Raw genomic sequence first — 144,179 nt, forward strand, 5'->3', positions numbered from 1 at the left:
CGATAGGGGATGAATAACGTAAATACGAAAATGACGTATTTAGATAAACACTGGATTGCGTGGCCCACCCTCATGGTCGTGTGGCCCTAAACGCCCGCATAGAGCGCTTATGCCATGGGCCGGCCCTGTATACGTAGAAATCTCATAAGCTGTAGTGGTTATCCAAACTTGCAACAGGCAGGTCATATGTTCAGCTGTATATATGAGGAGCTAAATTAATAAATAAATCATTTAAGTAGGCAGTAATGAGGTGAGCTTTATCAATTAGGGAATTAATATGTATATATTTTAAATAATAGTATGTGGTGAGCTGGGGTTGCTGGTTTGCATTATCAATTTAAAAATTGAAAAAACAAAAAAAAAAAGACATTTTATTCTGTTTACTGCATAACACACTGGGGAGGAGGGTGACATTGAAGCTTCTGAGAGATGTCTTTATGGAGTCTTTATTTACTTTTGAAGTCTTTATGGCACTTCAAAAAAGGCTCCTTAGCGCAATTGAGGTCATCAAGATAAGCCGCAAAATAGGATGCTTTCTTCATCTTAGCTGAATATAGACCTAAAATATTGATTTATTATTTGTCTTTTTTAATGATAATTTGTAGTAGCAAAACTTGTCTTTGCTCTTTACTACATTTTGAGTTTACCAGAGTATATTGGAGACAAAAATATATTCTTTGCAGCAGACATGTTCAAATGTATGCGACAGGACAAAAGAACACTCAAATAAACAATGCTTGTCAACAGATGATGTAAACACACTAGCAGAAATGAACTGCAACCATATCCAGTCTTCTGCAACTGCAATACAGTTTCGAGCGAGGCAGTTCAAGAAAACACTGTAACTGTCAAAACATGTGACCTCTACTGTGTTTTTTTGTTTATAGACATCTGGGTTTTTATTTATTTCAGAATAAAACCAAACAGATTGCAAAGGAAGCCAGAGGTAGCCAGTCACTGAAAAGGAGAATGTTTGGAATGCACAAATGTTTCAAAAGAAATGCCGCTGCTGGTCTGATCTTTGGCTAATTTAATCTAAAGTGTAAGAATAAAAAAATAATTGAACAGTAATATTAGAAACAACTTACTGCAAAAAAGATGTCCAAACAAATACATAGCTGAGACAGGGCGGCATGGTGGTGCAGTGGGTAGCACTATCGCCTCACAGCAAGAAAGTCGTGGGATCAAATCTCGGCATTTCTGTGTGGAGTTTGCATGTTCTCCCAGTGTCCATGTGGATTTCCTCCCACAGTCCTAATTTATACCTTGATGTAAATGATATGTTTAGTATTGATGTACGGGATCCCAAGCTGGAACCAAACAATGGCCAACTCCTTAAAAGAAAAAACAAAAAAACAAGAACTACTGCATGATGCCTCATTCAGACAGCTGAGGCAATTCACAATGTCACAAAACAGACCCTTTGATTTTTCCGTATAGTGTAATTGATGTATCAGCACTGTTCAAACATGATTAATTTGTTTTTTGGGCAATATTGCACAACTGAAACTTATTTACTGTATAATGTATTCTCTTACAGCCCTCCAGGGACATTTAACCTGTGATATTCTGAAAGCCAGCCCTTGAAATCTTGCACAGCCACCTTACCAACAGACAAAAGAGGTAATTCCACATCTTTATGTATATCATTCAGGACTAGTAGACATTACAGGCACACAATTGTTTCTGCTGAAAAAAGAAAAAGATCTCTGAACAAGAAATATTGAAGTGTAACTTGGAGTCAACCCTGCAATAATCAATAGAGTTAAAATAGAGCAGTTTGGGGTAAGTGATTCAGGTGATGAGAGCAGCAGGTGTACTGTCTGATGTTTTTGTATATGGAAGAGCAGGTATCCAGTTCCTAATCCCAAGCTCATTCAGAAGACGATTGTTTTAGCAGTCATGTGCAATGAAACTGACAGCTTACATGATGTAGTGTTTGGCCTTAAAAATAATTTATGGCCTTTCCCCTTCCTCCAGAGAGAGGAAAAAGGCATTGCCAGCATATTGTCTGCATTGACTGGATCTGATCACACTCCCTCTTGACCTCTTGACAAATGATCTCATCTACTAATATAGATTAATGTGGATAATATGAAAAGGTCTAATGCAGCACCTCTCCACTCCTAAGTTCATCAGAAAGATGGACCATATTTTCCTGTTTTACATTTACTTCTTTTAATTTTAATTTGTTATGCATGTTGTTTGTATTTTATGTGGCCCATTTCTGGTTCTGGTAACAAGGTACATTTTCCTATTCATTTTACAGTTATTCACATAATTAAAATTGTGCACTTTTGGAGGAAACCCATGCATACGAAGCATTTCAGAATAAGGTTAATTTGAAAGTAAAACAAATATATAATACATAATGAAAGTAACAATTGAGTTTCTGTGCCTGTGGTTCGTTACTCATAGTTCAGTTTTGCTTGTGTTAGGCTCTGAGAAAATGTGTCTGACCTTTACAGCCATTAACAAATGAAAAAGACATAATTACAGCTCAAATAGAATAAATAGCTAAATAGTTTTAATTCATCCCTTCTGTTCAGCTTATTAAGGTATTTTTTCCAGTAGTATAATTGCTGTGAATGGTCATAAGGTCTTGAAATAGATTGTGCAAGATAAGCTATCGCACGGTTTGTCCAACCTCTCTTATAGTGGCCATGGCAACAGCCAGCCTATCAAATGGCAGAAAAGGTAAAATTTGAAGCGGTGTGGTGAAGCGCAGCAGCATGATGTGAATTAATGCTAAAGCAGGAAATGTCACCGCTTTTCCCAGATCTAAAAAAAGAGTAGGATTAGTTTGGCTCGAGACCTGGGCCAGTGACCTACTTGCATATTTGAGCTGTATCTTAGAATCATTGCACCATGTTCTTATGATCAGCAGTCCTCCACTCCACGTTGTAATCCTCCAATCATTTTTAAAGAGTGTGGTTATGGTACCTGAGGCATTATTCTGCACAGCATTTAATTGGTTTGGTTTCCACCTCTTTGACCACCTTAATGTCCTTGTCTAATAGGGGGTGTGGCATCAGTTCCCCCTACCCTCTGAGCTGATGTGCAGTGTAATCAGCAGGTTTCACTAAGGATGTGATCAATGCCACAGTGTGTTCCGTGCACTGTGTCCAAATCTAATAATGGAGTTTTTTTTTAGAAGGATCCCTGATTGAACTCTGTTGCTTTTTTTTTTTTTCACTGCTGACACTTCTGTATGTAGTCACAGCCATGCCTTGGATTCTTTACGAAGCGGAAGTGCCCTACAGGAGTCTGCTGATATATATATATATATACACAGTACCTATGAACAGTACAGTTTGTGCAGTACATTATGTTCCCAGAGGCTACATGCAAGCCTAAAAATAAAAATATGTTTTTTATTCTGTGCCAGTAGTTCTTTCCTTCTCAGTTCAGAAGTGGCCTAATGCTTCACTTCCAATGTTAAGGACGGGGAAGTATGCTGTACTTTGGGTACAGGTTGTCTCGCTAAGGGGCAGCCTACTGAATTGCCAGTGTTGGTATATGCCTAGCATTAGCAAAGCTACTTACTGATTTGAAGAGAGTGTCATGTTGCTAAATTAAAGTGTGAATATAAGGTTGAGCAGTTGCAATACATAGATGGTAAGTCCAAAGGTTAACTGGCATGCTGGCATTTTGTTTGAGGGCAAATAGCCACATTGTCATTTTGCAAACTAGAATTACACAAGCACAAGCCATATTCAGTTCTGTCGACCTGCTTTGAATCCTCTCATGAGTTTCTCTCCATTGGTAATACTGTAGACACAGAAAGCCAAACGTTTCCTTGAATGCACTTTACTCAGTGAATTGCAGTTGATTGCATTTGTTATAAGAAATAGTTTAAATGTGACATTAAATTAAATTTTTTGAAAAGTAATCATGTCATATATTCAAGTATAACCTATGGAGGCATAACATCACTTTACAAGCCGTTTTGGAATTGCTAGAAGCAGATTTTCTTCTTTTAAACCACACGTCGATGCCCTTATACCCGCAATTGTTAAGCTGATAGATCATCAGAACCTTATGTAAGAGTAAATAGCCTTCATCACAACTCACAACAACTTGCCTGGACCATAAACTAAAACTGAAGAATATAAAAAATAAAATTTTAAAAAACTCTGCATCAGTCAGTATACACATGATAATTGTAGCACAAAAATCTTTGATGGCCTTGATTTTTGTTGATCTTTAAGGTGGTTATTCACTGCATGTTACTATGAACCGTATTATCTATAGCTTGCATTGTACACTGCTTTTCTACTCTGGAATTGGCTGTTTACATCGTTTCTATGATTGGGTAATAATACAGTGCACATTATCCAGATATGCAAACGAATGTTGTAACTGCTGCTTTCGATCATAACCATAGTCTGAATACACCATACTGTGTTGACACGGTATGGATCACCTTTATTTTTCCACATTTCAATGCTCATTGCAATTAAACTGCACATGAGATCTTATATATTGCAGTCCTACAGTAAAGTTGATACTTGGTTAAACTCCATTATTTGCTCTTATTTACCACTCCAGATTAAGCCATGAAAGAACTGATCAGATTAATTTTGTGTACTTGAAGCAAATTTTCCCAGAAGGCATCAAGGGTGCTTAAGCTGTTTTTCTAGAGGACATATGGTACTGATCATCATTTTAGTGAACCCCTCACCCACTGAAAGTGAAAGCTGTAATTACCTTATTGCCTAATGTGTTATCTGTGCTATGTATATATATACAACAAAACAGGAGACAGTAATATACTGTATTTTATCATTAGCATGTGTCTTGCAGAAGCCATTTTGAGTGTTAAGTACATTATTAAAGTAAGGCACATTGGTCTGTGAGATTACTTTACAATAGCATGGTCAGTCAAAATCCTAGTTTTGTACCCAATGCATTTCGACCCAGATTTAGTCCCCCAATACCCGGACCAATCAGTGTTCAATGGTATGGTTGATTTCACAAATTATCTATTACCCTAATCTGGCTGAGCCATTAGAGTTGTGGCAGAACCATGGACAGCATCTACAGCCTCTGTCTTTGTAGAATATGGGCAGTAATTACCCCAATTGTGTCTACAGCACCATGGACAGTGTCAGCTCCACTTCATAGAACCACGGGCAGCATCTATTCTTTTTGTTTTCACAGGGACTATCACAGCGTTGGCAGAACTATAACACCATCCAATGTGCATGCTCCACATGTCAGACCTCCATCTTGTCCCCTGCTAGAGCATTCAACTCCTCTGTAAGTAATGGACCATCAATAGGATCTTTTGATCATAGAGGGAATAAAGGACTGACCTGGACCTGGAGGTCTGCTGGAGGTGAGATATGGGAAAAGCTGATGCCACTGGAATATATTGGCTGCTTGATGTCACTGTATTGACTTTGCCAGACAGATTCTGTCAAATTAGTTTGGGATTTTAAAATCAACCGAGCAGCTTCTGCACCAGGAGCTGACAAAGTTTCAGACTGTCACTACTTCTGTAAATTGGAACAATGTAAAAACAGTGATAGGATGTGTTATTTGTGTCACTTCCTGTTTTCTGTACTGCCAGATCTGTGCTGCCAGCTTTAACTTTTTCAGCCAAAATGTGTGATTCACCATTGATTAAAAAGAATTAAATAAAAAAAAAACGTTTTATTTTCTTTTCCCCAAAACCACAATGTTAAAATGCTTTTAGGTTTCAGTTTAAATCAGTTGGCAGGAAAACTATGCTTTTTCATACAGCTATTGTCCTACATGCCAGGGAAACTGCTAGAAAATCATTTATCCCTCCTCTTTACATTTCATTTTAAACTGCATGGCTATCTAGACGACCAATAAAGTGACTGATACCAGCGTGTATTGCATTTATGATCTGTTGATCTGTATAAGATTTTATATTGTTTTTAAATTGTAAGCCTGACAATTGAAGGGCAATGTCTGTTATGTTGAATGGTATATAACTATTTATATTCTATTATATCCAGGTTTTTCTAGCTTTTTCGAATACAAACAGTGCTGAGGGCACTCAGTTTTGGCTTAAATTTCATCTTTTCATTCTTTAGGGATATATTTTTTAAATATGCCATTAAGAATTTAGATCTTGCTTTTTTCCCTCAAAACAAACATTGTTGAGTGCATTGGCTTTTTGAATTTGCTTTCTTTTATCAGGTATTTTATCTTTCTTTGGCAGATTGGTGATGTCATGCTAGCGTGAGATTTCAAGCCTTGCAAGTCCGATCGTGATGTTGGCTCGTCTAAACCTACAGATGTGTTTCCTTTCAGAGTACCACCCCCACACCACTGCCTGAAGGGTACAGGGGCATAACCAGAACTGGTGGCGGTCATTCGGCTATGACAAAATTATGTCATCCCAGCTAACTTAAAGCCTGCCATCCCTGGGCAATACTAGCATTAGTAGGCTAGCAGACACAGCCGGCCCTGGCATTATCTGTATTTTAAACCCAACCGTGGAACCCATCCATCCCCTGGAATAGTGCCATAACAGGATGAGCCACCCAGCAGCCCACTATTTATTAATTTAACAGATGGTCTTATCCAGAATGACTTACAGAGCCATCAGGACAGGCCGCATAATTGTGTATCACTACAGTACTGACAAATAAGGGCATGCGTAATACAGAAAAAAACTAGGCAACAATAAAGTATAACATATAGGAATGAACTCATCGGACAATATGTACATTTACATTTAGGAATTTAGCAGGCACTCTCATCCAGAGTGAATAAAAAAAGTGCATATATAAAGGTTTAAGCAATGAGCACTGTCAATACCAAGTTATCAGGGCCGCAGCCAATATTAATAGTCAATAAATAGTTTTAAAATATAAAGTTATATTCCATAATGGGTACAAGAGCAAAATAGAAAATGTGGTATCATACGGAAGCAAATTCCTTATGGGATACAGTATAGTTAGATCTTATATATATACTAAACACACAAAATTTACCATTAGTTGGGCAAAGGTGCAGTATAAATATGTGGATTTTCAGTCTGTGGCAGAAGATGGTCCGCTATCCTATTGGTAGTAGGGAGCTCATTGCACCAGTGTGGAGCCAGGATAGACAAGGGATGTGATTGAGAGGAGGGACCCTTAAGGGAAAGGACAGTAAGGCAGCCAAGAGAGGAGTGGCCAGGCTGGAGCAATAATAGATTTCAGGTACGTACGAGGGTGCTGTTCCTCTTGCTGCACCGCGAGCCAGAAACTATAGATGTGTATTTTATCTGAGCCACCACAGCAGCCAGGGAAAGGAGATGAAGAGAGATGTGACATGAAGTGCGTTTTGGCTGATTACAGAAGAGACAAGCGGCAGCATTCTGAATGAGCTGGAGGGGCCTGATGGAACCTGGAGGCAGGCCAGCAAGGTGTTTCAGTAGTCCAGTTGGGACAGCACACGGGCCTGAATAATGAGCCGGGTGCCATATGCAGTGAGGAAATGACAGATTCTGCAGATGTTGTGGAGATGAAATTGGCAGCTCTGAGTTGCTGCCACAATTTTCTCGGTGAAAGTTACCCTGTTACCCAGGACTAGACTAAGATTTTTGGCAGCCTGGGATCTGGAAGTCATTGTGTCATCAAGAGTAATACTTTTATTGAAAAAAAAAAAAAAAAACTTTTCACAAAATAAACACAGGTCATGCTAAAACCAGATATTAACTTAATCTTTTGTTCTTTATGTGTGTTTTAATGTGTAAAGATGCTTTATTTATATAATATTGCCTCAGTTTAAATTATATTGTAACACTTCTTTAAAAAAAATCTGTAAAGTGCAATTCACTCCTGGAAGAGAAGCACTGCATAAATAAAGATGTTATTCTATTACAGGGCACCAGTGGTTAATTCATTTGGGAAGCCTGCCATATGCAAACCTCTGCATGCAATGGAGTTTTGCCAAGAAGCAATGTCACTTCCACATTAGCACACATTATCCACTCTCCATGCAGGAGGCAAAAATGAATATGCATGCATGTGTGTGTGTGCGTGTGTGTGTGCATCTGTTTGTAATGGAACACAACTTTGTTGTCATATGTATTTTCAGCTGCTCCATTAAAACGCCTTTGGCAATTCAGCAGCATCAAACATCAAAGGCTTGTAGATAACACATGACATCACCAATCACATGGTATTGGTTCTTTTGTTGAACTTGAAAGCTGAAAGTTATCTGAAGGCCTGTTCTAACTGTCGGCCACATATTTTATGGAGTAAAACTGCAGAAAAAATGGTATGTAATTTGCATACCCTTTCTTCTGTCATTCATGTTCATTCAGAGTGTTGCAGGAAGTTACAACAGAATGCCTACGGAGTAACAAACTGGAACACATCAAGTTATTTTAGACATTCAGGCAGATGGATGGATAATGAAATCTGAGAAAAAATGTGTTGGATATTGTGAGGTTTCAAATTAAAATGGTAAATGATTGTGAGACAACATACATAGAGTGATCTCCATAATGTTCGGGACAAAGTCAAATTCTTTCAAAATATTTATTTGCCTCTACTGTTTATGAATGAAGAATTTTCATCATAATAAAGAAACAGATCAAATCCGAAACACTCTTCCGGAGGCAGGCGTGGATGTGTCAGTGAGTACTGTCTGCAGAAGACTTCAGAAGCAGCAGAGGCTACACTGCAAAATGCAAACCACTAGTTAGCCACAAAACAGTATAGCCAGGTTAGTTTGCTAAGAAGCATCTAAAAGAGCCCGCAGAATTCTGGAAAAATGTATGGTGGACAGGTGAGACCAAGATTAATTTGTATCAGAGTGATGGCAAGAGCAAAGTGTGGAGGCCGAAAGGAAATGAAGATCCAAAGCACCCCGCTTATTTGTGAAACATGGTAGTGAGGGATATTATTTTTAAGCATGTTTGGCTGCCACAGATACTGGCTCATTTATGTTCACTGATGATGTAATTGTTGATTGCCACAGCAGAATTCATTCTGAAGTGTACAGAAGCATCTTATCTGCTCAAGTTCAACCAAATTCCTCCAAATTCATTGGATGGTGCTTCATCCTATAACAAGATAATGATCCCAAACATACAGGTAAAGCAAAAAAAATAATAATAAATTCAAAGCTAAAAACTGGAAAATTCTTGACTGGCTAAGTTATTCACCTGATCTGGATCCAAATTAATATGTTTCATATGCTTAAGTTAAAATAAAGGCAATAAGCCCCCAAACAAGCAGGAGATGGCTGCAGTACAGGCATGGCAGGGCTTCACCACAGAAAATACTCAGCAGTTGGTGATGTATGTATGCATATATATGTGTGGTCAGTAAGTATTTGGAGAGTGACACAATTTTTCCTGTTTTGGCTCTGTACTCCAAACAGGAAACAACGATGAGGTTGACATGCAGACATTGAGGGTATTTACATGCATATAGAGAGATCCGTGTAGTAATTATAGCCAGATCCAACATGCTGTTGGGGGAGAGGCTTGATGGTTGGTAGAAAAAAGTATGGTCACCTGTAGAATCTGCGCACCCTTTGATGGCAACTTTGTTCAATCAGTATGCTGTGGTGGGGAGTCTGTGGGGTGTTACATCTGACAGGACTAAAGAGGCTAGAGCAGGCAGGAGCTATCGTGAAGCTGCTCTGATAGAACGCTGAGCCAATGTAACATCGCAAAGATTCTGTGGCGACTTCCCGTCTAATAACAAGCCATGTGACATCACAGACATCCTGTGGCGACTTCCCATCTAATACCCAGCCATGTGACATCGTAGAGATCCTGTGGTGACTTCCCATCTAATAACCAGCCATGTGACATCGCAGACATCCTGTGGTGACTTCCCGTCTAATAATCAGCCATGTGACATCGCAGAGATCCTGTGGTGACTTCCCATCTAATAACCAGCCATTTTCGTCAGGACACAGAACTATGAGCGCTAAAACGTAGAATAGACAGCTGATCATCCCCTCCCATGCATGAATCACACAATTATACACAGACTCGAAATTCAAATGTATGTTGCTTCTTAATTGGATTGTGCTGCAGTGCGTACAGCTTTCAGTAAATTAAAGCAGCTGAATTTTCAAGCTTGTTGTCCAGAGACAAAACAGAGAAAATAGCACAATTTTGAAATGCAGGGCCATTATCTCACAGCTTAGTGTGCATGACATTTATATGTATTGTTAATGCATATTGATATGTATGCTCTATTTCACATGCATAAATCAATAATTTATTCTACATTTACTATTTGCTGACCAAAAGAAAAGATCAAAGTAGTGGCATGAGCTGGAAAGCTGAGCATTTGTCCAGTTTCATCTTATATGGAAATGTTGCGCCTTTGAAAGTAACCTGGAAGGCCACGCGATTGGTAGCTTGCACACGTGGTGCTGCGAGGCGGGAAAGTGTCACACGTGATGCATCCACATCACTGCTGATCAAAGCAGCTCAGCGGCCTTTGAAGGGCTTCTGTTTCCAAACCTTTCGGTTTGTCCGGGTGCATAGCTCAGCCCAAAATCGGCGTGGAATCGGCAGATAATGAAGACCAGGTGGCTCACATCTTCATTATTGTTTTTCTATTTTTATTTTTTTTACACTCCCCTTGTGCTCTTCGGTTCTGCTAGAGATGCTAAATTGTTAGAGTTTAGGTGACAGCTCATCCATCACTGGGTAGAGATATTTGCTTTTTACATACGTGCCAAGGTATGCCAGCAGTGATGAGAGTGAGGTGTTACATGCTTAGATGAGATAATAAAAAAGCAACAGGGAAAAAATAGGATTAAAACAGCATATAAAACATCCAGCTATTGCAGGTTTTGAAAACCCATGCCCTCAAGTGTGCCAATTCCTGCTCAAGGTCATCTCTACCTCTTGACACTCGAGGCCTTGTCTTATAATCACAGCCTGCCTATTGCTGTTTGAAAGAGTTAAACTTAAAAGTTAAATAATGCAGTTTTCAATTTAGTACAATGTCAAAAAAGAAATACCACTTTTGAACCTCTCTCACTGGCCCTCATCCCACCACTCTCATTCCCTCATTTGGTGTAAGTCAGTCAGAGAATAAAACACTATTTTCAATAGCTATAATAGCAGGCATGCCTACAAACACTGAAAAATTCCATATACCATATTTCAACCACAATAAGGAATACACAGAGGGAACCAGAAAAGGATTGTAATGCAAGTATATTAAATAATAATAATAATAATAATAATAATAATAATAATAATAATAATAATAATAATAATAAGGATAATAATAAAATAATAAAAATAACCTACTTATGATTCACAAAACACCAGCAGTGGGTGGAAAATGCAGATGACTGTACTACCAGGAGAACAGCGACATTGTGCACCATCTGTGTCAGGCATATTGGAAGTGTTGTCTATATGCATTTAAACAAAAAAAAGACACATTTTCTTATGCAAATGAGGATCAATACAGGGCATTCCTAATTCACAAAGATGATTGCAAATCACCTCTGTTAATAAGCGTGGATTATTTAAGATGACCTGAAATATTGAGGTAATGCAGAATAGTCTATTTAAAATGGCATATCATGCCGAAGATGATGGTGTTTTTATAGTTACATGAGGGAAACAAACATAATATTTAGGCATGAAATTTTAGAATTGCTTATCAACAAAGCTGACATTGGAAGAGCCCCCTCTAATTTGTTGTATGCTATCATTTGAATAGGCTATTTCAATGTATTTGGACACATACTTATATAGCTCCAATGACAATGTTTATCTTAATAAAAATGATTCATTCCAGATGGTCCAAATATATGAACTGAGGTAGTAAGTTGTCCCACAAAATATATATGAGGTCCATTTCCTGGTCATTCAACAATTCACATCTGTGGTTCAGTGGTTCCTTTGTAATGTCATAATTTCATTACCATTTGGTGTGCACCAAATGATGATGCACGGGTATTTGATTTTCATCAAAACGTTGCATCTGCACCTATTTTTTCTTTGTGGGTCTTAGTCAAAGGAACCACAAGTTGACTGCTTTTTATGTATTGCTGTTATTATGGTTAGGATTTGAGTTAACCCTGCTACTTGCTCCCTAACAGACCCACAGGATGAAGCCAGTTTTGTCCCAATGAAGCCAAATGTATTTCATGCAGTGCAAAACTCCCGGTCATACCCAGCTAATGATGTAGCCCAGGCTCGAACCTGTGATGTGTGGGCTATAGGGCCCAATACCAATTTACCAGCTGAGACACTCTGGGGTGCTTCACATAAACAAAAATATATTTTACAGGATTCTGATCCACCCCTGCCGCTACCCCCACCCCCATCACACACACATACACCTCTACACCATCTGTCAAAAAAAGTGTGATGCTGCATTCATAATTCCTACGGAACAAGCTGTTCCCTGCTTTTATTAGATCATTCCTTAGCCCATGTGGTTCAAGTTAGACCCCATTCCTTCTTGCTGCACATCGGGTGCGTCTGAAATGTTCTGTCATGCTCTAGATGTTTCTCAAGCACGAGAGTAGCGCACCACACACTGAGCGGGAGTTACGTTTGGTTTCTCTGTACATGGCCGAGCTTAGGGAAACACATGGCCTGCAGAGAAGAATAAGACCCATCCCAGAAATGTCCCTGGTGGCATCCCTGCCTGAATTATTCTGTTTGCTGGCCGGCGGGGCAATTTCACAGGTCCACGAGCTAGGTGAAAGGCCCAAAGTAAGCTCCATGTTTAAAGGGGATCAGTCACAATTCAGGACATTAAGTGCAGCAACACGTTTCTTCGAAATGTGTTTTCTTTTTTTTTTTTGCCATGGTTTTTTTTTGCCAGAGTTTTTGAAATGACACAGACAAGAAGGCAGGGGGAAGAATTGTTGAAGACTCATGGTTCAAAAGAGCTGGAAAACTGACATGAATGTCAAATTTTATTAAAATTAAATGTCCTTTTTGTTCTTGTATTTAAAATGAGATGACACATCTAAATTAGTGTAGCAAATTGAGGGAGACAAAAGATAAGGTAATACAAATTATATTATTTGCTTGGAACGAAGCCAACTGATTCAACTATCTGTTTAGGTTTTCTTGTTTATCAGAAAATACACTTTTATTTATTTATTGATTATATAAAACACTACATTTAATGATGCTCTAAATCCTTAATCACAATAGTTATTTAAAACACAAAGGAACACATTGTAGTTTTGATTTTCATGAAAATGTGACTATTCAATTGGAAATGGTCAAAATGGTTCCTTGCATAGTGACTCCCTTGGTTCAAACACATCTTCTTAATTGTTCTTCATAAAACAAAACAAAAAAAAAAACATGTCAGATTAATCCATTGATGCATTGCATACAATTGCACTATTTTTGATCACTGCCTAGTATATTTGAACAACTGGCAATACAATTGCCAAATATAGTTCACCATGCAGAACAAAGCTTTGTTTCTGACAAAGCAGACAAACATTTTGAGTATCCCAGAATAGTGAACATATATTAGTTTAATCTTTTTTGACTGAGCTGCTTACTTAATTCCTCTATATGAAATTATGATTAACAACATGTAAATATGTGTTATCAGTGCGTAACTGTCAAAATAAAGTATTGATTAATGTCAGTTTAACATGATTTTCTGCACTCTTGGTTTGATGTTTTATGTATAGCTTGTCAACAATAAATCATTCCAAATTTCAAATATCATTGAACATATTCTTTGTAGCATGTGGACAAAACTGTTTTTGAAAAGAGTTTGATAAAAAAAAAAACTGCTTTTTTAAATAAATATGCATATTAGGGTATCAAAGGTTATTATTTGCGCCTTACAGGCAGCTCTCAAAGCAAGGAATTATATTAATCGCCTTCATGTTATCCAACTACCAGGCATGCTTAAGAGATAAATTATACCTTACGGACAAGAGTTTGTAGCGAGGGGGTTTAGAGCGCATATGCAAATTAACAACCCATCAGGCCCCACCCTTCACTTCTTTGGGGGCATGATATTCTATTGGGGTGAGAGACTACATCTCCCATCCCTCAGTCAGCACTTGCTGAGGGTAGACACAAACATTAATCCACAGAAAACATGACTAAGTTAAGAGACCCTTAAACATATTATACCCACAGTAACACGTATAATGGAAGACTAGACTACATGCTAGCAGTGGTCACAGTATCAGATGCAGCATGAGAAATAAAGGGTCTTCTTTTCAAAATGTGAAACATGCACACACGCGCACACACACACACAGACAGAGAGATATGGTCACACAATTGTGCACATCCCTGGGTCCCTTCCGAGACAATACACACACTCACTCATGTAATTGTGCATGCACTGTCATGGGCATCCACACAAGAGGCCATTTCCAGATCATCAAATGTATGTCCATAGTCTTTGTGGTAAAGAAAATCGACATGTTCTTTCAATATTTCTGGCAGGTTTGGAAGCTTGCCAGCAGCAGGTGTGTACCAGAGGGGAACAGAAGAGGTGAAGAGAGAGGATATACATTTGTGTGTGTATATGTGTGTGCCTGTCCTGTAAGAAGGAACTCAGGAGAGGGGGTAAAGGGTAAAGCTGTTGTTGCAGTCATGAAAAAATACCAAGAGCAAAACTCAGCTTCACTCAGCAATTCTCACATGACACAAATTCAGTGAACATGCTTATCATTCTAGTTCAGCAGTGATGCACACCATTATAGCATGAAAGTAAATGACCTCCTGTGACATTCTCTATCATTAACTCCCTCCATCAGCAAATGGGAAGAGGCTTGAAAGATCCAGCCTGTGTTGCTGTCTGGTGAAAATGGCAGAGAATCCTCCAGTGGCATAGAATCATGCTTCAGTGGTATTGAGTAAAAGTTTATAACAAACCAGGTACTGTCTTCCGTGCATGGATGCCCATTCAAGATCACCAAAAACATGGCCAGCTAAGATAAATGTGGAATTTGTGACACTTACGGCAGCACCAGACAGAACAGCTGCATGAGAGTTTGCTTTAATTATGCTGATGGGAATGCCCAGATAATTTGGGCCCCACCCTTCAGCTTTATCAATTAAATTTAGTTAATTGGTAGATTGAGTGACAAATACGTTTTCACATGGGTTATACGAGTGTTCAATATTTTTCTTTAAGTAAATGAAATAATCATTATAAAAATGTGTTTTGTGTTTATTCGGTTTCCCCTTGTCTAATATTACGTGATGTCTACAGATCTGAAACCATTCAAATGTGTGTGACAAATATGCAATAACAGAGGGAATCAGGAAGGGGGCAAATGCTTTTTCACGTCACTGTAGGATGAAGCCTTGGAAGGAACTAGACTCAGAATGGGGTCCCATCCTCCTCTGGCTGGCTCAGGGTGTGGGTTCCAAAATACAAAATCAGTCAGTTTCAGACAGGTTGCATGAAGCTTCCAAAGGTAGCAGTCTAGGTATGGGGTAGCCGGCTGCAGCAGAGGACATATGGGAGACAGACTGCAGTCTTCAGGGTGACTCAGGGAAGGGGCCATTTGCCCCATTAGTGAGAGTGTGAAACAAAGAAAAGAGATCTATGGGGGAGCTATGGATGAAAAATGAGGAAATAAAGAATAGAGTGGGCAACATATAACCCCTGCCAGGAGTTTACTACGGCAGCATAACCACTAGCAGAGGAAAAGAATGAGAAAGGCATGAGAAAGGGAAGACACCGACCCACCCACCAAGAGCATGCCTGTGAAAAGGGGGGCACAATCATTGAGAGGTAACAGTAAGTAAAGTTTGCTGGCCCATAATACACTGTGGCTGCACACTCCTCCAGCTCTATATTTAGACTGTAACTGATTATAAGCTTTACTGCAAAGGTAGTTTTTAAAAAAAAATCTGGAAGTAAACTGTGAGATGGAATTAGATTCCCTTACATGTTTTGAAAGATTATTCCATAGCAGGGGAGATCTATAGGAAAAGCCTCTACCACCTGTAAAAAATGTAAGGGGCGACATAGCTCAGGAGGTAAGGTAAGGTAAGGTAAGGTAAGACCGATTGTCTGGCAGTCTGAGGTGCGTTCAAACCACCCTGGGCATGTCAAGTTCTGAGCAAGACACTAACCCTAACCCTAACTGCTCTGGGAATGAGAGGCATCAATTGTAAAGCGCTTTGGATAAAAGCGCTATATAAATGCAGTCCATTTACCATTTACCATAATAAATAACATCTTGAGAATGAAGCAATCTTGCAGGCCTGTAAGGTAGAAGCATATTTGTCAAATGTACTGGTGCTAGTCCATTTCATCCATTGAACGTTAGAAGCAAAACCTTAATAGCATATTATGCAAGATTTCACCTTAACATTTTATAAAACCACCATGCTCATTCATTGCAATGATGCACTGGCAATCAGTGTCTGTGTTCACTTCTGCCCAGACATTTCTGGGCATTACATGTTTTTTCTTTGTGAGCTGTTTCTGAAAATAATGTGGCCAAAAGAAGAAAGAGCAGAAGAAGAGGAAACATGGATTGCCTACTACAGTGGTGAGTTTTCTGCTGGGTTAGTGCTGGAGTGGAGAGATAGGGTTGCCTTGGTGGCTAACCTCATGCTAACCAAGTAGCTCAATAGCGTTTGGTAACATTAGGTAGCTGCCGTTATTAGCAAACTAAAGAAATTCAGTTTTACTAAGTAACAGCATAGGATTATGTAGAGTATTAGAGTAGATAGATAACAGAGCATGCAGTAGTGTATCCGAGACATGACAAAAGCTTGCATACATTTCTCAGCTTTCTGTAATGATAGTAAATACTTTAGTAATATTCCACAAGTGAAAGAAAGCTGCTCTGGAGTGGTTCTTATGAGTACCAAATGTGAGATCAGGGTCAATGGCAATGCCAAAGGCTTTCAAAGCTGTATTCAGCATAACTAAGCAATCATTAAGGTTCAAAGTGAGGTCAGGCAAATTCCGTTTTTTTTTTTTTTTGGACCTAGAACCAACATAACCATTTTTTCTGAGCTTAAAAGCGGGTAGTTAAGTGCAATCCAGGCTGTTACGTCAGCAATACATGCCTCTAATTGCAACAACTGCAATGCTTTAGTGGGCTTCAGTGAGCTGTATAACTGAGTGTCATTTGTAGTTTCCAGATGATTTTACAAAGGGGAAGCATATAGAGTGAGAAAAAAAGTGGTCTCGACCCTTGTGGAAGACCATATTTCGCATTTATGGCATCAGAAAATTCTTCATTCAATTGAACAAACTCGGTCGCCGTGTAAGTGTGATTTAAACCAAGTGTGTGCCTGTCCACAAATTCAAAAATAGTTCTGGAGTCTGTCCGATAGAATCACATGATCAACCGTATCAAATGCTTTTAGGTCCAGAAGCATTAGTATAGATACAGAGTTGCAGTCTCACGACAGTAGCAGACCATTTGCAACCTTGACAAGCGCTAGTACTGTGGTTTGATATACATTCTGGCTGGAAAAGTTGTGCATCCAAAAATGCCTGCTTAGCTGCCTCTTAGTTCATTGTTTTGTTTCAAAAGCACTGATGTGTCTAATTAGACACCAGCAATTCAGACATCCACAAGCTTCTATAAACCCTGTTCTGGCAAATCGACAGCTTCGGAGACTGAGACTGCATCCCAGTCTAATCCTTTTTTTTTTTTTTTGACATCACTGCGTGGGCCACCTGAGGAGGTGGACAGTGAGGGAAGGAACCGACAGGGAGATTCAAAACATTTGCTTTGGAATGCACTGACTCACTCTGCTCAGTTTGGAAGTTATTTCTCTTCATGAAGAGAAGTTGTCTTAGTGCAGCTAAGTTCAATGCGTTTCAACTTTATTATCTAGCCAACCGTAAAGAGAAAATATTAGCATCTTTTATCAGTCAGAAAGCGTACAATAAAGAATCCAAACAAGCTGGCCATTGCAATGGTTGAGCTGTCTGTGCTAATAACCCCTGAGAAAAGAGCTCTGGGCAGTACATGCATCCCCAGCGTATTATTATTTGTACTGTGCATTCATGTGTGTGTGGGTGTACATGTGTACACGTCTGTGCGGCTTACAAAGGCATTGGTTCTTACTTGTGTAGTAGCTTCTAGCTCACTATAATCCTTTAGACAATACTGTGTGGAGGAGGATGGCTTGCAAGATTGCCCTGAGAACCCACCTAGACCAGACGACATTTCAATATCTACAGTGCATAGCTGTTGTCTTTTGTCTAATACAACCAGCCAGACCAGTCCACCTCTGGGTATCTACAGTGCACTTCTGCCCTTGCTCATTTAATACAGGGCATGGGATGAGTATTCCTCCATCCTGTGATAGCATTGCATTACACGACTCATTAAACCGTAATTAAAACTCTGCATTAAACCTGTGTAACCAGTCAAGGACCCATTCTGTAATTCAACCAACGTCCTTTTTGTGGCAGCTTCCAATCTGATATGTTCAGTTTCATACAGTTAAGTCAAAAATTCTGAAAATTGTTGATCACTTTGGATCTATGAGGGCCCAGAAAATTATTAAATGAATGACCCGTTCAGAAAATATGTAATATTAACAAAGAATAACGTAATATAAATGTTATTTACATTAAATGCAGGCCTTTCTTTACCACAACTGCGCCTATATTTCAGCCTGTTAATACTAGCAGAGGAAATAGATTTTGAGGACAGGGAGGAGGGCATATGGGTGAAGCCCAGAGCTCCTTGTTATGCGTCAGCATTTTGCACATGCACCATACACAGATGGCAGGAGCTGCAACATCTGTCACTCGGTGTGAGGCGAGAGGGCTTCTTAACTTATTTTCTGCTCGGTTACATCCACCCCTCACTAAAACAAAACATTTTAAAAAACATTGAGGGGACATAGATGTGATTTCATTTATGAGATAACAACAACTGGCTAAACAAAGGACTGGTGACCAGATCTTTTTGATTTTACACACACTGCATTGACCCAAAATTGTGATGTAATTGTGCCTTCCAAAATAGCTGTGAGTAATACCACACGTGTTGATTACGGCATTGTCGCCCTTTTCAGTACGGTCTGGCTTGATTGACAATTCATTTATTCAGTAGGTGAGAGTATAACGATCTATAACATGTCTATTTTTGCTTTTGGAATAGCGTTTTTTAGGTCAGCGTAACCAATTTTTTTCTCATAATCACATTCATTTACGCACAGTCTGTGGTAGCATTAAAAGACGCTGCACCTAACGAAACGTTGTCAACGATTTTTCGTAATTTCTTGGAAAATACTATTATTATTGAGGACGTCTGGGCATAGCTAAGTCATTTGTTTGCTGATAGCCTAGCTGACATCGTTTTCTGGAGCAAAACAGAAGCGGATAGGACTGTGTCATTGATTTACTGTCTCTGTCTCTATCTACTGAACACAGACAAAATGTTATATTGCTATTCAAGTATTACTGCTCAAAATATTTCGGTTATATACGTTATTTTTGAAATTGAGTGTCTTTAAATAGGTTAGTGGTATTATATAATGTGGATATATCTATAAGCTAACGCTGGTCACTCACCAAGACACCTGCCCAGTTCTTCACTGGTTCTCCTCACACCACAACTCAATTTCTCTCCTCTGACCGTTATTCCTTGTAACCCTGGTCTGTGCCTGGTCTCTTGGACGCCTAACAGGCTCATAATGGTAAGGCTGTGGTCCATCATATGCGTTTGCATAAACATTTACAACCTTTTGTGTCAAAACTAGCGTTGAAATCCATTCTTCTTTTTGTTCAACTTGACCGCGCTCCCTTCTGTTATGTCACATCTGGGTTGGCGTTTTTTTATGCCAAAGTAAAATTTTCTCACAAAAAAACGACTCCAGAAGTCACTAGTGTATATATATAAGTATATTTTTTATGAACATCTAGTTCCTACATCATTTTCCTACATATTGATTCACTGGGATCTCCAACCTGCAATATGCCGTTTAATACTGCTAACTAAATCAACTGGCAGCACACTGCATCAGAGAAAGTAGCTGTTTCAACCCGTGGCTGCCCACCCAATCAGAAGGTATAAACGGTACTGCTATTTTTCCATTGGCTGAACAAAAACATTTTTTTACATGTTTTTTCTTAACTTTTGATTGGGTGGGCAAGACGCCCGTTTGGGTGGGCTGAGCCTACCCCTGCCCATAGCTACCGCTGGCCGTGCATTCAAAGCTGGCAAAGTGTTGTAATTATAATTCAGTACATGAAAATGAGCGTATATTGTGAAGTCTCAGCTTTATTTCTTTGTCCATTTAATTCCAGATGTGGTTTGTAGCCTTGTGCAGCGACATGTTGCCCTGTCTGCTTGGACCCCGGAATCCCTGCTTTTTGCTATTATTATTATTATTATTATTATTATTATTATTATTATTATTATGAGCAAGATTTTTTCACAGCAGTAAATTATGCTTAAGATGTCTGAGCCTTTATTTTGTTGTTTAGTAAAAGTGAAAGACAAGAAAGTATTTGAAACCACAGTTATTTATATTCAGCCATTGTTTCACATTCTGCATACAACTGCGTAGTGGCTGTAGGATATGTGATACATGCTTTTATGACACTTCAAAGATCATTTTTGGCATTTACTGATGGCAAGTGTGGAGGGTGAGAAATAAATAGGCGGAGTTCTTTGAAAAGCACTATACAGAGGACACTGTAATCACATTAATATTTTTATCAGGTCTTTTAATTCTTCTATACTTTTTACTCTCTCTCTCTCTCCCACTCTCTCTCTATCTCTCTCTCTACCTTCAGCACCTTCTGTTTTTTGGTGACCTGTGAGAGCTGTAGGACCTTGGACAGCATCATCCCCTCTCACAGGCATTGTAGCAGCTGTGGCTCATTGCCAGTAGAATAGCTAATACCAGCTGCCTATCTGTTTGGCTCTGTATAGGCCTGGTATTCTATGTGGTTTGGATTTGGCTATTTGTGTTTTTGTTATAATTTCTTAGACCAGTGCACTTTTGTTCAGTTTTTCATAATTAAAAAAAAACAATCTTTTTTATGGTGATTTATTGTTCAGTTCAGTTTTTATAATTTGGTTTGTCTGTTCACCACATCACACATTGGCCACTTTTTTATGCATGAAAGGACATGGCAAAAAAAAAAAATGAAACAAGAATTAAAATAATGAAAAAAATATTTCTATGTATTTGGGTAAATTAATAGCAATATTGGATATTGGAAAGGTCCTGAAAACATGAATCAGTTTAAAGGTGTGTATTTTTACAGGTAGGTTACAGTGTTACTTGAGCACTGCACCATGTTCAAATGTACCACTGTGACCTGTGTCAGAGGTTTGAGAAAATCAAATATCATTTCATTAGTTGCATAGCATTTCTATTCATTTCATCTACCGCTGAACTGATTTTTCAAATGGGTTTAAGTAAGAAGCAAACATATTACAGCAAAATGTAATTACTGCCTGCTTTCAATGCTAAACAACAACAATTTCAGATAATACAGCTATAACAAATACATTATTGGTTTGAAGTTTCCACCACAGCACTATCCACTTAATTTGAGGTATTTTGATCTCATGAAAAAATCAAATCAATTTTTATTTACCCTGTGATACAACAGTGGTAAGGCAGCCTACAGCACAGCCATCTTCTACAAAAAAAAGATTTTACTTTGTTCCAACTCACCAGTGTGTGATCAAATTAGCTGTTACTAGGCTACCATATTTTCCTCTGTGGAGAGGACTTTTCAGTAAATTTCAGCAGAAATCAGATTTGGCAGTCTAGGTTTGGTGAATCTGAAAAGCTAACAGCAGCAACAAGAATGGCAACAACAGCAGCAAATTAATAATTAATTGAATATACTGGTATATAAAATGGGTATGGGGACTGTGTACTGGTATACTTGACTAAAATACAGTTTTGAGATGTGCTTGTACTCATGGACCATCAGTATGGAGAGACATGAAGAAAACAATGTGATCAATAATATTATAATATTAATGAGGCTTGAGCAAAGCGTTTCCATTTTTTGCTTGCCTCTTGTTTATGAATGTACTACACTATAAACCCAAACTGTTACGTTCAGAGTAAGGACCCACGCGCAGACCAGGGAAATCCAAGAAAACGTTGTCTTTATTCCGTGCGAAGTTCGAAGCCAGGTGATCAGAGAGAGTGCGGTACAGAATCGAGTTTCCAGAAGAAAAGTAAAAAGACAGGCAAAAAGTCAAAAACCAGGAGATCAGAAATAGCGAAGGTACAAAGGGGCAGGCAAAAGAGAAGTCAGGCAAAGGGGTGTCGCAGGAATCTCAAAATACAAAGGCTTACAAATAATCGGCACAATGAATTTGATCAACGTTCTGACAGGGACATGGTGGAAAAGACTGACATTTATACACTGGGGAAGGTAACAATCAAGGAGGGGTTACGTGAGTGAGGGCGGAGTAACAAACAACATCCAGGTGAAGAACATTAGGATAACTAATTAAATGACAGGGGACTGACAAAACGCGGACTGGAATCACATAGACAACAATGATAACAGACGGCCTGGGTTTAGCAGGTAAAACACGTGCAGAGAGAGAGAGGTGCAGTTAGAGCAAGAGACAGGTGCAGGCAATTGCAGAACTCAGCGTTAGAGCAGGCTAGAAAGAAAAGGGGCGGAGCTACAGCGCAGCATGGATAAGGGGAGACTGGTTAATGTATTAGTATAGTGATCTAAACTATCAAAAACCCAAAACTAGTGTGTGTTAGTCCATTAGTAATATTCACATGTTAGTATATTAGCGAGGTTAGTACTTTACAATCTATAAGTTAGTAGGGATTAGTAGAAATTAGTAAAACTAGAAATCAGCAGGAAGAAAGTAAAGCGAGACTGGAAAGAAGGGGGGAAACCACGAAAACCCGGAACCACCCGAATAGTGAAATCACGCAAGTACAGGGGAGTGAAGCAGCTCAGGGAACACAGACACAGAGACAGTACTGGGGAGACAAGTGACCGGAACTACAGACTACAACACAAACAGTATGACTCACTCATAAGAATAGAGCACATAATTAAAGTCTGTAAAATAGTTAGCCCAGCATGAAACATTTGATTACTCTGAGCTAGAGTGCTAGTTTTAATTGTCATGGGCTCCATTTTTCTGAGTCATGAGTGGTACATTATATAATTGTATTAATTTAACAAGCTTACATTGCCTAACGTCATGAATGAGCAGACGTTAAGGCACAGCTATTGACGCAAGGCAACGTACTCCGAAAAATCAAACAAAATATGGCTGCACACGTCAAGCTGGACAATCCAATCTTTTATGTGATGAAATATCCACAAAACTGTATGAAAATATGCAGACTTGATACATATATTACATGTTGGTATTGACCAGTGTGAAACATTAGACCACAGTGAAATATGAAATTTGAGGACAGTATTGTTTGTATGTGTATCTATGCTAACATTTACTTGGCAGTTTTTGTTTCACTCGTGCTCATTTGAGGATTTCAGTAATGTCTGCTCTGTGGGTTAACGTCAATGCTCATTTTAGCCTTTGCCTTCTCCTTTTCCTTCAAATGTGTACTGAATTGTTAGGGAACAGGGCTTGTAACCCCAAGGCTGCTGCTTCAATTCCCAGGTAGGACACCTGCCCTTGTAACATTGAGCAATGTACTTAACCTGAATTTATTAAGTACATATCCGGTTAAATAAATGAACACTATGTAAAAACATTACAAAAACAATATATACGTGGCTGTCAAAGTAACTTTATTTTACATAGGGTTTCAATGGGCACTCTAACATGTGCAGAAGCAGTTGTCTCCAGTCTCTTTCTTGGCTTCACCACTTCACCTTAAAAAATTTCACTAAATCTGTGACTTCAATTTTGCAAACAGAAATGCAGAGTTATGGTTCACATAGCAGCATACATCTCTGGAAACTGGGGCGTTTTGAAGGGAATTTTGAAAAAGGCTCAGGAGCCTAGGGTTGTTCAGCACACACTGATGATATCAGAGGGCAATGATTGATTAATAGGAATGTTGTTCCAGGAACAACAAGGAATGTTGAGTCAGTAACATGTCCTACTTTGGGAAATCACATTATCCCATCTTGTCATTATTTATCCAAAATTTGAGTTTCAGTTTTGGTGGTGAGTTGAAGTAAAAATGGAAGTAAATAATGTAATAATGGCAAGGATAAACTGGATGTGTGTACATTTTTATTTTTTTACAGAAAATGAGTCCCAACAGCTGGAGAATATGACATCTGGAAAGTTCTTTTGAACTACAGGAAACATGTTATTTCACTTTCTTTAAAAAATACAGCTAATTGACTGGTAGTTGTATGCATGTAATCAAGAAATGTGCTGGATGTGTACTATAAACAGAAGTCTCCTTCATGAACAGTGCCTTAAATAGAACCAAATGGATGTGTCAATCACTGGCACATGTAGATGTCAGAACTGGACTCCCCCCCCCCCCCCCCCGATGCTTGGTACTTAATTTTAGTTGGGCTCAAATCAGACACTTATATTAATTTATTCTGATTCTGTTTTTAATATTTATTTATTTTTTGCACCTATTTCACCTATTTATTAATATAGTGTGTTTGTCCCGCCATTTCTTGTTTCGGTCTTTTCCTGTTCAGTTATACTTTATGTCTTATGCTGATCTGCCAAGACAAATTCCTGTGTGTCTGTATGATACATTTGGCAGATAAAAGTGATTCTGATTCTGAGTATTCTTTTCCCCCCATTGATTCAGCATAATTTGCTGCATTTATGTGAGAGTGGGGATAAATAGTCTATAGGGGTTTCTGTTGCAGGAAGAGTGAAAAGTATAAACCTAAAAGGGAGGAAAGTGATATAAAATCAACCGTCAATCTTTACAACACTGGACACCCCATCATTTAAGGGTGAATGTCTCAGACCAAAAGCTTTCCGTCCATACATTAAATTCAGCTTGTTTTCAATGTTTTTAAGGTTTCCATTTAATAGTCTTGTCCAGGCGTTTTGATTGTACCTCATAAAATGTACTATTCTTTTTCACGTTATATTTTATTCAATTCAATTCCATAGCAGTGTGGGGTCCATATACTGCAACACTTGAAGAATAAAAATGTTTTCTTGTAAAACACTGTGATCACTGCAAGTGTGTGGTAATTCAGCTTTCCATTGAAAGCTTAAGCTTTCCATTTCATCCCAGTTTTAAGGTTGTCGCTGTTTTTTTTGTTTTTTCTTTTTGTTTGTATGCCAGTGCAGCAAGTGTTAAGGCAAAAAGGTTTTGGCCAATTAATGTCACAAATTGGATTTTAACTCACTGACTCTTGAAAAAGGCTGCTAGTAATATATCAGACAAACTGAATGATAGTAGATAAATACTACTGATCAGTGCTTTGTTTTCCATTTATGCCACATTTTAGCCATAAATTATTTAGTACAATAACATGACTTCAAAAAGGAAAAGACATTGTTTACAGCTCAGAAAGGTTTACAGTTCTGCAAAGTTTCAGCATCTAGACGTATGTGAAGTTCTCTATCAATGGTACTTTCTCTTGAATGAAAATACTTTAGGTTCTTGGAAAATGCTAGATCATTTATCATTGTCCACATTTAAAAGGGCATCTATTTTTTTCCCCCTTGCTTGGGCTATATACCAGCAAACTAATTTAAAGTTAGAGATGCCACTGTGGTGGTCATTTGGTGTTCTACTTTATCAGGCATCCAGTAACAAACATTACAGGGCTGTGTTCTTGAATTTTTCCCTTAGTCATCCAATACAGTAGTTCAGCCACCTTGTTACTCATTTTGAGAGCTTTGATGGCATGGATATTTATGTCTTGCCAGTTTTCCCCAGCAACAAAAAACTAAAATAATGGGTAAATAAAACAAAAATAGATGCATAGCTCATTGAGACATAGAGGGACGTAAAGCAAGTGCTTCTATATGGCAGCTTACTGCTTCCTATGATTTCAATGGCATCTAATGTGCCAGAGTTTGTTTCCGCCTCTACATTTGTACAGTCCGCCTCTTTGTTGGCCTGATGTTGAGCTGCATTTGTGTGGCAGACGAGCACTGAGGTCAACCTTTTTGTAGATGTGGATGAACACATGACTTCTGCCCATCACCGGCTCCAGACACTGAGAAATTATTCAATTATCGCTGCAGAGATGAGCCATGCAGACTGAGGCATGAGCCATCTTCAAGGTTATTCATGTTCCTTGAATCAGTCTGTCTAGAGTGATATACCTTTTGCAGACGTCATTTTCACTATGAAGGAAATATAATTGTCTCCTTCGGGTAATGGGCGGCTCATCTTCCTAAAACACTGGGTTTCAGCATAATAAGGCACCCCATTGTTTGGTATTGAATTACGACCACGTCAGTGCTAACTGTAGTCAGCATCCCAGCAGGGCAGTGTACAATTGCCTGTAACATAGCCTAGGGAGGGAGGGTTTCTGTAATCACCCGACAGCTCCTCCTCTGGTCAATAAGGTGCCTGCAGCCTGCGCCAGCTGCACAAGCAGTGTTCTCCCCGATGAGATGCCTGCACAACTCAACTGGTGGACTGCTGTGTCAAAAAATGCAGGTGCAAAGTAGACACTTGACACATTGATAAAAGATTTCATAGTGAAGGGATGGGCCCACAAATACAAATGGTCATTCCAAAATGTAGTGGGAGAAACACTGTTTATGAAAAGAAACGTGTACTGTCATCTTTCCTCCATGGTTTGCCTGTATTATGGAACTTTTCAACGATTGGACCATAATGGGGCCTGCACATTGGCCTCTGGCCTCAAGTCATGTTTACTCATGCTTGTGTGCTTTCTGTTTTGAAAGAAATATGTTGGTTGTATGCAATTATGTACTGTATCTGTATGAATGTTCACCCACATCCATTACTTTACTGTTTATATTTGCCTAAGGGGATTAGCTAATACATTTGTATTGAGTAAAAATCACACTGGATTTGGAATATAAATGTTACAGGTTTCATTTCCAAGGTTAGGCCACTAATGAATACTTTAGTGTGGAACTTGCCTCATTAAGTACATAGATCTACGATCATGCTGTCCTAAGTTATGTAAAACCCATAGTCTGACAAACATAACAATATAATAACAGTAAATTTAAATAAAACTGAAAAGAAAACATACAGTTAAATTGTTTCCAAAATAATAAAACTGCAGTAAAATAATAATTAAATAACTAAATTTGAGTCATTACATTTTCAGTTCTCTTCTACTGAATTTTGTGGCCAGTAATGTGCACATCACATACAAATGTACTAATTCAATAGATTTGTTTCCACACCTTTTTGGCTAGGGTGAAAAAGGGGCAATATTACTTTAACCCCTTAAAACTCACAAAGGTCTCGTAGCTCGTAGCTCCCAGCTTGCACCTCACATGTTGAGCCAGCTCGGAGCTCCCACCTAGCACCTTGTATCTTCCAGCTCCCAGCTCTTAGATTGTACCTAGCGTACCGTGCTTAGCTGCATCAGCTATGTTGTTTCTGTGTCCCAGAACCAGAAATTGACCCCGTGCAAATCAGGAAACCAAGCAGAACATGCCAAAATGGGCGGTGACAGTTGGCACACCACCATTACTTTTAGCATGCTAACAAAATATAGCTGAGACTGACAGAGGTATAGCTTAGAAATTTTGAGCTAAGGCAGACTAGCTGAGTCTGGAATGTTGTTTCAGGGCCACCATACTCTTCATCCTTGCCAGGCCATGCTGGTGACTGAAATGCATTTGATGGTCTTGTTTCAGTCTAGGAGATAAAAATACCATCTGCTTCTTTTGGATGAGTGCAAATTTGATTTGTGTTTATGGCAACAGTCACCGCGGGGGTGCCCTTCCATGGTATCAGCAGGGCAACAACCACAAAGGCACATCAAAACTTCAATATGGAAAAATTGGACTGGGGCGCCACCAGTCTAGGAAATGCCCCATCCATTATCTGCGAAACAACGACAAACTTGACTACATAAAAAAAACAAAAAACAAAAAAAACACAGCTAGAATCTTAATATGCTCTGATGTGTGAAAGAGATGGAAAAGCAGCATTTGTTTGAGCCTGTGAAAGTACATTTTAAATATTAAAAAACATTTTTGAAAGCCCTTCAGTCTTTTCACAGTAGGCAGCTGAATAGGCAGTGATGGTAGATATTAGATATTAGATGCATTTGTTGCATTTGTATTCAAATACTCAATTTTTATATTTTACCATTTTGAATATCTTTTTGTCAATGTCAACAGAATCTGTGTGCTGATACCTATGTGTTTATGTTTCTCTTCCAGTACAAAACAAAAACACCTACCCCAGTTGCATAGAAAAAATGTGCATGCTTTGCTTGAAAGCATTACACATATGTGGAGGTTACCAAGAAAGAATAAAACGCATATGTCTCAGTAATTTCCCCTAGGAAAATGTACTGTATATATTATGGGCTCCATAACTTTTGGGACAAAGCCATATTTTGGATTTGGCTCTGCATTCCATAATTTTATATTTGTAATTGAGCAATTCATATGTGGTCAAAGTTCAACCCCCCCCCCATTTCAGGGCCTCATAATCGTTGGGACAAATGGCTTCACAGGTGTTTTCGATTAGTCAGGTGTCCTTACTACAGGTTTAAGAGAGCTTTCGGTATCGAGTCTTGATTCTAGGCTTTTGACTGCCTTTGGAGTCTCTTATTGGTGTTTCTCAACATAAGAACAAGAGTTGACCAATGAAAGTCAAGGAAGCCATTATGGTTCTGGGAAAAAAAAGAAAGAAAAAAAACAGCCAAAGACATAGGCTAAGCCGTGGAAAAAATGAGACCAAGGTTCCTTGTATCAGAGTGATGGCTAGAGCAATATGTGGAGGTTAAAAGGACCTGCCCAAAATCGAATTGGAGGAAGTGGTTCAAAAATTCAGATTACACCAGATAATTTTGATGCCATTCTCATATGCTGCCTGTGGAAGCTGTGGATAGTTATTTATTAGCTGGTTTGTCTGTAGGAATCAAGGAATAAAAAATATGGAAATGAATATATACAGAAATGAATTAATCAATAAATAAACAAATATGGAAATAAATATATACAGAAATGAATGAATCAAGAAATAACTACAGAAATGAATAAATGCAGTAATACCCATTTATCAGATTTTATCGATTTATTTATTTCTGTGAACATTCATTTATTTTTACACTTTTCTTGAATTTATATTTATTTATTCATTTTCGTATTCATTCATTTATAGTGTACACCTCTTCCTCTCTATAACTGAATATTGTGTCATCTAAAAACAGCCAGTTGGGAGCATTTCTCTGAGGGTTACATGAGCAAGATGTTTTTTTTTTTTTAATGCAAGACAGGTAACATTTGTTGTTGTTTTCAATAATAGACAGAAATTGCATTTTTATTGTTACTTATTATTAATAACAACTTCTTAACTTATAAATTGATTTGGAACTATTAAATGAGAGCCTACTAATTATGTATAGAGTAATTCAAGTATCCATTTAAATAAATGATTAAAATGTATAAATTGGTTATGACTTAATTTTTTTCTTTTCAAACTTTCTTGGTCTATTTTCAGATTGAGTACAGTAAAGTAAGCCCACCTGTGCAAAGTACAGTTTAACATTAGAGATGTCCTAAACCAGAGGTCCTAACCATCCCCAATGAGCTTATATCTCTGACGATCTACTGTACATTGCACAGTTGGACTTACCTTACAGTACCACATGTGCATCTTATATATATTTTATTTAAATGTTGGATATTGCATTATGATACATAACCTTAATCAATAACATCAATAATCAATAACATTACCTGAATCTTGTGTGGAAACACTCAAATGCACTGAACGTGTGTGTTCCCCTACCCGCAAGTCAGTAGTGCCTTTTGCCTCAATGCAAATGAAGATTAAAGAGACCCCTCTCTGACCTTTCATGTAAGTAAATAATGCAGATGCTAGGTTGATCCAATCAATGTATATTTAATGCAGATGTGTTGTTCATGTGCAAGGCTTTGATATGTACATCCAGATAAATGCCTCGATTCTGAAATGAGGAACATAAAAGACTGCATGTGTACTGTACATAAACCACTTGGCCTGTATATCTGCAGAGATACATTCTCTACAAGGGCAAATTAAGGTCAGTTCTGTTCTATCCCAACCTGTTCAATGTGTACCTCCAAGAATTCTGCTCATTGGGCAGAAAAAGCAGAGCTGATTGGGATGGATGAATGCCAGAGAAAGGCTGACTCTCCTGGTATCCATCAGAACAGTAGGGAAAAAAGCCATTCGCCGGGGGAGCATTGCGTCGGCCACTTGACTTGTTTGCCGTGTAATCCAGTGCGCTACCAGGGGGCAGACACAGACGCGCCGTCTAAAGACGCCGGGCCGGCGGATTTGACACATGCGTGACCCGTTCTTCGCAGCCCCGGCTGACAGACGAGGACGCGTTCGCGCAGCCATCTATCAGCACCGATCAAACCGGGCAAGGGGCAGAGCTGCTGTCACCCCGACTGTCGCCGGCGGCCTTTCTGCTGCGACTGGATTACAGACACCATAGCTCCAGCCTTTGTGTGAAACTGGACAGCGTTTCCTTTCAGCGGTGGCCATTTTGGCTCCGTTTCACTTTATTTACCAGTGACAACATGGAAACGTTGATCTAGCCAAAATCAATTTCTTGACAATTATTTCAGATTTTTTCTTGTCAGGGCACACACGTGTATCTACACGTAATCATTCCATTATAATTGGTAATACCAGAAAGCATTTATAATTCTCGATGCATTGTTTAAAATTTTAAATAAAGTTTTCCAGTAATGGCTGTCAATCTACAGTGGCTGGATGTTCCTTCCTTCTGTGGCTTAATAAAAGTATTTGAGCCAAAATTTACTCTAAAAATTATGCAGAAATGGAAAAGACCTTTTAAATTCATGGAGCATCCTTCAGTGCCTGAAAGCAGCTGAGTAAAATTCATAGTCACTTCAGATCTTCTTCAGGAACACACCATTTCTAATGCAGTCATGGGGTAAAATCATGGGGGAAATACCCAAATGATTTGTGGTCAGTCACTGTGACTAAGATTTAAGAGCAAATAAGTTTTAATGAATATTTCAATGAAAGAAGTTACATTTCCATACTATGTGTAATTGATTAGTAAATTGTTTTGAGGCATGTTGAAAATTAACACCACCACTGAACAACCACTGATATAGTATTTTGACTGCCTCATATCAGTCAAATTTGGCAAACTATACCTCAAAAATAGACGGTCATTAGGACATGAATTACGGTCTGAGCATGTATGACCAATTATGTTATCATCAGAGCTGGGTAAGAAATCCTATTTCATACAGAGTGACTCATACAATGTGTGCACACACATGACCTTGTTCTTTTTTAAAAATAATTTTAAGGGGCTGATGCACTGGTTGTTGATGACTGCTTAGTTTAACGCATGTGATCAAATCACTTCTTGATGACCAACAAACCACAAACCACCTGTGCAGCACACAGGATTTTCACAGTGGCTTACTTTGCTATCAATAATGGACCACTACGTCTACCTTAATAAAGACAAACAATTTGTTATATGTTTGGTTTTTATGGTGTATGTGCAGGGTAAAATTCCCCATGAAAACCATAAATAATTATTGTTCACATCTTTCACAAAAATACCACTGGGAAATTGAAAGAGATGGCAGGAACAGAACATAAGAAACATACTGTTTTGATGCAAGCCATATGCTGTGCGGTGCAGAGGGTGAAACACTGGTCCTGCTACCTGAAGGTTGCAAGTTTGTTTCCCAGGTGGGCCACTGTCACTTTGCCCTTCAGCAAGGTGCTCAGCTTGAATTATTTCGGTAAATTCTCATCTGTATACAGTGAATGCATGCTACCGTATGCCGCTTCTGTCACATTGAAAGTGCAGTGGCTTGAGAAATAATGCAGAAACCAAAGGTGATGCGACAAGACCAGGTTTTTGAGTGCAAGAATGCAACTGCAACTGGTGCAAGCCATAATAAGGAGGTTGACTCTAGCTAGAACTACTGGCTTGACTGTTGATTATAAAAAAAGAAAACATTCTTGCAGTTAGTGCACGTGTCGCCACACTTTCATACTGGTCGTATTTGCCTGTTGCTAAATCAGTTTTATAGAACAACATTGTTCTTCTAGCTTTGTAATACATACTTGCTTTGACATATTTAACAGATATTATTTTAACAAAAGAATGTTTGCTGAATGCCTATATGAAAATGTAAATAAAAATATAAAAAACATTTAGTATAGTTTTGGCGCAATTTAAATAACTGATAGTACTGGCACAATTTAAAAATAACACTGTCTGTAAATGCTGAAAAATAATTTTCTGAGAGGACCACATTCAGTTGTATTCTTCTAGTCCAATGGCAACCTGTACAAACTAGGAAATACATCAAAATAAGAAGAAGAAGAAGAAGAAGAAATAATAACGAGAAGAAGAAACGTCATTGATAGATAGTTTGCTGATAATTAGTTTGTGATTGTTAATTAAACAAAATGAAAGCAGGGAAGCTCTCATTAAAATAAATTCATGCAGTTCATTTACATAAAACTTAAAACATCATACTGGCTTGTTCACAATTGTGGCTTAAGTTATTTTTATCCAAACTCAATTTGAAAGCATTTTTCCACTTGCTCAAGATTTGTTTGCTTGGCTGTATGCTAGATTGTGCATTTACAAGAAAATAGGCTCTTAAAAATAACTTTAAAAATAAACCCATACAGAACAGACTTTATTGAGGAATGACATGATTTGAGAAGAAACATTGTGAGGATGGGCCATATGCAGTCATTAAAGAAAACAACTCTTGAATGTTGTCTGTTGGAACTGGTAATTTATAAAGCTCTCGATTAAATAAAGGAGTCTTACCTTGTTTGGCATTCAGACTAATGAGTGGTAATGCATAAACACCCATTGTCTACTTGACTCTGTCTGCTACGGATAATTGCCTATTGGAATGTCTAAACTATAAACTCATTAATGTTCATGTTTCATTATACAAACTAACACATTTATGGATAGCACCAGTATGTGAGCATTTTAAACTGAAGATAGCACCCACAGCTGCAGTGAAGCCGCAGAAAACAAGTGTTTGTTCTTGGTACATTATTGGAATACATTAAATTGTGCAGTATATATAGCTGGGTATATTGCTGAACACGTTTGGTGAGTAGGGTCTATCAATCTATCAGTGTAATTAAAAAACTAGCAATATTTATTTCTCTCTATATCTGTATGATGAGGTGCATACATGAAATTTCTAGAATATAAATGCCATCATGGGTCTAGTTGTAGTGAAGGGAGAGTATTTTTACTAATGCTCAATAAGAGTATTTCCATCAAGATCCAAGAGTACTGACAAGTTCCCAGCCAGCAGCTACCATATTGGGACCATTAACTTATAAATGCCACTGTCTCTTCAATGTCAAATAATGAGAAAAGAGAGAGCGAGAGAGAGAGAGAGAGTATATATATATATATATATGTGTGTGTGTGTGTGTGTGTGTGCGTATCAAAAACATTAAGTTGTTTTGATGCTACATCACAATTTGCAATGGTTTAAGCAGTTTACTAAATTATTCTGGATGATAGCATCAGCCAATTAATTTTGAAATAAACTGGCTACTATTGAACACCAAGTTGCTATAGATGTCTTTAACCTGTTTTGAACAAATGAGCTTGCCAGTTTGGGCAGACTGTTAAGTTACATAGCTGAAAACATATTCATAGTGAAGGCCTTTGGTGCAAAACAAAAAGGATAAAATGTCAAACCCACACAAATTGCTATAACAAGTTTTTATCACTACACTAATGGTTTTCTGGAAAGCCACAGCCTTTGATGCCCATCAGAACAAAATCAGACTGAAATGCAGCAGATTAAATGCTTGAAGAGAATCGGGCCACACTAGCTTTATGGTGTTTATCAGGCGTCTTCTTTCTTATTTTTTGTCACATCTCTTGATAACAGACGACAGACATAGGCTCCCATGTTCCTGACCTCTTCACAACTGAACTGTACATTTTCACCCTTAAACAAAACAAACAATAGCAGTGAAATTCCTCGATAAGCATTATGTACAATTTAAAGCCTCTGTACTTATGCCAGAAAGATTTCCTTTGAGTGTGCGTTCCTTTCATTTCCCATTGTATTTTGGGTGACTGCTAATTGCCTGCAACCTGCTCACAGCTTTTGCTAACACATTGTCTTTGTTGTCCTGTACACAATACATAGGGCACACATTGCTTATTGTGAGCTCTAAAACAGCCTCATATGAAGAGATGATAAAAATTTACATGGATGGTGGATGGACAGAGCATTGTGATGCCATGCTGTCTTATGAAGCTTTTAATAGTCTTGCAATCCTAATCACTCTGTGCCTTCTTCTTTAGCACTCCTGGCCTTAAATTGAAGCATGAGGGTCTTAACAAGTATACAGCTCAAAGGATTGATTCCTGCCATGACCTACATTTAGGGATTGATTACTGTTAATGCGTTCACTTTGAGAAAATATAAATACGAAATCCTTAGAACAAGGTTTTAAAACAAGGAGATCACTGGACTGGGGGTGTGATTGAGATTGTGTTAGTGTGTGTGTGTGTGTGTTTGTGTGTGGGGGGGATTGCATGGTCCTCCCTTTCAGCCACTAGCCACCCCTTTCTCTCTGCCTATGAATAGCACAGATTTCAAGTTATTATTGTTTACATTTGCATTATTAAAAAGTGTGACAACTTTCAGAATTATCAGTGACCATCGGTAGGTGATTTATTTTTGTATCACCCAGTGCAGTTCTCTTTCATCTAAACAATGTTCAACTGAATTGAGTGAGATCAATGTAACCATTAGACACCACTTTTTGCCTTTTCACAAAATTTTCTATACAGATTATTTCATTTTTAATCCCTTATTCTAAATGCCCAAATGAAAATGTGTCATGTAAGATGTACATTTAAGTTTGTGCCTGTGTATGTTGTTTTTTACAAGCCGCATTTTCCTTTGGGGACTTTGGGGATTGATGGTACTGAATGGAAACCCCTCTAAATGTATATGTTAATGCTACTAAGTCACCAATGCCTTGGAGTATTGAATAATGTTTATTTTTTTATAACAGTTTTTGCACCTCCCACAGTCCTATGACGTGCAGGTTAGGTGAATTGGGGAGTCTAAATTGCTCCTAGCTGTGAGTGCACGGTGTGTCTGCCCTGTGATGGACTAGCAAACTGTCCAGGGAGTATTCCTGCCTCTCGCCCAATGCATGCTGGGATAAGCTCCAGCACCTCCCGCGACCCTTCCCAGGAATAAGCAGGTATAGATTATGGATTGAGGCGATGCAATGTTAACTCTAATCTAAGCAAATACAGTACACATTTTTTTAAAACAACTGCGTATCTGCTGTGAGAACACTCGTATCTCAGATGTTTACAAGGCCAGCAGTCAATGCACAAAAGTATTTCTGACTCAAGTCAGGATGGAGTACAAAATTAGGCAAATTGCAATTACAAAAACATACACCATAATTGATAGCATAGTTTGTGTGCACAAACAAAACAAAACACTTGCTTGTATTTGGGCCCACTCCTTTTTCCACTCCTATTTGCTTTTTTCTCTGTCAGCCAATTTTGTTTGCATTTTGTGTACTGCTATCTTTTTTTAACTTTCTAATCATAGATATCTTCTGCTGGCTGCATTCCCACCATCTTTAACTCAACGCCTCTGAGTTGGACCTCCTCTTCTTCCCCTGCTCCTTCAACACCCTGATGTTAAATCTTCCTTTTCTCTGGCTCCAGTTCTCGTCTGTAACAATGGACAAACATTTGTTCATTCCAACAGTATAATAACACATCTTCTGAAAGCTCTCTCTCTCTCCATATGTATATAAATATTAAAATAAGTATTTTATGCGCTTTAGTTCCATCGTGTAGAAATTACTGCACTTATACATAGCTCCCCCATTTCAGGGCATCATGATGTTTGGGAGAAATGACTTCACGTGTGGTTCTGTTTATTCAGGTGTGTTCGATTGCTTCCTTTGTGCATGTATAAGACAGCTTTCAGCATCTAGTCTTGATTCTTGGCTTCTGATGTCCTCTGGAGTGTGTTATTGGTGTTTGCGAACATGAGGGCCAGAATTCATCCATCCATGTATTATCTATACCTGCTTATTCTGGGCAGGGTTGCGGAGGACCAGAAATGCCACATGTAAATTGTTTGATTACAAATCTAAAATTGTGGAGTACAGATCCATATAAAGAAAAAATATATATTTGTCCCAACTTTTCTGGAAACATTATGGAACCACTCTATGTATATTTACATATATCTACTCTCTCATTTTCTCCATGACATTGAAGAGACAGTGACTTTTAAAAGTTAATGGACCCAATATGGTAGCTGCTGGCCTGGAACTTATCAGTGAATTTTGACAGGTGCACAGTAAACAAACCTACTCATAATTTTCACTGTATAATTTGTGAGGGCACAGCCAGACTACTGACAGTTGTGCTTCACACATTTTTATTTTTTTCTTCAGTAACATCACCCTGTGGACGTTCCATATCCATTTCAGGGCACCAGCATAACCCACTCCAATCTGCTGCATAAAGCGCACATGAATCACACCTTTATATTTAATCAGTAGACACTATTAATTGGATGTTTCAGTGAGAAAAATAAGAGTGTACCTCATGATTTAGATTACAATTAAAATAATTTGCTTCTTATTTAATCATGGTCTTTGAGGTGCTCTCCCCAATGGTCACATGGGTTAAAGAGCCTTTGCCCTCCAATAGAGTGTGGCATAGAATGGTTATGTTGGTGTTTACATCTAGTACATTTGTAAGGTTTTCAAACAAACTTTGAGATAAATGAAGAACTGATTTCCTCCATGGTGTCACTGCTTCCCCAGTGTAATGTTACCCCCCTTAAATATTGTACAGGCTACAGTATACCTTGGATCTGCCGATTAAATTACACACATTTTCTTTTCTGACTTACTAAATGAGTGAATAACCTACATTTTTTTTGTTGCAATAACCTCACTACGTTGAAATATTTGTTATAGCCCAGCACACTACCACAACGTTATATCAAATGCATAAACCATAGAAAAACAAATCAGCTTCCCTCAGAGCTGGATAGATCATAGACTTTGAAACCAATAATTTCCTTTGTACAATCTATTTTTACGTTTATTGGTAACAAGCAAGCTTGAGCATCATGACCGGCGGTGGCTATGGGCAGGGGTGGGTGTGTCTTGCTCACCCAATCAAAAGTTAAGAAAAATAAAAAAATAAAAATTCTCGTGTAGCACAGAAAATACCAGTAGCAGTGTTTTGTGCAGCGACAGGTTGAAACAGCTACTGCCAGTTGATTTAATTAGCGGTATTAATGTGACGAGAAGCGCTTTGTCATTTGAATGACCCCCCCCCCCATCCCCGGTCGACCACGCTGGATGACACCAACCCTAGTGATGCCACTGCGCCCAAGTTGCCCACCTATTATTTCTACCTGCCCACCCTAATATAGCAGGCTAAAACTAGCCCTGTTGAGCATATGAAAGGAAAGGTACAAAATCACCCTCATGTTTGGAAAGTTCTTTCTAAGGTGAACCCTGTTTGAGAGTGATATTTTCAGTGCACAATTTGTTGTGGAAAAAGTTGCGTGTGAAGCTACTAGGGGTGGAGGGAGTTCTATGCCTATCATTTCTATAACTACAGCGCCCACAGTTATTCATCCCCACCCTAAATGCTGTATGAACTTCTTCACACGATTGCAGTGAATGAATTTCCTGTGGTTATATGTGCAAAATTAGTTTCAATAGTGCTTGTTGGGAAGTCCGCATCAAAGTGCTAATCACACGGGGTAAAGCCCTGGGACAATACATTCACACCTTAGTAAAAGCACCTGTGAGGCAGGGGTTTTTGTGAAGAAAATGGCACAGACCACCTGCATTTCTTCAGAGTCCTTTTTTCAAATTTATTTTAATTTATTTTAAACCCCAAATATTTAGGAAAGTTGTGGAAGGAGAAGGATATAGCACTTATGGCTCTGGAGTAATTTAGATTTTGAAGTCCCCAAAGCCAGATGGTTTCACCCTGGCCAATCTAGTATTATAGGTAACTCTCACTCATTGTCTCTCTGTGTGTATGTGTGTGTCTAATTTACAAACTTGATGCTGACATCTGAGCGAATCACATTAAAGAGGTGGGAAAAAAGATCTGAATCCGAATAACATTGGCCAAATTCCGGAGGAGAAAACATTCGGAGAGAGGCCATTATTTGAGTGTTGCCGAATATGGTATTAGTATTCGGCACCATCCCTATAAGCTACATTTTGAAATCCAGTGAAGGGTCAGACGATGTTGCCTGAGGGAATGTCGCCCTGTCTCTATATACATATATTCTTCTTTCTACCCCCATTTTAGTATAATTAATAACGTAAAGGTACAAGTGGGTTCAAACTGGGGACTACAGATGCTGTAAAATATATGCATTCATATACTGTATGTCGCTGTGGCTAAAAGCATCTGCAAAGTCTGTCTCTGTATGCGTTTGTGTGTGTGCAAAGATTTATATGGTTTCACTACTCTGATGAGTATGAATTAGGCTCTTTGAGAGAAGGTTTGAATCTTAAGAAATCTTCCCAGCGGCGAGTACGTGTCGTTTGAAGTAAAGTAGACATACACAGAGCTCTAGCAGTTGTCAAAAATCTGTGCTGAAGAGTAGACTGATATTCAGGTTAGGGCTGAACAATTTCACTTCCTGTCTTTTGAGGCTTTAAGCAAATGTAAACATTTCACTTGAAACAGTTTTTTTTTGATTAATTTCCTTAGTTTTTTGCAGCAGAAGGTTTAAAATAATAAAAAAGGTTTAAAATAATTACACACATAATAATGGGATTATTATGCGTGTAACCTTCACTGGAAATTACTACCAAATAAAATTCAAAACATCACCCTAATACAAATATTAGATTGTATGGTAGTAATTCAAATGTTTAAATCATGTTCTCTATAACATTACACTACAGTACAGTATACCACCATAGTTTGGGAGGGACATGAGAAATGTCCCTCCCAAACACAGCCTACTGTCCCAAACATACTGTGCCTGTAAGCCCACATTCAATACCATGACAATTGCCTGCTGTGACACAAAGTCACCATTTAACAACCCACCACATTACCCCATTACTTTCCACAAGTAATCGACCTCACATAAGAAACTTTGAATAACTCTGTCACACGCCAGTGCAACACCATTGGGAGGAAGCTGCAGCAGTTCTGGATTTGCATCGTTGGTTGCCTCATGGACAGAGAGAGAGCACACACCCACGAAACACGAAATGTAATAAACAAACATCTTCACCCTTCCCCCTCACGGGTTCCAGGAGAAAACAATAAACTACAAACTAAAAAAGAAAGAAAAAAGAAAGTAAAACAGAGCGGCTACTTTTCAGTGGCAGATTACTTTCTCTGTCTTGTAGTGCTCTGACAAACTAAACTAAACTAAATGAAACAAAACAAACCTCAAACATTCTCTTGATGTGTGCTCCCAGTCTTGGCCTCGAACTGTGGAGAACCTTTAAGCACCAGGGCTGATTAGTTAATGCAACCCAGGTGCGTGTGCTCTCTCCACCAGCCGGCGCAGCAGCGACCAATCCGCTTCTCCGGCGTACTTAATGCTGCACTCTAATTTACAAAATGTATTTCACTTTCACGAATCAAATGTAATGGAACCTCCCATTAATAAGAAAAACAGAAATCACATTTGTTCCATTTGTACTTCATAAAGACATGCTCCTATTGTGAGGTGGTGGCACCTCTCACTCTGATTTCTGTGGGTTAATTGACCCTGACGAGGGGCAGGTGTGTGAGTGCTATGGTGAGGTGATGGCACCTCACAGGCATTTGCTCTGAGCTAATTGTCCCTGATGAGGGTCAGGTGTGGGAGGCCTATATCTAGCCCCTGATTTCTGGGGTTCAGCGCAGACTCATTGTTTGTCAGACTCTTGGTGTGTAGGGGTGTGAGAATCGGCAGAAGTTACCGTGTTGATCCTATCTGCCAGATTATAGATTTGCATGCCATTAGATGTTTACAGTGAGTTCGATCGAGACTGCATTGTCTGAACTCATCTTTATTATCAGCTGAAATGTAGAGGACAGTTTGCCCCTTTCGTCTCATTGTATGTTTTGTCCTTGTTCTTCCAGTTATCTTTCGCTGGAGATCCCTTCTTGTTCTACCGCCAGGCTGCGAGTGTCCTTTTTCTTTTGTAAGTGACTCCACTCTGTTTTTCTAGTGGGGGTTTTCTTTCTGGGTAGCTACGCTGCGGCGGTGTTTCATTTCTTTTAGTTTTCTGAGCCCGCTGACAGAAGTTTCAGTGAGTGGAGGGAGTGATTACTTAGCTCTTTATTATTTGGTTTTTCCCCTTCCCTTTCTATCGCTCGGCGATTTTGTGGTTACCCCTCAGGGTTAACTTTTTAGATCCCCTTGGTCCGCAATTGCGTCCCACCCTCCTCAACCGTGACACCTATATAACACAAAACCTAATGGAAAACTCACTTAAACCGTAACAGTTACTCGATATTACTATAGGTTTACATTTTAAAGTTACACTATTTTAAAGTTGTTACACTGGCCGAATGAAACACTTTTTGAGAACGCATTATAATTCTGACATGCACTACATTTCCAAAGGTTTATGCACACCCATTTGTACTTGTTGAACATCTCATTACAAAACCACGGGCATTAACCTGAAGTTGGACCCCTTGTGGTGCTGTAACAGCCTCCACTCTTCTGGAAAGGCTTTCCAGTAGATTTTGGAACATGGCTGGGGGAATTTGCTTCCATTCAGCCACAAGAGCATTACTGAAGTTAGGCACTGATAGGGGATGTAAGACCTGGCTCGCAGTCAGCATTCCACATCAACCCAAAGGTCTTTGATAGGGTAGAGGTCAAGGTTCTGTGCAGGCCAGTCAAGTTCTTCCCCATTAAACTCAGCAAACCATTTATTTGTAGACCTTGCTTTGTGCAGAGGGGCATTGTCATTCTGAAACAGGAAAGGGCCTTCCCCGAACAGTTGCCACAAAGTTGGAGGCACACGATTCTCTAGAATGTCATTATAGATTTCAATTCACTGGAACCAAGGTGCCTAGCCCAAACCATGATAAACAGTCCCAGATTATTGCAAACTAGCACTGAGATTGGCTTTGAAACGGTGGAGATACTGAGGTTCAAAAATTGCTGTTATACATGGGTGAGCTGACCAGCACAAACACACCATGCTCACATCAGTCTAATACTAAAATTCTGCCGCTTGTCTTGTAGTTCTTGTCCTTTTTATCCCCTCTCCTGCTGGTGCTGCTGGTATTACTGAAACTGGAAAGCCCTGCACTCTCATTGGCTGCTGCACTAATGCCCATCCATTTTTCCCCTTATTTATGCCTTCACTCTGTCATCCCACAAGATCATCCTCTTCAGACATATTATCGCTTCAGTGTCCCTGCTCTCCCATTGCTACAGTTCCAATTCCTCTCATCCATTCTCCACTGTTGAAATATGAAAACTATTTTTTAACTCTTTAAAAGCATGCCTCTTAAACACAAATTATCTTTCTCATTTAATAATGCCTCTGTTCACAGCATTTTGAATATTTTAAATGTATGTCTTTTTACTTTAAAATACTGCATGATTATTTTACCATTTAACGGTATTTAATGTTTAAATTTTAAAATAACAAAGAAAAAAGTTGAAATTGCTGCCATGTTAACAATGATTCCCTTTTTAAAGTGCTGTTTAATAATTTTTATTTGTGCTCAATCCTGCAACTATCTCTATCAATTCAGGGGGATAGCAGGCAACCATGCACTCTTTTCAGAAATGTGTTATATTAGAATATTTCTTTTCACAGTAATGGCCAGCAGCTTCTACGCACACTGGGCAGGATTCAGTTAAACACACTTGTTTTCTACATCTCATATTCCTCAAATATTAAAGACAAAAGTGAAACATCTCTTCATTAAATCAAGTGTGATATTCCACAATTCACTATTTTTAACTTCTTTCTTTGGTTATATTAAATACTGCATGAGTCAAATCAAATGTCATCTGAAATTTTATTAGCAGTCCTTACTTGAACCAAGTAATTTATTTAACTAATTAGAAATTAAAGTATTATTGTGTCATATCATGTTTTCCTCATTGCATCAGATTAATGATTAATTTTTCAACATTGTTAAAACATTAACAGGCTGTGTCCACCTATTTAGTCTAAATTAAATTTAAGTGTCCAGGCAGAGGAATAAAAATGACTGCTGAATTTCTCTTGTAAGCTCCATGCATGGTGGAACAAAACTGATATTTCATTGTGAAACACTCTCAAAAGAGACAGACAGTGGTCACACCTTGCAGATATTAGCGCATACATTGAATGTTCTGTTAAACGAGCTCCCAGATAACCCAGCAAAGATTGAATGATACAATATGATGTACAGTGACTGCCACAATGAAACACTGGCACAGGCAGAAATCACAGCGATTTTGCTCAAAGCCATGAGAGGAATAGAAACATATTTAAAAAGAGGTGTGAGTGCACAAGTTGTATTTTATATGGGAAATATAGTTTTAATTGCTGGTTTAAATAACAATAAAGTTTTACAGTGAGGTTGGATTTTATGTTTAGTCCTTGTGTGGTCTCCTGGGACAACATCACATGTGAATAGATTGTTTCTACTTCAAAATGACTTACAAAGTCATTGCTTATGTTCTTTTCAAATGTATGAATTAACATAGTGTAGAGATGCTGAGAAAACAAAGCAGTTAACAATCTCTTATTTTCACCTGCCAGAAAGATTTTTTTTTGTTAATGACAAACCTATAGAATCATGAGAAAGGCATTGTTTGATTTAGAGGTGTATGATCACGTATGGAATTCCATATTCCCGGTATAATTTGTTCAGACTATTCTTTCAAATTCAGTAGCCACCATTTAACTATTGAGGACCATGTAATATATGCACAGTGGTTGCTGGTAAAGTTTAAGTTATCATGGCATCAAAAATGAAACCTTTTGACAACACCCCATTGTTACAGTGTGATTAGGAAACTTGAGTTAATTGTACATCACAGCAGTATATCAGTGATTGCTGGTCCAAGGCCATTGTACTGTGTGCATGTTTCATTTTATGCTATGGACAAACGAGGTGAGAAACCAATTTTATGTGAAATAAAGATGCAGTCTGTTTATGTGGTTTCATCGTGTACAGTGCAATCATCTAAGTCAGGCACAAGTACATTCTAGTCATTAACATAGCTATTAATGGCTCGCTAAAGGTATAATTATAAGCACATGCGTTACAAATACGAATAGTGGAAACCATAATATATTAATGCGTGTTCACGTAAAATGAACATTATATTGCATGTCACTTATGTAAATTCATCTTAATCAAGGTGTTGGCGTAATCATAAAAAAAATAACAACAGTAACTTTCAGGTCGAGTAGCTGGTGTGGGGCCCAGGAAGGAAATGGCATGAGAGATGCACCAGGGCCCTAATTCCGCTTCGAGCCACGGCCGCCTCATCGCTCGCCCTGGTCCCGCTGCTCTCCACTGCTCACACCGCAAAACAAACAGGTTCTGCCCTAAAAGCAACACATCTAATTAATATAAACAGGCAGCCCCTTGGAACAATGTACCGATGTGGCTGTGAGCTCAAGGCCCGATAATCAAGATAATCAAACCCATGCGCATTAATTAAGATGTGCATTAAGAGACCTTCATTGTTTCCAGCTGCTAATTTGTTCCATTCCGGCTGCCTAGAATCTATAATCTTTGCTGCTTTATCCCATTAGAACAAATGCATTCATGCGCACAGTGCTAAATATTGATGTTTTCAAAAGGGAAAAGGAGCAATATGTTGAGGACAAGTGCGGTTTTGAGCAAGATATGCTCTAAGACCAGTTTGTCTGTATCCTTCCTTAGGCTGGGGAGAAGGCGAGCAGTGAAAACTGTAATATTAAGATAAAAGTCAATTTATGATTCAGAGGGGAAATTGATTTTTTTATTTATTTTTTTTATGCAGTCAAATGATTTTCAAAGGAACCCCCAAAGGCTGTGTAATGCATTCAAAATATTTGAGGGACCACATACAAAATGTGTATAGTTCAAGTCCACAATACAAATCTTCAGTCTTCAGTCATTTCACCCATTTTATTACTAAGACTGAATATTCCACTTCTGACAGTGACAACACATTCTAAAATACATTGAATATTTAATCAACACATTGTGCCTGGTGAAAATATCAGCTTGGTTCCAGCCTGGTTTTCAGCTGGTCTAGCTGGTTTGAAGCTGATTTGGAGATGGTTGAGATACAGTGGCAACTATGCTGGCAAGACCATGTCCAGCTGGTGGGCCAGCTTGGTACAGAAATCAGACCAGATTCCAGCTAGCTGGAATTATCACAAGGGATCTGCACCCACAAGTCTCCCTAAAAACCCCTGTTCTGTTGCATTACTGAGCTACCTACCTATCTAAACTAGCTCAGATTACCTTACTAGCAAGAATGCAAAGTTGATGATAAGCTGTGAACTTAGGAAAATGTAGCAAGAAAACTTGCTGCCACATGTGAATTAATAACACCGATCTGCGGGGTGTTTCACGCAACCTTTTGGGTGACTTTTATTTTGAAATTGAATATATCCAAAGCTTCAAAGTTCATTGAAGAGATTCAAATTCTGACTGCAGCTGATGCCTCCTTGGCTGAAAAATGGGAATTTCAACCAGGACCGCTCACACATTTAGATTAAATATATGAATGAATATGCAATGTAATTATTTTGGTTTGGCGCTGAATGGACGTGCTTTAGGTACTTCTGTGCATGCACTAACCTATCAAACAGGGAGCATGATACATCTCCCCTACAAACAGGAGGAATATATATTTTTTAACCCAGTACCTAGAAGCAGGTTCAAACAACAGTTGGGAGCTGTTTGGTGGAGGGTGAGCGCAATTCTGTGAGCAGCAGCAAGCAAAGTATGCGAAGAGCAGCACAGGCAATGAGCAGCACTGGAAAGGTCTGACTCTTGGTTTAAAAAAGGGTCTCCATTAGGCATGTGTGCATATGATCGACTAAGTATGAGAACATATAGTGAGTATTAGACAATAAAACCCTCTCCTGAATCCCAGTGAGGTTTTATTATCTCTGATGCCAACCGAATCGTGGAAGGAACAGACGACATGGGGAAAGGGGGATTCGGGGTTTACAAAGTGAATTCTGTGCCATATGTGGAATAATACCTTTGACTTGTACAATCCAAAATCATAATGTATAGACAGCATTGCAATTAACAAAGTATTAACAAAGTATTACAATGGACAATTTTTAAAATAAATGTTATACCCTAGACATGCCAAAAATCTGAAATCTGAGGGGGCACGTTCCCCCTCAATTTTAATGGGCAGGACACCACTGTAGTCATCCAACCCCCCACTCCTCCAATTGTTGGGGTACTTTGATCCCACATGTAGTTCAGGAGTGTTCCAGTGGTCAGATGCAATGTCCCCCACCCCTCATCTGTTTAGATCCTTCAACAATATAGCCCAGGGAAAATTATGCAATAAAAAAGTTCAATTAAAAGTAAGACTGCTATAAAACAAACAAAGAATTAAGCTTCAGGGGATAACTTGGAAAGTCCCGTTAATACTGTTTCTTTGTTTTTAAGGTGGCCCTGAAGGTCCATTGAAATGTTTTATGTATGATACTACATACTGCTGTTGTTTTGTGTATTTGTTTGGTTTTTAACATGTTTCACAGGAAAAATCATTTTTAGAAAATCTCTTGGCAGAGGAACCTAACAGGGGTTTGCTCTTGGCTGCTTTGTCTGAAGCCAGCTCCTGCATTATTACAGTGGGGAATAGTGGTGTTTTTCCTGGGTGCAGTAAATTCCACACAATGCTGATTTAGCCTGTCACTTATCTGCACAAATTGAGCAAATGTATTAAAGGCATACTATGCAGAATTCCTTATTTTGCTGTGGTTTACAATCAAAGAAAACTCCTCTCATCCCACCTACTTGCCTCAGTTTTTATATTTTATATCCATATATCTATATGTGTGTGTGCATCTCAGTTTTTTGATAGTGGTCACAATTCCAAGGTAAACTCTGGTTTGTGAATGAATTCAATGAGCCCTGTTGGCTTGTTGTTTTGCTTCATCTGAATCATATGTATGACAGAGCATGGTTATTTTATTATATTTTCAAGGTAAAAAATACTGAATAGTATGCCTTTCAATGAATAGCTACTCAAGCAGGTAAAGTTTGTTTATTTAAATTATTTTAGTGGAAAACCAAATACTTTCCCAAATAGTATTTAAAAACTGCATTCCTTTAAACAAATACTTTTCTGGGAAACCAAATACTTTTTCAAATAGTATTTAGAGCCTTTAAAAAAAAAAAACATTAAGATACATACATACATACATACATCCATCCATTCATCCATCCATCCATTATCTATACCCGTGGTGCTGGAGCCTATCCCAGCGTGCATTGGGAAAGAGGCAGGAATACACCCTGGACAGGCCACCAATCTATCGTAGGGCACACACTTCACTCATACTCATACCTATGGGCAATGTAGGGTCTCCCATCGGCCTACCTGCATGTCTTTGGACTGTGGGAGTACCCAGAGGAAACCCACACGGACACAGGGAGAACATCCAAACTCCACACAGAAAGGCCCCGAACCGAGATTCAAATCCATGACAGTGCTACCCACTGCACCACCATGCCGCCCCAGAAAAATGTGGGTTCTTTTTCGAATATATTAGTTACATAAACACTGAGTAGTTTCGTGTTCATTATTACTCTACAGATGCCAGTAGTTTAATCACATGCTCTGAATCCGTACACGTATAATATCATAGTTAATGTTGTTATTATATGCAGATGTTGTGTATTGTGCTATATAAATTAGCATTATTAAACTTTTGGTGCAAAATTCTGTCGTCCTTCATATGACATTGAATATATAAAAAGCATCTTGGATAGTGAACATGGTTGGAAAATTAAATGGGTGGTGCATTTAGATCTATGATTTAGATGCAGTAACCAACAATATGCAATGTAATCAAAGAGCGACTTTGATGACATCGCCTCCCTTTCATTTTTGCTGCAGCTTGCCCTCTTCCGTTTACGCATTGGTAACAATACGGTCAAAATACGAAGTCAAAAATTATAGGTATTTCTTCTTCGTCTAATGTGTTCCCATGTGTCAATTTTTGAAGTTGTGTTATTTGGGACATGTACTGCAATATTTTTTGGATGAATCAGGGACATTTTGCATCACTGCTTAGTCTCTGTATCTCACGCTTAGAGGACGACTGGACTTCATGTCACTACTGCACAGTCTCTCGCTCAAATTTGTAAAACATGGCAGCCTCCACAAACTGCACTCCCTGGGCTTAAAAAACACTTATCACCGAGCCCATGGATAGTCAATATGTGATGTCACAGTAAGGTTGTCCATATTTTTTCTACAGTCTATGTATCGAACTCGCTAAAGCAGGGGTCCACAATCTTATCCAGAAAGGGCCAGTGTGGCTGCAAGCTTTTGTTTCAACCAAGCTGTAACACACCTTACTATACGAATCAGCCACTAAGGACCTTGATTAGTAGAATCAGGTGTGTTACTGCTTGGCTGAAATAAAAGCCTGCACCCAAACCAGCCTTTTCTGGATAGGATTGAGAACCTTTTCGCAAGCACGTTGAAGTGAAAAAGCACCCCCCCCCCAAATTTTATGAATTATAAAAAAAATTAAAAAAAACTTTCAGGCAAATACAAAGATAATATGTTAAATAAAATTCTAAATTATTTAAATACAATAACAGCACAAAGTAAATTGCGGTAAATTGAAAGCCCAGACCAAATTTCATTTTATGATATAATCTCTGTACACTAATATTTAACACACAGTACTGGGGCAGTGATTGGTTGTTTTTCTTCTGTGAAAATAAAATATGTATTTCAAATCAATGACCACTATGAGGTAAAGCTTCAGACTGTCTGCTTGTATTTCAGGTAGCTGTTTTGGTCATGTTGAACTGTAGGATTAGAACAATGGCATTCAATGTGTCAAATGTTCAGGTCAGCATTATTGGGATAGCACGTTTTGGGACAAATGACTGTAAGGTGTTTCATATGGCCCACTGCTACTGCTACTGCTTCGTGTATGTTACTCCGATTCATCTGTAGATTTTGTTCAAGGGGGTTCAAAAAATATTGTATTTTAAAAAGTGTTTTAATTATGTCTTTCTTGCTAACACAGCAGAACCAGGTCACCTTTTTAATAGGATTTGAGTGTGTATGGAGGACTCCCCATCACTCATGCACAGTGTGGGACATACAGTGAGCTCCATAATGTTTGGGACAAACACATATTTTGTCTTGATTTGACTCTTTACTCCACAATTTTGTAATCAAGCAATTCACATGTGGTTAAAGTGGTCCTTTAGGATCAGGTCAGGTAGGCAATATCAGCTGATCTGAGGCTATAGGTGAAAGTGTACTTGTCAAGGAGTTTATTAAGGGCTTTGGGTTGGTTGCTGAAGGCTTGAGTTTGTAGTATGCTATTTAAATCAGTGTTCAATCAAGTTTTTGGAGCACAAGGGGACATTGGAGGACACTTATTATTTTGTTTATTTACTACAAACCAAGCTATGCAACAACCACATGTAGCCTATGATTCATGTGAAAGAAATTTAAGTAAACGTAAAAGTAAATGTATCCCAATACAAATGGGAAGCACAACCAGGCTTCTACATTCAGTATTGGAAGTTGACATTTTGAGGATAAGTGCTATCAATCAATATTGACCATCATTGTATTTACTTTTACCATGCAATAAATGTCAGATTTTTTTTTTTTTTTTACAAATTTAATTTCCATGCTACATTTTCTACCTGAGCATTTGCCCTTGTACCAATTAGCAGGAATATGGCTTCAAAAATAAGTTAAAATTGATGGAGCCACTATATCTGAGCTATACTCAATGGGCTTCATTCACGAAACATGTGTATGATCATATGTGATCGTAAACTGTGTGTAAGAATGTTTCCAAATACATTTTGGCATTCATAATTTTTTTTCTTATCTGTATTTGTATAGGGCTGTTTTCTAATCACATGAACAGGGTTGCACCAAAAATGTCTGCACATGTCATGAATCCAATATTAGTTTTCCGTAGGAAGATTTTTAAGAACACAAGTAAGAATAATTAAAGAAAAGTTTTGTGAATGAGGCCCAATGTTCATACAATGTTGATTAAATTTAGCCATTTCAATGTTGAAAATGAACTCTCTATCACTGTTGATTCAACAAAATTCTTCTCATCATTGACATTGTGGCAGGTAGCTATTCAATTTATTCAGTGTAGATTTCTCAAACTCACCCAAAAAAGAACAAATTTGACCATAATTCAATGTTGAATTAACAGCTTTTGCTATCTGGGTAGTCATTGTGTACTCACATTTTAATCAGTATTCACATTTATTTTTTTTTATTAATATTGTTATATTCTGAACATGTGACAGGTCATCTGCCCAAATCCCACCCCCAAAAACTAATATCTGCCAAATAAATCAATATAGATGGTAATTACAGTAATTACATATATTCGAATGTAGATGGTAGTGGGATTTAAAAAACAAAAACAAAAAAAAAACCTTGGCTAGCCCTAATCTAGCCACATCACAGCAGTCTACTCAATGTTTGGTGGCATTCTGAATTTTCTCACAGCCATACGTGATCACCCACCTGGTAGTTAGTTAGCGTGAGTTGTTATTAGATGATCCACGCCAACCAGTTGGAGCACTAACGACATTAGCTTAAAACCAAACCAGTTGGCTATTTGGACAGTTGGGGTCTGACAGTAAAAGCGGATTATCCCTTCTAAACTGAAACAAAGGCAGAAAACACGTATCTGCCAATCATCAAAGTGCACCTCTACACTTACAACAGAACTTTTAGCAGTCGAAATGGAGTCCCGAAAAGATATCAATATGACTTATTTGTGTTTGTTTATCACATAACCATGGGCGCGGGTAGCCTACTCGAAGATGAAAAAATGAAGCAAATAATACGCCGCAGTCAACAAGGGAAGCGAAAGCTGTTAAAATTAATTCCCTGAATACAAGTTCTGTCGGTTACTGCAGTAGATTTAAGTCCTTAATTAAAGACAAACCAGGTTTCCCCTTTCCAGATTATTTTCCCGGTTTCCTGTAGCCTATTTATAAGCGATCGACTTCATATCGTCATGTAGGATACACCTATGCCTTTGTTAGGCTACTCCCGTAAGTTTAGCATATCTCTTATGCTTCTGTAAATGCAAAACCATAATTAAAGTTGTACATTAGTTAGTTATTATACAATAACAATCATCAAAAAATAAAATGGACATATCATTAGGAACCAGCTTTTTTGTCAGTTGACAGCATAAAACCGTTGAGATCAAATGTCATTCTGTTTGATGCAGTCCGTGCCTTTCTCTTTTTCCGATTGACAGTACGTACATCGGCTTGTCACAGATTTCAGTCTTTACCGGTATATCTTCGTCAAGCTCCTGTAACAACAGTAGCTGACGCGGAGAATGCTGTAGAATTAATTCCGATGGACATTTGTAATAATAGTGGGTTGGGGTTGTGCTGACGTAGTTCATGGATGTTATCCGTGTTATTTTTTACGCCCAGTTACTCCATCTCGAAGAACTGGACGAGTATTCGCTCCTGGTAGGGATGTGAGTAGGTGGATGCACACAAGGAGAGGACTAGAGACCAGACCTTTCTCCGCGACTTGGTTGGAGGGCATGCGAATGTGGCACACAGTGGATTAATTTGGTGTGAATCAGGGGGCGTGTGGTAGGTGCATCATTGCAAAGACCTACATCTACATGCTTGAATTTGATCTGCATTCACGTCTGAGACACTTGGTGGCTGTCAGCACAGATACGTTTTCTCTGCTAAACAGTGCCGGGTGCATTTAACGCAGAGGAAAGCTTCCGTAATACTTAGGAGAGATTGCTAGGCAGCGGTTGAAGGATTTTCGTCTGCTGCGCTTCGAACGGAAAGGCTAGTACCAGTTTTCAGTGAAGGGATTCTGGAGACGCGCTTTTGGAATTTGATGTTATTTTTGTACTGGTGGACCTGGATTTTATAACGGGCATTTGTGGATAGAAAAGGCATCGCCGAATTTAAACCTATGGCATATCACCAGGGTGCTGCGGGGGAGATATGCACGGTGGGGTTGTGCGGAAAGAAAACCAGCGCACCGTGTATTGACACAATTTAGTCGAAATCCGATGGAAAGAAACAACAGTGAAAATGGGAAAATATGAGGAGTGAGAACACTGGATTCCCCTGAGGCTCAGTACTCGGAGTAGGGCTGATGTTCCTTCTACAAGGTAAACTTTCATCATTTCACACGCACACGCACGCACACACACGCTTCGCGTGCATTTTGTGGTCAGTAACCTATAGCCTACGCGTAATTTCGAAAGTAGCGCGATGGTTTTCCGTTTTTTACACACAAACGAAATCGCTGTTTGAAAGAAAGGTTTCTCTATGAATCAAGCAAATGTTTTGTCAAAGGCAGGCGTTCAAAGAAATAATCTGGCATTCAGGTATACCGCAAGGTCAAATTGTGCTTCCTAGACATGGATGATAAGGCGAAGGATCTGTTATCTGTTTCTTGGGTGCTATGTATATTTGGTTTTCCCCACAGCGCAAGCGAGACCCCTCAAACACAGTATTGGATATATATCGCTGTATATAGAAAATGGATCTTTAAAATTAAAATTCTTGATCGATTAGGCGAACGCTATATTTTGCGGGCGTTTTTGTGTATGTACCCCGCACTTGTGCTGGTTTCTCTCGATTTGAAGGATAGTCCAAAATAGGACCGATTTACGCAGACTATGGTCAGGGTTTAAGGTAATGGAAATTTGTAAGCTGCATCAGATCCCTCCGATGTAGGCTATTTTCTTGAAATGTAAACGAAGTCTAGATTTTGAAAAGACAGCACTGTCAGTAATTCAAATGAACACGAAAGGGTGATTCAAGCCTTCCAAGGTTTAGTCGAATGGGTCAAGTATTTGTTGAGTCTTCAAACAATTACCAGGTGCCAACTGATAACAATAGCAATGGACAAATTAATATATCACCGGCAATCTTCTACAAAATTAAATATGGCCTTTATGTCAGAAGGTAGTCATTGTGGGGTATCATACTCGTGTGATCCTAATTGATTATATGTTTATATGGAAAATAATAATTGTGTTTCTTTCTTTAATGACATATAGCGCATTTACATTTATGTTGCCACAATTCTTAAAATAAATTTGAATTTATAAAAATAATGTTTTGCTTAAACCACAACGTTATAAATAACGTTTGGGCTGCAAGCCATTGTTTTAAATGGTTTAAAACGGAAAGGGTCGACTTAACTATGTTTTCAGAGGTAAAAGATAGTGTCAGACGCGAATAAAAAACAAGTTAGATATTAGATATACTGGTTTTAAGAGAGGTGTAGGAAACGTAGCCTGTATGTTTTACATGGTTTGTCTCTTTTTTGTAAAATGCATGCAAAGGATCTAATTATTTTGGACAAACCGAATCCATAATTCACAAGTAATTTTTTTTTTTTTTAAATGGTGATACTGACATGCCTTTACTGTATGTGCTTAGTAGTGGAAGACAGTATATAATGCATATATTTTAGAATTATATTCATGAGATCATGGCATGTCTGTGTATTCTTTCAGGAAGCTAAGTGCTGTCTCGAAATGCCTTTAGAACATAACAATTCTGGTTTGAAAATGGGACGAGCCAATTACAAAGCATTTTAAAATAAACAAATAAATAAACCACAAGTTCTGTGTTTCCTTATAAAAGGTTTTACATAACAGCATTTTGGTCTCTGTCCTGCCGGCTGCTGTAAGGCAAAGTGAACTGCAGCACGACTAGCTAGCTAGGGGTTTTATATTTCACTGTGTACCCCATCCTGCGGCTTTATACTGGCTGGGTAGGGCTTTTCGCTGTTTGCTGATATATTTGAAAAACTGCACACAACACATTTATAGCAGTGGTATCCAGAGGTGATTTTTCTTATTGTCTGTGTTAAACGCACGGACCGAAGTATATGCCTACTACATGTTGCGTGCATTAATGGCGCGTTAATTGCGTGGAGTCAGTTCGCTGTGGCCCCATACATCAATACTGAAACTGGACCCATTATCTTTCTTGTATAGCTGTTCAGAGAGGCTCAGGACCTCGATGGAATCTAACCAGTTGGCGATGGCAACTGCTGGGTCCTCGCAGCGTGCGCACTTGCTTAATTACCTTTGAAAAGCTTACCTGTCTGGTGCATGGAGTCAGTGCTGAATATTCACGCCAGGCATATTGAGATTTCCCTTAGCGGTTGCGATTAATAGCCCCAGAGTACCAAACAGTGTTATATGTGATTTCAGAGATTATCATTACTCCATGAATAGGATTTACCCTTCGTGAGAAAGAGTTCGGGTGTGTATTGAGTAAGTTTCAGCACCACAGACAGCGACGTATTTCGAAATTTGTAACTGTTTTCTTCAAACATAGCTGGCTTGGTACTTTACCTCATCAGATTAACCAAGTAACACGATTTAACGCAAACATAATGTAAAGAAAAAACCTTACTCTTACAGGCTACATATGGTTCTACTTTGGTCCCTATTGGACTCATATGTACTCTGTTAGAGTTGAATTGGCACTGGATAATTGACTGTGTACTGTAGGTGCTGGGCTTCAAACACTGATTAAAGCCTACTTTTTGCACTTTTCTTTTCTGAGAGTTGTAAAAGTGGCGTTATTAACACTTAAGGCATAACATGGATAATATAACCTGTTTGCCACTGGTACTGTCTTGAACCACTAGTCATATGTAACACCTGCATGGTTGATTCATTTAGTGCTAGAACATTCACCACACATCAGCTGAACCTTAGATCAAGGGATTGAATAAGCATATTACAGTCATAGTGATGATGATGATTAATGATGATAATAACATTTCCTTGCTTAAAGGGATATAGTTTTTTTTTTCACATATTTGACATTATTAGTATTCTCTGTGATTACAACATAATAGAGGAACACCAATGAGATTTCATAGCATATGTTGGAGCTAAGCTTTATGGATAGTGGTAATGTCAAATATCATGTGAAGTCATATAGCTGATTTTTTTTTATTTTTTATTAGAAGCAGGATCTTATATCCAGCATGCATACTGCTAAGATTTTAAGGATTTAATTGTTTGCTGTCATGCATAAAGTATTTTTTAATTCCCCAATGTTAATGCTCACATTATTTCAAATGAGCGAATTCAGTTTATGTAAAGTGCACGTGCAAGGATTTGCTGCACGAATGCTCTCGCTGGTTTTTCCCAACGCAAGCTAATAGCTCCGCAACCGAGACACAAGGCCGCCGTTGTCACTCCACCCAGATGGCGGCCCTAGCCTGAGGATCAGAATGAAGAGCGTTTAGTGTTGCGGAGGCTGCCATGCTTTCTGCACTTGGGCGCTTACTTGGACGGAGCCAGATCAAAGTGTGGAAGTAGGTCAGGCAACGCCCTGATTAAGGGCAGGCCAGACTGATCCTGTTAGCCCGCGGCCGGCTGGCGTTAGCTGCCACAGGTGTCCTTACACATCATGTGGCTCGCGCCCAACCCGCCCTTGCAGTGGACTGTCACCCAGTAGAGCTTCTTACGGCTTGGCAGAGTGATGGGGGTGGGAGGGGGGGTGATTTGAGGGCTGGGATTATGCTATGCTGTTGCTTCTTTACCATTTGGAGGATTAGTTAGTACTTGAGCTGGAAACCTCCTGGGAAAACAACATTGCTGCAGGAAGTTCAGACCATATAAAATCCCAATTTGCCAGTGCTGTGATGGGAGAACTGTGCTTTAGAAGAGGCCATCTTTTACATCTGGCATTAAACAGAGCTTTGGGTTCATTGAAGAAACACATTTTTTAGCAAATAGAAAGAGGTTCCCCAGTTTTTTGCCCTGGCAAAATTGCCAACTTGGCTTCCAGTTATCCCCTCAGTTTAATTGGTATAGTAATCCCTTCTTTCTGATGTGTGGTGAGCATTTTAGTGCAGAATGGTTGCCATGCTTCAGCTAGGTGGGTACCACTCACTGTACATAGTTGTGTGATAGTGAGATGAAAGGAATTATATAAATGCGATCACTATTATTACAAGCAAATAAGGTTTACCATTTTTGGCTTTATGAGCTTGTCGTGGTGTTTGTGCGTCCACAAGAATTTTGGCTATTAGAGCAGGCAAAGGGATTATAATAGCTTTATATGTCAGACATATCATTCCAGTATCATGCCACTTGGTGCTTTAAAAGGTTTTTAAAAGATTTAAAAGCCATTTTAAATAAAACATAATTGGAACTTGGGTGGATTTATTTGGTGTCTTGTAAAAGAAAATACCTAAAAGAGCTTCACCCAAAGTAGCCTTCAAGGGCTTATAAACATATTCCCCTTACCAACTCATGCCAGTTGCAATCTCTTTCCTTGCCTTAGATGTACATGTTTGATTGTTTGAAGCTAGTACAAAATAAAGTATTGTCTAAGTGCATGGGAAGAACATCTTTATCCTGTGGGGGTTAATGAGGGGAGCATGTTGTGAAGGGGTGCAAGAACACACCTTTCAACCAGGCAGCCAGTTAAAACCTAAACGCATGGTTTTAATTAATAACAAGCTTATCGTGTTTTTTTAGATGCCTGCTTAATTGAGGTTTCTAAAAACATCCCACAGTTTGAACAACCACAGCTTTGACCAGTACCCTTGCTCTGGGAACTAATTGTAGGCTTGCACCCACACAAGAGAGCAACGTTTCCTTCCACAGTAGTGTCACATGGTCTTCAGAGCTTAGCTACACATGCATGCGTGACCATCTTGGCAAGGGGCTTACTTATCTGGGCCAGTGGCTTTGAAGAACTGCTGGCCCTTAGGCCCAAGGGCACCTATTCAACTCTTTGTTGAGGTGAGCTGAATATCATTCAGCCATCTTCCATGAGTCACAACGCTCCAGTAATTCAGTATTCAAGTCACTGCACATTATATGAAATCCTGTTGAGTACTGCTGTATTGAGGCTTTTTTTTCTAAACCAGATATAATGGCATTTATCCAAGAAGGAAAAGCTCACCATACATACAGAATAGATGAGCAGTGAAGCAGCATACAGGCAGCATATTTTAATGAAATAATTAATTCGTTAATTAATTAATATATTCTTTGAATTTCATTACAAATATTATATTGCAGGCATGGTCTTTCTCACATCAATAATCAATAAATAAATACATAATAATAAAAAATTAAAATGGCATTATTCAGATGCATACAGTAAACCTGTACATGACCGGTAGAATACCCTGGAATATACAACATATCCTCCTTAGACCCAGAAATTAATTTTTGTCCTCTGTAGGGGACACAAGTCTCTGGTCTTAATCTCAAGAACCATATATTCTAGTCTAAATTTACATACTTAAACTTTTTTTCTTTTCTACTGGGTTTCAAGGGGATAATCTGACATGATTGTCTTCACTAAAGCCCAGCTATCAAAAAGATATGCATAGTATATATTCTTTAAAAAAAAAGTTATATGTATTTAAGTTACAGTTATTACATTCTTTAACAAAAATGATATCTTATCATACACCATGAAGGGAGATGAGTGTTGCCTCATTATGGTGCAAAGGAGTCTCCAAAGAAGGGGCAAAAATGAGAAATGAGACAGACCAACCTTTGCATTCAAATAATGTGATATGCAAAGTGCTTTAAACGCACATACTGAAGTGTTAACTGACGTGTGCGCACACACACTCATCCCATGCGGTTCAGCGTATGCCATTTGGAATGCTGTGTATCAGTAGCGTGCGGCCCCGTGAACAGCAGTGAAAATGAGAAATCGTTAGTTTCCCCCTGAAAATACACTTGTAATGCACTTAGCGCTTTCGAACGTGCCGCGGATGATGTAAAAGCCTCTCGTCATTCTTAACTCGGCTAAAGTGGGTTCATGTTCCCTTTGCAAGGTCTGACTGCAGAGCAGACCGTCTGGCTCAGCTTCCATTTGGTATGCAGTCAGACTGCTCTGGGGCCCCCATAATGCCAAGTTTGGGATGGCCCACTCACTCACTGCCCACAAGCTGGTGCAGATGAAGTTAGTTTTGAAAGGTGAACAAAGAGGAAAAAAGAGACACCTGATTGCCTTTTAAACACCGCAAAGAACCTAAAACAAGTCACGGTAATATTTTCTACTTGAGAAGAAATACAAGATGTTAAGTCTCATTATGAAAATTAAACACTTGTTAAGATAGGCTTTTTGCAGTGAGGGGTCAGGGATTCATCATCCAGTCTTCCTACTGGCTAAAGTCTCTTCCTCTCTGTTATTTATTCTTCATTCCCTCAGGATTACAATGCAACTCTTATTGTAAAGAGGTCTGTGGTAACATGGTCGTAAATGGCACTAAATAAAACCGAGATTGGTTAGATGGTCGATTTTTGGTCACTCCCTCGCAGTACCTGACAGATTCCAATCCCCCAGGCCAGGGCTCTTATTTAAGATCCACCCTGGCAGTGGCAGGAGGTGGCTCCCAGCCAAGCTTCGGTGACAGCGGGGATGGCGAAGTGCAGCGATAGGAAGAGACTTCCAGCTGCTGGCTATTCTGCCGGAGAAGCAGACCATTTGACGTGGGACACATTTATTGACGCCTGCATTCGATGTATTTCCTGCACATGGGCCGTGGTGCAGCCTTTACGGAGCTGGCCTTGTAAACCGAAAGGTTTTATGTTTGATTTCCTTGTTGCCCCCTTGGGTAATAATGTATAGCTGCTGTGGAATTCCAATTAAGGAGTACCTTTGAAATGTAAGGATGGTCATGTGGGATAGGGGTTGAGGAGATGTGGGCATGGAGCAATCCAATAAAATACCACAATAAAGTATTTTCACTACAGATACAAGCTTGGTCTTTCACAGTCATCATTCAGGACATCATCAAGTAAGCCAGATGAAGTTTATCGTTGGGCTGCATGAATAATTAAGATGCAAATTCAATCCTGAAACACACCAGACCTCCCTATCTGTCCTTGTGTCATAAAACTGGCCTCGTAACCAGGGGGTTGCGGGTTTCAGTCCTGGGCCGAGCACTGCTGGGTCGAGCAGCGGTAGCAGCCTGAGATGATCCCATCATTACAAATATTCAGCCTAAATGGATGATATATATTGTGTACACTGTGTGACTCCAAACAAGGGGCCAAACAAAGACAAAGAAATAAAGAATGTTGTGACTGCATTCTTTGATAAAACAGGCAGGCAAACACAGGGCAGGAAACAGGGATAACAGATGCTGTGTTAACAACTGTTTTATTTGCATTGATTCCCTTCCATGTTTCAATCTGTTAAACACTGTGAGCTATTATGTTCTGATCTCCTACTGCTCTTTGTAGAATATGTACACGAGACCTTTCAATTGTTCCTCAGGATTGTCAAAAACATAAAAAAGTCAAGGCATTGTTCTCACAACAAACAAAATATCAATCACATTTTTTTAAAGAACGTTGTGTGTGTTGGTGTGTTAGATCAGAATCGACTCAATTAGTAACACCTCCATATTATCAGACAGAGTGATTTTATTCACCCACTTCTTTAATATCCTTCTAGCCAGCCAGAATAAAATCCACACAAAACTCAATCTGGAGACCATATGGCGAATTGAACATACAGGGAGGCTTTAAATGGAACACTGCAGGACCTTGTTCATAAGTTTGAGTACCAAACTTCTTCCACTGTGTGCATTAAATACGTTGTATGTGTATCCATCTCCATTTGATTCCTCATTAAGCAGTGCCACTTCTTTTTTCATTCATTTGTTGCAATAGTGCACTGGGTCTTCTGAGAAAGACAGTCATTATGTTGCTGTGATTTTATTGATCTTGTTTCCGCTTCTATTTTCTTTGTCCTGGCTCCAGACATGGATTTCCTTGGCTCTAACTATAAGTGTTAAAGATCACAGTATGTTCTGACTGGGTCGGGGCAGCGTGGGAGGTTGGAGATAGATACAATATGAATATGAACTCAGCAGAATGCGTTTGTCTACAACCGAAGCCAAGGGTACCCCAGGAATGGCGTGGTTGGCTCCCTTCCGAAGCAAACTAGATGTTTAGTTAACTGTTGACTGTACCTCCTATTTGGAAACGCAGACAAAAAGCAAGGGCCGTTATTGGAAACCCCCCCAGTAGTCCTACTTGCCACATTGGTTCCGTGTCTAGGAAACTGCAATTTGATGCCTATTGGTCAGCTGGAGCTGCTGTACTCTAATTGTTATAAGGGGAAGTACAGTATATAGCAGCTTAAATGAGTTAGTGAATCTGCTACAGAATGGTGACACTAGAGGGACATTTAAATAGGAAAGGAGACTTTTGTTTTGGTTGTTACAGTAATCCTATATCATGTTGTATCAATGGACAGTTGAATCTTCAGTTAACACTTATCTCTAACACATGCTTGCAATTCACAACTCTAGGAACCCAAGCTTATTTCTTTTTTTTTTCCTTATTAAGCTGCATTAAGCTTGTTAACTACTGTATGCTTACTGATCTGACTTTGAAAAAACCTTTATTTAACAGAACTTTAAACAAAGGCCATTAGAAATAAAAAGTAAAGGAACAAACCATACTGATAACCTTATATCCCACCCAATTGAGCTACCCCCAAACAACACCAACCCCCATACCACCTAGAACATAACCAGAACATTCAAAATCAAGAAAAAAAAAAAAACAAAGAACCAAATAAAAAAACCAAAGAATATAGAAAAAGTACCAATCCTTGCTTAACACATAGGTACTAATTCTCCTTTCCACACTTTGGAGAGCACTCCATTTACAGCCCATTTGTCTTTAAATTCTATCAGATTGTCATTAATTTTGTAGAGAGAGAGAGAGAGAGAGAGACGTTTTTAAAGACGTAAGACGTTAGGATGGTATAAGCTCAATAATACACTGAGCTTGATTTTTATATGGAGCAATTTCATCTGACATGTATGACAGCAGGTGTTATTCTTTCCCCCAACAAACACAGAGTAATATATACCTTATGGGATTCTGCTGTTTCGAATGGGCTTTTCTTTTGTAGTATACAAGAGCTATGGTGTGGAACAATGCAGAGCCCTCATACGGAGAACAGGTGATCTATCATGACTGTAAATATTATGAGAGATTTTACAGCTGTTCATAAATATTCTTAAAAATTATTGAAACAAAAGAAGAAAAAAAAAAACATAATATTCCTGACCATAAACCCTCGAAGATAGGTACCAAATTAATGACAAGTTATCTCATTGATATAGTTCTCCCTTTAGAGCATTGCTACTCAACTCCAGGTCCTGTGGGCCACAGTATTTTCTCCAATCATGCACTACACCACCAGATTTCACTAATGAGCTTACTTCCCAACTGTGGTGGTTGCTCAGCTGAAAATAGATGTGACAGAAACCTACACTTTATATTGATCATTGGTCACAATCTGTTTTCATTCATTTTAATTGATTTTTGAACGTGCCAATGATCTGAATAATTCATTGGCAGGTAAACACACAACTTCTTTCTTCACATCCTGTTAGGGAGATTAAATGATCTTAAAAATGTTTTCAACATACAAAAATGCCAAGTTACCCACACATACAAAGCACTGTCTATAAGTCATTAATTAAAAATCTAGGCAATTTTGTTAAAAATATTGATATAAAAATGAGGCCAAGTTACAAGAAACAATATTGCCTATTTTAGCTCACACAAATTAAACAAGATTTATTCCAAAACAATGCTACCTAATGTTTCCTAAATTATTTATCCTTTCTCCAGTGTTCGTTGCTCCCCCCCTTATTATAGTGTTCGCCGCCAGATTTGCTCTTATATTAACACAGAAACCATAAATCATCACCAAATTTTGTTTAACACCTTTTTAAGCTGTGAAACAATGTCTTCAACTAATGGTTAACACGCATAACTGCAGTAAATATACAAAGAACAGACACTGAAAATGTATTTCTAAATTAACATTTAGATGTTTGCCATCTGCTGGATGAACATAATATAGTCTTACCCATTCATTTCCTATGGTGGTCATTTTAGACCCGGAACACCACAGGTGTGACAAAGTTGACTAAACCACTCAAAATTCAATGAAAGTGGTGATCAGCAATTTTATATGTTCAAATGCCTAGTGTGGAGAAAAACATAAGGTCTTGAGGCAATCAGATGAAAAACACAATATTTATGATTTAGGAAAGCTGTAAATTGGTCAGATTTGACCAGAACACTGGAGGAAGGTTTATGTAACTTGGCCCTAGATTTTGCAAGTTTCAGTTAATGACTTATGGATAGTGCTTTGTATGCACGAGTAACTTGTATACATACTTTGTATAGTCACCCGGTGCGGTCGACCATTGGTGTCAGCCAATGTTGTCACCCAATGGGGTGCGCAAGGAATTGCGTGTTACGGAATCAAACGACAAACCGCTTCTCCTTACATGAATACCGCTAATTAAATCAGTAAATCAGTGAACTGCATCGGTGATATTAGCTGTTTCAAACTGTCGCTACACAAAACACTGCACAAAAAATGTATTGCCAGTTATTTCGGTGTCACCCCCCTCTGATGGTGTCACCCGGTGCGGTCCACACCCCCTGCACCCCCCTAGTGACGCCTCTGCATACGTGCAAACACACATACATTCTTACTCAAAGAAACACAAAGCTGTGGATTCAGTCATTTCTATGCCTCCGCAACGGCACAGCTGTGGCCAGAAGCATTATGTTTTCGGGTTGTCCGTCCGTCCGTCCGCCCGTCCGTCCCAATTCTCATGAACGCGATATCTCAGGAACGCCTTGAGGGAATTTCTTCAAATTTGGCACACACGTCCACTTGGACTCAAAGATGAACTGATTCGATTTTTGTGGTCAAAGGTCAAGGTCACTGTGACCTCACGTCCATCCCATTCTCTTGTGAACACGATATCTCAGGAACACCTTGAGGGAATTTCTTCAAATTTGGCACAAACGTCCAACTAAACTCAAGGATAAACTGATTAGATTTTGGTGGTCAAAGGTCAAGGTCACTGTGACCTCACACAACACGTTTTTGACCATAACTCAATAATTCATACGCTAATTATGACAAAGTTTCACACAAATGTCTAATTGGATAAAATGAAGTGATGACATTTTATATCCAAACTGGCTACTGGTTGGCGGAGGCATACAACCGCGAGTCGGTATTTCTAGTTTTTTACTTTACCGTGAATTCCAATTAAATGCAGGTATCATGTTTTTAAATGGATTATGGTGATTGTTTTTAACAGGTTATTGTATACACAACAGACCTACTAATTCTGTTTGTATGTCGGTAGATGACCTATAAGCCTAGCCTATTTAAAAAGTAGTTAATTGTAACTCCACAGCATTTAACCAAGCCCAATCAATAAACCTGCTGTCATTAAATCCATATGGCTACCCCTTCATGACTTTTCCTAAACGTATCTATTGAATTTTCTGTATGAATATTATATAAGGAAATAAAGTTATAAACATACTTAAATGGCCATGAACGGTCAAATTGACTGTTATTTTGATTGCTGCTTGTTGCCTTGTGGCGAAATGACTCTAATTGTACCCAGCTGCCGCCCTGCAGAATAAGCCCCTGCAAAGATTATACAACTATACAAAGAGCAATAGTTAAAATTTTAGCAATAATTAGTTAGCAATTTAGCTATCTTCCACACAACAGAAATGACGACCACAAAGTTGTTAAAATGTGTTCTCTTGGCTGAAATAGCATCACAAGTGTATTTTTTATATATCCATTTTGCCTGTGTATCCGAGTATCTTGCAATTGGCTATTTTGATCAGATTATTTTGATCAGATGTTATTACCGACAGATGCAGCTAAATGTTAAATGGGTAGAATTGCTGATTATGGGACTGGAGTATTTGCATGATGAAATGGGCAGGAAAAATAAGAAGTAAAATGCAGAATAACCCAGGCTTGGGGCTTTATTGTGTGGACATATAAAGTATCTTAATTCTGTCTGTTTATATGAGGTCAGAAGGTACTGAAGTTAATGTTCTTACGGGCTAATGTTATTTATGTAGTTATTTCTGTCGGAAACACTGAATTTCCATACTCTCTGTATAGGTATGGGACATGTCCCACTCAGCCGTTACATGGCAGATGGCATACCAGCCATCCTAATAAATTCAATTTCAGAAAATTAGTTTTAATCGCTAAACAGACATAATGAAAAAAGATACCCACTAACTACTACTACTTCAAGATCATTCAAGTCACATCTGTGAATTGCAGATCTTTGTCATGAATATTCTCCAAGTGTGGATGCTGAGAACAAAGAGTACATGTATCCACAGTTTTAAATAATGTTGATAAAATGTGTGCAATTTTGTGATGCACATAAAAAGAGATTTTTTTTTTCTCATCTAATAGCCTAATCCGGGAGAACTGACTATATTTGATGGTATTGAGCATTTTGCGAATTAATCACTGTATTGTTAATCAAGGAAAATTATTGACAACAGATTGAGACCAAAAATAAATAAAGGAAAGTTTTCCACCTTCATCTGAGCAGCCGCCACTTTTTCCTGAACTAAAGTGGTAAAATAAATACCATAGATACCATTCCTGATGTACAAATGTATTAATGTGAAATTTTGGCCGCACTGAAAATCACACACCCTTCCCAGGCACCAGCATGTATTCAAGGACTCTCTCACAGTCCAAAAAAATATTTGTGCCTATTTAGCATCCAGGCAAACATGCCAAGTAAAGGCATGTCAACACTATATTTATCATCAGCCAAAATCACCCGGGAGCTGATTCATAACATTTTCAGCTATAAATCAACTCTATTAGGGCAGGTTTAACTTGAATAAAGTAGATATGATCCCTTATGGGCTCATATAAATTCAGTTAGAGTTTATTTATCAAGGAAAATGTTTCAGTGCATGCTTTTTAGCCGAGGGTGGGCAATTCCAATCCAGGTCTTTATGCAAGATTTTGTTTCCGCCAGTCAGCCTCACTCAGTTTTGGAATTAGCAGCAATGTCAGTTCACTCACAGATTTAGCCAAGGTAAAATATGTCTGTGTGTAATCAACATGAAGATACAAGATCAGGAAGGCCACACTCAATCACTCATTAACTTATCAAGGAACACTGCTAAAATGTAAACCCATGTGTATGAATTGGTGAATTGCAGTTAGCAGGGGTATTCCTTGCCTCACTGCTGAATTGTATATGAAATATTGGATTGGATTGCAAATAAAGAATGCACACTGTGTAAATCCCTCTGGACAAGAGTAGCTAAATGCCTAAAAATTTAAATGGATGCATGCACTTTAGATTTAGAAGGCGGGCATATCAGGTCAGTATGGCTATTTCTGAACTGAATTCTCAATGTCTCACAGCAAGAATTCTGATTAAGTGGGGTTCACTTAACCAAGGCTGGCACAAGGCTTAAAAAAAGGTGTTAAAGCTTGTCAAAAGGAAAGATGACATTATTTTTTTTCAGTCAGGTGATTTTTATCTATGCAGTCCAGATGATGGTCCTCAATACAATTGTCCTAATTTCTGCCGGTTGTGTTGAAGGTAATTATTACTCAGGACTGACCATCAAACAGATTCTCTGCTCGTTCTTGTTTTTTAATAATGGTACAGCTCAGTGTCTATTAGTGCTATAGAAATAGTAAAACAAACGTTGACAGAGCAGGGGGAGCTGATTTGTGTGAGTACTTTACGGGAATGGACTCTCATCTCAGTCATTATTGAGGGTTTGGCTTTCACTGTCTCCAAGCGCCCAACAAAGGGTATTCTGCCAGTTCTTGTCCTAGGCATTTTGCTTTTTGAATTCAATGCTTGCCATAGGCTTTTAAGCTTGCACATTCATAATGGATAATGAACAGCTGGATTAGTTTACTGTGCGGCTCAATAATGGAGTCATTGTGAATGTAGCTAATTGACCTGTACTGTTCAGAGTCAAAGGTGATCATAACGGTGGGCAGGGAATGCATTAATGGACCATGAATGGTGGAACTTAGGGTCCAAGCTGCTAACCAGTTTCAACCTGAAGGGCAGTGAAAACTCAGCAGCAGGAGTAATACGTGTCATCTAACCTCTATGAACCACACAAATTGTGTTCTCTGGCCTCTGGCCTACTTCATAAAAAAACATGAGTGTGTATGACCCGCAGCGTGTTTTCCTTTCACAGTTTTTACCACATTTTTCCTGCCCTGCGGAATGTCCGTCAGTATGCTCATCGCCGGAAAAGCTGATTTTCTCCCCTCTGATTTTCTGCTGTTTTCCCACAAAGCTACCACAGCTGTTGCACTGGATGCCTGTGTAGCTGGTGTAGGCAGACAACAAGCACCTGACCGAGCAGAAGACTTGCTAGTGAATGATGACTCCCTGGCAGCTAAAGCCCGCCCTTTATTGCTTGGGTTAGACCAGAGCTGTAGGCTGCATACTGCACCCCGGGCAGTATAAGGGTGATAATAAAACTGTGCTGGGCAGCTTCTGGGGCATGCCAGTTCCAGTATACTATCCTGTCAACCTTTACTTAATTCTGGGAAGACACGTTGAGGGAACAAGCCCTCAACTACAATGGTGCCAAGATTACAAAATGCAATTAAAACTACAGTTATGAAAAAGTATAAATAAATTAACAAATGAAAAAAAAGAAAGAAATGGCAGTAAATATTAAATACATACCACAAATAATGAAAGTATCACAAGCGTAATTATTCAAACAAAATTCTAAAAACAATTGCGCTCCATTGTAACTACATACATTACATTACATTATAGCATTAGCTGACGCTCTTATCAGAGCGACTTACAACAGTGTAACCAAACTCAGGATCAAGTCCACTTAAGTCCATTGAATAAAATGTAGATAAAAAGCCTTTACTATAGTAGCATACAGTAAGGAGACACAAGATAGTCTGAACCAAAACATTTTTTTTTTTTTTTTTTTTTTTTTTAATAACTATGTTGAGATCTTAAAATGACCGAGAATTAAAACAGTGTCAAGTGTCACACTCAGCACAGTTTGATTATAACCCTCATTTGCACCCTGCCAGCAAAGGTGTGCTGTCTCAGTGAAGAGTATGGTTTTGTATAAAATAATTTAAAAAAATAGCTGGCATGAAGAGGCACCCAGAGCACTGATCAAAGCCTGTAAAATATTCTGATCAGAAAACAGATCATTAGAGCCTGACACCAGTGCCTCAGCAAAATTTTGCTGATGTCAACTGCAGCCTGTCTTTGAGGGGTTATGTCAAACACAGCACTCAGCAGCTTTGTTGAAATTCAAGCTGGCGATCTGAAATATGAAGCGTGCATGTGAAGGGGGGTCGCACACTGTGCCTGTGCAGACATCTAGAATACTATTAATGCTTAATTAGCAGTTTCCTGAGCAGGGTGAAAACAAGTGTGCATGCAAATGTACCAGCAGATGTACATTTTCTGGGGCATTATCTGGGGGCCTTCAAACGATGTGTATTGATTTTCTATTCCTATCTAAGAGAGAAAAACAGGTCTTGTTTAAAGAACAAGCACACAATCCTATTTCTTTTTTTATCTATCCCTTTTCTATCCTATAGTGTACTGTACTGTGTTGGCGGGTGAGCAGGAAACAGGGGAGAAGGAATTTTGCAATAATCCATTGGCAAGTAATCCAGTGAAAATAATTCTTGTCATAATTGGAGAATGTAAATAAGGAGTCCAAATATGTTATGTATAACTGTAACTCTATCAAACCATTGTAGATTGCAATGCATAATAAGGCCTAGGAACTGAACTCAGGCAACTGTATTTTGTCATGAGAATTCGAGTATCAGAGATGAGCAGAATAAATTTCAAATAAGGTCAGTCCTTATTCCAGAATTCCTGTACAAATATGTATGAATAATTTATAGAAATTGCTATTATGAAGCCATTATACACACTTCATGAAGGTTTCAGCAATATACCCTCTGTGGTTAAAGTAATTTAACCCTTTTCTAAAGACTGGCTTCTAAAACATCATGAAATATTACATAATATGAACCAGTAGCAACAGCATGTGGTAATATGAAGCAGTAATGTGATTGCATTAGGAAAGTAAATCTGGAAATGCGGCTACATTTATTTAGCCGTAGGCACCTGAGCAACAGTACAGTAAGAACCCCTTTGATGACTACTGGTGAGTGTTGAGGGGACGGAGGGGGCTAATAGCTAGCTAATCAGAGAATGCCAATGGCTATAATTGGCTCTGATCAACCATCTGATGTGGAAATGTACTGGCTGCTCAGCACTGTTAGATATTCCCTGAACTTGACTTTTTTCTTTTTTTTTAAAAATTGTAATTGATTTAGATTTTTTTGGAATCACCAGTTATGCCTCTCAAGGCAGAATACATATTTGCCATGACATGCCTGAACCAGCTTATGACTTACATAAGATTATTAGGCATGCAAATAATAAGCATTATGACAACAGTAAGAGAGAACAATATACTATATTATATAACAAAGTTATTTATGCTTGTTACAACATTTCTGTGTGCTATGGCAACAATTATGATTACATCACTCCTTTGAAGGTCACATGAATACTAGAAAAGTCCCTCTTCAAGTAAAGTGTTACCTAAAATGGTGGGTTTGACGGTCAAACAGTTGTCTTTCAGAGGCCAAATTGATAATTATTTTTCCATGCACGTTCTATTTTCAGCATGCCAATGAATTGTGATGCTTAACATCAAGGAAAGGTTTTCAAACATCCACTATTACCAGTAGCTGCAGTTTGACAGTCAAAGATGAGATCTTAGAGGAAGAAGCTATGAAAGAGAGGCGGAGTATGTATAATGGGGCTCTCAGCCTGAGTGCTTCTCTGCTTTTTGCTTTCAAATGGCCCTTTTCATGTCTGCCATCAAAACATTGTTCTACTGCCTGTCTTAAAATGGCTGAGATTCTGAGCTGTTGCAAAGGTCTTTGGCCTCAAGATTTCAGTCACTCATTTAATGTTTTCAGTGCTCACACAATATTTACTCACTAATTTTAACAATGATGCCTAAATGTACAGAAAAAAAACAAAACACTATAAGATCTTTAGTAAGAGACAAACATTCCATGTACAAACCACTAACACTGTTAGCATGCATTGCTTGGGAGATACCTGACATGAAGCAATGGGGATTGTGTAAGTCATGTTTTGAGGAGTATCACTTTTTAATCGGAATAATCATTTTAAAGGCATGAGTTCATGGTGAGATTAGGCTGCCATTGTAGAATCCAACCCCCCGTCTCCCCCTCCACCCACCATGCATCCAGGCTGTCCATATCAAGTATGGCATGTCTGAATATCGGCAAAGAATCCAGATTCCATATTAATTACAAGCTGTCACTCAACCATCTGTTGTATCTTGGACTCTGTAGCCGATTTCTCCACAGCTCACCCAGGACAGATGGGGCGTCGTAAAAGTGTATATTTACCAGGGCACATCCCAAAGTTAAATGCATAAATGTGGCTATCATTTCTAATGGATGACACTGGGAAAGAAAAAAAAAGAAAGAAACAGACAAATTGATATGAATACAATTTTCTGTAGTAGTCTAAATCATCATTTGTCAGCTTATTATTGATGGGTAATGTATCTGTGCATAAATATATTAGGGACAGCCATAGAATGAGGAATTTGTCCAATGATTTTTTTTTTTTTTGCAGTTGGCCATAATCAATGAAACGTGAGTAACCAGAGTCCAGTCAAGGAGCTTACAGGCTTGTTTCCCCTGGAACAAAGGGGAGTCAAAGGAAATTTGTGTCCTGCATAAAGAGCTATGAGTGCTTTTTACCATGCTCGAACAGCAGCGCTTCATTCTAGGATTGGAAAGTTCATAGGATTTTGTAATTACGTTTTAAAATCATTTTCATTTCGTGTTTTTCCAAAGGCCTGTTTCCTTGAAAATCAGCTAACTGTAGCACATATTTAGACACATTGTATAACATATTTTTCTCACGTCACTACATTCCAAGCTGATGCAAGACACAGTACAAGCAGATGTTCGTGTTTAGCCATAAAAAAGGAAAATGTATTAATGCATTATTTTGATTGCATGCAAACACTGGTTACCACTGACAACAAATCTCAAAGCTTTTATGCATCCATAGATAATGCTATCTCTTTCTGTTAAGTTTAGCACCATAATAAATGTTAATGCAAACACTATCCTTTCGGTTGGTCGATCAAATTATTAGTCAGAGTTAAGTAAAACTTTTGTATTGTATCCAGGTCTTTGTCTGTAACAGTCCTGTATTTCATTTGCATGAATAGTAAACATAAGTTATAGCGCAATTGTTTGTGTGCTATAATGTGCTTAGACTCACAGGTGCAATGTGTGCATTCGGTTTTAATAGACGTATGCTCATCCCTTAGCCACAAATCATTTCCTGTAGTGAACACTAAGACTGTGACACAAATATGATTTAATGTACAAAGGTTGAGAAAAAAAACCCCACTGTGTTCTGACATGTCCAAGCATTTGTAATTATGTGAACAGGGAAACTGCAAGCTAGTTTCCTTCACTTACACAACTGAATCTATAAATAGCTAGATATTTTTTTACATATTAACACATGAATAATTATGCATATCATTTTAAAACACTGACAGAAAGATGGCTTCCCAAAGCACTGGATCTGATTTGACCATGGGGAAATCATGTGGTTTACAGTTGTTAGCATAGAAAATCAGTGGGGAACGCTCTCTTGTCTTTGCATCAAAGAAAACATGGGCACAGCATGTGGCCACTTCATCCATCTAATTTCCATGTTTTTCTGCCTCTTAAAGACAACAAAAAAATCTGATTTCACACATTTTTACATCATTACCAGCATGCCTTTCTTCTTTTTTGTGTAAGCATGGAGTCGTTTAGTCTAAGTGTTGTTTACTGAATGTCTAGAACAGGAGGGACCACTTTGTGCATTGTTTTACACACACTGGCAGGATTCATTCCAAAATTGATGCTGCTTTGTTAATGTAGGTTCATGTATATGAAACTATCAATATATGTATAGGTTCAAATCTGTGAGTGAGCATGTGAATGTCCCCTGCAGAAGGTAATGTCACCACCTGGAGCCTGAATAAGATGAATGAGATTAATTTCCTTTGATGAGAACAGTCATCTTCAGTTGGGCGAGGTTATGGCATGCTTGCTTGTGCCATGTGGACAGCAAGCGTTGTGGTCTGAAAGCATGTTACACCTTTATGCACCAATCCAGTGGTGTATTACTCAAAACATGTTTCCCATTACTGCAGCAGTAACACAAAAAATGCAACATAGCAGACATTGCATTCCTGAGGCATTAATACAGTACAATACTGCATTACTGCAGTTCTAATATGTAAAATCCCACTGCACTAATCGGTTTTTTAAATCACATTTTCCTTTGAGATGACTTTTTTTTTGATGAGATGAGTTTTGAATTCCCCTTGATGATAGCCGAACATGGCTTTATTTTTAAATGCATGAAGTAATCTGTGTCTACGGGGAACATGAGTAGACATTACCACATCGGTTGTGAAATGAAATGAAAGTGAAATCCATGCAGATTTTTCTGTGTTTGCAAATTGTAAAACTTTAGTTATTAATATTGTCAATCAATATTTGTCACGGTTGAGTAATAACTCACAAAACTTTTTTAAAATTTTAAGTAAGTAGTCATGTTGCTACACTTTTATAAGGAATATGTCATTTTGCACATGCAACTTTTGTCTATAATTATGTCTAATAATTATCTCCTATATAGTAGATTGGTTTTAATAAGTGAATGATTGTAATAAACTATTTAGGAACTATTTATTTAATAAATGCAAAAATAATGTGAAACATCCACCTTGATTTTGGTACCTTTCTGTGTAGTTTTGAGCAGTGGTTAATGAATTCATAGTGAAAAATTCATGTTCGCTCACTCTATCCTTGGCACAAATTTTTTGCATTTATTTTGAGAGGCAGAGGCGTCCATGTTCTGTCTACCAAGCTGCTTATTCTCTCTGCAAACCATTGACCTTTCATAAAATTAAAGTCAAGCGTGTTTTCACATGAAACAACACAATGTTGTCAGCACTCACTGAGGCTGGGTAAGGCTTGTGCACTATGCCCATTCTGCACAGCTCATTAATTCAAATTTCCTGTGCATTGCATATTAGTGCCGATCAATATGGTTACCTACTTTCCCTCCATTATATCTGTTTGCACAAATTATATGGAGCTTCCAATTTTCCCTGAGTTATGATTTTTTTTTGTCACATTAAAATATATTGCCCATGAAAACCACCTCCCATGGTCCCATCGATGTTCATGTAGTGGTGAAAAAGAAAAGTCTCTGTAATGATCAGATGTCTGTGGGGCTAGAAACAGGTGAAGAAAGAAAACGTGCAAGCCACTTTTGCTGTTCTTGAAAATGCTGCATGATTTCATGAGAGTTTCTGATTATAACAATCAGTTTTGAACAGCTAATTATTGTGATGACTCAAGCTGCAATTGACTGCAGGCAGTCAGCTAAAATAAAAAAAGGAAACACCTGGGTAACTGAGTAACACCAAATATACAATACCATTGAGGTGTGGTTCAGCCATTAATTAAGCGAATGACATCCCAGTATCTGCAATGACATCACGGTATGTAATGTGATATCATCATGGAACTCTGTGGGAAAGAACTCATTGGCAAAGAGCAAACGTGGGCTGGAGTGCATATAATAGATTGGTTTCTCAGCAATATCACAGAATATTCAATATTGCTCAATATCAGCTTGTGATTGTTGAAGCTGAAATGGATGATAAGGCACGCTTGTTTTACACTGAATATAAACATCAACACTGAAATTATGGGGTGCCAAATGTCAAGTAAAACACATCGTGTTTTATTTATTTATTTTGTCAGATTAAGCCTAAATATGGCATTTCTTCAAGATTTACACTGAATATGAATTTTATTTTTTCTCAGATTTAACCAGCATGCTAAATAAACCTTTTAGTTTATATTTTCAGATTTAATTGACAAATCTCCAAGTATAATGGTTAAATATATAAATTAAATGTTAAATCAGATTTTTAAAAATAAAAATAGTTAATTAAAATTACATTTTTTACTTATATCTGTTTCAGAAGCAAATATGTAGTAAAATATAAATATTTAATTTGCTCACGGAGACCAACAGTTATCAAAATGCAGTCCCTCCTTGCTTGTTTCATGGTGGTGTTTATGCATTTCGACATTCATGTGAAAATTAAAATATGGTGCAGCCAAATCCCACAGTGTTATTTGGTGGATGTTCTCACGGTGAGCTCCATAATTTTTGGGACAGACATATTTTTTTTTTTCCTGATTTCGCCCTGTACTCCGCAATGTACTCCCGTCTGTTTCCAGGCACCCTAATGTTTGGGACATATTAATGTTATGTAAATGAAAGTAGACTTGTTTAGAAGTTTGTAGCATATCCTTTACATGCAATAGATGCGTGCTTGACTCATAAACATCACCAGGTGCTCAGTATCTTCTTGTGTGATGCTCATCCAGGCCTGTACTGCAGCCATCTTTATCTCCTGCTTGTTCTGGGGGCTAGTTTTCTTAAGATTTCTCTTCAGCAAATGAAATGCATGCTCAGTTGGATTTAGATCAGGTTAATTAATTTATTTTTAGCTTTTAAAAACCTTTGTTTGGGATCAGTGTCTTGCAGTAGGATGAAGCACCATCCAATGAGTTTGGAGGCACTTAGTTGAACTTGACCAGATAAGATTCTTCTGTCTACTTCAGAATTCATTCTGCTGCTGCGTTCAGCAGTTACATCATCAATGAAGACAAGTGAGCCAGTACCTGTGGCGGCCTTACATGCCCAAGGCATAACACCCCCACCAATATGTTTTACAGATGAGGGCAGTTCCTTTTGGCCTCCACATTTTACTCTCACCATCTATCTGATAAAAATTAATATTGGTCTCATCTGTGCACAAGACCTTTTTCCAGAACTCTGCAGGCTCTTTTAGGTTCTACTACAGCAAACTGTAAACTGGCCATCCTGTTTTTATGGCTAACTAGTGGTTTACATCTTGCAGGGTAGACTATGTAGTTCTGTTTGTAAAGTCTTCTGCATATGGTGGTCATTGACACATCCACACCTGCCTCAAAGATTTTTTCTGATCTGTCAGAACGGTTTTTCTTCATTATGTTGAGAATTGTTTTGTCATCAACTGTAGAAATATTCCTTGTCCTGCTAGCACCTTTGTGATTTATAAGCTCACCCGTGATCTTTCTTCTTAATAATATTCCAAACAGTTGATTTTGGTAAGCCTAAGGTTTGGCCTACATCTCTTTTCTTATTTCCCAGCCTCATAAAGGCTCCGTTGACTTTCTTTGGCACTCTGGTTGATGTTGACAAATGCCAATAACTGACTCTAAAAGCAATCGAAAGTCTAGAATCAAGACTAGATGGACTGCATTTATATATCGCTTTTATCTATATATTTATATATCCAAAGCGCTTTACAATTGATGCCTCTCATTCACCCATTCACACACACACTCACATGGCAACGGCGAAAGGCTGCCATGCAAGGCCCCAATCAGCTTGTTGGGAGCAATTAGGGGTTAGGTGTCTTGCTCAGGGACACTTCGACATGGCCAGGGCGTGGGATCGAACCGGCAACCCTCCGACTGCAGATACTGAAAGCACTCGTATAACTGCACTAAGGAAGACATTTAACACACCTGACAAAAGTGAAGCCATTTGTCCCAAACATTATGGTGCCCTGAAAGGGGGGACTATAAGGAGTGCTGTAACATCTACGTGGTGAAACCAAAATTTATGAAAATACCATTTAATAAAAACTACAAGAATCTGCACTTTAACCACATGTGAATTGTTTGATTACAAATCTAAAACTGTGCCGAGCCAAATCAAGAAAATCTAAATCTTAAATCTTGGTTTTGGAAAGCTAAGACTGAAGATATATGATGCATATATATTTTTACAGACAGAAAACATATTTTGGCCAAAGATCAAATTGAATGTTCATATTAAGTTACGTAAGTGACAGCAAACGTAGCATACTGCTGGCTAGTCCTTATGAATGTGGGATTCCCAGCTGGCTAGCTAAGTAGCAAGCTAGTTAACCCTTTTAGCAAGGTAGCCAGGAGATCTACTAAGGTCTTGCTTGTTATGTGTTCATGTAGTCAAGAAACAGGTTGATCTTGATTGCCGAGCTGCTGTTATTCTTAGTTGTTCGTAGATATCTAGGGTTTGGTCAGTACGCTGTGCATGCATAGCATTAGCATGCTAACTAACTGTATTGTGTATAGGGGGACTAAAATTAGTTCACAAGCTGAGGAGAGCTAAGGTGTGTCTGAGGTACATCTAATGGCTCTTTCCCATTTCCATACCGTACTGCACTGTACCGTACCATGAAACTGAGATCACAGGTTCTGGATGCATTTCCTTAGGCAGCAGAAGCGTACCATGCATAGTTCTCGGAACTAAATTGTGTTACTCCTGCAGAGAGTACCAAACACAGGTACCAGGAACTGTGGCATGGAGCAAGCAGTCCCGTACATTTCTGATTAGCCAAATGTAAACTTCCTGTGAAACGTCATTCACAGAGAAAACCAACTGCCATTTTTAAATAACCGGTAGATACAAACTTGAAAGAAATTAATTTAGGAGAGCTTTACCAAGCGAAACTACACATATGATTTGACTTGATTACCAATAAGTAAGCTTTTACTTGAAACAGCATATATTTAGGCTATATAATATGCCCAATAATGTTAGTGTAGCCACAAAAACAAACTTTGTATGCAAAGAAATAACATTATAGCTGGATAGGTGGGTCTGTTGGGTCTCTGGTGCTTTAAAGCATAGCGTTCCCTTCAAAATACACATAAAATACACAGAAATAGTTTATTCAAGTGTTTATTCAAATGTTATGGCTGGTTAGAATTATTATATTAAAGTTAAAACATATTTTAATAGCATGTGCATACCTGCATTTTTGTTACATTTTTGTTACCAATACCTACTGAATCACAATTGCAAATCATAGTGGGAAGAAAAAAAAAACTTATCTATTGCTTTTAATCATTCTGTCATTCGGATTATGTTTTGGCAGGTAGACTAATACAACAATGAACACGGAGATTTATTTGTAGCTAACTAACATTAATGCATTTGACACATTAGTTTACATGGTGCGTTAGATATGTCAGTAATACAGAGGTAGAATTGCCGGAAATAAAATGCAAACATGTAGCAATAACTTAAAAAACGTATAACTTATAAAATCTGTGATGTTAGTGCTTGCAATTCGATGTTACTGTGTAGTTATTCTGGAAACCCTGCTAAGCTGCTTGTCAGAGTTGGATTTCATGCTTCCTCTATGCTCAGTTCATGGAACACTGCTCTGCCAAGCCTGCCTTTGAGGCTTGCTGCTCCTTCTATTTCACCCCTCCTATTTTGGAAGCAGCGTATTTTACAAAGTGATTCACAGTTGAGAGTGAATTTCTCAAAATACTGTTTATTAATGGAAGGTTAGGCTTGTATTATTTGTTTTGACACTTCCTCTAAAATTCTCATCATCGTGGTTCTCGATGTTTGGTGGAAAGGATTTGGGAATACATTCCAGGAACTACTGAGATTCCTGATAATTCCATGTATGGATGATTCCAGAATTGTTCTGTGCTATTTAAAAGACCCATAAGTCACTTTTTTGGTATACCCGATGTTTGTAAACCGGGGGCATGTACTCTGTCAGTGTACTGTCTTGGTTGCATCTCACGTACATTGAAAATACATTGACTGTGTCAGTTCTTATAAGTATGTGGGTTTTGGAACCTACTTCCCAGAAAACGTCACGTTTCGATCAGTGTCTGAACTAAAGATATAACATGGATAAGATATTTGACCATTGACTACTTGACTACGGAAGAAGCAGAAACTGGTGTTCGTACCTTTTCTGTTTTGGCCAAACTAATGAACTAGGTTACGTGGTTAATGGAAAGCTATAAGCATTAAATGATCAACCCATCATTTAACACAGACACTTTACTGAGATAATCGTTGTCAGCTACTCCACCTTTTTTGTGTGTAAAGTAGCTTAGGCAGGCTACCTATGTCAAAATGTCACCTTATTATTTACTGGTGCTGGAAAAGTATTGCATCTATATTAGTTATATAAGATTCCCAAAGATGATAATGTTGACATTTTCTATGTAGTGCTCTCATATCTGTTCTGAGGCCATTTGATATCTTGGCTAATGTCCACTGCTGTAGAGATGAAATATAGGAAAAGCTATTTTAGAATTTGTGTCCTTTAGGTGTAATTACATGTAATTTTTATCATTTGATTGCAGAGATAAATTGATAAAAGCAGGAACGTCTCAGCGACCTATGTGTGTAAGTTCTCTAAGAACAAAAGCTGCACACTTGAATGCTGCCTTGCTGTGGAAATAAAATTCAGCATATTGAGTAACCACCCATATATTGTATTTATCCTTTATTAAAGCATATTTAATTCTGAGATTTTGGCTTTCTTTGTTGGGTAAAGTTTGGATTAGGGCCTTGGTAAGGCATTCAAGGCAGTCCAAAAAGGCAGAGCATTAGCAGCAGGTAAATCTTCTCTCAACCATCATGCAGATGCCTGTTATATTCAAGGAGAGTCTGACTGGACCATTATTCGCTGGGAAATTAATACACATAGGTGATCAGCACTGCTCCTCCCCAAAATGTATAAGAATACATAATGGCTAAGTACACGGTTGTACCTACTCCTATATGACACTGCTCAGGTAGTTCAAATGTAGACCTAGAGTTTGAATATCAGATGGTTTAGGCCAAGACTTTGACTGTGATTATCAGGACCAAGCAAGTTTTCCTTTCCTTCATTTTGCATTGATCGCAGAAATTTATGAAGATGGATCCAGTGTGCAACATGCCTGCCACTACGCAACTGCTACAGATCTTGGCTTCTGGAATATTTTGAGGCGGCTACACCACCATTTCGCACTCTTCCCTCTCCAAATGCCGGTTCCTGTTTGGCTGGCAGTCTGTTGATATGCTCTTCACACAGACATAGTGCTGTGATAAACATTGTGTGAATCGCAGTGGGCAGACCTCTCCCATAGCGATGAAAACTTGGCAGAGTGAAAGATCCACACCCCCTCTTGGAGGGCAGTGAGATGGGGGGGGGGGTGTCTCTTGATGGTGACTGTGAGAACCTCAGGTTATAAGCAAACATCCACCATTCCCACAATGCACCCCCCCCCCCCCCTCCCCATGCACACACACACACACACAAACAGTTTCATCCTGCCTTTTAACTCAGTGCAGCATTGATTGTGGGTTAGCATTGGACTAAAGGTAGAAACAATTTCCTTTGTATTCTGTGATGAGTAGAACATGCCCCCAGCTGTTCTTATGGCCGGGCAAACACAAAATATAACTCCCAAAGTTTTGATGTAGATGTAATTATTGCATTATATCAGCATACCTACAGCACTGGCAGCTGTGTACTCTGAGTGTATGTTACCTTTACTTCTCATTGTTGTTACTGCTGTGATGGATTTAATGCATTCGTTTTTTTCAATGGAAAATGAACCTTGTCAGTTCTGTTGATGAGAATAAGCCAAAGTAATAATAATAATCATTTAATAAATAAATGAATAATAATAATAAGGGTAAAAAAAAGGGACAGGACCCTATGGTGAGAAGACTCTACTCTGTACCAGACCAACTTTATTCTGCGCTTCCATGCTAGGTCTGCGACATGGTGTTCCGGAGAAGATTCGGATCCTCTCCCTTTTCTGCTGAAATGCATCGCTGCCCCATGACAGGGACATGTTTGTTCCCTCTTATGTGATGTGCATGGCAATCAGAGCAGCTGCCGCCATCTCCAAAAAACTCACCCCCAAAAAACTTTTTCAAAATCACGAACTGAGGAAATATTATTTGACATAAGTGTTAGAAAAATTCTGTGCCTTAGTCCTGTTTTCATAAGAGATTTAATGATGCGTAAAATTAGTCATTTCAGAAGTTTGAATGCCTGTCCAGGGAAATGACTTCACAAATAACATTTGTTTATTCATAACTCACTTTTCCAGAAAGTTCTGATGGCTTCCAATCATGGATTGCTCCTCAAAATGGATTACAAAAAACCACAGATGTATGGAACAGAATCTTCCCGACTGTGCTTTTGTTAAGATGAACACTTGGGTGCTTCAACTGAACCTCCATTAGATAAAAACATGAACTCAAAATGGATGCCTCTTATTGGTATCCAGCAGTGCAGTTTTAATGGTCATTGATTTGAATTAATGTATTCACATTCAACCGAAAGCCTTCGATTCAAACAAATTGACTGTTAAAACTACACCTCTGGACACCAAAACTGTCATAACCCCTTCAAAAATGGAGCTTCTCTGAAACCAGAGATTCAGAAATTTCATTGGTTCATTGTGTTTTTAAACAAAGACATTGGCCTTTTTAAATTACAAATTACAAACATTTTAGCAATTTTGAAATGGGAACCAGATTAGATATTTTATTAAGTTACCATTATCTGCATTTTGAGTTCATTTTGAGTCCCTGCACCCCCATATGGAAATTCCCTTTAAGAGAGTGGTTGTTGAAACATCTACTAAATGAATGATCTGAAATCAGAAGTTTCAAGCGATATATTATTTGCCACTTAAAACATCTTTATGATTTTCAAGTGTGTCATAATTAACAGTCAACAGATACATTCATGTTGATTTTTATTAATTGTGTTCCAAAGTAAACTGCATCTTTTCATTTTCCAGATCACTGTTAGAAAGTAAAATGTTCACACACCCCATTTTGAATTGCAAATTGAGTCTCACCATGAGCACCCATGCAGAGAGCACTGCACCTGAAGTGAAACAAACCCTGTGAGTGGCTATTTCCTGCACTACAGGGCACATGTTCTTACACAATGTTCTTACCACCAAGTTTAGTGACCACAGGGTTTATGATAGCACACAAGAACTGGGACAAGCACGCTGCATTTAAATTGAGCTGGTTGACTCACCGAGGAGTAAACACAGTCTGAATGAAAAACTCATCTTCTTGGCATTACTATTCAGTGGGTTTAGCACTTTTCTCATTTCCAAATGAAAAAATCCTCTGGGTGGCTAGCCTTGACAAACTTCTGTATTTATTCTGATTAATTATAGGCCAAAATTCTAGTTGTTTAACTGAAACAAAATTTCAAAAGCTATCCATCCAAATCCCCATTGCACTCACTGGATATGATAAACAAATATCCTGGACCTTCATTTGCAACAGAGAAGCCCACGGCAGACTGTCATCAAAGCATATGGTTAATTTACATAGTCATGCAAACAGTAATTATGCTTAGTAGGTGCAATAAAACAACTTGATTAATTATCAGTCTGCCCATTTTACTAATCTCAATGCTTCAACTATGTTTTCTTAAATGAGGAGTTGGGCAGAGTGCAGGTAATCTTATGATGGTGATGCACAGGGCCCTGCTCAGTGTAATGTAACGTATGGTGTGGCATAACTTTAAATTTCCTTAACTAATTTAAGTGAGAGCCACTTTTGGCTGAATGAAGGCAAAATATGAATTGTTTAAGGTCTCTTGAAGCATCTTGAATCATTTTTTTTTTTTTGTGATAATTCATAAGCTTGTGTACAAGGCTTTTGTTCAGAGAATTGAACAATTTAGTTCCTCTGTCTCCATTACATTACACCAACCACTAAAACATTACATGAACCACTACAACATTAAAAACTCTGTGAACTCTATAACATTTCTATAAACACTCAAATAATCATTTGCTGCTGTAGTAGTTATATGGTTCAAGAACCCAACAATAGAGTGCCAGTCAGGATTCAAACTCACAGCCCTCAAGTCCCAGTGCTTTAGCCGTAACATGATATCCAGCATAGGGCCCTATATTTTGTTTTTCCAAAACAATACTTTTTTTTAATTTTTTAATGACGGCAAATTAGGAGCCATGCCTTCATTTGTTTAATGATTTATATGTTTACACCTGTTTCATACTTGTGATTGAATGGGTGTGCTAATTTCCTGGGGATTCTGCATTTGGCAGGGGACTTTATCCTTTATTTAAATGTGGAGCTGAGACAGTGCCCAATGCTGAGAGACACAGTGGGGTCAGTGTGAGGCAAGGCTCCTGTTTGTTCCAAAATCTCCTAATCCCTTAGATCCCTGATACTCAAATCATGGTCCTCAAGGGCCAAGAAAGGGAACAAGAAAAGGAAATGGTGGCAGTGTAGTATAATGGGTTAGGAGCAAGGTACTTAACCTGCATTGCTTCAGTATTTATCCAGTAGTATAAATGGATGCAATGTAAATGCTATGTAAAAGAAAGTTGTGTAAGTCTGATAAGTGTGTCTGCTAAATGCCTGTAACGTAATGTAAAACCAGGGCTGGATTTGGAGTCGAGGGCTAGATTTGAGTACCCATGCCTTCGAATGCCCTCAGACCAGGTGTAGAAAGTCCTGTCTTCAGGAGCTTTTACAAAAAAGGCTGAGTTGGCCATAATTGTTGGCAACCCTGATTCTCCTCACCTCTGCTGAACACGAATCAAGGACTAGTTTTTAGAAAAAAAGTATTCAGTTCAGAAATCATTGTTAGGTGATTAATTCCTGGTCATTTTTGAGGTAGCCATGTTTTGCTCAGTCAGGTGTATGTGGTTCTCAGGTGTTTGTGGTTAAAAATGTTTTTTTTTTAATGCTGCATACAATTAGCTAGATTGAGGGCCTTATTTTAGTGACAACAGTCACTAAAATGTGTGTGAATGCACATGGGCACTGCTAGAACTGCTCATTTTGCACTGTGCAAAGTAAATAATAAACCTTCACTTGGTTTTGTAGTTTTTCAGTAAACCCATTTGGATCAACATGGGTGGGGTGGTGCATTAGGAAGTGTCAGTAAGAACATTGGCAGCTGTGCATTTTTGGCATGTTTGCAGTTTTAACCAGCCTAGACCACCTTTGAACTCTAATGCTCTTACTATTGTGCACAAAGGAGCATTGAACATATGGGTTAGACGACGGATCGCACAAGACTTGATGGATGTGGTGAGAGAGGGAGACCATCTACACTTGTCACACTACTTGTTTATAATAAAATACTGGGATGGAAAATATGCCATCAGCCAAGTTATGCCTTGATGGGGCATGCCCCTTACCTATACAGCACCAATAATTTGACACTTTTCAGGGTTTCCAACAGAAAAAACCACAATGACTACTGACTCTCAGCCGTTAAGACAAATGAAGTCTATATCATCTGACCACATGTAAACAGACAGAATTCACAAACAACTTCACAAGTCCACACAATAAAGCCCCAAACTTGGGTTATGTTGCGTTTTTTCCCATTTTTCCTGCCAATTACATCATCACAAATGCTCCAGTACCTCAATCTATAATTCTCCCCATTGGAAATTTAGTTTGCTACCCGACCCTATTCATGATTCAGACAACTACGTGGGTACAAGGTGGGCCCTAAAACTTCAGATACTTTTGCAGGCTTTGCCAAGCCACAGTCCTTTTATTACACACTGTGATCAAAATGCTCAAGCGTACAGGCAAGATAAATGATGGTTAATTTGACTGTTCATGGCCTGTTAAGGAAGTGCAAAATCTAGGCCTGTCATTAAACATATTGATATCAAAATGAGGCCATAGCAACAAACAATATTGGCTATCTTCACACGTCACACAAATGAAAGAAGCTCTATTCCGAAGCAATGCATTCCACTTTTTCCTAAATAATTTCATTTAACTTAGCCCTGTGTTTTAAAACATTTTTTTAATCTTATAGTCTGAAGAGAATGTGTTCATTCAAACTTTTTGTCACGTGAAAGTGTGAAATGCCTAACATTTATGTTAAGGAATATACCACGATGAGCGGTCCCATTATTGGAAAATAATGTATGACGGGGTGGTGATGTGGACGAGGCGGAGCTTATCTCACTGTAAAGTACATTATTTTCCAAAAAACCGGACAGCCCGGTGTGGTATATTCTACTTATACGAAGGTTACCAACAATGACTATATATTTGTTACTTTTATCCTTATTGATTTGATCTGCTTAATCAGCTGAAATTTAAATATTCTTCCGAGGCCCTTTGGTCATATTGTTTTACCATTGTCAAGCAAAACTCGGGTTGATAGTTCTATTTGGACCATGATATACAAAACTCTAATCCTGGGCCCTAGCCCAGTGAACACTGTTGTTGTGAAAAGTTGGTTAAACACTGTCTACATTGTAAAATGTCCAGTGTTAATTCAACTCTTAACAGATAACATTTGGTCTCACATTCCAGAGTTAATGTGAGACCAAACACTGGGCAATTTAGTGTGTAGGCATTCAGATGAAAACCCAGCAATATTTGTTGGAAAAGTGAAAGTTTTTTGCTGACTAGGATTTAGCCAGGTTATATCTAGGTAAAACTGAGCAAAATTAGGGCTAAACTTGTCCTTTTATGTCAATATGTCTCTCAATCTCGATCTCTACCTCTCTTGACATCTAGATTCTGGGATTTGCTCACTGGAAAAGGTTCTACTGCATAGGGTTCTGAAAGGAGAATCGGTGTGCCCCATTCCAGTAACATCCATACATGAAAAAAAGAACAAAAGTGGTGAAATTTATGATGATAAAAATCAAATAATTATTGTCTGATTTTTAACAACAGCAGAAGCTTCCAACAGTAACACAGTCTAATACACCTTCCATCTTTCTAAACCTGTCATACTCTCCACTCCAGCTCTGACTGAATGACCCACTCTGGTCAAGAGGGATGTTTTTGATTGGTCTAGATCTGTAGTGCATAAAGAGAGTGCATAATCAGATTCAAGCGCTTCTTTCCAATAACCAGGCACTTGTTTTAGTGTAAAAACTAGCCACACAGAAATGCAAACGATGTGAGTCAGTTGAGTGAATATTCCTTCATTTAAGCTGTGCGACTTTCTTAAAACACTCATATGTGGCCCTCAGTCATAATAGTTGATCCACTTTTGCAGCAAGCACATTCAAGTTCAGATTAGCAGCAACAATGACTGACACTGACAGTGAAATATCTAATATTTTATCAACTGTTTTCTACTGACTTCTACAAGTGCATAAATCACATTAAAAGTGTTAAAAAAAATTTTTCCGTTGCATGACCCAGTGGAGATACTCCGTCAATTTCCATTGGGTCATGCCAGATTAATAAATACCCAATGAGTACTGCAAGTCAGATGCCTTTTTTTGTGGGGAAAAAGTACAGGCCTGGGAGAGGGTAGTCTCACTCCATTTAGTGTGCAGATGGCACCCCAGCTGGAACCACTGATCACCACCTAATTCCCTCTATGAATGGAGAAAAAACAGGGGAAAATGCAGTCTGTGAGCAGGGAAATGGTAGAAAGGGGAATCTCAAGCGGCCCATTGGGCAATTACCAAATGGTTCATATGCTATCGACTCCACACCCTCCTCTACTTACCTCAATGAAAATATCAGGCTCTCCAGGAATGTTATGTCCAGGTAACACCAGCCCAAAAAATCCATCTCACAAAAAGGGTAAAGCCCAAAAGGTTTCTCATGTGTTTACAATGGAGTCTCTATAGTGGTAGATGAATCTTGGTTTTTTCTTGTTAAGATAGCTCAGTTGTTTGGACTAAATCCACATGGTGATGAATTAATCTACCTTCAACTGACCTTATCTCTGATAAGTTTGAGAGATACAAATACAGTGCTGCAGGCTTGCGTTGCAACTGGCTGAGCATCTTGTCATTATCTAGCCTCACATCTCACAGTTCAGTTCATCATCCTAAGGGTGCACTTCAGTAAATCGTAAATCTCCCTGTTGTGAGAGCAGGTGTGCTCCCGTCCTCCTCCTCCATACTGATAAACTTCTGTTTAGAGAGTATGGAGAAATACGAAATAGGTTTCCATCTTATCAATGAACAGCCAAAACGGAAGAAACCAGGGTCTTAACCCTGTCCTGGTATTGTTCCTTTCAGTGAAGCTGATGAACCAGTGGCAGAATGAATGTGGGATCTCCATACATAACACTTGCTAGAGGGTAGACCAGGGTGGATAACGGGGGAGGGGAGTGTATTTATATTGATATTTGCATTTTCATATCGATGTATGCATTAACTCTCCTGAACATATTGAGGCACAGCCGAATCCATTAGTTCAGTAGCTGGTTCTTCGAGAGTAATGATGCATAGCTGTGTCACCCCACTTTAGAGATGAATAATATCATGAGTCTTGCACTGGATATTATCCTAAGAGTATGTTTCTATAAATTCTCCCACTATAAAATATGAAATGTGCTCCCCCTCCTCCCCCTCATGGTCTAGAATAATTTCCACATTTTTCCATTTGAGCATTCTGTGAACTATGAAACAGAAATCAGTTTTAACACAAGCAGCCAGCTTAGACTGCATAATATGTGTGTGTGTGTGTGTGTACGTGTGCGTGTATGAGAGAGTGAGAGAGAGAGAGAGATTATTAGTGAAGCTTACCAAAACCGGCTTAAAACTGTAGAAATATAAACTGAAAACAATGTATTTAACATGTTTATTTTAAAAAAATGTAACCATAATTTAATAAAAGTAACCAAATAAAAATATAAACTCATTGACTTGACTTGAATGGAAACCCACGCTTGTGAACACATGGACCTTACATAATGCCATTCTCCAGTTCGGTGGAATGTAAAACTGCACAGACCAACTCTCAAAGCTTCGGGTGATTCAGATAGATTCAGGTCATTTCAACCAATAGTCAATTCACCAAAAGAATATTAGAACACCTCCTACTTTTACAGTCTTCAGCAACCCACTATTATTGTTGCAGTATTTACTTTAATCAAGACTGTAGCTTAGAAATAATAAAAGCTATGGATTAACCTCCATAATAGATGTTGTACATACATCCATGTACATTTTATTGAAACTAAAACTAATCCCCTTGGTTATGAGTCCAGTCATCATAATGCTGTAATATTTCATTTTTCCATGAAGATCTTATGTAAATGGTCCATCACATGTGCACTCCACTGCCATCTCCACCACTGATTCCATTATATTCTACTTTTAAAACTGTAGTGCAGGGAGAAATCAATATCTGGAGTGATGTCTGGTAATGAACACACTATTTCCATCTGCACTTAAGAGAACAAATTACTGTTTGCCTGATCCTTTGGAATGACCTTTCCAGGTTCTTACAGACTTGTTTTGACTCTAAGTTATGCAATTGTGTGAGCCTTTGATTCCTTGATGTCTGTCAGAAATATCTTCAGCTCTTCCTTATGAAAAACCACATACTGTAATATTCCCCTCAGGTGTTTCTCCACCAGACATGTTTCTAAAGACCATCAGTGATACACTTCCTGTATGAAGACAAGTAGACGGATCTGAGGTTGCTGTTAAAGCTATACTACTGCTGGTTACATTTATGTTTGTTTGTCTGCTTGCCAATAAGAAACAAATCATCCTAGCACTAGCCCATCAAGGAATGAAAGGTGATAATTTTGTACAGTACTAAAATATATGGGCAAAATGACTGGCACATATAATTATATATTTTTTTAAAAATCACCCTACCATCGCTAACACGATCACAATTCAATTGTCACCTCAATAGCCATCTCTGACCTTTTTTGTTCAGAGGAGATGGAATCCCTATTGTAAATACAAAGAGGGTTTGCAGTATGATTGCCAACGGTATGTTGAAGTATCATGTGGAATTTAATTCTGTGGTTAAATGTTTGCTAAATTCAGCCTGAGCTTAATGAACATTTAATTAATATTGATTTAAAGTTTAGTCTACTGTCATTTTCTGTAGAAAGCTGCCTGATAGATAAGACATGGAGCAGAACTTGACAAAGGGCTTGTGAAGGGTAAAGCTGCAGACTTGCTGGGACTCTAGCCACCCAGCGAGCAAAAGCCAGAATCTATATGTCTAGAGGGGTGGAAATCTAGGTCGAGAGATGTGTTGACATAAACGGACTAGGTTAACCCCAATATAGCTCAGGCTTTACCCAGATATAGCCTATGTCCTAGTTGGCAAATGTAACCAGGTTTTCACCTGAACGCCTCAATGGAGTTGCGTTAACTGCATTTTGATCACAAAATTGTTCACTGGGCAGAGTTCATAATGCCACTAGTGACTGCAACAGGTTCACGTTCTGAGAAGTGTGAAATGAATCATTTAAAATGACTGGATTAGAAATATAATCACATATCTTTTTGGGTGTGGGCTCTGGATAGTCTGGTAGCATTCTCTGCTTCTATTTAGGAAACAGGAATGAGAGCGGATGTTGAAGATGCCTTTGTTAAACCATGCGTGTAGTTTGACTACTGAGTTGTGGTGTCCCCTCTGAACAAAAGAGGCAGACAGTAACTTGGCTTGCAAACATGATTCTCTTCTTAAGATTAGTGTAGATGAGGCAATTAATTGTTGTAAACTACAGAATTGCTTATTAATGTTGGTTGCTGTTACTACATAGTGTGAAAAAAATAACAAAATAATCGCCAGTAGAGGACATAATATATTGTATTAAAATTTTACATTTCATGGGTGATTAAATTATTTTATCTTCAAAAATATAGTTTGGATAGTGCACTGTATGTAATGAACAATATACACAGCATTATATCTATTTTTCACTATTTTTATTGAAGCCTGTAAAGAAGCTTTTGCATGAATTACCTAAGTGACTGTAAAGGTAAATCCGTTAATGGCTTCAGCCTACATTGTATGGGGTTACCATGGCCTGTATTAAGGATCAGTACAAGAAATCAATTGCATCGCAATATCAAATTATATCAGTCAAAATATTTACATCAGTTCCTATGTGTGGATTGAATGAGTGGGGTTCAATGTATTACCGGCCTCTGAGCTGTTGGGTGTAGGTCCTTCTTGATGTCATGAGGGAACTGATGTAAAGGTCAATAAATATTTTATTCTCATTGCATATCTCCTTTCATAGTTTGAGGCAAATAAAAGTGTTTTCCCCCGCTAAAACACCCTCTTTGCGTCTGAGCGAAACACTCCTAAAGCACTCTTTTGTATGAATTAGCAGAGAGCAAACAACCCCAATAAGGCACTTTACTGGCACAATCATCTCTTGTAAAACTGCACATTAATAACGGAAATAAAGTTTGTTGCAAACTTGCATTGTTTGTTTTTTTTTTCTTTTCTCGTATATCTATGCATACAACAATATATCGGAATTGGCATATTATTACTAGCGTTCATAAAGTAACAGTGGTCAGGAGATTGTAAGAACAACACGATTGTAAAAACAATCTTCTAATTTCTCTACATTTAATATGCATTAAACAATGGATAATTATTTAGTTAAATTTAACAATCAACGTAATAATAATACTACTTACAGTGATATATCTCTCAAGGCTAATGAATAAAGAAGAGCTGAGACATTAACATCAATCGTCTTATCTTAAAAATGAAACTATTGAATGGCCTCATCACAAACCGTCTTTAGCAACAATGAAACTAAGTAATGTTCTTATCCAGTGTTTTTTGTAGACTATATACTAAAATGGGCAGAGAATTCACCTTTAAGGTTTATTTGTGCCCAAGCACATGCTGGGCAATATTCTCTAATGTTGAGAAGCTGGGTGGAGACTTTTGCTAATTATTTTCCTATATGTGTAGGCTATATGTAGGGGCTCATATTTCCCATTTTGCAGAAATCACAGAATCTGATTTAAAAGGCGAGATTTACACATAAACCGGAATGCGACAGAATTGAGAGATCTTTGTTTCAATTTAACAAATTTCATTTTGTTCTGTTGAGCATCGAGGATACCGTTTGCATGTCTGATGTGTGTTTGTTTAGCTACATGTGTTTGTTTACCTGCAGGTAGGACCTTTTGGCTGGAGTTAGTGGGGAGGTGGGGCGGCAGGGCACACAAGAGCATTGGTGAGGTTGGGCAGTGGTGTTGGGCATACAGCCTGGCTCACAGTTGGCATTACAATTCATCTCAAAGGTGTTTGATGGGGTAGAGGTCAGGGCTCTGAGCAGGCCAGTCAACTTCTTCCCCACCAAACTCAACAAACCATTTTTTTTATAGACCTTGCTTTCTGCACAGGGGCATTTTCATGCTGAAACAGGAAAGGGCCTTCCCCACACTGCTGCCACAAAGTTGGAAGTGCACCATTTTCTAGAATGAAATTATATGCGGTAACAATAAGGTTTCCCTTCACTGGAACTAAGGGGCCTTGCCCAAAACCTGAAAAAACAGCCCCAGACCGTTATGTGACCGTTATTCCTCGTCCACCAAACTTTACAGTATGTACTTTTCAGGCCAGTACAGTTGGCACTATGCATTTCGCCAAACCCAGATTTGTCCGTCAGACTGGCAGGTAATAAAACGTGATTCATCACTCCAGAGAATGCATTTCCACTGCTCCAGAGTTACGTAATATTTCTAAAAAGTATTTGGTCATATGTCTATTTGGATTACTGTTTCAGTTTGAAGGCATAATGGAGTACATAACTGCTTGTTGCAGGAGCAGAAAGTATAAAACCTGGCCTTTTAAGCATTGGCATACCTTCTGTGACCTGGCTGAGAACGAATGCCAAAAAAGCTGCATCTATTCCATGCAGTGCTGCAGGAGGGAAAGTTTCAGCTGACATCAAGTGCAACACAATAGGTTTCTGCATGCACTCCTAGTTGTGCTCAAAGTAACAGCAGTCCTTCCCTTTCTGACCATTGGTTAATTTGAGCATACCATCAGTTTGGTGGCTAGCGTGAGCCAGAGCGCAGTCAGTTTGGCTATCATGCAGTTTGTTCAAGTCTAGCCCAACATGCCAGTGAGTACATTGTTTTTTCTGCATCATTTCACTGCGTTTTTGAGGCATATCGGTTTGCTCCTTCTACTCAATCACTCGCTTATATGAATTGACAGAGTCCAGTCGACTAACATTCAGGTAATTGGTGATGCTAATTTCCCAGTGGCACAGAAGGATGGTATTGAGATGGTCAGATCCTGTACCAGTTATGCCTACAGCACCAAATATAAGCACATGTACAGCACTTGCACAAGGTGGGCATACACGTGGCACATATATTCTCTCTTATACCTAGCTAGTTATCAGTAAGGTAGCAAACGTATCTCTAACACAATTACATTGACGTTTGCTCTAGCTAGCGAGCTACTATATGGCAAACGAAGCAGTTGTGTTGACTAATGCATCAAAAGCAATGCTGAAGTGGCTACATTTATTTTGGACAATCTGTAATATTTTGCTTGAACACGCTTCACATTGTACCTTATTTGTCTGGCATTCACTCTTATTGTATGCGTTAGCAAGTTAGTTGTCAATGGTGTAACAACTATTGGGACAGAAACATGTTATAATACTGTATCTAATCTCATATCAATGTTTCAGTGCCAGCGGGCAATGCAATAGCAATGTCATGTGATTACGCACTTGGTACATGTTTTCCAATTTTACACATTACCTTGTGAAAGAAATCCATTATTAGAGTGACAGTATGCATTTTTTAGTTATAGCAATACAAAATTGATGTGCTAATGGCAGTAGTAGATCATGGAAATGAAAAGAAAACAGGTCATTCGATTGGCTATGAGTGAATTCAGCTGAATCCTCGCTTCCTGTCCTAAACATACCAACATTCAGTAACCATGCACAGTGCACCCATACACTGTGCCATTGAGTGTGCCCATGCACCCTGTGACATGTACTCCTGAAAATAGAGCCCCTGATGTTTGGATATAAACATTAGGAAGTTAATATTGGCTCTGATAAATAGCCAGGAGTTGAAATGGCATTTTTTTGTTTTACAAACCTTTTTGAGCTGAAGGAAATCATGATCCAAAATATGTATTTTCTCAAACTTTCAAAAATCGAATGTGTTGTTTAGAAAAGCAACAAAACACAGCAATGAATGAACAAGAAACAAATGTGATTTTTGTCAAATCATTTATTGAAATATATTCACGTAGATATGGAGAATATCTGTATCAGCTGTCATATGAGGGATTCATAGGACATTTCTCCTTGCCTGGTTTACGCCTTTGTCTCGTCTTTCCCATTCTCTCACAACGGGAATTCTATAAAAACAACCAAATATGACCGCGTGTGCATAAATTACAGTCATTCAAATCATGGTTATGTTAAACCCTAGCAATTTGCCACCCTACAGTGAAGCAGAATTTTCTTTTTAGTAGAAATCACACAGGAAAGTATTTTCTTCCTTTAGTAATTGTTCTTTTATCTTTCATTTGTAAAATAGTAACAGTCCTGATTAAAATGAGCTCTCAGCCAATTTTCTCTCTTCCCTAACTGGACGTGATACATAACGCTAATGTCACTGCATTTCTACTGACATAAATTGTGTTACATTATGCCTACTTAATGCCTTGACATGTTTTGAATTTGTGACACTTTGAAAGCATTTTTTTCTGTTTAGATAGTCTGTAGAAATAAGAAATATTAATTAAGATTTACTAAATAAATGAGTAATATACTGTATATATGATTAAGAAAAACATAATTTCATTTTTATTTTGTCTTTACAGGTGTGTGAACCTGCATGACAATGGAAAACCTGCTGGTCTACCTGCTGGTTATTAGCATGGCAGTGAAGGCCCAAAACTGTCCTAAACGTTGCATCTGTCAGGTACTGTCCCCCAACCTTGCAACTCTCTGTGCCAAAAAGGGGCTGCTCTTTGTCCCCCCCAACATCGACAGACACACTGTCGAGCTGCGGCTGGGTGACAACTTTGTCACAAGCATAAAGAAGAAAGACTTTGCCAACATGACAAAGCTGGTGGACCTCACCCTCTCCAGAAACACCATCAGCTTCATCACTCCCAACGCTTTCACTGACCTGGAGAACCTGCGCGCCTTGCACCTCAACAGCAACCGGCTGACACGGATATCTAATGAGACCTTTAGCGGCATGTCCAAGCTGCACCACCTAATCCTCAACAACAACCAGCTCACCGTCATCTATCTTGGGGCTTTCAATGACCTCTTAGCTCTTGAGGAGCTGGACTTGTCCTATAACAACCTAGAAACTATCCCCTGGGAGGCTATCCAGAGGATGATCAGTCTGCACACACTGAGCCTAGATCACAACATGATTGACTACATCCCTGAGGGGACCTTCTCCCTCCTGCAGAAGCTCAACCGTCTGGATGTCACCTCCAACAAGCTCCAGAAGCTTCCGCCTGACCCCCTTTTCCAGAGAGCCCAGGTGCTAGCCACTTCGGGCATCATGAGTTCGACATCCTTTGCACTCAGTTTTGGTGGGAACCCGCTGCACTGCAACTGTGAGCTTCTGTGGCTGCGGCGGCTGAACCGCGAGGACGACCTGGAGACCTGCGCCACACCCACGCACCTGTCAGGCCGCTACTTCTGGTCAGTTCCCGAGGAGGAGTTCCTCTGCGAGCCACCTCTTATTACGCGGTACACCCAAGAGATGAGGGTGCTGGAGGGGCAAAGGCTCACCCTCAAATGCAAGGCCAGGGGGGATCCTGAGCCCGCCATCCACTGGATCTCCCCGGATGGCAAGCTGGTTTCCAACTCATCACGGACGCTGGTCTACAGTAATGGCACACTGGACATTCTCATCAGCACAGTGAAGGACACCGGTGCCTTCACGTGCATCTCATCCAACCCAGCAGGAGAGGCCCACCAGACTGTGGAGCTTCTCATCATCAAGCTGCCACATTTCACCAACAGCACCAACACCATGCAAGAACCTGACCCGGGCTCCTCTGACATCTCCACCTCCACCAAGTTTGGCGCCAACAGCACCAACCACACTGGCGACACCAAGGCCAGCCCTGACAAGAGAGTGGCAGTGGCCGAGGTGACCTCCTCCACCGCCCTTGTCAAGTTCAACTTCCAGAGAAACATCCCTGGCATCCGCATGTTCCAGATCCAGTACAATGGTACCTACGATGACTCCCTCGTCTACAGGTGAGGCTTCCATTTCTCGCCAGCCAGTCAGCGCATTGCTTCCTATAAGCCTATGTTAAGGGGTGGCACCAGTGAGTCTAACTGTGAACCATTATTTAATGCTGTCCAATTCGCTAATGCCCATAAATGGAACTAAATGAGATGAAATCACTTATCTGGAATTGGAATTTACAGCCGTCTTTAAGTCCGCTTTAATGCTGACTCTTTAATTCCGTCAAGATAAAATGGCTAAGTGAAAAAAGAACTGTGACCCATGCACCAAGCTTTCTCTCCTACAGCCCTCATTGAATTATGCAGATGAAAAATGGAAAAACTCTACTTCTCCAATTCACATTATTCTCTTTTAGTTTCCATAAATTCAACTCCCCTCTATATAGATTTATTGCATAATAAATGTCAATTGTGTAGTTTATATAATAATAATAATAATAATAATAATAATAATAATAATCATTTTCATTGTAAATATCAATGGGTGTAATTCACATGTACTGTAGAAAGTTGAGGAAACTTGTTTATGCACATACAATATGTTCTCCTCTTATAGAGTCAATATCAGAGAAGATGACAGATACAATTATCAGTGGAAATTGCTTCCAAATCAAATCAATCCTTATGTTATTTTAAATTACTTGATTAGCTGTTGATCACAAAAAGTGAGATTAATTCCTTCATTCATCATTCTGTTGTTGTTTACTATGCCCCAGCTGTAACTCAATATTTTCAAAACTGTTAATAGTATCTGACAAGGACATATATCTGAATTAACTGTGGCTGGGTGCTGGTAGTGGCACACTCACAGGAAAAAAAAACATTTATTTGGCTTGCCTCCATAGGGGAACCCGTTTGAGTTCTTTATGGAACCCTGTAAGATACAGTAGGTGGTGAAGTTGCGAAAGGTCCTCATTGAACCATTTTGCCTAACAAATAACCCTTGAACTAGATAGGGTTCCTCTATGGACACACAGGGACACCCATTTTGGGGCCTATTTTTATATTTAGTAATTAATACTTAACTTGCTTGTGAGGGGAAACATCACCGTGGGTATCCAGGAGTTTAAAGCATGGAAACACATGTGCATACAAATTGGAAGTCTGGGTAAGCTGCAGTAAAATAAAGAATGGTGCCCATTATACTGTAATACGGAAATGGATTTACTGGTATGCAGAGTCTGCTGCATAAACGGAAAAAGGGTAACACAATATACATTTTAATTTCCAGTTAACAAATATAATTTAGATTGATGAAGATGTTTTTGTGTTCTCTCAAGCTTTTATAATTATTTTCTTCACTGTAACTGTTGCAATGACTGTAGCTTTTTTTGTAACATTTTGGAGAGTGTAGACTGTGAAGATCAATCATCAAAAAATAAAAATAACAATTAAAATAATAATAATAATAATAATAATCAAATTCACTATGTTGAGCATGCCTTTAAAATATGATTCATGTTAAGAACAAGACATGAGAATCTGTTTTTATAACTACATTAAGTGTCAGATTTAATTAAAAGGTAGAAATTCTGGTTTTCTTACAGTGTAATTAATTAGGTTCAGAAAATAAATTATCACCCAGAAATGATCACATATGGCTTTCTTCTGTTTTTAACAGGTTTGAAATTTTGATATTTATCAAGAAACTAATTATAACATATAATACATTAAAATGGCCAGTTTTTGTCAGCCATGATAAAACTGCTATACGTAATGATAATGCAAATTTTAATTAAAGACCCAGTTCTTTCCAGCTCAAACCATCTGTGGATGTACACTCGTTCATTTCTCTTCCATCTGTAATTCTCAGTTCTCAGAAATTCTCAATTCTCAGAAAATCGAAGGGATAAAGACAAGTCCACAATTCCTTAATTTTTTATTGCAGACAAATACTAATTAACATTTAATCGCAACAGTAATTACTTAGTTACTATAGCCATATGAATGTCATCATACCATGCATGACATTTAAAAAGCACTTGCACATATCAGGCAATTGCATCCCTTGCTAAATGTAACTTTTGTTGCATTGAAGTGTGTGCTTTGCCACAACATGTTGCCGCCACAAATTAACAATCTCAGACATCAGTATATGACAAGAAACAACAAAAACAGAAAATAAAACTTTGTGTAAAATAACGGCAAAACTGTGAACAATGCTTCATTTTTTTATTCACTATCATTCCTCTTTTGTTGAACTACATGCTCAAGAATACATTTCAGGTAATGGCAAATTAACATTGTTACGCCATTATCATTAAGTTACTTCTATTTACACTGTGCTGTAAAGTAATGTGCCATGAATTGTTCGTAAACACACATCATATAATTCACAACCCTATTAGTTAGGTGGAGTTAAAGTAATACAGGACTTATTTCTTGTTTGTGCACTGCTCAGGAATATAGCAATAGTTTAAATGTCAGGGTCATGTTGGTGGTTGTTTGATATATGCACTTTGATGCCCTGTGCAATTTACTACTGGTTTGCTGAAATTGATGGGCACTTACCAAAGTCATTTTTTTAGTTCAATGATCTAATTACAAATTAATGCAATTTGATATTTTCCTTGCTTTTAAAGGTGCTTATTAATTCACATATTCGGACTACATTTTGTTGTACATGACCTTTTATGACCTGCTGTCAGGGTGATTTGCAATAAAATACTGCAGACTTCAGACTGTGATGAACAAGAAAATGCTTTGTGTGCAAAAATCATTTGTTGGCTATATCTGAATACTCCTTATTCATTATAATTATGTAAAGCAAATACTTTTAATTCAGCTTTCTAAATTATCACTAGTGGAGGCCTAGTGGTGTCAGGCTGTTCACTACCACAAGAGCTTGCAGTTTTGAGCTAACTTCTTTCTCGACAGGAGGTCCTTGTCGGCAGCAAGCATCTGCAGGTTTAATTTCAGCCCCAGTCCTTTGAACATCTCACAATTAAATCAGTAGGCAACGACACAAGCAGGGACATTAAGAAATATGAGTACTATTTTTTATTTAGGCCATGGAAACGATCTACTTTTTAATCCATCCATCCAACAACCCATGTAGAGAAGTGTGTTTGTTGGCTTTTTATTCTAAAGCGATCCTGTGAAATCAATTTAATTGTCCAATTATCACATGAATGCACCAAATATGCTAAAGGAAGATGTTCCTTGCTTGAATGTTAAATTATACAAAGTGTTAAATATATAAACGGAGTATTTATGTGGGTTATTTGGATAATTGAGAGCCTTGTCTAATAGGATAGAGTGAAAGGCTTTACAGGAACTTAGCTTGTTTCTCCTGGCCAACAAAGCTGTTCCTGATAAGCTGAGGCTGAAGATAAAGTATGAGATCTTGTTCACACAGAACCAAAGCAGAAGTATGGGAGAAATGTGTTTTTTTTAAATATTTACTTGTATCTAACAGGTAGGCTTTGAACATTAAAGTGCTGACATAATGCAATTGGACAGCATAAATTAGAAGGCTCTACCATTTTTGCCAAATACACATAAACATACTGAATAGCAGCGTTTTACAGTTTGAACATCCTCATTGCTCTGTTATGTTGTCTGAATGCGGTAGGTATTGCCTTCGAATGGTTATGTAATTGCCTTTGTGTACTTTTTTCATGCGCTACTAAACTTGTGGAAACAGGCATTTGTCTGAGGATAGGAGTGGAAGTTGAAGTTTTGATTTTTGGATGCAACTTGGTGAAATGATTACCTTCAGGACACAAGAGAAATTGTTATGCTTTCCAGTTGTTATGACAAGTTTTGAGACTGACAGGAGCATGCACACTGTGCCACTTGTTTTTCTGCACCGTAAAATTCAGTATCCACCTCACAAGAGAATGTGCTGAAATGACATGAAGCTAAAAGTGTTTAATGTTTATTTTTATAAAAATGCTTACCACAATTGTAAACATCTGCAAAATACATAGAGGCTTGCCAAACTGAATTATGGGAATACATCCATAAAATGGTATTGGAGAACATAGCTTAAGGCAAGCTTTCAGAATTTGCTAATATGGCACATAGCTTAAAGACAGCTATATTTATTCACAAAAATACATATAGTAGGTTTTCTACAAGTTAATTTATCGAGCAATTACATTTTTTAATTTGATTAAAAATATAAACCATGGGCCTACATTCAATCAATATCTTTCCTTCTCTTTAACTCACAATGAAAAGCATTTTCTTCCCCAGAAAACATGGTTTGACAAATTCAGCAATCACTACAATTAACTGTGCTTATTTTAGTTACAATAACAACGGAACTATTTAATTAGTCAATTAAGTGTAGGGACAAATGGTATTTGCATCTAAGCCATAATACCAAAAATGGAAAGAACATCCTTATTGAAGAAAGTTGTAAAAACTGTTAAATTAGTTGGCCAAATTTGTCTGCTAGGCACAATGAGGGACTTTCTCAAAAGCCACATTTTCTCCGATTTATGATAAATCCATTTTGTAATTTGAGATTCTTATATTTGGAATTGGCTCCAGTCAATGACATCATGCTTAAATGATTGTCGAAAATGTGAATCCCGAGACAGGAGAATGGATTCCATCAACAATATTCCTTAAATCTGGCTTTCAAGTAAATGCAATGTTTTTTCTTTCTTCTTCACGATCATCATTTAGTCTGGAAATCACCAACATGAACTCACAAAACTGTCTGAAGAAAAAAGTATCAGATTAAAAGTTTTGATGTGGACAGTAGCAAAACACAGTCATTGAAAAAGACTGGATATTATGAGTTCCATAGAAGGAGAATCAAATGTCTTCCTGCATTCCTGATTAATGCCATTTCCCACCTCTACCTGTTTGTGTTATTCTTCTGTGTCTCATTTTAGGGTTCAGGTCGAGGACCTTTTAAATAATCTGAAAATAACTATTCCTTTCACCCTCGTTGACTTCAATGTTTATTTCAATATTTTCAGAAAAAAATAAAATTAAGAGACACCAGATATTTAAAAATGACACCAATGTAAAGTTGAATTGATTGATTGATTGATTGACTGATTGATTAACCAGAGCTTACTGTGAGCCATTTGTCTTTGTAGAATGATCCCGCCCACAAGCAAAAACTTCCTGGTGAACAACCTGGCAGCAGGGACGCCGTATGATCTGTGTGTCCTTGCCATCTACGATGACGGCATCACCTCACTGACAGCCACCAGGGTAGTGGGCTGCATCCAGTTCACCACTGATTCGCAGTATCTCCGCTGCCACTTCATGCAGTCGCAGTTCCTGGGCGGCACCATGATCATCATCATCGGGGGCATCATTGTGGCATCTGTGCTGGTCTTCATCATCATTCTCATGATCCGCTACAAAGTGTGCAATGCCGGAGATGGCAGCAAGGGGGCACAGTTCAGCGACGTCCACTCGCAGACTAACGGGGCCCAGTCGCAGGGGTGCTCGGTCACGCCCTCCGTCTCCAAGCAGGCCCTGGGGCAAGAGGGCAGCCTGTACCGCAAGGCGTCGGCCGCCACTGCCATGCCGACGGTCGCGGTGCCCCTCGACACGCTGACCCACTCCTCCGAGACCTCCCTCCCGGACTGCTCCACCAGCACCTCGATGGTCAGCCCGAGCTGGACCCCCGTGTCCTCCAGCTCCCTGAAGCCCAAACGCAGAGCGGCGCCCAGGCCCTCCCCTGAGACTCCGGCAGAGGCGCCGCCGAGCGCTGCCGAGACGCAGAACACCAACCGGAACAACTCCGCCTCCCCGCGGTCCCCCGCCCCCTTGCCTCCCACGCGGATCAAGGACACGCCCATTCTCAGGAGGGCCCACGTAAAGGCCCCCCACCGGTACCTGACTCTGCCGGCCGAGGGCAAGGCACAGAGGGCCAAACGACGCTACTCGCTCAACGAGGACCTGTCCAAGCACCACTGCTACATTGGGGCCCAGAGGCGGGGCAACATGTGGTCCAAGCGGAGCATGTCCATGAGCGGAATGCTGCTGCAGCAGGAGGAGTTGGACGGAGAGGGCGGGAGGGACGTTAGTGCCGAGTGGATACTGGAAAGCACTGTATGACTGGGTTTCGATTGGTGTCCGCTTCGTTTTCAAAAGCTGATGTCTTTTGTTTGTTTGGTCTCGGAGTGGTGAGCAGATCCAGCCTTGTTGGAATCCTGAATTCCACCTTGCTCTAACGACTGACTCTCTTCGGCCTGCGCTGTGCTGTGTAGATCCAAGACTTTCAGGCCCACCGAGACCATTTCAGCACAAGGAAACAAATGACCCCACATTAACAGAAATGTGAAAATGCTTCTCCCCAATGGGGGCGATGGGGTCATAAGCAAAGATTTCACAAAAAAGCCTTTTTACAAAGGAAATGACCTTACCTATATAGTACATTAACAAAATAACAAGAGCACAGCTGTTATGGGACCTCACATTATTTTGATATTTTTCAAAAATAAATTCATGTTTTCTTTTCAGTGACATTTATACTGCCTTGGTTTGAGGCACACAAAAAAATCTCTGTACAGTAATACAACATCTGTTGTGTTGTTATGTTGTGTACAATAAAATAGAAAACACCTATACTCAAATGTTCTCATGGTGGTAAATGTAAACACAAAACGTTGGCTCAGCAGTCAGTCATTCTTTATTAAAGGTCATGATTACAGTTGGATTGTCTGTCCCTGAAATCTTACAAAGGACCAGGACCATTATATTTGCCAATTAATTCAATCAGTTTGGAAAACACTTGAATACAAAAGCTGCAGATAAAAGAAAATGTTTCAAAACTACTTGACAGGAAATGATTGATATTGTCAAAATGAATCGAAAAACCATTTCCAGAATCCTTTCCTGGTTTTATGTAGTATGTCTAATGGAGGAAAATAAAACAAATCTAAAGAATTGATAAACAAATGACTCATTTACAATAAATTGTGGTATGAATGAAGGAGTCATTCTCAAAAAGGCTCTTGTATTTGTGTTGGTATGATCTGATATTGTTTCAGTGGAAAGAGAACATAATACTTTAAATTTGAGAATGATCTGAGATATCAAATGAGTTAGAACACAAACTGTATCTTAATCTGGCATACAGAAATTATGTTTATCCACAGCCACTATTTGACCCAGGGAGGTTCATTGGATTCATGTTGGGTTAACTTGAATTTCTGGAAGAAATTAGTTGGCCAAACCAAAGTGCCTGCTGTCTCAGGGTGGGACTTGTGTGTCTCTGCTTCATTTTTCAACTGCTGTCGTATTGAGCAAAGAGAACATGAAGGAATTTTGTCTGCTTAAATCTTTTATTTAAATCAAGCAAACTAATTTAATTGAGCTGCTAGGGTTGATTAAATCAGAGATCGGTCATGCATATAACTATTTAAAAACAGAACATAAAATCTAATATCTGCAAGCCAAAACCTCTCTACTTAATTTATATATTTACCCATTAATGGGCTTAATTCTATGTGTGGTCCAGGGCATAGCACAGTGATACACCTCTGTGGGCCTTTAAAAAGCCAGCTTATTTGAACAAAAATGCCCACATTGTGCAAAGATTTGCATGTCATATAGATGGTTAATTTGTGGGCAATGCTCTCATGTAAGGGAAAAAGACAAGAGGGAATTAAACTGTCTTGGGTCATGGAATGCTTCGAGACTGGCATCCATCCGGTTTCTCATAATTTTTATAAAAATAAAGAAAAAGGAATTCAAAAATGCAATCATCTTTGGAAGGAAAAAAAACTGATCGGCCAAGTGTCATAATTTCAACGCATGTGAACAGCTTGGATGACCTTCCTTTGGCATTCTTAAGACCTAAACTCACTTGATTGTAAGGAGCTTTGAACGGATCACTCTCATTAGGCCATATGTCTCTTCGTGAGGTGGATCATGTGTTTGGCTCTTGCCGTCCTGTCACAGGCAGCAAAGATATGATATCTTCTGTCAGAAATGAGCCTCCACCAAAGTAAGATAATTGATGACAACGGGATAGTAACTGTCTATTATTATTTAAGAAAAATTGTGGGTACAGACATGGAAAGCCTAACAGAGTAAAAAAGCATAATGTACATAATTTGATTAAGTCAGATTATAGCTAAAGCTTTATTGGTGCATCATTCAATTGTAAGCACTGACACAGCAGTGCTCTTCAATGCCATATTAAGAAATAAGCAAAAGAAAAACATTTTCTGGATTATTAATTCCCTTCAGTGTTTCCTTATCACATCTCATTGACCTGAGACCAATGTTTTTCTTCAAGTGCCTGACAATTATCTCTTTACAAATAGCCTACCAGGCAATATTCATGGCTTTTAAACTATGCTGATAAGCAACGTCAAGAGTAGTCTATGCACAAGGCTTTTTGTGGACAAGGGGGATTTTTTCTTAACATCAAATAGCACTCACCTTGGCAACGTGCAGATTCAGACCCCTCTTAAGTGGGATTACCATGACAACAAAAGAGGCCAAACAACTTTGCAGCTTAAAATACAAGCTCTTAAACAAGGCCAAGTTGTGACTTGCACAGAAGTACCTTTAATTGCTTTACGAAAACAAGTAACACATGCCCTAGGAGTCCAGAAAATTGAGAATGGGAAATCTTCCATCATGCATTCTAATAATGTCGTTATCCATTGTTATAATAATCAGAAAGCAAAGCTCAATCGATAGAACACTGAGAATCAGTAGTGTTGCAGCTAGCAGTCAGCATGTTTGAGTTTGAGTACAATATATTATTATTATTATTATTATTATTATCATTATTATTATTATTATAATAATAGTAGTAGTAGTAGTAGTAGCAGTAGAAGTATTGTTGGTGTTGTTGTCGTTGCTAACATTATCATAATGTAAGTGAAATACATTAGAAATAAGCATTATGCTTCAGTGGAGTTGTTCATTTGGCTGGTCCTGTAACACCATCATTCAATGGAATCTTTAAGATGGCATGATACAACTTTTTAGTCATGAAAGAGGAAGTGTCACATCCAACCAGGTAAGACACTTATCAGCATCAAAATGCAATTCCACACTTTTGCTCTTCATCAGGATACTTTGTTCCAGGGTCCAAGGATGTCTCATGGATAGTGGTGCACTTTACAGTCCTTATTCTTTTGGCATCATGATACAAAGACCATATTTGACCCCTTCTGACTGTCCACCTCCGTATATCCCTTCCCAGAATTACAAAACCAAGTGCTGTGGTCGCCACCTTGAACAGTAGGATCAGGGAGAGTTAAGAGTAAATGGATATTAGCCCTACCAGTAAAATAATATTTTTACTGCTTTGCAGCATTATGGCTGCAGGGGGCTGTATCAAAGCAGGATTACTGAGTTAATTGCATTACTGGATAATTGAGTGAAACCCGGAAAACAACACTTTTTACTTCGGTCCATGTCCCAGATTTGGGAGGGTGCTAGGTTTCACTCAATGCAGTTATCCAGCTAACGCAATCCTGCTTCATAATACAAGCCCCAAATGTGTTAAACCTCTTCACAGACTGGGAGAGTATGAATTCTGTAACAATAGCAACTCGGAAATTTCTGCCATCGTTTAGTAAAAAGCATGTGTGTGACTCCGGGGGAAGGTTTCCTAGATGTGGACTGAGCCTAGTCCGAGACTAAAACCTTTTAAAATTTTTCTTTCAGTCTAGGACTATGTTTAATCCATGTCTACGAAAGTAACTGGCCTTGAAATTGAATTTTAAGTGTTACTATTAAGCAAGAGAGTAATGTTTAATTAACAAAAAAACCTTTAATAATTTAAATGAAATTAAGTGGCATGCTCCACTTTAATCATGCTGATGTATCGATGTTTAATAGTTAGCTAGCTCTTATTAATCAGCTAATATTAGTTGTTAGTTCTTAGCCTTGTTTTTTAGAATATTTTTGACTTCTACAATGGGTATTAAAACACTTCCTCAGTCAGAAACATCGGAACACTTTTGATACACCTACTTCTTTGAAGGATGCTTTTGAAAGGATAATGTCTGTAACTTATTATCAACCAATTATCAACCAACAGAAACATACTGTAAATGCACTGTACACTGGTCTGCAGATATTCCAGACTTGGTTGGTCAGGTCCCAGCTCTGACATGCATTTTCTCTCATAGTGTTTTCCTTGCAATGGGTGCTATATTTTGAGGGATTTCAAAGTGTTTTGATGCTCTTCCGACCACCAAGTTTTTAGTTGAACACAAACAAAACTAGCTACACTGTAAAATGTCCAGTGTGAATTCAAGTCTGCACCAGAGTAGGACCGTGTGTACTCTGTAAGAGTTTAAAACTGGACTACAGCTACTAGTGCTGTGACAGCGCTACAGTGAGCCACATGCATCAGTGATGGACAAATTCAGATGGTGTCTTTATTGGCATCACTGGGTGGCACTTTTCTATGCCTTGAGATCTCTTTGAGTTGCTAATTAGTAGAACCAGGTGTGCCAAATTAGGGTTAAAACGAGAACCTACAGGATGGCAGGATCTCCAGGAACAGGATTGGTTAGCCCTGTTGTGCATAATGGAAAGTTATATAGAATATCATAGATTGGGATGTGTGCTAAACATAAATAAGTAAAACCAAGTTTGCCTGATTTTACAGTAATACAAACCAAATGTTCTCAGCATGGAAGTGTCACATCCCACGCACCTGCGGAAGTATAATAAAAAAAGAGCGTGACATAGCTTGAATCATCTGAATTAAGTGTGTGGCAGTGTGATGTAGTGCTTAGGTTCAAAACGAAGAGGGTGCAGGTCAGCATAACAGGTGGGCTACTGCCACTGAATCCTTGCGTAAGGAGGGATCCCAATTGCCTCGGTGGATATTGAGCTGGATATGGACAATGGTCCTCATTCACGCAACTTTTCTTATATTATTCGTACTTTTGTTCTTAAAAATGTTCCTACTAAAAACCAATATGGGATTCATGACACATGTGCAGACCTTTGTTTTTGTGCTATGCCAAGTGTATAAGATATTGAATGCTGACTAAATTGTATACACAATCCTGTTCATGCGATAAGCATAAGGAAAAAGCCTTGAACAAATGCTGATAAGAAAAAAAAAAAAGATGAATAATGAAACGTTCTTGGAAATGTTCTTACACACAGTTTACAATCAAATGTGATTGTACACGTTTTGGGAATGAGGCCCAATATGTCCAGAAAATAGCAAGATGCTACTTGAAGCATCTTAAATGGGATTGCTCATACTCTGCACAAGATAACACAGCACCTGTAAAGCCAACTTGCAGATTGGCAAACACAATACTGGAGACGAAGGTCAGACATTCAGTAGGCCTGGTTGGAAATGGAGCAGGAGTAGCCTGCAGTACTGACAGCTATGAGTGCAAGGTTTTCTTTGACTCTGGTGCAGGTTTCCTTGGTGAATGAGAGCATTTGGAGGGACATTACCCAAGGTAAGCAGAACACTTCGGTGCCTTACCAATGGCATGCTAAGGGTCACTAACGTACAATGTCTTAACATTCACAGACTTTAGTCTGTTATGGTGAACATTGATGGTGTTCAACTTAATTGGGACTTGTGGTAGCCAGCAACCCTGATCGTGGTTCACTGATTGGATCTGATTTTCTAGTAAAGTATGGTGCTGTGTTAGACATGAAAAACTTTACTTTAATTGGTAAACAGATCCCTCTTAATTTTTGTTGGGTAGGGTCCTGGGGGAGTGTACAAAAACTTTGTAGTATAAATTGGTGCTACCGGACTTATGACATAAAATGAGACCACACTGGACAGCTTTACTGATTCAGTTTGTCAAAACAAAATCCAAAGCTCCTGAGTTCATAAAGGTTGTCACACCTGATTCACCAGCTAATCACACCAGTCACACCTGTGTCTTTAGTCAACCTTCATAATGAGTCTATGGCACAGGAAACAATTTTCCTTTTATTACCAGGGGTAGGGTGAATTTGAGTTGGCCAGGTTTCTTCAGGTTTCATGCAGGTGGCATACTGATGACTTGAGTGGCAAAATTGGCAATTCCTATTTGTGGAGAAAAAGACAAAGGCAGAAACCAAAAGTAGTGAAGATAAAAGAACATATTGTTTCACAACATATGACATACGTTGTCTTTGTCAGGTTTAAACATATTCATGTTCTATGTATGATAGTGAAATGCATGATGCTTTACATTTTGTTTACTTTCAAATGTAAAAACAAATCATGACATGAGACTCAAAACATGATTTCTCAAAAGAAAAGACTATGACATACGATGAAAAGATGAAAATAGATGAATGCGTACGTTGTCTACATTCGACTGCAAGTTGCCTTTGAATAGAAACATGATTGATTTGTTTGTGCATTCTAACTGCTCCAACACCATCATTGGATTCAACAACATTCATGTATAAAATATTACTATTTCTCGACATGGGCAATTTGAAATGTATTCCATTTTGGTAAACTGTGTCAAGAGGCACTCTTATGCTCAAACATGTGTATGGGAAAAGGAAAGTTTCCCTCCACCGCCATCCGGCTATCTCTTTTCATAAGTATGCACTGATGAAAACCTTTCTGCTTCCTTATTATTGAATAAATTGAATGCATTTTCAGCCAGGTACCAAAATGACATGGATAGACTGTGGAAGTATAAGTTCAGACTGGAAAAATGAATTATATGGCAATTTTTATGTAGTATGACTAACATTTCCTCTCCAACATTGCAGCAATCCATTTGTAAAATAATTTAGATATTACATATTTACCATTTTATTCTATTTGATCTATAATTCCATAATTTCTCACTGGAAATCTAGAGAACTTCAGGGAAAAGAATATGGTGCTAAATAAGAATGCAAACTTCAGAAAGAAAGAAAAACAGAGAAGCCCCCAGAATGTATGTTTACAGTGTTTAGTTTTCACAACCTGGTGGGAAATCGGGTGTTAGTTGATCTGTCACAGGAATCTACTTACTATGTGCTGGTGCATGCCCTTGCTGAAATCTGAAAAAGTTAGATTTAAATTAGCTTTAGAAAAAAATTGGGAAAAGGCTTGTGTATGGTATACAGTGATGTGAAAAGAGTACACACTTTTTCAATTATATGGCTTGACATATTAGGACACACTAAGTCCTAATAGTAGATACATCTATCCTCATGTGATAAATACCTTGGTTAGCTAAGGTGATTTACAGAAGTGGGCCCAAAGGAAAACAGAGTCTGTTTACTGTGCTGACCAGCCAGTAGGGTCTGATAAAGAAACAGTGCTCAGTTGCAAAATATCCTACTGGATTGGGGTTATGTAAAACTTAGGTTCTTCATAATACAGTGTAATCATGCTTTATATCGCCAGAATGCCGATGTCATGGGGAATTCCTACCTGTGTTCTACATTCTTACAGTTGGTCTTTGTTTAATTCTGGCCAAATACAAGGCGTGTTATTCTGAATTGCTAACAACTTCATGATTGTAATGTCATGATTGTGTTGTTTTCTGTACTATTTTTTCTTTATACATCCTGATTAGATATCTGCTATTCTAAATCACTAACAACAGTTACAATGAGTGTAAATGTCAACTCAACTCATCCCTTTATACAGTAAAGGACCAAGTCATCAGGTGGGAACACATCGCTGATTATTTAACAGATAGTGGTAACAACTCTCTGTTTACCACATGTTCCTGTTGTCATGAAACTGCTGGATATGTCATCTGCATTGGTAACACACTGCAACCTGCATCTGTCAATAACACCAAATTGATAAATGTACAAACTCTCCATGGTTTTGCTAATGCTACCCAGGTGTCACACAATCTGTGCTCCATCATCTGTGCAGCAAGCACAAAGACAAAGTCACTGCCACTTTGGAACTGGCCCGAAACTAGCACAGGTGGAGGTCATCCTGGCCAAACAAACCACAAGGATCCTGACCAGTGCCTCTACATGTTCAGCCCAGTACGCCTACACCTGGATTGGATTGGATTGGGTCTACCAATGGTGTGTCATCGCCAGTCTGCTTGTCTTCATCATCACTCTCGTCCAGTGCTGCTGCTTCAGGTACATCATTGACTCCCTGCGATCATCCGTGAACACTTCTGTTGGCGCTTGGACCCCTGGACTACTCAGTGTTCCTTGGGGCTTGAGGGTGGAAACTGTAAGGCGGTTTATGGAAATGTGCTCCTTATCAAACCTCCAAAATAAAATAGACTGCTTACTATGCTGACATGGGGTCAGCAAGTGTGATAAAGAGACTCAGTTGCTCAGTTGCAAATCATCTGATTGGATCAGCATTATGTAAAACATAGGTTCTCCATAATGCAGTGTAATCGTGTTTTGAATCGTTAGAAAGCCGATGTTATTGGGAACAGGTTTGTGCCTCAGCAATAAAGGTTAACCCAATGTGATGTGTTTCCTCCGTCTATGCATAACTAACATAGGAAAGGTTAAACAACAATTTTGGAGTCAGATCATTTAGATAACATTGAATGAATCCCTTTCCAGTAGCACCAGGTAAGCCTATATACGTTTCTTCGCCATTCAGATACTTCTGCTAATTGGTTTGCAGAGGGTTGTTACAGTTGGTGAACTCGAACGTGACAAGTTTTGGTTTTTTACAGTTGGTGACCTTGACGCACCGTTTGGTGTATCTGAGAGATTTCTGACAGTAGCAACCCTTTCAAACAGTACAAAGAAGGTGTCAGGGTCTTTCTAGTTCTTTCTAGTCTTTCTAACAAAATTTTGGAAGCGACAGCCAAATGTTAAATGTCTAATTCACAGGTATGTGAAAATGAGCTGTCTTCAAAAAAAAAAAAAAAGTATTAGCAGTGGATAAATCTAACCCAGGGGTAGAGTGCCCCAAATCAGTTTACTGGCATGGAGTTCATCTTCACGTTCTTTTAACTGAAGCCCCCTTAATTGTATCAGTGTTTTTTTTAAGTTAATCTCATGTAATTTAAGGTTGAGATCAGTTTCTCTTAAAGTCAGTTCTTTATTCTCACTCTTTAATGTCCAATTATTTGTTCTCACAAGCTGCTTTTATTTACAATTATATTTCTCTCACAGGTTTCGTTTTTTTGCCAAGTCATGTAATTCTCATTCTCGCTCTTTTAAAGCCAATCCCCTGATAGCCAATTCTGCAGTCACAGCACTCATCAAGGTTAGATTCAAAATCAGACAGACTCAGTAAGCTCGAGGGCCAAGGACACATACTTGATGTCATGGAGTAATGCCAACCATCTCCTTCTGCAACCAGCTCTTTTTGGATCCTGAAGAACACTCCCCACCCCAGAGCACAAGAAGTTCATTTAGCAATGGGACATGCAGAGCAAGAAAAGCAGCATGAGTAGGGGTGTCCAAGAAGTCGACCGACTTCTGGCTTAGACCTCCAATTTTCTTATCAGCCTGGGGAAGGGGACTGACTTGTTATTTCTTTAGTTATCTCTAGCCGAGTGGTTTTAACTGATCGAGACAGGGATTTTTACATCAAAGTGTGAAAAGTCTACATTTTACAATGGTGTAGATGTTACCACAGTGCACCTTGAATCAGTGCCCAATGAAACCAGTAATTTAAGAGAATGCTCTTTTTAGACACATGCGTCTAATTGGGGCTTTAAGAAATTAACCCCTTAAGTTGCACCAGTGTGGGTTTATTTTCATTCATTCAGTTTTTATGGCAACGTTTTCAGTCTGTCTGGTCACACAATATACAGTTTGAAAGTGTTAAAACTCACAGTTCTATCTAAATATACTATTTTATTGTGCCAATGTAAAGTTGGTGTTTTTATCACAGCAAGGATCCGGTGAATTAAAGACACAGTACTTTTTAGTCCAGAAAATGTGCTAACTTGGAAAAGCATTTATAGAATGTTCTTTATTTACTTAGTTATTTTCCTGAGGAATTATCATTGTTGTTTGTTTTGCTATAAACACATCAAAAGTATTGTGTACATATGAATGTTATTATCTCCAGTTCGGACAGACTCTCTGAAATAAGATGAGTCCCCCTACAAGCTTCTCTGCTGAGCACTGGCGAAGCACTCCCTCAGTATAGCTGATGGGACTCACGGTGCACCAGCAATGACTCAAGCTGGACAATATAAATTCTGCCCAGTACACAGCCAACCAGTGGTGAGATATTATAGTGACAACTGAAAAGCATTTTAGCAGATGAAATTGCGTTTCTAATGGCGTATAGTTTGTTAGGTTTGAATGAAAAGATAATTCATGTTTATCAGTACTCATGCTGAAAATGTTATGCACTGGCAAAAATGTTCTTGAGGCTTTATGGCTAAAAAAAAGTTGTTTTAAAACAAAATTTATTTTGCAATGCCTAATCTAAACAGAAGACCTTAAACAAAATAAATCAATAAATTGGATGCCAATATTTCTGAGAATGTCAGCGAAAATAGTTTTGACAATGTGCAATGAAGGATTTGATCCCATTTTATATTGGTGAGCATGTAAATACATTCTCAATATGTATCCATTATTGTCATTATTCAGTATGCTTATAAATGGTAGTGGTAGGCCTGATTTTGAATAATAAATGTGGCATGTGAAATTGTGTTTGTCATGTTGTTGGGGGTAGGGTATTTGTTGGAAAATTAAGTCAATGTACCTCAATCAGTTGATTAGTAAACTAGTTAGCCAATGTAGTTTCTATAATGTTCCAGGCCTGCTGCTGCCAGAGGGGGCAACGTGAGAACAACGAGAGGGAGGTGGAGAGGAAGGGGACAGTGACAGGCAGGGGGAAAGCAAGCTAATTTCAGCAACATTCTACTAGCATATAGCATACAATGTATAGTATTGTACACCTCTGACCACCCTTAATATCATTTGTTTACCAAGTGTTCTTTTGGAGTCTCCAAATGGCCTTTTTGGAAACTTTGTACAGCATTGTGGCTGTGGCTCCATTATCTAGACCCACTGGGCGCACCCACAAGCATCTGCATCCATGAAAACAATAATCTTTTAGGTGAGAAACAACTTCCACTTTCCTTCAGAAACCTTTTAATAATTACCTTTGATAACCTTTTAGTAATTCTGACTCTTTAAAAACAAATTCCCAAGGGTTACCTTTTAGAAGAGACCAGGATTATGCCTGTAGTAAAAAGGGCTCAAGAATAGTGGCCATTTTATTTTGGCTATGTCATTTTCCGGCTTGTCTTTTTAAAAAAAGGGGGTGATACAGAAGGGGTTAATCAACATTTTGAGTCACTGTACTGATTTTCAGTGCGAGTTACTGACATGGAAGACGGGTTCAAGGGAACACAGTGGGATAGTAAGATTTCATACTTGTTTTCAGATGGCTTTTATGCTGCTGTTAAACTACTGCAACAGATAGGGTTTCATTTTATTTAACAAGATTAATGGCTCTGTCCAGCACAGAGTGAGTACAGACAGCTGGCAGGCTGAGGTTTAAGGCTCAAACTTTGCTCTCGCTTAACTCAGTAATTGTTTGAGGTGTTACAAAAAAGAAGGCAAAGAATGCTTCTGCAAGTATTGTAAGTTAAAATATGGAAATGATTTTTAAAGTTCAGTTTTGGAAACTTGTGGCACCAGAGGACTGACAGTGGGGATTCAGGACACAGGAGTGCAGGCACTTTTGCCACAAAAGAATAATAGGAAAAAACAAATGTAGCTGAAAGACACTGGGCTGTTGGTTTCCAGAATAAGAATAAGGCTATATTATTATAGCCTAAATTAGGAACATTGAAATGTTCCTAATTTATTTCCAATTGTATTTCTTTTTTGGATATGGTTCACTCACTTTGCAAGCAGGAAGCACTGGTGTGGATCCCCAATAAATCCCCATGGATAAACAGATTAGAAAGAACTACTGGATATCAATCTGTGACCCTTCTGTCAGTCTCTCCGAGTCCTTTACCCATGACCTTCGGATTGTTCAGTGCTTATAATGTCCTTTTTGGGAGTACATGCTTCAATTTGCAATATTGTTGTGAATAAATATTTTTTGTTCAGCATGGTGCATGGGGGTATCTCCTCTGATAGCCGTTCATACTGAACTGTGCACTCCTGGTCCTGAAGATCTAGTGCTCTGATGGTTTTAGATAGGGCTCTTGACCAGCTGCTTGAAGCTATAACAACAGAGCATATCAAATTAATAATAACCCAAAGCTGGACCAAATACTAAAATCACCGGCATCTCAGTTGCACTCATACATGGAGTTAGGAAAATGACTATCCTACAAGCTAGCAAGCTTTATGTTATCGATATATGAACCCTTGGCCTAAATGCAATGACAATTTTTTTTTTTTTTTTTACCAAATAAAATAATGTCAAAACACAAACTTAAGAACACGGTTCTTCTGTTGTGTGGAGGGGGTTCTGAGACCAGTTTGGTGGAAAAAAAAAAACATTATCTGCACTGACAAGCAATTGATGTCAGGCGCTTAACTCAGCACGTTCAGCAAAAAGTTTGCATCTTGCAAGGCCTGAAGTGAATCAAGAAAAACATCTTGAAAGTGGAGTCTGGTCATCCATTACCCATGACCTGTCCTGGCTGGTAACCCACTCGTGTTTACTGTTTTCCTCGAGGTAATCTTTTTTTCACCCTCTTTGCACTGAAATGCTGTTCATCAAAATGCAGAGGGAGATCAAAGTTTTCAAGTGAGAGGGATAATAAAGTTCAGAAAGGCTGTTCAAGCACACAAAAAGTTTTACTATGCTAAGCCACTTGTGTTTACTTCATTTTTTTATTTTTTTGCACATAAAGGATCTTGCTTCTGATTGGCTTAGGAGATCCTTTGATAAAATGGACTCCCTGGCAAAATTATTTCCAGGACATTCACAAAGGAGAAATAATTTGGTAGGTTTGGTGTTTAGATCCAACAAATTTTTTTATGGGTCACACAGGAATACAATTGAGATGCACACACTAATGATTAAATTTAAAGGGTTTAATATTAAAATCAATGCTGCCTAAGATACTAAAACATCCAAAAGTAGATGTGTTACAGCATGTTGACATGCAAGTTATACAAGTTTCTGAAATTATTTTATAACCTCAGTCGTAATTAGCTGATATTAGCCATAAACATCATCTGTCAATTTTTCTGGAAAGTAGTCTTACAACAATTTGACACATTTCCTTGGAAATGTTTTCCTTTTTTTGAGGCATTCAAGTTGATGATTGCTTAAAAAGCACCCAACAATCTCAGCAAATACATGCCACAGTGCTTTAATTTTACACTAGCTACTATTTTGTGAACTAGAACACTTTGAGGTCTGAATCTAATGTATAACTAAATAAATTAGGAAAGGCCATTGAATGCATGCTAAAATAGATGAGATGGATACTTTGGTCTGAACAGAGTGAATCATTGGAAGTTCACCAGCATACCAATAAATAAAACCCACAGGAGCCCAGGGCGAAACATGGCAACTACCAGGTGTGAAATGGGGACAAAGAGGAACAAATGTAGAATAGATTTGCTTCTTGAGAAAATAAATCCCTTAGATTCTGGCACCACAGCCTCTTGTTCCTCAGATTTCACATTTTGCCTCAGTTGAGTGATCCAATTTAGACAGTTGCCATGGAAGCAGAGTCACCCTTGGCCTCAGGGGGCTGTCCTTTCCCATTCCATTCACACAAGGTCATGCCCTTTGAGACATTCTTACAAACACCATTTGCTGTCTGAACACTTCTCAAGATACACACACATGCATGCATACTTACACTCATGCAAGCATGCACACACATGTACACAGAGACACACACACCCACACACCAGTGATGGGGTGTGTTACGCCCCTCCGAGTCAGGTGGGGGCACTGGCCGTTTGGAGGCCTGTTTTCTTGTTTCAAATAATTGGAAGCACCTGTGGTGGTGCCCATAAAAGGAAGCCTGGAGTCGGCTTCTCAGGAGGGGGCTTGATTTTCTCCTCGCCGTTGGACCACGGCCGTGTCTGGATTTCACCTTACGTTGTATAGTTATTTTGTCATTACGTATGGTGTTCTAATAATAAAAAGTATTGGTTATTATTGGGAAACCTTGGTGTCGGCATCGCTTATGTTTGCGGGTGTGGAGAGCAACCGTAACATAATGATTTCTGAATTTATTTGAGAATTATTTGCTGTTATGAGATGTCAAGCTCAAGAAATTTCAGGTTACCATTTCACATGAAAATCACATGATCAAGCAATAATTTCTTGGATTAAATTTACATTTTAGCTATTTCTATAGCCAAATTTTTATGTAAGCCTCTTGAAACGGGTATGACCGCAATGGCCCACCTTGGATTCAAAACCCTGCTGGTATCACAAGTGGCTTCATGGCTAAACGTTGGGCGTCGATTTCCAGGATTTACACACTCAGGCCTGGATTGGCTAAAAACAGACTTTTTTGAGGGATGAGTCTTGTGTATGAACAGCTAAACCAAAGACATGAATGAGTCACTGAGACAATGGCATCCAAACCCTGGAAAACTGAAAGCTGCAGACATCATGGCTCAATTTGAGTTGGTGTGCGTACACTCTGCTGACTGCCTAGACTTGGTATCTAAAATTGAATCAGCCCTCACCATGGTGACGAGACAAATTTGCCTTTCTCATGAAATCCTCAGGTGTTCATGATGAAAACTTGTGGGAGAGGAGTGCCTGACAGGAGGAGAATGGAGTGTCTGCCAGGGTAAGAGAGTAGTGCCTGGCTGGGGGAAAGACTGACATTACATTAATGAACAAAACTAAACAATCTGTTCCAATTTTCAGTCTTCAACAGAGAGAGGGAGGAGAGGTGGGCATCATGGAAAAAACAGGACACTGTGGTCAAGAAATGGCATGGGCCTCAATGTTGTCAGCTGCTAAAAAGGGTGAGCGACACATGCAGAGATGCTTATTATGTTCACGTTCAAGTTAAATACCCAAGGGTCTCCTCCAGTGCCACGGTTCTGTGGTAACCTCTTTAATAGTCTGCCTGATTAAGTCCAATCCAATGATCTCCATTGATTTTTCTATTCAACACCTATTTTTCAGGTCTGCCCGCATGCCCATGGCTGCTCAATTTTACTCCCCTGTGCGGAGGCCATCCAAGGTTACCCAGGCATAAGCTGACACAATGGAGCACCTTTTACTCTGTTTGCTGGACCATGGCGGGGAAAATTTAAGTTCATCTGTTGAAACACGATTGCATTCTATTCTGTCACCGTCCGATAGTCCAGAAAACTTTTCACTGTCAAGTGCTTTTCTAACAATGCCCTTTGAACAAAGGCAAGCTGGCTTGTTATTTGGTAATACATTTATACAAAATCCACAGTATCTGACAGTATGCACTTAAAGGACTTTGGACAGGATTCAATCAAACTTTGTTTTTGCCAGTGACTCAATTTTATAAACATTGTTTTTCAAGTAATCTCATTGCCAGCATTAACATGTAGGACTTTAGAGAAAAATAATGGTTTCAGTTTTTTTTTTTTTTTCATTCAAATTTAAGGCCAATAATTGAATCCTGGCCTTTACTGTATTTATATTTATGATTGCTAGGCTGACCCATTTTAGCTTAAAGCAGAATCTCAATTTAACTGAATCGAAGAATCATTTTCGCTTGCAAAATCTTAAGGTATGTTTTGAGTGAGATAACTTGACCTGTGCAAAGCTAACAGCTTAATACCATTTCAATTAAGGTTTGAAGTGGTTTTATCAAAAATAAATTACAATACATGGTGTACGTTCAGGATCCTGTCAATGTCAGTGGCTCTGGACCCTGCTGCTTACAGTTTGCTGCCCAATACCTGTGCAGAAGCATAAATTGTTTCAGGTGAGAGAATACTGCAGCCTCCAACCTTTCCAGTTTAAAAATAAATAAATAAATAATCAAATTAACTGAAACTAAATAAATAAATAAATGTCAAGTGCCATTCAATCTGCCAATGATTCCAACACAAGATGACCCTACAGTGACCCTACAGTACAAAACGTGACAAAATGACAAAATACATATATTTAGGATACATCTTTCAAAATCTTTTTTCATTTCTTAAAATATAGAAACAGAGCTACAACATGCAATATATCATTAAGTAAATATTTCTGGAGATCTGACTGTATGAATATTGTATTAACTGGCTTGAAAGATTTTATTTATTGGGATCTTTGCCTTTTCTCATAAAGTACGACCTCAAAACAATAACTACTGGATGAAATTATTTATTTGTGTAGTTCCTTATTCATTGCTTGATATGATTTTGAATAGGTTAGATTATGAATTAATTGATAAAACAGAAAGAGGCCCTTTTTAACCTTTTTAAAAAGTTTAACCTCTGATTTATTCTCTATAAAGCCGCATGCTTATTTTTCTACTGCCATAATAATTTTGGCCAACTGGAGCCACTATTTAATAAAATTTCACATTTCACATTTACACAGAGTAGAATTTTGAAATTTAGGTGAATGTATTTGATCTTCAGAAATGAGAGTCTGGTATTAGCTCCATTTTGACTGCATGGTGATTTGGCAACGTTTCTAGTGTCTCTTTTGAAATGGTTAAGGGCAAGATATGTATCCCAAGCCTGTGTTGGGTCACATATTGTGAATTGTATGGCCAAACCCTCTAAATGGAGTAAGAACAGACACTAATGTAGTGTACTGTTTCATTCAAAGCTTAAATAAAAGTTCAAATCAAAACATTTTTTCAGGTAGATTGATTTGGGACCTCATAGTTCATTTTGGACTTGGGCAGCTATTGGCTCTGTTCCAACGGATGTGGCAAAATTTAAAAATAATAATAATCTTAAGACTGATGGAACACATAGTGGTGAACACTTTTGCAAGTCTCCCTGGCATAATCTCACACTGTCTCCCCATGACATTAACCAACATGTGTGTGACATGAACAAAAGCCTGAAAGAACACTATAATGAAAAATGAAGAACACCCATTCCTTCAATCACAGACTTCAGCCACCTCCCCGCTCCTCAGTCTTTGCTGTTTTCTATTTTCTCCTACTATGCAAATATGAGATGAACTTAATTTTCCTATGTTAATCGTACATTATGTTTATCTGTACTATACAGTACACTGTAGATTTGCACTGTCTGCGTATAGCAACATTACTTGTAACACATATTTCAAAATGCTATTACATCTATGGAAAGGGATGGTGTATTTCCGTGCATTGTTGGGAGGGCTAATGGAATGTATTGCCTTGCAAGCAAATAAACTGCATGGGTCAGCTTTAAACACATAATGGTAATAATCTGCAGCATGAATATTTACATCTGTTGCAAAGCGTATAATTAAGGCAGGGCACTGACAGTGCAAATTACTGGCATAATCAAGAATGCACAGATCTGGCCAAATACATATATCATTACATAAAAGCAGACCAAGTGCACTCTGTGCAGGGGCAGGGAGAGTGGATCCGTTTATGGAAAATGCATCGGTAATATTCGACAGTCTCCATGTAATGAGTATAATAGTATCAGGAAAGATATCCCTGATATACGGAGCAGGAGAAAGTGGATTCATGAAATGGTGGCGGGCAGGGGGTAGGGCCATGTGTTTTCCAGACTTATGAGTTGATTGGATAGGCAGGTGGAGCCGTTCTAGCGAAGGGCGTTCACTCCCAAGGCCCATTTGCGAGAGCTCCAAGTTGTCTGCCGTGCCGAAAATCCCCCAGGTAATACTCTGAAACATTTACAGAGTGAAGCAGCCGTCGTAATGACAGTGCCAGTGATTAGCTGCTCAGCCTGCCGGAAAATAGATGAAGGTCAGGAAAGACGTTGGCCTGAGCGACTGGAAAATTTAAGCCTCCACTTGACATTCAGAGAAGAGAGATAGCTGCCCTTTGTGAGCATCCATGAGTGAGAAAGGGGACAACAGTCACATTGGCTGAACAGTGATATTTAAGCAATGATGCAATTTCTCTGTGATAAATGTGATAAACAGGATTGTGCTGGTAATCAAAATTATATATAGTGAATGTTGGCAACTCAGAGAATATTTATTTAAGGCACACTTATCCCCTAATTGAATTTTTTCCTAACTATTTGGAATGGCCAACTATAGCTATAAGCCTATCATATTACTGCAATTTCATCTATCAGTGATTTATCTATTTACTTTTTATTAACTGAATAGGTCAACTCATAATTCATTATTTCTAGTAATGACTAGGGAAATTAAAGTGTGGGGGCGACGTAATGGATAGCAAATCAGATACAGGGGTATGAGTTGGAGGCCAGATGCTTAGAGAGTTTTCGGGTAATTTGACCAGGACACTGAGGTTAATATCCATAATGCTTCGAAAAGGGCCACGGGACATTTATAATGACCAGCAAATCAGGACCTTGGCTTAGCATCTCTTTGAAATGACGCTGTCTTCTACAGCATAGTGCCGTGGCCACTGTGCCTTGGCCTTGGATTTTCTTTGGGCCAGAACCAGATTGTTATACTTTTGAATGTTTCATTAGTTTTTATTTTTATTTAGCTTTCAATTTTGATATCAATTTCTGCTTAGTTTTAGTTCGCGTTTTTTTTTTTGGTGGGTACCCCATTTCTTGGGGGCAAGATTTTAGAGGTTTAGAATGGGTGTTGTGTACATGTTTAAACCAGGTATTATATAAAATAAACAATACATTTAATACTTTTTAACAGTTATTTAAATTCATTTTGCAAACATTCCAAACTAGCTTGAAACCTTGAATGATTTCATGAAAAACCAAAGGACCAAACAACAAACTACAGTAAATCTGAGACGGAGTCATACTCATAGTAATCCCATCCCAAAGACAACTGTGGCGTTTCTCCGCAATATTTTTGACATGTGGCAATGCTGACTCGGCAGTGGGGTCTGCAATAAGGTGACACATGCTGGTATTTCCTCATTCGCCAATGCGGGGGCATGAGGTACCCAGGATTACAGCAGACTGATTTGTCTGTCTATAAAATATTGTCACCATGATACCAACACAAAAACGGGGGGAAATAATCTGCCCAAAATTCTTCCTTACATGGCATCTAAATTATGAAAGAGATGAAAACTAAAAACATCTCTTGTGTTTTCCGTTTATTTTATCAAACGAAAGCCTAAAATAAATTCAAAAGATCTTTAAACCTAGCATATCTGACACAAAAAGTAAATCAATTAGAAATTATGCTTTTTCAGAGTCAACCCCTCACCCAGTGTAGTGGTTACGTTCCAAATGGAATTTGTGACAAAAAAAGGAAAAAAACTGTGACAGAAAAGGATTAGGGACATTTTACAGGACATGCAGGGAACTCCAGCATTCTCAGAGAGAAAGTACTGCTTGTACTATTTCTCAAAAACCATGAGTCATCAGATGCGAGATGTCCCTGGTGTAAGGGTTAATTTAGGTTTGTGATTCATCTGATTAAGGCCAGATCAGCCAAAACATCCTGCTTCTGATAATAAAGTAAGTTTCTCCCTTCTTACAAGGGAGTGCCACACCTTTCTTTTTGCCAGCACACAGTATACATTTTTTTAAAGGTAGCACCTCAGGTTGGTTGTTTGAGCACAAACATTTTCACAAGTAGAAAAAGTGACACCTGTGACATTTGTTTTTAGGAAATAGTTGCCGGGAATCAGTAGGTTCTGGTTTCACATACTGATTTAAATGATGCGCTTTCTTCATTACGTGAATAAACCTGTGAAATGGGTATTAATTGGCTTTTTATAGAGAATTTAGTTCAAGTGAAGCCTCTTTATTATTTCTGGGTTGAAACAGGTGGAACAGGATCAAAGGTTTTCAGCAAATGGGATATCATATTCAGGCTCTGCTTCTGGATTTGTATGGTAATAGCTATGCTTATAAAGACCAGGTTAAATTCAGGGACATATTCCTCATGTAAAAATGCTCCTTTGTGGAAATAAAATGTCCTTGCTCACTAGTCAGCTCTGTAAAATACTGGCAGTGTTTTCTTTTTTCTTCTTCTGCAGTACTGAAATCATTTCCCTCTCATTTTTAGGATATATTTTTACAATTGATAATATGTGTAAAACCTGTAAAGATCAGCTTGCCTGCGAGTGCAGCCACCCAGTTCTTTTTTTCCTCTCTGCAGTCCCCCAAAAGAGCTGTGCAGCCATTTTATTGGAAAAATATACCTCTTGTGCAGCTGGTGCCTGCAGACTGCAGGCACTGATCATCCAAAGAGACTGTTATTATGCAGTGAAAAAAGGGAAAGCCAGTTGACCGATACGTCTGTCCCTGGATAGCAGTCCAGCCCATTATAGACCAACCTATGGGACTCACAGTAACACATGCCACTGTCTTAGTCAGGACTCAGTCGCACTGAAGGATAATGGTTTACATGCGCACACCACCCTGGAGGTTCTTTGAGAAAAAAAATGTATATGGGGTCTCTGGGATGTAAGACAAGTTACTTCCCAAGCTCTACACAGAAATAGGAAACATGAAAAAACAGAGCCTTGGCTGATTATCAATGGGGAAAGGCAAAAGTATGATGTAACTGGGAAAGGACATTGAGGTCTTTTAAGAGAAGTCGAGAAGCTTGGAGTCAATTACAATAGTTCCTTAACTTTAATGTACAAATAAATGCAAGTATCATTGTAATGGTCTGGTTTTGCTGATCTCACTTGTGCAAATACAGATTCTGAAAAAGTAGAAAGCGTGCCTCAAGGCAGCTGAAATGAGGTTATGACACTCCAAGACTAATTTTTGGGAGTGTGTTACCCACACTCCCTCTCAAGAAAGAAAATGTCTCTTTTTGGAGAAAGGGTGAAATGAGACAGGAGCACTCAACATACCAGCGTGAGGATTTCAGGCAATGCTATTGCTATATGATACCTCCTGCATGATTTATCAACTTAAACAGGACCACTGTATTTTATTTTTATTTTTTTCAAGTTTTCTTCAGGTAAATGTTGAACTGTTTGTGAATAAAAACACTAACACTCGCTTTTCATTGTGAGTCATAGTTACGGACACATGTTGATTGAATATTTTTCATTGAATCCAGACCTTCTGTGAAAGTTTTTTTCTTCCACACACCTTTCTTCCACACACCTGCACCCTCATAGCATACAGTACAGTCTTATATTAATTGCAGTTTGCAAGGTACGCAATATGTCACATCAGCTCCCCACTGCATCATGCATTTATATATTGCCAATAAAACATGTATTATTGGATCCATCCATCCATTATCTAACCAGCTAACCTCCTAGATGGGGTCAAGAGAATGAGGGGTTGGGGCTGGAGCCTATCCCAGCATGCATTAGCGGAGAGGCAGGAATACACCCTGGATAGGTGCGCCAATCCATCACGGGGCACACACACCCTTCACTCCCACACTCGTAATTAACCTATCCTGCATGTCTTTGGTCTGTGGGAGGAGACCACATTACATGAAGGAAACACCCACAATCCCTGGACACAGGAAGAACACGGAAACTCTACATGGAAAGGGCCCAGCTGGGATTCAAACCAGTGACTATTATTGCATGTTTTTTTCAGAAATATAAAGAAATCACATATGGAATCACATATGTTGATGTTCTATTGACTTAGATCACATCATTAGCCAGACAGGTGGTCAAGTGCAGCTAATGCAGCCTGTTGAATTTCAAGCTATGTGAAAATACCATCATGTGTGTCTTTTCGGGAGAACAGCCAGATTTGTGGGAGGCATCAAGATACAACACCTCACCAAGGTCATTATGGTCTATCTTCTGTGGCAGTGTTCCCACTGCGCTCTCCGTTGCCTCCCTTCTATCCCTGTTTAATGCCCCGGGAGCATCACTAATTCAGTTCTGAGACTCATCTGTTATTCATGCATGCCACAGACGAAAGCACCGAGCTCATACCTTTGTCCACCTCTTAATTATTTAAGGTTCATCAATTTTCATCCTCATCTCCGTGAACATGTGCATATCGGTGACTGCCTACTGACTGGGTGACACACTGTGCTGGGGTAAGTGTGAATTCATGCCAATATAGCCCTATGGCTGATTTAAAATAAACATGAAGTTCAGGGTTACACAGGCAAAGAATACTGAACTACCTGACCAGATGTGTACATACACAAGTGTGAATAGTATCCAGGTCCAGACAGTCATGACTAATAACAATGCACCACACTCTGACCTTCCACTTCATGGCATATGACCTTCAAGTGAGGATGACATTTCAGTGCCAGACAATGCATGTTTTTATTTGACATTTTATGTTGAAATTCATAGCACTACTACTATATTTTTGCATGAACAATATTATTATCTTCTTGCAGTGGTTATATATATTTCAGTACTTTTCCCCCCATTGTATCCAATAGCTGAAATTATTTTTTTCATAAATAAAAAAGAAATACTGCATCTATCATTAATTAGCATTATGAATTACTTTATTTTTCTTAAGCTAGATGACAATTATTGCTCAAATACAATTTGTTTTAAACCTAATGCAGGAAAGAATTTAAGCCATTTTAAAAAGTATTGTAATACACATTAAAAGTTATCATGATGCCAATTTAAAGCATTTAATAACTCATTCAAATGTCCATGACTCTAGCTAGCCAGACCAGCAGATTAACAGACGGATGGATGGATGGATTGATTTATATTTAGATATTATTTAGGTTTTTTAAATTGATAATTGTTCTCAATATTTTTTTCCATTAATAACAAACTTCTCCTTTTGCTGAATAATTCATACCCATTGGTAAGCAAGTCTTTCAATAAATAACCTCATATAGTCGCATGGTTTTCTTCTCTTCTCTTTAATTACTTTTGTGATAGGACAGTTCAATTTAGTAGAGACAAATGTAATCATAACAAAATTACTAGAGAATTACACTTAACTGAATGAGATAAATTGCCCTGTGGCTGCACAGCACAGAAATGTTGTGAGTGAAGTGTATCAAATACTCGTGAGCGGCTAATTACATTTTTTTTTTTTTCATGACCATTTAAATCGTGGAGCTCGTGCAGATAAACTGACGTTTTATTCATTACATTGCCAGTGTCTGGCTGCGTGTACTGGAAATGAAGAGCGAATCTATGAAAATGGATTTGTTCAGTGGAGGCGTTGACAGAAAAAAAAAGAACAGTGCTGATATACTTAAATTAGCTGTTGGCTGCAGCACATTATTCATGGAATGCATGCTTGATTGTTCATCACACAAGAGAAACAAAAGCACTTTGCGAGGAATGGCAAATGCAGGTACACGATTTTAGTTTCCTCTACTTGAAGCTCACAGGCCATCATTGTGTCAACTATCTGAACAGCTGATGCATGGACACTTGCCTGTTACCCAGTGATTATTTTTTTTTAAATGTGTTGATCATACATGTTTCACATGCTTAATTTGTTGGGGCAGTTTTTCCAACAACCATTAACAACTTGTACACGCTACCCATATAAATATATAGGCAGGTTAATCATTATCTTAAAGTAGCTGTTAATCAAAACATTATTTGATTAATTCGACTGATTAATATGTTCCCCAAGATAGTTTTGCTTTGACAAGACTAACAGCACACACCATACAGTTTTTATTTTTACTTACATTTCATTATGTTATTGTGAACTGTTGTGTTTGTATTCTTTTTTGCTTTACCTTTCTGAATTCATGGGGAGAGAAGGGAAACATCACACATTGTAAATGCGGGCACAGAAACAGCAGGTGCTAAATTCCAGCTGTAAGACCAAAATCATTCACTGGCAACTTCACGCCCTCTATATTTGTGGAAGTCATTTAATTTATGCCCAGAAACGCTATTGAAATTTAACTCTGGATTCAATTGTGCAGTTGATTAAAAACTGTAATCTCGTTGTCATCTAATGACATCTCGCTGTTTCAAATAATTAATATAGTGTCTTGAGAGGTATCTCCCATCTCTTTGCTGTTTCAGTCATTAATTGCCTTCCTCTTTTTGTCCCTTTGTGTTATTAAATGAAGTGCGGCCCCTGGCCCTCTCCTGCTGGTATATGCCTGCCTGTACTACAGATAGGCCTAATATGATGATCTGTCACTGTGATGCAATGCGCTTTGGTGTTTTTTCAAGGCAGATGGTGTGGGAACAGTTTTGGAGATATTGCAGAACCAACAGAAAATGGGTCATTTTTGTATTTACAAAGGTCTGCTTATGACTTAAGACATCCAAAAAGATATATTATAATATAAATATACTCTTAGGTCCCTTGAAAAATCTGCAAGTTCAGGGATCATGGAAAAAATGGTCCGGCATTTATCTGTAAATAAAGTTTTTTCTTCTAGCTTTATAAGGAAAACCATCATTTTAAATGTTTTAGTAATTTTTATATTTTGTTTCAGTTGTCTGTGTTGTTGTTGTTCTTAAAGAAGCCCCAAAATGCAAAACGTGTAAAAAAAATGTTTTGCACTAAAAGTCTTTATCTTGTACGTATGAGATTTCTGTGTTATTGTCTTGTACATATGAGATAATAACTTGCAAAATCACAGAAAACAGAAAAAAACAAAGTTAAAAGAGTATAAAAAGTGAAATTATTAGTATATCTCTAGAAATGATTGAAGTAAAATGCACAACTGTAGCAACAGTAACAAAAAATAAACAAGCAGGAGACGGCTTCAAGGAACAAATAGCCTACGAGTGAAATACATTGATAAGCCTCTGCATTTAATTGCTTAATTTGGTCCATCGTGGAAAGAAAATGCATGCTGTTTTACCTTTATCAGAATGTTGTTCAAAATAGAGCATTCTCAAATCACATTACTGAAATATAACATGTTTACCATGTGTCTGGTTGTGTACGCCATGTTGTACATTGCTAGGTTTGGTCTTTGATGGAGCACTTATTGTGACAAATGAACAACAGCTCAAGTCTCAGTGTCATGCTCATGTTTTCATGGCAACAGTGCGACATGCCGCAACTACAGTAAACCAAAAAGACAAAAAAGCAAAAGCGAAACAATGGTAATGCATGTGACATCATTTTGCAGACTCTGGCTTTAAACACATTTATTTTATGAATAATACTTTCATTTTCATTTTGGGGCCAGTCCATGCCCCCTAAAGTGTTACTAATAAATGCATTGACATAAAACTAACATGTGGACATGTCATGATTTCATTATTGTTATTTTATAGGCTATATATACAGTATATTTACCATTGCTGTGCGGTAGATTGGTGTCCTGTCCAGGATGTATTCCTGCCTGTTGCCCAATGCTTGTGGGATAGGCTCCAGCACCCCCCGCAACCCTGACCAGGAAAAGCGGGTATAGATAATGGATGCATAGATATTTACCATTATGAATGAATCTTTGGTTTAAAAGAACATTTGTACAAGCTACACATTTGGGACAGATTTATAATGTTTCAAACATTTTTTTAAACTATAATGACGTCAAAAATGGTGAATATTTTGGAGATGACTTTAATAAAGCGAAATACTGCATGCGATTGGTTACTACAATTACGCCATAGCCTACACCTCCATTATCTTTAATGATACAAGTGCAAATCAGGTAGAAGTAAACTGTCTATTAACAAAGCGTATTGCATTTGTGTTTGCTATCATAATTACACTGTGTTGAGAGGTCACCCGCGTTGAATGAATGAATTGTTTTTGTTAGCATTAGTTTCACTACCAACACATTTTCCATACATAACGAATAATTTGCTTTTAATTTTACAACTCTGGCTACTAATATTGCTGGTACTATTACTACTATTACTAATATGCATGTTTGTTATTTTACTATTTTGACATAATTCGTACATTTAAAGACTATGTTTAAAAGGGAAAATGGTTTATTGTTTTTTGTACACCATTAGAGATTTAGGCCTTGATTCAAATATATTTTCCCTTTCATTTCACTTCAGGAAGTTAGTTTTTCTTTACATAGATTACAATATTTTGGCAAGTTCATTAAACTTAAATTAAAAATGTAAGTTTTGATTCAATTCAAATATCAATTTTTAATACTTAAAAATACTTCTTCATATGGCAATGCCAGAACAAGTGTGTGAGATTGCATGCACATGATGCCATTTTGAAGGTCCTGTGTTTTTCAGAGAGTTACAAAGTGCCTGTGCTGCATTTTATTTATTCATGAATCATCCGCCACGGGTCATGTTACAGGCCAGGATGAACTCGCCATCCCATATGTGGGTGGACATCTGATACAAATGCCGGAAGAACCGAAAAATAAATCAATAGTAACCTGTCATAACCCTTCCGCCATGAGGTTACAAGTGGCTGCAACATTTCACGGTGGTCGATAATGCCACTGCACCAGTACACTACAGATTCCTTTGTCAAGTTCAAGTGCAAACATGCCCTCAGTCCCCTAAAACTGCTTTACATAAGAGTGCCCCACAGTCAGGCAGAGTTATGGCTCACGGACATTAAGTGAGCGCACTGCAGAATCGAAGTAATTTTACTCAAAACCAATCCAAAATGTAGACATTGTAGAGTTGTTTCCCAATTAAACACATGATAAAAAAAAATAATAAAAATTGTCTTATTTAAGAGCCACCAACTGACGAAAGGACCACCTCAATCACTCAAAACATGCTTCAAGCCAAAAGCGACAGTACCCAGTACACATGCCTCGGTGAGACTGCAGCTTCCATTAACTAGGGCAGTAACATCAAGGACTGTTTTATTTTATGCCATAATATTGTCTGCTTCTGTGAGAGAGATGACATTACTATAATTAATCAGTCCATGACTTTCCCTCTTCAGCTGAATCAATAACCCTCTGTGAGGAAGGGTGTGAATCCTCTGGACACGGTCTGCTGTGGATAAAGCTGGGGTTACCTATTGAAAAAGAGAATGTTGATTGCATCAGCTACAATAGATGAGTTTTTCAATATGCTCTATAGACATGTTGTCTTCGAGGCTGGTTAATAATCCAGAAAACAAGATCCTGTGTTCTGGGTGGCTGCTTTCACTTATGACTGACACATTTTTTATGCTTTTTTCTCTTGTAGAAGGCCAAAGGCAGCAGTTTTAGAAACTATGCTTTGAATATGATTCAGAAACAGTGTGTATCGTCCTCCCCGCAGACTGTTCTTTCACATTTGCATGTGAAAAGCATTGTTCATTCAGGAATGATTTGCAGGAATCATTCAAAGAGCAAACTACTGGGCCTGTAGACATTTGGTGTTTTTTATTATTTTTTTATTTTACATAAAACATCAGCTGGTTTGTGTGTGTGTGTGTGTGTCTGTTTGGGGGGGGTGGGGGGCTGATACATAAAGGAATGGGATCCAGGTGATTTGACGAATTGGATGAGTATCTCCACAACCCATATCGACTCGGGATTGGCCTATCAGGTCTTGACTGCCCAGCACGTCTCTTCTATCTGCAGTCCTGCAGGCTGAGTTGCATGGTCATTGAGGCACTGGACTACAGAGCTAACATAAGCACAGCCAGACTGCTGGCCCCTAATCAGCCAGAGATGCTATTTCCTGATAAGGCAAGGGGAAGAGTCTTCAGAGCTTGCTTTGGTAGACTCTTTATCTCTGAAATAAGTACTCACCACAATCTGCTACTGCAAAATGCAATTACCTGTACATATAAGAATTTAAAAAAAAAATTAAGAGCAATGGATTGAATTGTTACTCAAAGTGAGATGCCATAATGAAATCTTTACTGACAGGACTTTTGATCTGGCATCTTTTTGGCAACAGATTTTTGTACTAACCCTCTTTCGTGGTTGTTGCTTAGCACAGACCTGCCTGTTCTCTGCCGAATTGACGGAGGAGGTCAAAATAAAGAAGACTCAGAGAAAGAGCCTGATAAATCTTGGAACTTGGAAAGCTTTCTCTTGCTGTCTAAATGCTTTCCAGCATGCATTTTCTATAAATTCTTTGCTTGAATACATACTTAAGAATTTCTCTAGTACATTCTGAACTATGGAGATAACAACCAGTGCTTGTGTTAACATGTACCTCAAGAAATGTATCAACGAGATGTTGTGTCTAAACACATCCAGCAGTCTAAAACAACTGAAGAAATTTTATCATCTCATTTTGAGTATGATTGAGGACCAAACCCCTAGCATTATGAAATAAATGTGAGCTTAGAGGAAAAATACACTTTTTTTGAAATACAGAATATTAACACTGAATAGTAAGTTATATGTAACACCTACAATCCAATCTTCAGACTGCAGAATATGCACCACTGCATTTAAATACCATATACAGGTACAGTACCCTCTAAATTATTGAAACCCTGAAAGATTAATAAAATACAATAAAATACAAAACACAATAATTACAGGCACTGAGCTCATTCTTGGACATGTGTAAATATTCTGCTTTAATAACGATCACATGCCCCTATATTCAGTACATTGTGTACCCTCACTTTGCAAGGATGACACTAATGGGTCATTTTCTATCATGTTTTATGAGATTGGTGAACATATGGAGGGATCTGCCCTCTTCAATTCCACCCACAAACGTTCAGTATAGTTCAAATCTGGAGACTGAGATAGAAATGACAAAATAAATACTAATTTGCTTCAACAGAGGCTTTTTTCCAGCAGTCCTTCCAAGTCAGTCTGCATGGAGGTGGTGTGTTTGCCCCCATTTTTCTCTTAATTTGGAATACCCAATCATGCTTATGCTGCAATGCTCCACAAACCATCTTGATTCAGGAGGGCTGGAGAAGAGCGTGTGTGCTTTTCACTCTGCGGTGGACAAGTCGGGCTCGCAAAGACATTAGTCATGAGGAAGACACATTACATGCAGCTGGACAAATGAACTACGAGTGCCCAAACAATCATCGGGGGTCACAGTTGCAGAATGAGCCCAAATTTTTCCACAAGGCTTCCTTCAGAGCAGTTTTTAGTGCCGGATTCAGAAAAATGTTCCTCCAGCGCACATCACTCATTTGGTGACTTTGTTGCACAAGCCCGCTCAGCCATAAAGCTAAATTTAGCTTGAGACTGCTGCAGTTTCTTCACAAGATAAATGGCTCATAATGGCTGAGGAACAGCAAGTGTAGACAGAGATCAGGCTTACCTCAGACAATAGAAATGTAATATTGTTCAAGTGGGAGCTTCTCATTATACAATAGAACAATGTGGAGTTCCCGGTTAAAGAATTACGCCAACTAAAGCAAGGCTTGAGAAAAGAATCATGAATAGTTTAACCTCATTACATAACGTATTTAGAGATATAATGCATGTAGCGAGCATAGGAGTGAGAAGAGGCAGATGTTTGGCTTTCACTGAATGTGAAAATGGTTTTAAAACACCCCCACACATGAAACCTTACACATACAAGGCACATGCCTTTGTGATGTGCTGTTACACTATAATTTCCACAGATTATGTTTGACATGCTTTCTATGCGATTATTATTATCATTAGTAGTATTAAAGGGAGTGCCATCGTAATTGTGTCGTGTTGTTGCCTTGCACAGCAGTACAATGACAATAAAGCTTATTATCTTATCTTATCTTATCTTATCTTATCTAGTAGTAGTAGTATTAGCAGCAGCAGTTGTCAACAGCTCATATCATTCAAACTCGAATAAAGGAATATACAACAGCAATGCTTTGAAATTGCACTCTATCCCCCCTCTCTCAACATGCTTCTTTTTCTTATTCTTTGTGTTCACCATGTGGTTGACAAGGAAGTACTGTGGTACGATATTATAATTTCAGCTCACTAAAAAAGTTAACAAATTTATATCAATTAAATGTCATGTTTTAATATTCTATACTGTTGTTGGCATCATATAAACATGTTAAGCTGATTGATCGTCTACAGTTATTTGTCCATTTGCCATGTTTCGATCACAGATTTGGTTGCATAATTTCTGAAGCCATTCCCTATTTGCGTTTCAGTTCTCTCATATGTCATTCGATGGACTGACTGTGGTTCATTCAGGATGCTATATAGCTGGGCATTAAATCCCTAAATTAAACAGAGTATGGTTTAAACGGGCCTGTATGCTACCCCATACAGAGTCTCTGAAAATTGATGACACAAAGCCCATGCTTGTTGTGTCATTGTCAGAATCCCCCCCCCCCCCCCGCCCCAGCCCCACCCTTGCCTTATCCTACATGCCCTCCCAAATACTTCAATTTCACTACATAAACACAACACATAGTCAATTCCATTGATTTCCCAAGGCTTTGTAGACTAGCATAACAGCAAGTCAATAATTATACAAAGGTCTCAAGGATATTTCTGATTCATCAAATGTCATACCATCTTTCAGGGTCCTACCTGTTCATCAAAATTAGCCATATTCTGAAATCAGGAGAGACACAATAATGTTTGATCTTCGTTATGCATGCTGGGTATATGTAAATCCAGACATTATACAGTGATGGATCACCTGACCTCAAACTGATCAACATTTTAAAAGTGCAGTACAGATTGATGTAATTCAATACAGACTATAATAAGCTTTGTGTTTCATGTTGCTGAGTGTGCATAATGGTGTGATATTGAGTGTGTCACAGCAAACTAAATGGGATGTCATGATAAGGAGACGTTATACATGGAAGACAAGACACGCACACATTAAACGGTAACTCTCACATCACTGAATCAGGGCCACACTCTTTACCAACTCATTGCTCATAAAAGAGACGGATTTATACATTCATACCTTGTTTCTGGCTGCAAACGCAGAGAATAATGTTTATTTAATGCACTCCTGAATAAAACAGACGCTCATTCACGTCCTCGTAATCCTTTTCTGCTGTGGCGGGAGATTATTGTGACAGCACTTGTCCTCGGTTTGGAGATAGCGGGCGGACAGGCATGTCTTGCCTCTTGGCAAGTCACGACATCTGTCCAACACAGTTTTTTCATGAACCGGAAATGACAGGCATCCTAGGTGAACAGGGAGTATCCTTTAGTTCTCCAGTGCTCAAAAACATGCATGTGACTAGTAGGAGCCCAGTTGAAGTGCATTGCACTGCTGAGTAAAACATTGTTTATTTTTTAAGAACTTTTTTTTTTTTTTTCTCATTTTTATTGAAAAGTTGCATTCTGCATGGGCAGCTAGAAAAAAAAATGGAACTTATGGAACAATAAAGTAGATAGGTAAATTAACAAAATAATAATAATAATAATAATACAAAATTGGTGATGCTTTATTATGGAAATGATAATGTCAAGTGGGAAATGTGTGTGTTCTGTGCCTTACAGCAATAGTACACTCACTGGATACATGCTTTCGAGTTACAAAAGCATGATTTGGCACAGTTATGTCAATCAAAGATCTTTGTATGTGTAGGTGTAACTCGCTTGAATATTACCAAGCTAATTCATTGTACCATGTTTAATGATCTCAACTCCTTTTTTTTCTTTGTAATAGATTTAGCAACAGTAAGGACAGCTAAGGCACAAGAGCATTAGCATGCAATAACTAATACGCCTAAGAAAAACCTTACAAGACAGTGCAGTTCGTGCCTAGGGCAAAGGTGACTCAATTTAAAAAAAAAAAAGATAATTCAGAATAATCACAAATCTGATGTTAGGAAGGATGCATCTTCAATGCTGAAAAATGTTGCATACTGTAAACCATGTAAGACTACTCGCTTTCCTTGGTACAAAATCAAAAGCCTGCCACTATCTATCCGCATCGTAATCCTTAAACAAATCGATCAGTACCAAATCTCAAATGTACAGCAATGTTATCCTGCACTAAATCAATAATATCTCTAGGAGAAAGGATAGCTTTCCCCACCATGCCCCTGACATATTTAGGAGAACCCCGATCACATTACTTGTGGGGCTCTATTTAGAGCTATGCATTTGGGCCATAACCTAGCTCAATGCAGTACAACATGAAACTGCACCTCACAAAATGAATTATCTGTACACAAACCCATATACATGCAACATAAAATGCCTTCAATGAGCAGGTGTAACTATATTTGTTTTTTCACCAAAAATAAATACATTGTAACAATATAGAAGCAGTGAATGGATTTACTGAAATAAAATGAATGTTAGAAGCTGACAGGTAGCAATCTAACAAATAAGGTCAGCACTTTTAAAGGTTATTTATTTATTAGAATTTATTTTAAAATTGTTAGTTTGTGGTAGTGAATGAAATCGGACTGCTTAACAGATCTGTGTCACTTTGCTACACGTAGAGGCCAGTTGCTACATATGCTTGTCATTGGATCTGCCTTGCCTGAGGAAGTTTAACTAAGGAAGTCAAAAGCATAAAGAAAATATATTTGTTTCAATAATAAAAAATAATGTTTTAATAAGCTAATATAATATTAGCTTTCGATATTGGCCAATAACAGGTGACCCACTGTAGTACACACCACACAAATGATATCTTCACCCAATGTACATAATAATTCAATGTGTCTAATTAACTAGCTAGTTGCATGAATGGGCAATGAGTACCATATAATCATTTTAGCCCATGACAACAATTAATTAATTGCTACCAAGCATGTGTACGTGTGCAGGTATTAAACCTATTTATTGGTTACGGAACTAATTATGTCACAACCAATGACCAATGACTTTTCTGTCCAGGAGAACTAATGTCATTGTTGTGGAGAACAATGACATCCAGTTTCATCTTGCTATTATGTCTTTCAGTTTAGCATGATATTTGTGTTGCTTTTAAAGCACCTTCAGGCCTGTCTTTGTGGCCCTGGTTGAAATGTTTAGTGCTCTGCAGGAAGTACTGCTGTCCCAGCAGCTGACCACATTAAGGAAGGAGGGAGTGGAGTGGCCATTGCCCGTATTAGCTGGGTAAAGCCTTATCTCCCACTATGTGCAGAGATGGGTACTGCAGCTGGAGTGGGGTCCTTGATAAGCCCCCAGCTCCCCATGCTGTGGGGCCGTGAGGAGATAATCTGTTCCTTGCTGGGTCGTCCAGGATGCACCTCATTGCAGAAAAATGGAGATAGCAGTGTGAAAAATGAGTGAGTCAATCAAACAGAGGCACAGTGTAAGGGCAGTGTAAGACACTGCATGGGTGGGTCACACATATCTTCATGCAGTAGAAATGCCGGCTAAATTGCCAGTTATGTTTTATTGGGACCAACAGGACAAAATAGACTTGTAGTTTGCCATGAGAGCAGCATTTAATTATACAACGCAACTTAAGTCATTGCTTTGTTTTCTCCACTAGAAGTATTATGTTAAAAGCTTTTGTTTTCAGTACAGACTGTTGTTTCTTTCAGTGGCTCTTGCAATGGTTCCCCACAAAATAGCATAAAAGATTGGTTAAATTGGGCAGAGTATGTCACATTGTTTGGTCACCAAACATGTTTTAAAAAAGGTTCTTCAGCTGGTTCCATTGTACCATTCTATTATACCAAAACACAGCCCCTTCACATTCAATGACCATTGATTTTATATTGATTGTAAGCACATAGACATCTGTCAACTAGGTAAGACAATGACACATTTCTGATAATTCATTTAGTCACCAGTGCAGGGTCAACCTAATGACCTCACACCTTAGCAATAACCCCGATAATCCTGCCACTGCATCAGTTATATACCAGAACATTTTTAGCTCAGCCTGAGAAATCAATTTATGGTCATCATTTATCTTCTGTAGACATTATGATTGTTAAACATACTTTCCGCTGTGACTTTGTGGTCTTGTTATATTATGGTTTTATTTACCAATCATGCTCTATGGCATGTATAAGGAGGCTCAGTTGACCTCGATTTTGGATCAAGATGGCAAGATGAAACGATATGCGACTTTGAAAGAGGGTTCACTATTGGGACGCGGATGGCAGGATCTTCAGTCACAAAGACAGCTCAACTGGCTAGTGCTTAAACAGGAACACTGACTAAAGTGACATCTGCATTTAGATCTGTGGGAAAGACATCAGAAAAGAGGGTCGTAAATTGTAGTCAAAAGTGCACATTTGATGACCATGATGCTCATGCATTAGTGCGATATGTAAGGAAAAGCAGAAAAGCAACTCTTCCTCAGGTGACCAAGAATGTCAATTAGGACGTGATATTACTGTGTCACCAAGAACAGTCTGTCAACAACTACATAGAGAGGGATATTATAGTAGGGTTGCAGTGCATAAACCCCTCATTACAAAGGAGATGTGGAAAAAAGTGATATAGCCAGATGAGTCATCCTTCACAATATCCCTGAAAAAGTGGGCAAGTTGATGTGTGGCGTACACCAAGAGAATCCATGACCCCTATAGTGAGCTCCTGTGGCTCTGTTATGCTGTGGGGGGGGGGGGGGGGGTGCATTTTGCTGGTTTGGTTTGTGCCCCTAAAGAGTAGGGTCATTGCAAATCAATACAACAGTATTATGAGTGATCACCTTTATCCTATGATGAAACATTTCTATCCTAATGAGAGTGGTCTCTTTAAGGATATCACTGACCCCGTCCACGGGGCATGAGGGGTCACTGAATGGTTTGAGGAGTATGAAAACAATGTGAATCACATGCCATGACATTTTGCAGTCACCACATCTCAACCAAGTTGAATACATATGGGAAATTTTTGACCAATGTGTTAGACAGCATTCTCCACCACCATCATCAAAACTAAATGAGGAAATATCTGTGGGAAGAATGGTGCTCCATCCCTCCAGCAGAGTTCCGGCGATTTGTAGAATCTATGCCAAGGCACATTGTTCTGGAGCCTCATAGTGGCCCAACATCTTACTAAGGCACTTTATGTTGGCTTTTCTTCTAATTTGTGACATGTCTGCATCTCTGTAATAGGTAATGGGGTGAGATGTATGGCGTGGTCCGTACGACAGTTAACTTTTCAGACATGTACAACCCCCCCCACATATGGCGGAGGCTCGACCCTCGCCAAGGCACCTTCTGAGCTGTGATTCCTTTTCTAGCTGTTGCTCTCTCTGCTTTCACTCTGTCTGTATAAAGCAAAAAATATTAAAGAAGAGCAGACTGCCCAGTCTCCTTTTCTAAATGAATAAATAATAGGTAACGAGACTGTACATATGCCTTTATTGATATTTTCATCCTTGTTTTCCCCTTAATATGATTCTTGTTGGCCCATGAAAACAATATAAATAGAGCTTTTTCCTCCTTTATTTTCGGTTCATAATGATATTGCAACACCTGCATGGGAGGCTCTTTCTTTGATTGTATGACATAGAGTACAGCACACCTGTAGCACACATCTTGCAGGGAGGTGGGCTGGCACCAGTCAGATTAACTTGAGGGTGTGGGGTCACTCGATTCTGCACCTGGCGGTAGGGGCATCCCAATTGGACGCCACTCAAGGAAAAACGGACCTCAGGAGTTAGGTATGAACAGTGTCACATACACACACGCCCCCATGCAAGGTTTTGAGGTAAAATGACTTCACCCACTGTAACAGACGGCCCCTTTGCATTATGGCTTGCAACTTTCAGCCTTATATGGGAGGAAGCCGAGCAGACATCCCAAGCTCTGAGCTGGGGGGGGGGGGGGGGGTATTCCAGGTGGAACCAAGCTGCTCAGGGGAAAGAGAAAAGATTTCTTATTATTGTGCCATTTTTATGTATTTTTTGGTCCCTGTTGAGGCTGACCCCAGTTACCTTGTGGCATTTTTGTAATTGCTTTCACCTTTCTGGGCACTGCCAGGGGACAGTCTTATATTAAGAGGTGGACTGTTGCCATATCAGGCTGGGTCTGACTGGGCCTCCCTTCTGGAATTTGCTGATAGTGAACCTCCATAAATTGTAATCATAAAGTGATTTAGATAATGATAATGTATTATTAAAAATATTGTACAGATAAATTGTCAATAAATGATTAAACAACATATTTAAAAATACCGTGCTTTCACCAACATATTTAAAAATACCATCATCTTGAAAAGACACTAAACCAGTACCATGAATAGTTCATAAAGGTGTGTTAACCTGCAAATGTTCTCAATCTGGCAGTCGAATCCTCCATGGACGCCCAACGCCAAAACCCCCCACCCACCCACCCAAAAAAAAAAAAATTTCTCTGTCAGAACGGCTTAAAAAAGGTTAAATAAGTAAATGAATTAATCCAAGTTTCCTCCTGTAACTGACCTCACAGGTCAGGTTTGCCACATTCTTTCTCATGGATTTTTCTTTAATCCGTTCCTTAGAGTTACTCCCTGTCTTCTGAGCCTGATATTAGATCCGTACTGTGAACATTTTCTCTAAGAACAGAGCTCCCTGTTACCTTTACTAAAATCAGCACGTCCAGCAAGAATTTGCATTTGCAAAAGGGGCAGATCTGCTGTGAGTGTCAAAGCACTGCTACACAGCACAGCAACAGATACAATTAGTCCGCTGAGCAAAAGAACAATTCGGACTGAACCACACATCTCTCCGAAGATCCCTTTTTAATTGAGCAACTGCCTGACACTAGTCTAACACAGCCTAACTGTAACTTACAAGTAACTTACACTGATCATCAAAGTGCAACATACTTTACCAGTGAACTTACCAGGAGGCAGACTCAAGAATTGGCAAGGCTTTCTCCTACAGTGTCATTGACTCAAAATAGAACCACGTAGTGTCATTACAATCCTGTAAAACAAAGACGTCAGTACAATCCTGGAGCTGCCAAGACGATTATTGTGATGGTGAAAACATTTATCAAATGATACCTATGAAATTCTGACATCATGGTATAGGCAAGTGAGTGAAATTGTCATTGACGAAGGGAACTAAACACACTCTTAGGGTGATGGCACTTTCTGAAAAGTACGTTTGCATGCTAAATCATGTTGCCATACTCTGCTACTCATGTCTATTTTTTTCATGCATTGGATGACCCACCCAATTTTGTGTACAGTATACAGTATGTATGAGCTATTGCTTGTCCAAAATCCCATGTGACTAAACCAGGATGTTTTCATTTAACATTGTGTTCTTATTGAATTGTGTTATTCAATGTTCTCACTGATGAAAGCATTGCTCAATTACAGATGAGGATGGGAAAAAAAGCCAAAAGGTTTCTTATGAAATCACACCAACAAAATGAAAGGAGTCACAGGGAAAAAAAGAAAATAGGACACAACATTAGAATTAATTTCTCATTCACAAGGACAGTTCAATCAAGTAGTCGTCTGTTCCAGATGCAAAAGAAATTCAGCGTATTGTCTCTCTCCACTTGGAGCCAAACCAATTTTTTTTTTTTGTTTCTGTATTATTCCAGCACAGGAGAGGCATTATTTCCACTTATATTATGTAAAACCATCAAGTCATTTTTTTTTCTTTTGCAATCTATTCAAAATCAACAGATTTTTTTTTTTTTGATTCGCTTCTGTGTAAAATTGAAAAAAAAATAAATGGCTTTCAGGCAATTCTAGTTATTTTGCTCATTGCTTTGCATTACCAAAAATCCAAACTGCAATTTAATGTCACACAGATATCAAATCACTGTTTATCTTAGGGGCCTGCATAAGCAACATAATCAACTTGACATTTAAATGATTGAATCATCTGTTTGTTCTCATTAACCCACACAAGCAATTACTTGCCATGTACACACTGTTCATAGCTCCCAGTAATAAAACAGCACTAAAAGAAAGTAAAGCTTATCTAGCATTAATGGTGTGTAGATTTAATAATGCCCCTGAAATGTCAGCGTAGATACACGGCCATGTGTGACAATTTCCAAACCATGGGGAGCTAGAAATCTATACATCACTCATGCTAAATACGCAATGTTGTTCATTTTAGATACAATTGAGCTTTGACTGTCATCGGGTGCATGTTTCATGCTTCAGTGTTGACTGATAAAGCTTTCAAGTTTCTGTATACTTTATTTCAGTGCTCATGCATTGTTCAAATGCTGTGTCAGGTGTCACTTGAATTTCACTCACTTGCCTATACCATGATGTCAGAATTTCATGGGTATCATTCGATAAATGTTTTCACCATCACAATAATCGTCTTGGCAGCTCCAGGATTGTACTGACGCCTTTGTTTTACAGGATTGTAATGACACTACATGGTTCTATTTTGAGTCAATGACACTGTAGGAGAAAGCCTTGCCAATTCTTGAGTCTGCCTCCTGGTAAGTTCACTGGTAAAGTATGTTGCACTTTGATGATCAGTGCTACTTGTAAGTTACAGTTAGGCTGTGTTAGACTAGCTCATGAATGAAGATCCATGTATATAATTTGCCAGGCAGTTGCTCAATTAAAGAGGGATCTTCAGAGAGGTGTGTGGTTCAGTCCGTGGTGTGGACGAATCTTTAGTCAGATGCAAGTCCCTAAACGTGCACCATGGCACTTCCTTAGCTGTGATCCCTTCTCTATCTGTTAGCCTCTCTGCTTTCTACCTGTTTGAGTAAAGCAAAACATATTAAAGGGAGGGCAGACTGCCCCCTCTCTCTTTTTCCTTTCAAAGCTCTCAAGCCTATAGACAATCAACTAATAACTGTGGCAATCTGGCACACTAAACATGATGAGGCAAATCCAGCTCCAGTAGCACCCCACTCATACCTGATATTCCTGCATACTAGGTACTTCGTTCTATTATTTCACAAAATAAAGAGGTAAATGCAGGCCTAATTCCGGAATTAAGTACAGAAAAGCATACGGCTTGAAATCAGCTTGTCAAGACTGTTGTTGGCTTGATTGCCTACCATATACTGTGTGTGTTTTGCATTCAGGATAAGTTAATGCAAGCCATGTAAATCTATCTGTTTCCAAGCTGATTAAGCTGTATTCTGAGCATTACAAATGTGCAGTTTTTACAAGTGATAGCCGACATCTTTCGACTTGGGCTGAAATTAATGTCATGAGCAATATATCCATGTTTTCAACACATTTTCTAGGCTTCTATATACTGTATATTTAGAAGAAATGTAGAAATCCTTAACTGACATTAGCTATTTTTTCATAATCAGGAAATGCTGACACAGAATTTCAAGGGTGATAGTATATGTGTGCTAGCATTGATTAATTTGATTCATTTATAGCAGTGCTTTTGTATTACTCGCTGATGCCATTAAACCATAGCTACTGCAGTATTTTTCAGATCTGTTAACATGTTGTTCCAAACTCTGAGAACTAACCTTGAAACAGAAAAAAGCAAAAGCACATGTACCGTACGTAACAAAATTAAATTGAAGAATCAATGGTGACATCTGGGAAATGTGGAATAAATGAAGCACAACAAAACCAGAAGAATTGGCCATACAAACATTTGGAAAGAAAAAAAAATACTTAGAAAATATGTACAAAGAAATCAAACAAAACCAAATAAAATTCAACCAAAAATGAATTATAGAATGAATCATTCTAAACTGAATATTCTAGAATCTGCTATTAAAAATAACCAAAACCCACTAGACAGTCCAATCACAATGCAAGAGTTAAAATCAAGGCTGACAGCATCAGGACTGAGATGTGCAAAACAGCACAACTGAGGTGGAAGTGACTGTGCTTAAACCTAGTACTGAGTTTCAGCTACTTTCCTGACACCTGGGATGAAGGACTCATATCCCCAATCTATAAAATTGGAAATAAACTGGACCCCGATAATTACAGAAGCATCTGTGTAAGCAGTAACCTTATGAAGGTATTCTGCAGTATCCTTAACAGTAGAATAATGACCTTTCTTAACAAGCAAAGTGTCGTTAATGAGCACAAGAGTTGAATTGGTTTTCTTCCAAATCACCACACTACTGATCATATTTACACCCTACACACCCTGATGAATGAACATGCCCATCAAACCAAAAATCTTTGCCTGCTTCATTGATTTCAAAAAGCATTTGATTTTATTTGGCATGAAGGATTATATCACAAATGTCTTCAAAGTAGTGTGGGGGGTAAAGAATATTGTATATTTAAACACATGTACACAGAAAACTAGTGTGCAGTGAGAACTGGCAACAAAAGGACGGAGTACTTCAAACAGGGTTGTGGTGTGAGACAGGGCGGCAGTCTGAGTCAAACACCGAGTTAGCAGTGTGATTGGAACAGTGTGCAGCCCCTGGCCTCACATTACACGACGCAGAAGTAAAATGTCTTCTCTATGCAGATGACCTGGTTCTGCTGTCTCCCACAGAAGAAAGGCTACGGCTGGTAAAAGCCTGACTCTGTTTACAGGAGTAGTGCCTGACCTGGGCCCTGGCAGTCAACCAACTTAAAAAAAACGAAAATAATGATCTTCAAAAAAAAAAGGCCAGATGTCAGGAAAAAAGTACCAATCTACTTTCGGCAGCACTCTGCTAGGACACACTTTATATTATACCTACCTCTGTCTGACATTCAGTGCACCAAGGAGCTTTAGCAAGTAAAAGCATTTTAAATAAAAAGCACATAGAGCACTTTATACAATTAAAAGAAGATTTTACAAAATTAATATATCAATCACAATCATCAAAACTCTTTGACAGCATTAAACAGCCCACAGCACTATAGGGAAGCAAGATTTTGAGTCACACATAACAAAGAGCACTAAAATTATGGGTGCATCTAAACTCTAAAGTTCTGAAGAGTGCAATTTAAATTATTAAATGCCCAAGCACTAAACCCAGAAAAAAGTCCCCCAAGTCAACTGGTCTTGAAGTTTACTAATACAATAAAACATTCTAAGTGAAAATGGGCCCAGACCAGCTCTGCCAAATTATGAAGCAAACCCAAAAAAATCCTATTTGAAACACTGGGACTTGTGGTACTGTACAGGGCTACTCCCTGCCCGACTGCAAAGTAAACTATTTCTGATTGCACAGCACTTTTGTCAGCTGTTGTTGTTTTAAAAGTGCTTTATAAATAAATTTGGATTGGATTGGATTTGGAAACTCCGCATCCCAGCCATCAGAATTAAGTAACAGGGCTATGGACACTTTTGTCTCACTGCAGAGCAAGGGACAGCAGTGTGGTGGAATCCAGCAATGTGTGACAACCTGCCTCACATGCAGTAGAGCCAATTGCCCCCACCTGCATCTCACCACGGCTAATTGGCAAACTATTTAAAAGGAGGAGAGCTCCCTTTAATTTGGGCAAAATCTTGGCTTTGCTGCAATGTGGCCATTGAGAAAGGCTGTTATAAACAGTCATGGTTGCCAAAGGACACAAGGTTGTGTGGCCACTGTGAAACTGGTGAGGTGGAAACAGAGATGCACTCCTACACTGAAAAGTATACAGAATTTAAAAAAAAAAAAATATATATATATATATATATATATACACTCACCGGCACCTGTTAGGTCAACTGTACCTAACTGCAATACTATCCCATATGACACAACCAATCATTTAATCGCATCGACATGGCAGCAAATCAAACAACATGATGCATCGTGATCCATGGTCAAGAGAAAATATCCAATGAGCAGCAGTTCTCTGGGCGAAAATGCCTTGTTGATGGCCAAGGTCAGTGGAGAATGGCCAGACTGGTTCGAGCTGATAGAAAGGCAACAGTAACTCAAATAACAACTTGTTACAACCGAGGTATGCAGAAGAGCATCTCTGAACGTACACCATGTCAAACCTTGAAGCAGATGGGCTACAGCAGCAGAAGACCACACCGGGTGCCACTCCTGTCACTTAATGAAGTGGCCGGTGAGTGTATATATATATTTTAACAAAACCCTACCACAATTTGAGGCTCCAAGCAACCTAACATTATTATAATTATAAATTATAATTGTTCATAGTTGTTGTTGCTACTATTGTTTTATGCAATCACTTTGGCAATTCCATGCTGATGTGTTGTCATGCCAATAAAGCTTCTATGAATTGAATTGAATTGACATCTCTGGGCTGCCCTCTTTAATGATAATGATCAACAAAAGCTGTGTTGTTGTCATAATCATGTATTTATTTCTATATGATAGAACCTTTGTAACAAATACAATTAACTATAGGCTACAATACATAATAGAATGCACAAATGCACATTTAATGGGGAGGGTTTTGGGCAGGCTATAAACTCCCTGTATAATCAGTACTATTTCTTTCCAGGTGTGATTGTGCAGAGAATGGTTCATTGTTTGAGAGATGGCTTCCAGTGCTTCTTGCCCACAAAGTATGAATCTTCATGAATCATGAAGAAACAAGAGTTTCTCTATTTGATTGAACAGCATGATGTGGCCACAATCTTGGACAGCAAAGGACAAAGAAACGCAATGCTCTTCCAGGGAATCCAAAAGGAGTTGTCTGTTAAGGGCTATAACAAGCCATGGCCCATTCTCCACACAAAGTGGAAAACTTTAAAAGCTAGATATCTTGACCGGGCACGTAGTGGAGCCAGTATAAGACCACATGTTGATTTTTTCAGGAAATTGACCAAATCCTGGGGCAGAGGCCCATTATGGCATCTTTATCCAACAACATAAACAGCTTGACAGGTAATCTGTTTACAAGACCCTTACTGCTCTGGTCTTCATGAGCTGGAGTTAAACATTTGTACCAGGGAAAAGTTTGTACCTGTTCTTTTTTGGGAAGTCAGATAAATTTTGAATTCTCTTTAACAATATGTTTTACTTATCATAGCTTAAATCTTTATTTCACTTCTGTGGTCAAGGGATAATGTTACATTTTGTCATATCCAAATAGATGTGCCATGGTTCACTGCATCACTGATTTGTGGATTTTGCACTACATGGTTTTCGTCACATTGTTTTCATTGTATTTAAATGTAAAATAATATCTTGCCAAAACATTTGGTTAGTTTCATTTATTACAATGCAGGCTAAGGATTTAAGGTGCCCAGTCTTAAAGGCTGGGCAACTTAAATTCAGGGGCGGGCACGGTGGCATAGTGGTTAGCACTGTTACTTTGCAAGAACGAGGTTCCGGGTTCGAATCCGAGTCCGACCGGATCCTCTTTGCGTGGAGTTTGCATGTTCTCCCCGTGTTCACGTGGGTTTACTCCGGGTACTCCTCCCACACTCAAAGACATGCATGTTAGGTGCGCTCCTGCACTTGCCCTTGACCAAAGCACTGGCCTCAGAACTGGAGTTGGTCCCCGGGCGCTGCACTGTTGCTGCCCACTGCTCCTAAGTAACTAGGATGGGTCAAATGCAGAGGACAAATTACCCCACGGGGTTCAATAAAAGTAAAGTATATCTTATAAAGGTTGATTGACCATCAGTTAACACTTGTACAGCCTTAGGAATGATCAAGGGGAACATGTTTATTTTATTTAAATCCAATAACAAGAATCTCCCCTGACTTGTTTGAATAGAAGAATCAGTGGATCTCAGCTACCCCAGGAACCACGTGAGCTCCAGTTCCACTCCCCAATTGGAACCACCTGCCAAAGGGTCAAACAATGACCAAAGCTCCTGCACTTGCACTTGCCCTTGACCAAAGCACTGGCCTCAGAACTGGAGTTGGTCCCCGGGCGCTGCACTGTTGCTGCCCACTGCTCCTAAGTAACTAGGATGGGTCAAATGCAGAGGACAAATTACCCCACGGGGTTCAATAAAAGTAAAGTATATCTTATAAAGGTTGATTGACCATCAGTTAACACTTGTACAGCCTTAGGAATGATCAAGGGGAACATGTTTATTTTATTTAAATCCAATAACAAGAATCTCCCCTGACTTGTTTGAATAGAAGAATCAGTGGATCTCAGCTACCCCAGGAACCACGTGAGCTCCAGTTCCACTCCCCAATTGGAACCACCTGCCAAAGGGTCAAACAATGACCAAAGCTCCTGCACTTGCACTTGCCCTTGACCAAAGCACTGGCCTCAGAACTGGAGTTGGTCCCCGGGCGCTGCACTGTTGCTGCCCACTGCTCCTAAGTAACTAGGATGGGTCAAATGCAGAGGACAAATTACCCCACGGGGTTCAATAAAAGTAAAGTATATCTTATAAAGGTTGATTGACCATCAGTTAACACTTGTACAGCCTTAGGAATGATCAAGGGGAACATGTTTATTTTATTTAAATCCAATAACAAGAATCTCCCCTGACTTGTTTGAATAGAAGAATCAGTGGATCTCAGCTACCCCAGGAACCACGTGAGCTCCAGTTCCACTCCCCAATTGGAACCACCTGCCAAAGGGTCAAACAATGACCAAAGCTACGGTTCAGCTCCAAAGAACCCCAGAACCCTCTGGAGAAGGTCATCCAATAGTGTTGCAAGAACGGACCTGGCCCAAAATATGGGGAAAAAATAGGGACCAGCAGAGTGCATTCCAACTGCTTATTATATCACCTCCTTGCTTCCTCTTTTCCTAGTATGGAATGCCAAACGGATCACAATTATGTGAAATTGACTTCTTGAATCACACAATATTTTCATCTGAACTACCTGTAGTTAAAATTATAGCAACAGTACTAGCACAAATTATGGACAGACTGCATTTTTAAACAGTTTGACAATTAATGCAATATTTAGCTATTTAGCTAGTTTAATGGGAAATTAAAACTAGCCTATAATAAACATTTACACAATGTTTTATTTTAATGCTGACAGAAGAAAACATGGACAAATTCAAAGTTCTCTTATTTATGAGATTTGTCCTAACTCAAATTTAGCTAAAGTTACAGCTCAACTCAACATGGTCAGCAAAATAATGAGAGAGAAACTTCTGATTGGTGTATGCCTATCCTTGTCTTATCGCAGACCATGCAAATTGGCAAGGCACAGCTCTGAAACGGAATGAAGAGGTCATGTTAAGGCTTTGGATGAATGAATCCAGCTGCAACACACCCATCAATAATATATTCAGCATAATCTAGCCCATTTTCTACCTGTGTTGCATGCTTAGAGCTGCACACTCCTTGCCTCTGAAACATTCCACCATTCAATAGCTATGCCCTGTGCGCTCATGGTCTGTGCCATTGACTGCGCCCATGCACTGTGCAATAGTCATTCCAGAAAATAGAGTCCTATGTATCAGCATTACCTCTTAAAACGTGTCACAGTAACTATTTTAGTGTGTGCAGTAGAAATGTATTACTTCATGTGTGGGGGAACTACTGGGCACATGCAGAGTGATTCTATTCTAAAATACAATAAATTACAACTGTTGGGCTTAAGTACTTACAGTAATATATCTACATTTTCAGAATGAAAAGCAGATTCTTAGTATTACCCCAGAAGATCAACTGGTTCCTTTCACTAAGGATTTCAACATACAGTAGCTTGGACTGTTGTGACACACCAACCCTTACAACATCCTCTACCTTCCAACACTCTAAACTGGGGTGTGGCCTAGTGGTTAAGGAACAGGCCTTCAAGATTGTTGGTTCAATTCCCAAAACTGCCATCCCTGTGTCATGAGAAGTCAGCTAACAAGAAGCTGTCAGTGCAATCAGGATGATATTTATGTCAGTAAAACCATTTTGAGGTTGTTTAATGGAGAGATGAGTCACAGTTCAGTGATCACAAATGGAAATTCAGTTGTCAATCTATGATCCCATGGCATTATCATCCTAAATAAAGACTCTTTTTTTAATATATTTTTTTACAATGGCATTTTGCAATGGTACCCTGAAAATACAATAGTTTGGCTATATAAAAGAGCAGATACAACAAACAATAAACTGAATATAACAAAGTATAAATATAACAAGGGGAGGAGTGCCACAACAGTCCAATCTATATTGACAGCCTCAGAAACGATATTCCAACTTCATTAGAGCCTTCCATCAGCCAATTTAAAAATGGCTTTACAGACATCATAAGTCTCTAGTTTGATGATGACTGATCAAAGTATATTGAAAGTTTCACATTGTGAATTCATCTAATTACAGCTGGCATTTTGGTAATTTGCCAAGTTTTCAATACATCATTATACTTTTATATTTTGGAAAACAGTTATGCTTAAAGATGATTAATCATTTACTTGTTTTATTCACCTTATCTTATATGTTTCCCTGCACACTATGTGGCTATTGTCAGTATATTTTCATTTTAGTGAAAGGATGATTGAAGATAATACAATATAAAGATAAAAGGTGTGTGCATTCTTAAAATCATGTTTGTGGTGTATGTTTAAGTAGAAAGCATATTTACCTCTTTGCAATTCATTTTAAATACAGGTGGGTACACTGTTTACTATGACTAGATTGCTGTCATTTGTAATTGATGTTTTGTTTGTACTGCCTGGAGAATTGCATTAAGTTTCCAATTAATTCAGTAGATGGTGGTTGGGCACATTGGAGGGCGGTTTTTTGTTTCCCTTGTAAATCATGAGTTTGGTGGTCAGTGAAATGATCTCATGATTTTGACAAAAGAAAAGACAACATAAACTTTTCATAATTAAACTGGCCACTGCATT

The 144,179-nt window shown here is 38.7% G+C and overlaps 1 protein-coding gene across 1 annotated transcript; it reads left to right on the top strand.

The window, feature by feature from the left end:
* Nucleotides 1-50,702: 50,702 nt before the first annotated feature.
* On the top strand, nucleotides 50,703-99,393 carry LOC135257098 (leucine-rich repeat and fibronectin type-III domain-containing protein 5-like). Its single transcript, XM_064339526.1, has 3 exons — nucleotides 50,703-51,415; nucleotides 90,748-92,155; nucleotides 97,207-99,393. Exons 2-3 carry the CDS (start codon nucleotides 90,762-90,764, stop codon nucleotides 98,177-98,179), a joined length of 2,367 nt encoding a protein of 788 aa, XP_064195596.1. The 5' UTR covers nucleotides 50,703-51,415; nucleotides 90,748-90,761; the 3' UTR covers nucleotides 98,180-99,393.
* The last annotated feature ends 44,786 nt before the right edge of the window (nucleotides 99,394-144,179 follow it).

The sequence above is a fragment of the Anguilla rostrata genome, chromosome 6 (genome assembly GCF_018555375.3).
Source record: "Anguilla rostrata isolate EN2019 chromosome 6, ASM1855537v3, whole genome shotgun sequence".
Lineage (NCBI taxonomy): Eukaryota > Metazoa > Chordata > Actinopteri > Anguilliformes > Anguillidae > Anguilla > Anguilla rostrata.

What these genes read in the sequence shown, in the direction of transcription:
- LOC135257098 (XM_064339526.1), top strand. Translation starts at nt 90,762, where the DNA reads ATGACAATGGAAAACCTGCTGGTCTACCTGCTGGTTATTAGCATGGCA. An exon ending in GATGACTCCCTCGTCTACAG is followed by an intron (nt 92,156 to 97,206) that starts GTGAGGCTTCCA and finishes TTGTCTTTGTAG; the next exon opens with AATGATCCCGCCCACAAGCA.